Raw genomic sequence first — 118,573 nt, 5'->3', positions numbered from 1 at the left:
GCCACAGCAGATCTTTCGTCTCCATTGCTCCCTGTTTTCCGCATCCTTCTCTACCACACCTGCCACTTTCATGTCCTCTCTCACCACATCCATGTATCTCCTCGTTATCATTTGCCTGGCAGCTCCATCCTCAACATTCTCCTTCCAACATGCTCTGCATTTCTTCTCAGGATGTGCCCATACCATCTCAGTCCCATCTCTCTTAGCTTCATTCCAAAGCTCTCCACATGTGCTGTCCCTCTGATGTGCTCATTCCTTATCCTGTCCAACCTTAACATCCTCAACTCCGCCACCTCCAACTTTGCCTCCTGTCTCTTCGTTAAGGGTACGGTCTCCAATCCATGCATCACAGCTGGTCTCACTACTGTCTTATACGTCTTACCTTTCACTTTTGCTGGGACTTTCCGATCACAAATGACTCCCGAAATCCTTCTCCACCCTGCCTGCACTCTCACTATCGCAGCTCCCATTTTCCTGCACAGTTGACCCCAGGTACTTGAATTCAACCAGCTTTCTTTGCATCTTCACTACACCCTCATCCCCATTCTCACTGATGCACATGTATTCTGTCTTGCTACTGCTCACCTTCATTCCTCTTCGTTCCAATGCAAACCTCCATCTCTCCAAACCCAACTCGACCTCCTTTCACCACATATCACAATATCATCCGCAAACATCATGTTCCATGGTGACTCTTGCCTCACTTCGTCCATCAAGCTATCCATCACTATGGCAAACAAGAAAGGACTTAAAGCAGATCCTTGATGGAGTCCCACCTTCACCTTGAACCATTCAGTCGTTCCAACTGCACACCTCACTGCTGTTTCACTGTTCTCATACATGTCTCCGACCATACACTATGTAGTCTATTAATATCCACATTAATGACACTTACAATGAGGAAACAAGCGGCCAATACAACAGCCTTTATTTTAAACATCCAGATCCATGGGAAACTGGACACGGAAATTATCTGCATCTGTAAACATTTCTGTGTCCAAGTCTGTCCACTGTTTGCTTATCCTACCAATTACTGAAGCCTCGTCCAGGGATGTGACCTATCCGGGGGGGGGGGGGGGGGGGGAATAAGCAGTAGTGATTGGGTAATTGGCTGTACACTTACAGTCCTGTGCAAAAGTCTTAGGTCCATGTAAAGAAATGCTGTCGACCAAAAATGGCTTAAAATAATGAAATTAAATGTTTCAACATTAAAAAAAACTACTATAAACAGTAATCAGTAAGCCACAATAGTTGGTACGAGACGACCCCTTGCTTTCGTCTCAGGTCCAGTGAGTGCAGTTTTATAAGGAAATGAGCTGTTGGTTTTACCGAGCATCTTACAGAACCAGCCGCAGTTGCTTCTTAATTTTGCGCCAAAACCCAGTAGCCTTCATTATGTTTTCTTTTTTAATCTGAAAAGTGCTCTCTTATGGAATATGCTGCTCAGATGCAAACATTTTTCTCCTGTAACGTTTAATTTTGTGCTGGAAAACGAAATGAACGTTTTTATGTTTTGACTAAATGCAGAAGTCAGAAAATTTGGATGAAAAAAATAAATAGGGTGCCAAAGACTTTTGCATAGTACTGTACATCATCGACTGAATTTATATATACACACAGTAGTTTGCAATGTGTATATAATGTTTATGTTAATTTGGCCAGTTGTGGCTCCTGTGCTTTTCTGTTCGATTCATTCATTTACTAGGTATTCAGGCTATACTCTGAAAAATGTAAACAACAGAAGAGGATCCTCAAGAATCAGAAACTGCCAAAATACAATCTTAAATGCTTTGATAATATCTTATAAATCTCAAAATGACAAATTCTTGAAATGTCAAAAAAAAAATCTAATAAATAAATTAATTAATGGCAAAAGAAAATCTAGAAATGGAAAAAAATTGTCAAAAAGAAAAAAAACTTGCAAAATATTAAAATGTGCAAAGAAAATCTCAAAATGGAAAAATAAATGATGCCAAAAAGAAAAAAAAAACCCTGGCAAAATATTTAAATGTCCAAATAAAATCTCAAAGCGGCAAAAGAAAATCTAGAAATGGAAAAATAAATTATGCCAAAAAGGGGAAAAAAAAACCCTTGCAAAATATTTAAAATGTCCAAATAAAATCTCAAAATGGAAAAATAAATTATGCCAAAAAGGGAAGAAAAAAAAAACTTACAAAATATTTAAAATGTCCAAATAAAATCTCAAAAAACAGCAAAAGAAAATCTAGAAATAGAAAAATAAATTATGCCCAAAAGAAAAAACTGGCAAAAGAAAATCTGTCCAAATAAAATCTCAAAACAGCAAAAGAAAATCTAGAAACGGAAAAATAAATTATGCCAAAAAGAGAGGAAAAAAACTGGCAAAAGAAAATATTTAAATGTCCAAATAAAATCTCAAAATTACAAAAGAAAATTTAAAAATGGAAAAATAAATTATGCCAAAAAGGAAGAAGGAAAAAAAACTGGCAAAAAAAAAAGTGTCCAAATGACAAAAGAAAATCTTGAAATGGAAAAATAAATTATGCCAAAAAGAAGAAAAACTGGCAAAAGAAAAATGTCTAAATAAAATCTCAAACCAGCAAAAGAAAATCTAGAAATAGAAAAATAAATTATGCCAAAAAGGAAAAAAAATGGCAAAAGAAAAAAAAAATTGTCCAAATAAAATCTCAACATGACAAAAGAAAATCTTGAAATGGAAAAATAAATCACGCTAACAAGAAGAAAAAAATACTGGCAAAAGAAAATGTTAAAAATGTCCAAATTAAATCTCAAAATGACCAAAGAAAATCTCGAAATGGAAAAATAAATTATGCCAAAAAAAAAGGGGGGGGGGGGGGGAGGCAAAAGAAAATATTAAAATATCCAAATAAAATCTCGAAATGGTCAAAAGAAATTCTAGAAATTAAAAAATAAATTACACCAATCAATAAATAAAAAACACAGGCAAAAGAAAATTTTTAAATTTCCAAATAAAATCTCAAAACAGCAAAAGAAAATCTGGAAATGAAAAAAATAAGATCTCAGAGTTAAGCTCTCCAGATAAGTTCTACTCTCCCTGGTGGTTATCCAGAGTTCAGTGCCATAAAGTGTTGGAATTCAACCCCTCTGGTATGAGGCACTTCAGTAACTTGGCAGTTTACATTCTGCAGACGGAACCTTAAAAATGACGTCTGAACAGCAGTTCCAGTCACAGAAAGGTCCGATGATCTGCTGTACCGCTGTCCTTCTCTCATCCCTGACGGTGAACTTGGGGAGGAACAGGTGCCAGTCCTGCACCACGTATCCAATGGCGGTGCCAGGAGGGGCCTGGACCTCAAGCTAAAACACAGTGTATTTCATATGTAGTTGTAAATGTCAGTTCTCTATAAAACAGACAATATGTTTTCAAAGTGTTGTGAACTGTAAGCCATTATCTTTCAGGCTTTGCTAAAAGGACAATAGCAGGAACAGTTCACATACTGAATCTGAAATAAAAAGTAATACAAGTGGCATGAAAGGAAGGGAGGTCAACAAAACAAAGAGCTAAGAAGTGACATGGGAATAACGGAGCCTTAACCGCCATCACAACTGCCGTAAACAGGAAACCTCGAGAGTCTTAAGGACCTGAGAGCTAGAATACAGACAGAAAAAGGCATGGATCAGATTTCATTCCATTAAGAGCTTGATATTCACAAAGAGTCAGCGGTGTTTATTCATTTACAATTTTGCTACCTTGATATTTTGCAAACGTCATGAAGTTCTAATTCATAACTTAAATTCCATTAAAATACCAACGATTTTAAACGTCACTATTTGACAGATAGAAGTCGATGTCGCATTGATTTGCTCACTGTTTTCACTGCCCCATTTAGCGGCACAAAATTACTATTGCACCTAGTGGTCAAACATAGAAACTGCAACAAGTGCTAAGAGAGGCCCATCGGGGCAGGACCCACGCTGCTCCAGGCTCGTATTCTATGAACAGAAGCGTTGCCAGTCACAGGTGTTACACCAAGTTAGGCTAGTTTAAAAATACTTCACAGCTACCAAGATGTTTTACGGAAAATATTCAGAATTAAATCTAACATTTCTGCAAAGGCAAAGTATGTCGATGATGTACTACAGCATAGTGAAGCCATTGTAGGTTAAATAAATCAAGATGAACTGTGAGCTACTGCTCACTTACGTATCCCCCCCGCTCTCGCGTATCAGAACGCAAGCAATCGAAGGAATAGGACACTTATTATGAATGTTGACTTCAACAAATAATTAACCCTGAAACAAGTAAGTAAAGAGCAGTGTCTCTCCCCAGGGATTTCAAACAGCATCCTGGTAAACTGTCATTTTGCTTCTTGAAATAGCGTCAGAACCCACACTATAATGTTTCGTAAATACATTCAGTCGGTAAACAGGAAGTCGATGTGCGACAGACCTGAAAAAAAAAAAAAACGGTATACACGGTATAGAACCCCAAGCTGAAGCTCGGCACCAAATATCAAGCAGTTGCTGAGAAAAGTGTTACGAAAATTTTGTAAATCCACGCTATATGTTTCGTAAATACATTCAGTCGGTAAACAGGAAGAAGTCAATGTGCGACAGACCTGAAAATGATATACATGGTATAGAACCCCAAGTGGCTATGATTTGTGGTTGCTGAGAAAAAGGGCGTTTCAGGCGGACGGAGATATGGACAGAGGTAAACCAGTATTATCAGTATACACTGATTTCCCATGTTACTTTCCAGAAAACTGGCAAAGACCAGACAAAACAAGGAATCAATAAATATCATCAGAGCAGACTTGACCTCATTCTTGGCATTGCAATAAGGTCAGCCTACTGGGTTTGAATTAAACAATAGCTAACATTAAGCTAGCTGATACATCTCCTAACATTGATCAGCCAGCTAACTGCATGAACATTTCCATTGGGACAAAAAAAAAAACCTGTCCTGTGGGGAAATTTTGACTTACTTTCCGCTTCTTTGTAAAGAATGTCCTTATGTCCATTGTGTCTGGGGAGGGAGCAAATACTGCAAACAATTCATCATCAACCAAGAATACCCCATTCGGCTAAGCTTATTTCACTGTTTAGTTGAACATTAATTTAACGTGGCCTAGGGTTCATTTTGAGGGCATATAACAAAAGAATAAGGTTTTAGCAAAAGCTAGACATTGTGAGGTGGCAATGGGGCTGACGTTCCCTCCTCCACTTTCGAGCAGCCTGCACCTTGCACCAAAATTTCTCTGCTTGTAGGTAATGCCTGAAAATCCACTCCGGGTTTTCCGGTGTCGATCAAGTGGAATGCATTCTTTCACGAAGCAATAGAAACAGCACTGGTTGAGCTAATATTTTATGTTAAATGCAGGGGGGGTCCAAACAAAGAATTATGAAATGTGAAGGGGACACGTCCCCGCCACATTCAATGGTGGCGACGCCCATGGTCAGGAGAAGAAACCGAACTACTACAGAAAGCCGTTTTGTTCTAGATGTGGGCCTGGAAGTGAACTGCACCTGGGTTTGCTACACACTTGTGTCCTACTCCGTATGTAAATGATGTAAAGCCTTATTTCTAATTAAATCATTTGAATGTAGTGGTTAATGCAAAATAGCAACATTTCTGTTAGGACTATTGTCACATCAACGCGGGAATTTGCATGGCTCTCCAATACAAACGGAACCACTGGTAAAAAGCACAGCTCCCAGTCTGCGTCACGGCCTACAGACATGGCCACCATGGACTACGACACCCAACATACTCACCTGGTCAATGCTAAAATTAATTACACCTGAACTTAGTCACACAGTCGTAGCATTTAAAGACCTTTTAAGTATACTCAAACACTGCAACGTAGACACTCCAGTGTTCCCATAGCCATTGATACCAAGCCTTATTTCCGTGTGTCTGCTTCCTGGTTTTGCATTTTGCCTTCATTGCCCTGTCTGTACATCGCATATTGCGCTTGAAAAAGTGTGTAAGGAGCTTTTTTTTTCTCCCCAAATTCTGCCCTCTTTGGCTGAGTGAATTCCATCGCGACCAGCACTGTACAAAAGAACGCTTTCTGAGCCACGGGTTGCACGTTGCTATCCAATCCCATCTGGCTAGTTTAGAGGTCAGATCAGCACTGCATGCTGGCTCGCAGCAGCTCATTTTCAGGGACTGGAGTTGAACGTGGTGAAAAAAACCCGTCCGACCCTGCCGTAGCACATGTTCAATCCAAGAACGTGAGCTATAATGAGTTGGTGAGGTTGGAGTCTGCTTGACCCCAAATGAGCTTCTATGTTGCACGTACTCAGTTTCAGAATCAGTCATTTCAGTTCAGCAACATCTGCCAGGTAGTCAACCTGTCTGACGTAGTACCTCTTTAAAAGGGTTCAGTATGATGCAGATGTTTATCAGCATTCAACTGCACTAATAAAACAGCCAAAAAATAATCCTGAACCAGTTTTGGCTCCAACAATGGAAAATAGGAATAGTAGTCTCATATCTGTGAAGAATCTCAGTCATCCAGGTACATAGTAATCTGTGGTTGGTAGAAGAGAGCAACTGGACTTGCTTGAAGATTCTTGAAAACGTTTCGCCTCTCATCCTAAAGGCTTCCTCAGTTCTGTCTGACTAATGATGGCTGCATTGTAGGTGGCTGATAAAAGATGTCATGGACACCCAGCTCTGTTCAATGATGGTCGTTCCAGGTTGACAAAAATGAACGATCCTCTCTGGCAGCCTACAATGCAGCCATCAGCATTCTGATTCGGATTCTATGATGATCCATGAGAGGATAAATACTGGATACTCCCTATTAGTCAGACAGAACTGAGGAAGCCTTTAGGATGAGAGGCGAAACGTTTTCAAGAATCTTCAAGCAAGTCCAGTTGCTCTCTTCAACCAACCACAGATTACTATGTACCTGGATGACTGAGATTCTTCACAGATATGTTTCTACTCACTTTGGGATGAGTTCCCTTCGACTGGTGCGGGAGTATGAGAGGACTTCCAGAAAACTGGCAGACATCTTAGCCAGAGAGGATCGTTCATTTTTGTCAACCTGGAATGACCATCACTGAACAGAGGTGGGTGTCTATGCACGGGCGCAGATAGAGGGGGGGATGGGGGGGGATTCGTCCCACCCAGATTTAAATTCACCTCGTTCAGTCCCCCCCCACTTATAGGGAGGAAAAAACGTCTATGCTGTCTTTCTTTGCATAAGGCAAACCTCACGGAAAAATCAAAAGACTTATTACCATTCGGTTTATTGAGGTGCACCGCAGTACAGACATAGTTGCAGCTGCGCAGACTGCACAGGTTGCAAGCTCGAGCTTGGTTGCTATGGTTACCCACAACAAGTTTGACAGGCATATCGGGGACAGCTCCTCCTAGTTCAGGACCCCAACACGGCATGATGAAGGGTGCCAAAAGGCAGAAAACGATTGCATTGTTTTAAAAAAAAAAATGACTAAGTAAACTGTGCCTTACTTTATCATACCACCTTGCAATTTTTTGATAGTCTGTTCAAAGAAATGTCGTAGTGAAAGTAAAATCGTACGGAGTAGAGATGCCTTTCTGGTAGCCTCCTTCTTTCGGCGGTAGCCTGTAGATACAGTGCTCAGAAGGCAGTTTTAATGTTTAATCTGGCGTTCCCTGCCATAATTTCAGCGAGCATATTGTTTCATAAGGAAACTTTGCGAAGAGTTGTTGACTGACTGCCGCTCACGCAACACACAGGCATAGTTAGAAAGTCAGGATGCACTGGTTTACACTTTACACACACACACACGTAGCCCAGCCTCTCGCTATGGTTAACAGTTGGAACTTAGCGGTTTTAAAACTAGTTTTGCAATTTCTGTGCGTGATGATAATGTGTAAACTTTGGATTTCCATAGGCTATGTTAAAATGTTATCATTGTCCTGGCCTGCAGGTAGTTCCTGGTGATCGCAGTGAGGGAGGTGAAAGAACATGTATACACACTACCCTTCAAAAGTTTGGGGTCACCCAGACAATTTTGTGTTTTCCATGAAAAGTCACACTTTTATTTACCACCATAAGTTGTAAAATGAATAGAAAATATAGTCGAGACATTTTTCTGGCCATTTTGAGCATTTAATCGACCCCACAAATGTGATGCTCCAGAAACTCAATCTGCTCAAAGGAAGGTCAGTTTTATAGCTTCTCTAAAGAGCTCAACTGTTTTCAGCTGTGCTAACATGATTGTACAAGGGTTTTCTAATCATCCATTAGCCTTCTGAGGCAATGAGCAAACACATTGTACCATTAGAACACTGGAGTGAGAGTTGCTGGAAATGGGCCTCTATACACCTATGGAGATATTGCACCAAAAACCAGACATTTGCAGCTAGAATAGTCATTTACTACATTAGCAATGTATAGAGTGTATTTCTGATTAGTTTAAAGTGATCTTCATTGAAAAGAACAGTGCTTTTCTTTCAAAAATAAGGACATTTCAAAGTGATCCCAAACTTTTGAACAGTAGTGTATATATATATATATATATATATATATATATATATATATATATATATATACATACACACACACACACAAAATGGAATCATTTGCTGACAGCTTAGTCCCCCCCAGTTCAAAAATCCTATCTGCGCCCCTGTGTCTATGACATCTTTTATCAGCCATCTACAATGCAGCCATCAGCATTCTGATTCGGATTCTATGATGTAGGTATCATGCCGCCATCTTGTGTCAGAACTACAATTCCCAGGCAACTTCCGTGTGACCTACGTCACGCGTGGGCGGGATCAACTACGTCAGTCTGCCATGCACGCATAAATCCAAGCGGAAGTTCCACCATCTTGCTCTCTCACGTCTGGCTTCCGATGGATCTGGATGTATAAAGAGGCGCGCTCTCCACCCCAAAAAGACGTCTTCTTTCTTGCAAGATCCATCACTCAGCGCGATTTTCCTTCTTACCCTTGGCAAAGGTAAACTCTAGAGTCGCGCGATCTTTAAACTCAACCTGAGTTACAACCGGTTTACTTGCATTAGAAGTGACGTCACGACTGCAGCCCAGGCAGTTAAAAGTTAAGAAGCGATTGAATCCTTTTTAACTCAAAGCGCTGTGCATCTTATTCTGATCAGAGACTTTTCCTCACGAACGCTGAGGTTCGGACCAAGAACCCTCTGCTTTCCACGGGAACCACCCAAGTGCTCCGTTCGACCCGAAAGTTTCTCCGCCTCCATCACGAGCGGCTCACGTGCTCCCACGGCGAGGCCCGAGACTACACCGGCGAATAGTTCTTCATATCTTGCTAAAGGCAGGATTAAGTAAGATTTTGGCATTTGGGCATAATTAGGATAGTCTTAGGAATTTGCTTTTATTTGAAATAGTGTGAATTTAAACCCAGGTTTATTGTTACACTGTTGAACACGCAGCGTGTTGATTTATTTTGGTTCTATGTTCTCTCAATTGTTTAACAGATAGGCTGCGCATGCTTCTCTCTTTTATTCTTTACTACTAACATATAGTTCTCATTATTATACATCTTGATGTCATTAAGATTTCAGTGGATTCAGTATGGTTATGAGCTAGTGGGTTAGCTACAGCTTCGCTTTTGTCTGCTTAGCAACACAAAGCTAATCAAGGCCTACCATGTGCTCAGCAAGCCATCAGGCCTAACAACACACTTTAGCTAGGCTATAGGGCCGTTCACAAACACATACTAGCAACACAAGGCTAATCTAGGCCTCCACCACGTGTAGTTAGCTACACGAGGCTAAACACAGAGCTAATCCTTTGTTCTGTTTAGATAACATTCTTTTGTTTAGCTACCAACAAGCTAGGCCTCCACCACGTGTAGTTAGCTACACGAGGCTAAACACATGGTCAAGTCCTTCACACTCCCTCTCTCTCTCTCTCTCTCACACACACACACACACACACACACACACACTTCACTGCTTGTATATATTGATTTATCTTTTTATCTTTGTATAATAAATTCATTTATTAAACAAACTGTGTTTATTTGTGTGAACAACATCTGAAGTCCCCAATTTTCTCAAAGAATTCAAAAAGGGTGCAAATGTTATATAATATGGTAAGTGATCTTAATAATTTGGAAATGTACCATAATTTAGCTGTTTGGTAATTTATTATTAAGCACCAGGATTAATGGTATGATTCACTAAATGATTCCCTAAATGATTCATTGAACAATTCCCTAAATGATTCACTAAATGATTCATTGAACGATTCACTGAACGATTCACTTCAAATGAGAGTGATTCTATGGTATGATTCAATTCAAACGAGTCAAATTAAATGATTCAATGGGATTGATTCATTTTAATTATTGACCTTCAAAATTTAATGAGACTGATTTAACGAGATTGATCACTTAATATCAATAATTAACTGATTGCACCCACATATGATGATCCATGAGAGGATAAATACTGGATACTCCCTATTAGTCAGACAGAACTGAGGAAGCCTTTAGGATGAGAGGCGAAACATTTTCAAGAATCTTCAAGCAAGTCCAGTTGCTCTCTTCAACCAACCACAGGAATAGTAGTCTCATCTCATTATCTCTAGCCGCTTTATCCTGTTCTACAGGGTCGCAGGCAAGCTGGAGCCTATCCCAGATGACTACGGGCGAAAGGCGGGGTACACCCTGGACAAGTCGCCAGGTCATCACAGGGCTGACACATAGACACAGACAACCGTTCACACTCACATTCACACCTACGCTCAATTTAGAGTCACCAGTTAACCTAACCTGCATGTCTTTGGACTGTGAGGGAAACCGGAGCACCCAGAGGAAACCCACGCGGACACGGGGAGAACATGCAAACTCCGCACAGAAAGGCCCTCGCCGGCCACGGGGCTCGAACCCGGACCTTCTTGCTGTGAGGTGACAGCGCTAACCACTACACCACCGTGCCACTCTGGATGGAATAGTAGTTGACTACTTTTTTGTTAATTGAGCAATTCCAGCGTTATGGACGTGACACTTGAAGTCAAAATGGCAATAAATGACCCAGTGCATGTTTTATTGTCTCCCAGTATTTAAACAGGTGTTGCATATTTTAAGGCTGTACCATACTGGAGAAGTGATAGAACAAGAACAATTCCCATAGTACATCTAGGGCATGCCAGAAAACGCCAATAAAAGATGCGTTATGGATGTGACAGAAAAAGTATCACTTTTCTTGGGTGACTGTACATTTTTATCAAACTCTGTGAAATTGTAAACCTAATGTCGAAATGGAGATATCCATTTGATAGAGGGGTCCAAGGTGAATATTAAAAAATCTTTGTTTAAAATATTTTGTATTTCATGCAGAGTTTCGGAAGGAAAAGTCAGCGTTATGGATGTGACGAAATTGCGTTATGGATGTGACGCGTCTGAAATAGACATGGCATATGTTTAGAAAATCAGCAATTTAACCACCATAACCCTTTGAAAAACTCTCTAAATATCAGCTAAAACTATCAAAGTTCTTAAATAATATTTAGGATGGCTATTGTTTTGCTGTTTTGTGGATTTTAGCATACATTTCTGTGGCTTGTGGCAATAATATAGAATTGTACATGATCAAAGTTGATTTTAGCTTGGGGTTTACATTATAAGAAAGAAAGACCGACAGTGACATATTAGGTTGGTTACAAATTGGTTCAACTTGTTCATATCTGTAAAATACAGGCCTAGGTGAGATCTCTGGGAGTGGTTTTGATGTATTACATGTTGCTTTATTTTTGCATGGTGAGGTTGATATTTACATGGAATTGCCCAATTACTAGTTGAATAGTAAAATGGTATCCTCTTAATTCAGTCCACTTCCTCGTGTACCTCCCGTAGGCAGCATAGAAACCAGCAGCTGCTGCACTTTAAAGGCCGTGTGAGAGTGAACACTTCCTGTCCCATGTCGTCCTGGAGGTGGATGACAAAAGAGCGCACAGAACTGCAAACTAACCGCATGCAAGAGACACTCTCTTCTTCAGCAAGCCACACTTGCTGTCCCAGGCTGTTTTTCACAACGTGCTGGTTGTTGGTCTCCCAACCCAAAATAGCTCAGAGAGAAAAAGACAGAAATAAAAAGAAGTTTCACTTCTGTATTTGGTGTTGCGGTTAGTAATTAAATGAGGAATAGTTTTGTTTCCTACCTTCGATTAATTCCACCTTCTGATGGACAAGGAGCGGGTCAACCTGCGTGTGATAGTGTAATTAAAGCTAGACTGCTTTTCAGATTTTTCAAGTGTAGGTCATAAAAAGAATTTTCCCAGACGCCCAGTTATTTTTGTTTATTGGACCGATAGCTACTTAGTTTGAATCACAGACTTCTAATTTTATTAGGGTTTTTTAAAATTTAAATAGAACAATTAATGAATTTAAGGCCATGTGGCCCTAAATTCTCCACGATTTTTTCCTGCTTCACCATGACCCAATTCAAGATACTATGTCATGCCACCATCACGTGGTGGGCTTTCCCCGTTTGCGCAAGGCATTGTGGGATACAAATTTGAAACAGGAGAGAAAAATGGAAGACGTGAGCGTGCAAATGAAACGTGAAAGACCGACTACAGTAATGGAAAGCAAGAAGAAAAGACCAGTGGCGGTTGGCCCATAAAGGGCGCTCGGGCGCCGCCCTCCCAGATGTGGAGGGGAAAAAATATAAATTTTTTTTTTTCACAAATTTTATCATCAATGTTAGTTTTACTTAACAGTGTGTGCCTACATGCAATCTGAATTATTTAAACAACATTTCCACCAACTGACACTCATTCAACAATGAATTTCCACCGACAGACTCGTATCATTTCTCTTCTTCGTCAAAGCACCCCAGAAGTGCAGTGAAATAGCCAATCGTGTATGGTTGCTAGGGAAAAATAATAAATATTTGGCCAATCAGCATTGACGAATTTAATGGTTTTGGGGCGCTGGAAATTTCACCCCTGCTACAGAAAATGTAGGAAAGTTTTGGATCGCTATGGTGATAAACTTGAGGTCTCAGGTCAGTCAGTCAGAGAGATGATGGCGATGACAATTGAGGGGCAGCTTCCACCAAATTCGGCGAGATCTTTGTTGAACTACCCTTTCACGAGAAGGACGATGGTGGAAAAAATCCGTGTTAAGGAGCTGCGACCCGACAAGCTCGAAATAAACATCACCCAGCCAACCAAGGAGAAAGTTAAAGCTTACAACAGGACCCAATGCATTTTTTTTGTTTCCTTTTCAAAAATGACAGGTGTGATTTGACGTGGACGCAGTCTGGACAAACTGACTTAAAGCACCTCTCCGAACGCATCAAGAAGCAGGAAAGATCAAGAGTACACATGGAAAACTGCGTAAAGCTAGCTGTGCTCGGAAGAATTAGCATAGCGGTGCAGCTACACGATGGGCACCGCAGTGCTGTAAGAAGGCACAATGAAGAGGTTGATAAAAACCGTAATATTTTATCCAAGATCATCGATTGTGTTAAATTTCGTGGTGCTTTTGAACTAGCAATGCGGGGACATGATGAAACTCTTGTCTCTCAGTTCTGAACTGGACAGTAATGTCAAATCCTTCACACTCGCTCACTCTCTCTCACACACACCCAGAGTTGAAGCTGTTCTCCAAGCCGGTGTGCAGGACTGATCAACAGTTACCGCAAATGTTTAGTTGCAGTTATTGCTGCACAAGGGGGTCATACCAGGTACTGAAAGCAAAGGTTCACATACTTTTGCCACTCACAGATATGTAAAATCGGTTCATTTTCCTCAATAAATAAATGACCAAGTATAATATTTTTGTCTCATTTGTTCAACCGGGTTCTCTTTATCTACTTTTAGGACTTTTGTGAAAATCTGATGTTTTAGGTCATATTTACGCAGAAATATAGAACATTCTAAAGGGTTCACAAACTTTCAAGCACCACTGTATGCCACAGCAGTTTGCTCACAATTCCAATTTTTTGTTTATTAAATGGACATGCAGTTTTTGTCCATTTCTAGTTGCATGGTAATGGTGTGAGCATTTTGCATTGTTTGAGCATTATTCCACTGAGATTATAATTGACACAGTGCTTCACCTGGGTTAAGTACTCCAGTCCAGGTGGACATCCAAGTGGTCTCTGAGGGACGGGTATCATCATGGGTATCTGACGTGGAACATACCCTGACACACAAACACAGAGTGCAGTCTCCCTTGCTGAAGGGGTACGAAGTTGCGTAAAGTTGACAATGCATTTTAAAATATACCTGGTGGAAAGGCCATCATCGCAAGTACCTGAGGAGGCACAAAACTTGCAGGGAAGGAATACTAAACTTTAAATATACACCTCCTCACAGCAAACTGTGATGGAAACGCACCTGGTGGCAGGGGAATCTGTCCGTTTGAGAAAGAGTTGCTGTGAGGATCGGTGCTGTAAGCTGTGGTAGAAACTTTAAGAACTATTAGTAACAACACTAGCAACTAACTACTTTCACAACCCCAATTCCAAAAAAGTTGGAACGTTGTGTAAATTGTAAATAAAAATAGAATGCAATAATTTGCAAATCATGGAAACCCAATATTTCATTAAAAATAGTACAAAGACAAAATATCAAATTTTGAAAATGAAAAATTTTATTGTCTTTTGAAGAATATATGCTCGTTTTGAATTTGATGTCAGCAACACGGATCTGGCGACTTGTCCAGGGTGTACCCCGCCTCTCGCCCATAGTCAGCTGGGATAGGCTCCAGCTTGCCTGTGACCCTGTACGGGATAAGCAGCTACAGATAATGGATGGATGGATGGATGGATGGATGGATGGATGTCAGCAACACGTTTTAGAAAATTTGGGACAGGGGCGTATTTACCACTGTGTTGCATCACCTCGACTTTTAACAACACGCTAAACATTTGAGAACTGAGACCAATTGCTATAGTTCTGAAAGGAAAAAAAAAAACGTTGTACAGTTTGGGGTTTCCTCGGTCACATTTTGCACTTCAAAATGCACCAAATGTTTTAAACAGGAGACAGGTCTGGAACGCAGCAGGCCAGTTTAGCATCCAGACTCTTACTACGGAGCCATGCAGTTTTAATCTGTGCAGAAAGCGGTTTGACATTGTTTTGCTGAAAAAAAAGAAGGCCTTCCCTGAAAAAGATTTTCTCTGGATGACAGCATATTGCTCTGAAACGTGTATACATCATTCAGCATTAATGATGCCTTCCCAGCTGTACAAGTTAGCCATGTCATGTGCACTAATGCCCCTTCATACCATCACAGATGCTGAATGCTTTTGAACTGTGCACTGATGAGCTGGATAGTCCGTCTCCTCTTTAGCCTGGAGGACGTGGTGTCCATGATTTCTAAAAAGAATTTCTACTTTTGATTCACCAGAACTCAGGACAATTTTCCACTTCGCCTGGGTCCATCGTACAACCCCGATTCCAAAAAAGTTGGGACAAAGTACAAATTGCAAATAAAAACGTAATGCAATGATGTGGAAGTTTCAAAATTCCATATTTTATTCAGAATAGAACATAGATGACATATCAAATGTTTAAACTGAGAAAATGTATCATTTAAAGAGAAAAATTAGGTGATTTTAAATTTCATGACAACACCCAGGGCCGTTGACAGCTTTGGCTGGGCCCGGGACAAAATAATCTGAGTGGGCCCCCCCCAAATAATCTGAGTGCCCCCCCACACACACACACATACGCACGCACGCACATCGCCACACAGCAACCACCCACACCCAACCCCTCTTTTCACAGTCTCCATTCACTCCAACCCTTAAATAACAGGTATTCCAAGCCCATTATAACAGTCAACCATTTTATTTCAACATATTTACAGTTTGAACATTTCCTTAGTCTGCAACTATTCAGGTGCGAAATGCAATGCGCCGGACTTTTGCTGTGCCAAAGTCGTCAATAAGGTCATTGAAGTCCAGCTTCTTTGCAAGTTCGCACTCTATAGATTGATTGATTGATTGATTGATTGATTGATTGAGGAACTTTATTAATCCCCAAGGGGGAAATTGAACGCCACCTGACCATACATACAACACATAACAGTAAGACAGGACAACCACATCATAAATAGAAGGAGAAATATAAATAGATAAAGATATAAAAAATAAAAACAGTATAGAGAGCATAGCCAGCCCATTGAGCCTCTCCTGTGACATGTTTGAGCGCAGGTAGTTGATAAACCAAAATGATTGCTTACGGGATGGAACTGGGCCTCAATGAGAACAGAGTTATGGCTTTCCCAAAATCTGAACATAGAAGCATCACCACTAGTGATGTATACAGTGAGTTTTTCAGTGTATTTTTTTTGTCTTGTTTTTCATAAACATCCTTTCCGTACTCGATTTAGAATGTTACAAAAAAAAATTGACACCCTCCCAACCACGTAACATTAGCCTATCTGACCTGGGGGCTGACACGTTTATTACGGATAAACCAAAAGGATTACAACGTTCCCTGGATATAGAACTGGACCGAGAAGATTTCAAAATCTTAACATGTAAGCAACAACAATAAAACAGAGGTTGTTTTATTCATTTAGGGCTTATTAGGCTACTTTCATTAATTGCGCTTTTCATACAGGCCTATCATTTTTCACTTGAGCAAGGGAATTGCTTGAAGAGTATCCAGTCTAAGCGAAAGTTTAATGTTTTGCAACAGACTAACCTCAAAACACCCCATTTATAGCCCATTCGTTACATTAAACTCTATCTAGCTGGCAATTTCACATGCCGTCGTATCTACACGGGATGATTTCCAACAAAATAAGGTTTAATTAACAAGAGGCAGCGTTCCACGGGCTTTCAGCTAACCGGAGTCCAGCTCAGCGCAGCTCAGCAAGCGTGCCTAAAACCAGGGTTCGAATTATAAATTTGACCCTATGGGGGTCTCTATTTAAAAAAAAAAAAAAAAAAAAAAAAAAAAAAAGCAATGCATACTCGCTCTCCTGGACCAGCACACTTTTGCGCACTGCAGTGCACAGCTTTCACACACAGGCGTGCGCATGCACGCACGCACACACGGTGTTGCATATATATATATATATATATATATATATATATATATATAGTTAAACAAATTATATATATATATATATATATATATATATATATATATATATAGTTAAACAAATTATATATATATATATATATATATATATATATATATATATATATATATATATATAGTTAAACAAAGGAAGATCGTTGTGAGATAGAGGACAAGTCTTCTTCGGACTTAACTTCACATTCGATTTCGCAGGCTGCAAATTTCAGTTTGCGCGCATAGTGGTGTGGTGGTGAAGTACAGCCGTACATGTTGCGGTTTAATAACACGTTCAATACAAAGTTATGGCTGCATGGTGATCAGAAATGAAACCAGTTTTATTTATATTTATATGGTGATATAGGCTATTCAAGCTTATTATGGTGATATATGACGTATTTGAGAGACTTCCACAGAAAATTAAGTTTGCTTCTTTCATGGGAGCCTGAGGGAATGGGAACTCAGCTCCCATTGGCTCCCACGTAATTCGAACTATGCCTAAAACATTTGGATATGATTGCGGGCCAATGTGCTATTCTTTGCTTCATTGAGATATATGCAACACAGTGTTATTAAACCGATATGTTTATGAAATAATTCAATGCCCTGTGCATTTCAGTGTTCACTCAGTGTACCCTGCTATCCCCTACTTTATAATTATGAATGGTGCGTCGCGCGTGCTGGGGTTACATTACGGGGCTGGAAAAAAGTTATCTGTGTCTTACCTGGCTCAGCTGCCCCACTGCCTTCACCACCTGCTGCATCATCTGAATCTTTTCTAAAATATCTATGCAGTGAGCCCCTGAGGCTCTTAGCTTCTTCATCTCTTTTTCTCTTTTCTTTTCTTTGCTCCTGACTTGTGCATGTTGGCAAACGGGCTCGCACGCTTATTGTCGAAGCGTTATGATGGAATAGTGCCGTGTTATTTAGCGCCTTAATCAAAGACCAAACCATTTCTGCATTAGGGGTGGTAGGTGGGTTCTTGAATCTATTTTCGAAGACAATAAAGGCAAAAGAACCAGAAATCATTCATTGAATGCAAATATAGCACATTTTTCTCCCCCAAATCAACACATTTTGAAATGAAACAGAATGATTAATGGCATCTTCATGAGGGACCAGTTCTGGGCCCCCCTCATGCCTGGGCCCGGGACAAAATACCCGGTTGTCCCCCCCTGTCGACGGCCCTGACAACACCACATCTCAAAAAAGTTGGGACAAGGCCATGTTTACCACTGTGAGACATCCCCTTTTCTCTTTACAACAGTCTGTAAACATCTGGGGACTGAGGAGACAAGTTGCTCAAGTTTAGGAATAGGAATGTTAACCCATTCTTGTCTAATGTAGGATTCTAGTTGCTCAACTGTCTTAGGTCTTTTTTGTCGTATCTTCCGTTTTATGATGCGCCAAATGTTTTCTATGGGTGAAAGATCTGGACTGCAGGCTGGCCAGTTCAGTACCCGGACCCTTCTTCTACGCAGCCATGATGCTGTAATTGATGCAGTATGTGGTTTGGCATTGTCATGTTGGAAAATGCAAGGTCTTCCCTGAAAGAGACGTCGTCTGGATGGGAGCATATGTTGCTCTAGAACCTGGATATACCTTTCAGCATTGATGGTGTCTTTCCAGATGTGTAAGCTGCCCATGCCACACGCACTAATGCAACCCCATACCATCAGAGATGCAGGCTTCTGAACTGAGCGCTGATAACAACTCGGGTCGTCCTTCTCCTCTTTAGTCCGAATGACACGACGTCCCTGATTTCCATAAAGAACTTGAAATTTTGATTCGTCTGACCACAGAACAGTTTTCCACTTTGCCACAGTCCATTTTAAATGAGCCTTGGCCCAAAGAAGACGTCTGCGCTTCTGGATCACGTTTAGATATGGCTTCTTCTTTGAACTATAGAGTTTTAGCTGGCAATGGCAGATGGCACGGTGAATTGTGTTCACAGATAATGTTCTCTGGAAATATTCCTGAGCCCATTTTGTGATTTCCAATACAGAAGCATGCCTGTATGTGATGCAGTGCCGTCTCAGGGCCCGAAGATCACGGGCACCCGGTATGGTTTTCCGGCCTTGACCCTTACGCACAGAGATTCTTCCAGATTCTCTGAATCTTTTGATGATATTATGCACTGTAGATGATGATATGTTCAAACTCTTTGCAATTTTACACTGTCGAACTCCTTTCTGATATTGCTCCACTATTTGTCGGCGCAGAATTAGGGGGATTGGTGATCCTCTTCCCATCTTTACTTCGGAGAGCCGCTGCCACTCCAAGATGCTCTTTTTATACCCAGTCATGTTAATGACCTATTGCCAATTGACCTAATGAGTTGCAATTTGGTCCTCCAGCTGTTCCTTTTTTGTACCTTTAACTTTTCCAGCCTCTTATTGCCCCTGTCCCAACTTTTTTGAGATGCGTTGCTGTCATGAAATTTCAAAATGTCTCACTTTCGACATTTGATATGTTGTCTATGTTCTATTGTGAATACAATATCAGTTTTTGAGATTTGTAAAATTATTGCATTCTGTTTTTATTTACAATTTGTACTTTGTCCCAACTTTTTTGGAATCGGGGTTGTAAAAGAACTCGGACCCAGAGAAGGTGGCGGTGTTTCTGGATATTGTTTATATCTGGTTTATGGTCACTGAACTGCTGGTTGTCCAGGTGGTGCTCTGAAAACAGTGTGAGCTTTATGGATAATTTGACTAATTTTGAGGGCACTGCTAGCCTGTTAGGGCAGGATGGTATCCATCCCACTCGGGAAGGTGCTGCTCTCATTTCTTGCAGCATAGCTCATAGTCTCAGAACAGGCCTAGTTAACTTCTGACAATCCAGAGCCAAGGCCAGGGAACAGACGAACAGGCTAAACCGACTGTCTGCTAGCTGCAGAGTGTCGTCACTCAGGTTTCGCTATATTGAGACTGTGTGTTCCCCCCGAGCCAAACAAAAAATTAGAAAATGCTCAGAAAGTTTGTTCTAGTAACCTAATTTTATATTAATTAGCTCATACTGACTGTACAGCTGCTGCCAGAACCTTTGAGCTAAAGGTAAGGCTATTAAATATCAGATCTCTTGCATCTAAAGCGCTAATTGTTAACTAATTTATTACTGACCAGGAGTTTAATGTACTATGTTTAACAGAAACATGGACTACGCCGAATGAATATATAGCATTAAAATGCAGCTAGTCCTCCTGGATACGGTTGTATACTGTACACCAGCCTTGTCTAATTGGCAGAGGAGGCGTCGTCATCGTTATTTATTATGATTATCTAGGTGTAACACAAAAACCTGGTTATAAATTCAATAAATTTGAAGTTGTTCATACTAATATAATGTATGTAGCCTCGAAAAATAAGTTTACCCAGTTAATTCCATTACTTATTTACAGGCCCCCGGGGCCATATTCGGAGTTTCTTTCGGAATTTGTGGCTTTCATCTCAGACCTGATTTTTTCCTTCGATAAAGCTTTAGTTGTCAGAGATTTTCATATTCACTTCAATAACCCTCAAGATCCTCTGAAAACAGCGCACGTGTCCATTTTAGATTCGGTAGGGTTTAATCAGGACATCATAGGACCTACTCATAATGGTGGTCACACTCTCAATCTAACATTGAAAATGTAGTCACACTTTCACAGTCTGACGTTACCGCACGCAGATCATTCTCATCTTATTCAAAATATGTCTGAGCCATAATCCTCACCACGCTACTGTGTTAAACGTACATTCACATCAACTACTGCACAGAGTTTTATAAATGATCTCCCAGAGTTATCAACTTGGACTGGATCACCGTCAGCCCCCGCAGAACTTGATCAGGCAACTGAATGCTTAGAGTCAATGTTCCGCTATACTTTAGATAATGTAGCTCCACTTAGATATATCGATGAAGAGTTTTGCACTCAAATTTCCATCAATGAACAGTTTATAACGTCAACAAAACAGACTTCCTGTTAAAACTATAATGATTTTTCCTGTTTTCACAGTTATACTTTCTGATTCTGTAGGACACTGTTATAGAAGAGAGTTATTTATAAAATCACATTATCTGTTAACACCCAGATGAGGATGGGTTCCCTTTGGAGTCTGGTTCCTCTCGAGGTTTCTTCCTCGTGTCGTCTGAGGGAGTTTTTCCTTGCCACCGTCGCCACAGGCATGTTCATTGGGGATAAAAGTAGCTCATGTTTAAAGTCTTTCATTTTCTGAAAAGCTGCTTTGCGATAATGTCTGATGTTAAAAGCACTATACAAATAAACTTGACTTGATTTCATTCAATGTGAATTACAAAGACCGTTGTGGTTGTGTGAGAGAAAACCCCAGATCATCAGATAATTTGTAGTGACAATGAAATGAGGAAGCTTGTATGAACTAATCAGGGACATCAGTGGACATGTTTCCCCCCCGATTTAAATAACTGCCATGAAACGTGCATAAACACACATTACTAAGCTCGTTCTTTATAATAGTTAGCAAAGTACTTGAGTGACTTTGGATGATGTACACTTGGAGGGGAAAAAAAACCCTACAAATTAAATTGTATTAAATCTTGGACCTTATTTGCATCAAAGCTGTTTGATTTAACCCCCAAAATAAATAAATCAAGCCGTGTGTGAAATCCTGTGGCTCAGTTGGATGAGGTTTGCCTCCAAATCAGGCAGTTTCTGCTGAATCAAATCCAGTACATGTCTGAGGATGGACATATCAGAGGAAGTTTTAGGAAGGGCCGTATGTCCGAGTGCAATAGAGGAGTTCAGGCCCACTTATCTTCTCATACACCCCACCACTTCAACTGCTTTCATAGTTCTTTGCCCAACAAGTATGGGAAGAAGCCAGATTTGAAACAAAACAACTTCCGAGTTCTGTTGTAGGACCTTTGTCTTTGAAATGTCAACCAGAAAAAAAATACAGCCCATGTACATTAGAGAAAATAAAATGAAACAAGAAAAACAAGAATAAAGACTGTATGTAAAGACAAAACAATTCCACACCAATAATAATGAATATTCCTTGTTGGCAAATGAAGAAAGCTGCCGAAGTCAGGTCAAATTACCGTACTTTGCTTGCCAATGAAGAATTACACCACTGGCACCATTTTTAGTAGCTTTGCCAATCTGTACTATTCAGGTGCCCAAGTGGCATCATATGGTTGAAGTGCATTGGTGCACAAACCCATAATCAAAACCTTAGACCAGAATAACTTGCCAAATGGCAAGGAGTTGAGCAAGACCATTAATGGATCAGCATCAATGGACAAACACTATAAACTCCTCACTCACCTGGGATCATGGGTACAGTGCCTGGAGGCCTAGGAAGTTCTCCTGATGGATCAAATATAGAAGGGTCAGCAAAGGTTAGCATGGATTTGATCTTCTACCTTCCTTCGCTACTGAAAAGGCATCATGGGGAAGGCATGGCCTAGAGGTTAGAGAAGCAACTTTGGGACCAAAAGGTCACCGATTCAATTCCCTGGACCAGCAGGAATGACTGAAGTGCCCTTGAGCAAGGCACCTAACCTCTAACTGCTCCTCAGGCTGCCTACTGCCATGGGTAAATCAGGGTCCTGTTGTATGCGTCACTTTGGATAAGAGCACCTGCTTAATGCCTGTAAGGTGATCTGAGGTAATTGCTTTTATGGAAATAATTGTCGTCTCTCTTTCCTGGTGTTGTAGGTGCAACCTGTACGGTATGTTGCCCAAGATCAATCATGAACATAAGTTAAATATGCATTAGTTCTTTATGCAAGATTTTCCTGAATTGAACAGCTCATGAATGTATGAACTATTAAACTTTCTGAAATGGTATGTACAAGTTTTGGGAAGAATCCCCCCCCCACACTGCCTTCAAGGGCGAGAAACATTTCACAGCTGTGGCTCATATGGCATGTGTTGCATCTTGTACACATTTCGGGCAACAAGCTTCAGAATCTTAAAGGTTGCAGTCTTGAAGATTAGATCTCTGCACTTCTGTATGCAATATAATGCATTAAAAACTTGAAGAGAATTGAGTGGTCAGAGGAAAATATGATCCCAGGATAACAAGTCCAGGGTATCCAGTCTTTAATAGTTTTTCAGGAGGAAGTGGCAAGTAAATACGGCTGGCTGGCTACAATATGGGTCAGTGGATTTCTTACAGAGCGGCACAGTGGTGTAGCAGTTAGCACTGTTGCCTCACAGCAAGAAGGTTCTGGGTTTGAGCCCAGTGGCCAACGGGAGCCTTTCTGTGTGGAGTTTGCATGTTCTTCCCGTGTCTGCGTGGGTTTCCTCCAGCTGTGCCGGTTTCCCTCAGTCCAAAAGACATGCAGGTTAGGCTAATTGGTGGCTCTAAATTGACCAAGAGTGTGAATGGTTGTTTGTCTATGTGTCAGCCCTGCGATGATTTGGCGACTTGTCCAGGGTGTACCCCGCCTCTCGCCCATAGTCAGCTGGGATAGGCTCCAACTTGCCCGCGACCCTGCACAGGATAAGTGGTTACGGATAATGGCTGGATGGATTTCTTACAGTGAAGGTAAGCAGTTCTTGGACTTGTTAATGGAAGCAGCTTTACCAGCCTCTCAGGATAACGAAAGAAATTTGTGGCTTTGCACCTTCAGTAGTCATCAGTAAACCTCAATTTTTTTTAAACACATACAAACAAGGGATAAATTGTGCAGTTTTGTTCATTCCTTTAAGGGAAAGCATCTCATATACCTCAGAATAAGTCAGATGGAAAAGATGGCACAACATTTTTACCAAAATGTCAGATGTAGTTCTGTACTTGGAAGAATTTGAGAGCAAGTTGAGGACCCTCACGCCTATACTCCTTGCAGTTGTTCAATCATTTCCTTTAAAAGTCAGTTTTGAGATAAGCTTGCAGCCAGCATAATGTCCAAGTTCTTGTTAACTGCTGAGAATCTATAGTCACAGATCACTGCAAGCGTCAACCAGAAATCCAGGGTGGACCAGCAGAAAAGGGGCTCACTTCAAGTCCGCTTGCAGTTCACTTAACCTGTGTGGTGGGAACACAAAATACTCAAGGTTTGCTTTGCCTTTTTCCATTGTATTTTAGCTCTCTAAACTTGGGAAATGGCCTCAGTTTGGTTTGTTTTAGAGAGGTCCGAACTCATTTGGAGTGTTCATATACAGAGTATGCACCCCTACTCTGCTCATTCATAGGTTTTTCTGTATTTGGTATTTTTCTACATTATAGAACATCAAAACTAACACATGAAATTATGTGGTAAAGAAAAAAAAAGTACAAAATATGCTTGATATTTAAAATTTTTCAAAGTAGCCAGCACTCATCTTGATGCTTTGCACACTATTGGCATTATTTAAACCAGCTTCCTGAGGTAGTCACCTGGAATGCTTTTCAATTAACAAGCATACATCGTCAAAAGGTAATTAGTGGACAAGTTTCATGCCGCCTTAATACACTTGAGACAAAACACTTAATACTTACTTACTGCCTGTCATACAATTGGCATGTAGGGCAGCAACAAAAGTTCTCCATCACTGGCCACCTTTAGCCATCTTTTCAATCATTCCCCAGGTATGTCCCATCTTCTGCAGCTCCCCTTCCACTGTCCATCTCCATGTATTTGTGAGTCTTCCACGCTTGCGCTTTCCTTCTGGTGTCCAATGAAGTGCTGTTTTGATGTCTTCTCTTGCTCTTCGAATGACATGACCAATCCACTTCCAGCATCATCTTATCAAGATAGTACCAAGATAGTCTGGGCTTTGACTACACCATTCCAAGACATTTGAATGTTTCCCTTTAAACCACTCCAGTCATTGTCCTGTCGGAATGTGAACCTCCATCCCAGTCTCAAACAGGTTTTCCTCCAGAATTGCCCTGTATTTAGTGCCATCCATCTTTCCTTCAATCCTGACCAGCTATCCTGTCCCTGAAGATGAAAAATATCCCACCACCATGCTTCACTGTTAGAAATGGTGTTCCCAGGGTGTTGGGAAGTGTTGGGTTTGCGCCACACGTGGCGTTTCCCATGATGGCCAAAAAGTTCAATTTTAGTCTCATCTGACCAGAGAATCTTCTTCCATGTGTTTGGGGAGTCTGCCACATGCAGGTGGGCAAACTGTAAACACGTTTTCTTATTTCCTTTTTCTTTAAGCAATGGCTTTTTTCTGGCCACTCTTTCATAAAGCCCCACTCTGTGGAGTGTACGGCTTAAAGTGGTCCTATGGACAGATCCTCCCATCTCCACTGTGGATCTTTACAGCTCCTTCAGTGTTATCTTTGGCATCTTTGTTGCATCTCTGATTAATGCCCTCTTTGCCTGGTCTGAGTTTCGGTGGGTGGCCTTCTCTTGGCAGGTTTGTAGTGGTGAAATATTCTTTCCATTTTGCTATAATGAAGTTAATGGAGCTCCGTGGGATATTCAAAGTTTTTTTTTTTTTTTTTAAATAACCCAACCCTGATCTATACTTCTCCACAACTTTCTCTGGCCTGTTTGGAGGCTCCTTGGTTTTCATGTTGCTTGCTTAGTAGCGTTGCAGAGTCAGGGTCCTTCCAGAACAGGCTGATTTATACAGACATCATGTGACAGATCATGTGACACTGATTGCACACAGGTAGATCTTAATCAACTAATTATGTGAGTTATGAAGTTAATTGGTTGGACCAGCTCTTACTCCGGGGTTTCATACTGATGCACACCCCAGATTTCTGTTTTTTCATCTTGTGTCGCAAAATTTTTTTGCACTTTTAAAGTGGTAGGCATGTTGTGTAAATCAAATGGTGCCAAGCCCCCAAAATAAATAAATTCCATCTTGTAATACGACAAAACAGGACAAACACCAAGGGGATGAATACTTTTGCAAGACACTATAGCTGTTCATAAAAGGTGTCTTTGATGTTGTCTTCACTATCATTAGTTGGTGCAGAGCATTGAATAGTTGTTCCCTTTCATTGTGCCTGTTATTATTCGGTTGTTAACAGGTTTCCATCCCATCAGTGTTTTGTCTATTCCTTTCTTGAAAAGGATTGCTGAGCCTTCATAATGTTGGTCATCATCTCTACCCAAGTCTCTCCTGTTTGTTCTTAGCCTGCCTGAGCCAGTCCATCTGCACTCACTTATCCCAAGTAAGCTGTAGTGCCTCATTTCAGCTGTTACTTGAGCCAGCTCGCCTATTTCATATATGGTATGAACGTTCCAGAATCCTATTCTGGTCTTGCACTTTGCGTTTAGCACTTCATGTCAGAGGTTTCCTTTTGGCTTTCACCTCTGCTGGTCATACTGTTTTGTCAAAGGCCATTACACAGGAGTTGAAATTGTAATCCTTGTTGCCGTTTCCATCACAAATATCTTTTTACCACTGTTCCCAACCTGGAGGACCAGGCACTTTACGCTCAAAGTATCCATCCTCTAGATAAGCTGGCTGCCAGGACTGACGAGTCCCATTTACCCGTTTTGACTCTGAAGTATTTCTTTCTCCGAGATGAATTGCCAACCAAGGCTATGACCTTCATCTGGCCAAATTACTTAACCCATAGAGGAACAAGGTTGTAACAATAGGAACTATTGTTTAATTCCTTGTTTCCACAGTGGTTATGTTGTTGCACCTTGGATAACATACCGACCTGGATGTATTAACCTCACGTGCCGAAATTAAAGTTTATAGCCCAGTTGGGTTGAAACCGTACAAGTTGTGAAGTCTTATTATGAGAAAGAACAGACTAACACGGTGGCAGCAGCGGGAGATTTGGTTTGAAGTTTGGCACAGAAAAGTTCTGTCTGAGCGGGACAGCAGTTAGCAGTGCAAAGCAACGTTAAGTTTATGTTAGAATTAGCTGCTAGCAGAAGACTGCCATGTGACATGGACGGGCTAAAACCACCACAAACATTGTGTCTGGACTCAAGCAACCTTTCAAAGACATGGAAGGCCTGGAGGGACGAGTTTGCTCTATATGCGGATTTAGCGATGGCTGACGCTGATGACAAACAGAAGGTAAAACTGTTCAGCTGTCTTGTCAGGGAGAACGGCAGGGAACTTTTGGACACAATGGGCGACACTCCGAAGGATGCATGGAAGATGGAGGACGTCATCGAGAAGTTTGATGATCACTGCGACCCCAGCGTTAACGAGACTGTGGAATGTTCTCGTTTCTTGACAAGAAACCAGGGCGCCAGTGAAAATATAGACCATTATGTCACAGAACTGAGTGTGTTGGCAAAAACATGCAACTTTGGGACATTGAGAGACTCACTCATTCGTGATCGGATCATGTGTGGAAGTAACAACACAATCATAAGAGAAAAACTTTACACCCGACATGTTTGCAGTTGTGCAGAGCTCCTGAGCTCTCAAAGGAGAACGTGAAAACCATCTCAGGACCAATGATAGAAGAGGTACATGCTGTGCAAGGAGCACAGTACCGGAAACAGACCAGCAACATTGGTTTTTCTGCAGATATTGTGGAAAAACACGAGAAAAGTAAACAAGAGTGCCCAGCGTTCAGGAAGAAGTGCACAAAGTGTGGAAGAGAGAACCACTTTGCAGCAAAATGTAAAGCAAAACCAGACCAAAGGAAAAAGAAACAACTGAATCTGAGAGTGATGAATATGAAAACACCACCTGTGTCACCGAAACTGTGGAGACAGAAACTGTAGATACAGTAGAGACTGACAGTGAAAGATGTGGATACAGAGACTGTAGAGGATGTAAAAGAAACTGATAAAGTGAAGAAAACTCAGCTTCTCTATGCTTCTAGGCAAGGACATGGTTAAATTCCAAATAGACTATGGTGTCAGTTGCAATATCATCCCAATTAACCTGCTGAATCCAGACACCAAATTAGAATGCCCAAAGAGTGTACTCGTAATGCACAACAAAAGCAAACCGAAACCACTGGGAAAATGTAAAGTGAAAATAAGAAACCCGAGAAATAAGCTAGATCGCTTAGAGTTCCAGGTGGTGAATGCAGATGGTACAGTGCCTCTGCTGGGTAGGAAAGCCAGTGAGGCCATAAAACTGATAAAAGTGCACCATGAGAACATTATGGCAATAGACAATATTGTCTCTCACACACACACAAAAAAAAAAAAAAACAGGACAGCGGACAATGGGACAAATTAGAGTATGCTGATGTGTTCACTGGCGATGGCTGCCTCGAGGGAAAATACAAAATAGAGGTGGACAGCACAGTGAAGCTGCCAAACAGATGGGTCCCAGTCTCCATGATGAAACCGCTGAAGGACAAGCTCCAGGACCTACAGCGCAGAGGAATCATCACACCTGTAGAATGCAGTACAGACTGGATCAGTGCAACGGTGGTGGGACAGAAACCAAGTGGGAAACCAAGAGTGTGCATCAATCCCAAGCCCTTGAACAAAGCTCTAAAGCGCAGTCACTTCTCACTGCCAACCACTGAGGACATTTTACCAGACTTGTCAAAAGCCAAAGTGTTCACGGTGTGTGATGTCAAGAGTGAATTCTGGCATGTACAGCTGGAGGAGCCGTCCAGCTATCTAACAACTTTTACCACTCCATTCGGATGTTACAGGTGGCTGAAGATGCCAATGGGGATAAGTCCGGCCCCTGAAATCTTTCAGCGAAAGCTCACGCAAGCGTTGGACGGTGTGCCAGGCCTGTACATTACTGCTGACGATGTACTGATCACAGGCCAAGGGGAAACACAAGAGGAAGCAGAGCATGATCATGATGAAAAGCTGAGACAGTTTCTCGACAGATGCAGTCACAAGAACATTAGGTTGAATGCAGACAAATTCAAAACTGAGACAAAAGGAGACCACATACATCGGACACTGCCTGACAGCTGATTGACTCAAGGCAAATCCGGAAAAAGTGTGTGCTGTTGAGCAGATGCCGGGATTGACAGGTGTGAAAGGAATGCAAAGGCTGCTAGGTATGGTAAATTATCTAGCCAAGTTTTGTCCCCGCCTCTCAGACCAGTGCAGTGTTGCGAGACTTGACACACCAAGACCGTGAGTGAAACTGTACACCACAGCACAAGGAGGCTTTCCTCAAATTGAAAAAGACTATAGCAAATATCCCAGTGCTGAAATATTACAACCCAGATGAGAAACTCACAATGTAGCGTGATGCTTCAGACAGAGGCTTAGGCGCAGCACTCATGCAGATGGATAAGCCAATCGCATTTGCAAGCAGAGCACTCACACAACACACAAAGAGAAAAGAGTTTTTCAGCAATGGTTTTTAGCATGGAAAGATTTCACCAGCACACTTACGACCACAAAGTGAGACTGTTCAAAGCAGTTAGAAACCACATGGAGAAAACCTGTACCGAACGCACCCAAAAGGCTGCATGAAATGACCTAGATGTAGTGTACGTGCCAGATAGAGACATGATGCTAGCAGACACTCTGAGCAGAATGCATCTTACTGTGTGCACTGGATGCAAAACTAGAGACGGTCAATATGGTATAACACTTCCCTATCTCAGACACACAGACTACATGATATACAGTCTGCCACAAAAGAGGACAAAAACACTGCAGATTCTCATCAAAACGATGCAGCAAGGATGGCCTGACAAGCCAAAGACACCAAGTGAAATCAAGCCCTACCCCTCATTCCAAGAGGAGTTAAGCCACCAAGATGGAATAGTGTTCAGGGGTGAGCACGCGGCCATCCCCGATGCACTTAGGAAAAGTCATCACTTGCCGCCTCTACGCATCACATCTGGGTGTGGAAGGATGCCTATGGAGGGTGTCTATTGGCAGGGCATGAATGACCAAATAAAGTCATATATACCAAAGTGTGACATCTGCAGATCAATGGACAATAAACAACAAAAGAAACTGTCACATGATGTGCAAAGCAATTAGAAACCACATGGAGAAAACCTGTACTGAACGCACCCAAAAGGCTGCATGAAATGACCTAGATGTAGTGTACGTGCCAGATAGAGACATGATGCTAGCAGACACTCTGAGCAGAGTGCATCTTACCTAGCAGATACAGTGCCTTGCAAAAATATTGTACAGCAATCTTCAAAATTATGCCACAGATTTTCAATTGGATTGAGTTCTGGGCTTTGACTAGGCCATTCCAAGACATTGAAATGTTTCCCTTTAAAGCACTCCAGTGTAGCTTTAGCAGTATGTTTAGGGTTATTGTCCTACTGGACTGTGAACCTTCATCCCAGTCTGAAACCTCTGGCCAACTCAAACAGGTTTTCCTCCAGAATTGCCCTGCATTTAGTGCCATCCATCTTTCCTTCAGTCCTGACCAGCTTTCTTGTTCCTGCAGATGAAAAACATCCCCACAGCATGATGTTGCCACCGCCATGCTTCATTGCAGGAATGGTGTTCTCAGGGTGTTGGGTTTGCGCCACACGCAGCATTTCCCATGATGGCCAAAAAGTTAAATTTTTGTCTCACCTGACCAGAGAATCTTCTTCCATGTTTTTGGGGAGTCCGCCACATGCTGTTGGGCAAACTCCAAACGTGTTTTCTTCAGCAATGGCTTTTTTTCTGGCCACTCTTCCATAAAGCCCCGCTCTGGAGGGTGTACGGCTTAAAGTGGTCATATGGACAGATACTCCCATCTCCACTGTGGATCTCTGCAGCTCCTTCAATGTTATCTTTGGTGTCAAATCATGAGATTTGGATATTTTTTTTTAAATAACCCAACCCTGACTTGTACTTCTCAACAACTTTGCCCCTGACTTGTTTGGAGAACTCCTTAGGCTTCCTGGTTTTATTAGGTTAGTAGTACCTCTTGCTTAGTGGTGTTGCAGCCTCTGGGGCCTTTAAGAAAAGGCATATATCTACTGAGAGATCATGTGACACTTAGATTGCACACAGGCAGACTTTATTTCACTAATTATGTGACTTCTGACAGTAATTGGTTGCACCAGAATTTTTTAGGGGCTTCGTAGCAAAGGGAGTGAATACATATGCACACACCAATTTTGAGGGGGGGGGGGGGGGGGGGGGGGGGTCCTTTAATATTTTCTCATTTCACTTCACCAACATAGACTATTTTGCGCAGATCCATTACATAAAATTCAGATTAAAAAACCTTTAACTTACAGGTTGTAATTCTAACAAAATAGGTAAAAAGCCAGGGGGCAGAGAGATACTTTTGCAAGGCACCGTACCAAGTCCACCACAGTGATAAGGAAGCTGAAAGGTCATTTCACCCGCCAAGGTATCCCAGATATTGTAATCTCGGACAATGGGCCACAATACACATCACAAGAATTCCAGAAGTTCCGCCAACTTCGGGGTTTTCAGCATCAGACCTTAATCACCAGGCTACCCGCAAAGCAACAGCAATGTTGAGTCAGCAGTCAAGACAGGAAAAAGACTCTTGTTCAAAGCCAGGGCTGCTGGGCAGGATCCTTATCTCGCCCTTCTGGACCACTGCAACACACCATCACAGGGTCTGGATACCAGTCCTGCACAGCGGCTCCTCAGTCACCGTACCAAAACTACTGCCAACCAAAGCAAGCTGTGCAGGTGAAACAGGATCTACAAAATAACCAACATCATCAGAGGGCCTACTACGACAGGTCAGCTAAAGATTTGGACACACTTGCCCCAGGTGAATGCGAGAGTGCGCAGCCTCTCGCACCCCACACTAGCTGGAGATTGGGCAAGGTGCTGAAGCTGGTCGACAGGAGGTCCTATGAGGTCCAGCTGCACTCTGGTGGTGTCATCAGGAGAAATCTTAGACACCTCAGGCATACACCAGGAGCAATCTTCACTGATCCTGTGGACATGGAGATCAGCAGCACCAGTCAGCCAGAGACTGTTGAACCCGGACATTCAGAGGGAGTGTTCTTCCTTGCAGTGTCTTAGCAGGACACACAATCATGGACACTGGTGACCGGGCCACCCCTGTTACAACCAGATCTGGCTGCACTGTGGTGCAGCCACAAAGACTTTGTGACCTCATGCAGATGAATGGCACTAATACACGTGTAGCACTTAATGGATTTTGGGGGTCATGAAAAAAGAAATTATGGGGGAAAAAAAAGTGAAATCACAAATGTGTACATATGTTCATGTTCACATGGTTATCTGCAAGTTCAGATATTCATTTAACCACTGGGTATGTTAAACTGTAAAGAGAAGCCATACCGTAGCACTTTTATACACAGTAGCTGATAATTTTCGTTCCTAGCTATAAGTAACTAATAAAGTATTCATTGCTAATATGAACATTTTGAATGTTGATGTTCCAGCACTGTTAGTAGCAAAGAGTTTTTGTTTATATTTTATTGTTTACAGCAATAGACAATAAAAAAAATGTATTAAGGGTTCTAAAAGAAGAAACTCTGAAAAGAGAAAGGCTGTAACAATAGGAACTATTGCTTAATTCCTTGTTTCCACAGGGGTTATGTTGTTGCACCTTGGATAACGGACCGAGCTGGATGTATTAACCTCACTTGCCGAAATTATTATTAAAAGTTTATAGCCCAGTTGGGTTGAAACCGTACAAGTTGTGAAGTCTTATTATGAGAAGGAACAGACTTTAGCAAAAGGTTGATGAGAGTTTGGGCACGTCCACACCTTGTGGGCCTGTACTCTGCATCTCTAGGGCCCTTGTTGCTTCGAGATCCCCAATAGTTCAGCCTGGGCTGATGGTACACGGAAACTGGTCCTGTCTCGTGGAGACACTGTTGGAGTCTTGGTAGGGTAGAGGCTTTGTACTCTGTAGCAAAACAGACTTATGCACTCCGCTCCCTTTTTCACCTGCAGTGCAGATTAGCCAGCGGCAGCAGTGGAGCCTTTGATTCTCCATCACACTAGACAACGCTACCCTGTGGTCATAGACCAACAGCACACCAAAAACAGTAAACAAGTGTTGCCAGGCAAAACAAACCTCGCCTGGTAGCACTTATGGTGAATATGAAGGAAGATATGGCGAAAAAAATAAGTATCCTATAGGTACATGTGGCTACTGCTTATAAAAAAAACTGTTTTCTGATACCATGTCCATAGAGTAAATATAGTGCATATATATGCACTCTATGACACAGTAGCTACAAAAATGAAGCATAATCCAAAAATGAACAATTTAAAGATTACAGAAATAAAATATACCAAGTGTACTAGTGCATCTCAAAAAATTAGAATATTGTGAAAAAGTTCAATATTTTCCACCAGTTATTTAAGAAAGTGAAAATGTTATACATTATAGACTCATTACACAAACTAAAATGTTTCAAGCATTTTTCTATTTTAATTTTAATCAGTATGGCATACAGTACAAAAACATAAAACCTCAAAATATGAGAATATTTCATTTCGAGTTTGAGTAAAACAGTACGAACACAGTGTATCTCTCGGTCTAGTTCAGTACACACAACCATAATCATGGGGAAGACTGCTGACTTGACTGTTGTCCAGATGATCACTGATGCCCTCCACAAGGAGGGTAAGCCACAAAAGGTCATTACTGAAAAGGGTGGCTGGAAAAGGCGCACAAGCAACAGGGATGGCCGCAGTCTTGAGAGGATTGTCAAGAAAAGTTGATTCAAGAACTTGGGAGAGCTTCACAAGGAGTGGACTGAGGCTGGTGTCAGTGTATCAAGACCCATCACGAACAGACATCTTCAAGAAAGGGGATACGACTTTCGCATTCCTAATATCAAGCCAGAGACAATGTTAGAAGTGTCTTATCTGGGCTAAGGAGAGAAAGAAATGGACTGTTCCTCAGGTGGTCCAAAGTCCTCTTTTCAGATGAAAGTACATTTTGCATTTAATTTGGAAATCACGGTTCTAGAGTCTGGAGGAAGAGTGGAGAGGCACAGAATCCAAGGTGTTTGAAGCCCAGTGTGAAGTTTCCACAGTCTGTGATGATTTGGGGTGCCATGTCATCTGCTGGTGTTGGTCCACTGTATTTTATCAAGTCCAAAGTCAACACAGCCATCTACCAGGAGATTTTAGAGCACTTCATGCTTCCATCTGCTGACGAGCTTTTTGGAGATGCTGATTTCCTTTTCCAGCAGGACTTGGCACCTACCCACAGTGCCAAAACTACTACCAAATGGTTTGCTGACCATGATATTACTGTGTTTGATTGGCCAGCCAACTTGCCTGACCTGAACCCCATAGAGAATCTATGGGGTATTGTCAAGAGGAAGATGAGAAACACCCGACCCAAAAATACAGATACGCTCAAAGCCACTATCAAAGCAACCTGGGCTTCAATAACACCTCAGCAGTGCCACAGACTGATCGCCTCCATGCCACACCGCACTGATATAGTAATTCATGGTAAAGGAGCCCCAACCAAGTATTGAGTGTATAAATTAATATACTTTTCACAAGTTGGACATTTCTGTATTGTAAATCCTTTTTTTTGACTGATCTTAGGGAATATTCTAATAATTTGAGATACTGGATTTCTGATTTTCATGAGCTATAAGCCATAATCATCAAAATTAAAACAAAAAAGGCTTTAAATATTTCACTTTACATGCAATGAATATAGAATATATGAAAGTTTACCTTTTTGAATTAAATTATGAAAAAAAGGAACTTTTTCATGGTATTCTAATTTTTTGAGATGCACTAGTATGTACTTTATATTATTCTACTCTTACAGTTTTCAAAATTGAAACCTCTGAACCAAGGCTGACATACACATGTTGTTGCCATGACCAAAACTCTTATTTCATGGAAATGGCCTGGTGCTAGAGCTCAAAGGAACACACTTTCCCTCTGTAATAAGCACAAAAGTACCTGAATGCGATTTCTTTAGTCCATTTATTTATGATTTATTATAATACATTAACTACACAGTGGTGTAGTGGTTAGTGCTGTCGCCTCACAGCAAGAAGGTCCGGGTTCGAGCCCCGTGGCCGGCGAGGGCCTTTCTGTGTGGAGTTTGCATGTTCTCCCCGTGTCTGCGTGGGTTTCCTCCGGGTGCTCCGGTTTCCCCCACAGTCCAAAGACATGCAGGTTAGGTTAACTGGTGACTCTAAATTGACCGTAGGTGTGAATGAGTGTGTGAATGGTTGTCTGTGTCTATGTGTCAGCCCTGTGATGACCTGGCGACTTGTCCAGGGTGTACCCCGCCTCTCGCCTGTAGTCAGCTGGGATAGGCTCCAGCTTGCCTGCGACCCTGTAGAAGGATAAAGCGGCTAGAGATAATGAGATGAGAAATTAACAGAGCAGAGTTTTTATCAGTGGGGTTTAAAAGTGGGCGTGGCCAAACCCCCTTCCTTTGCATATGTAAACGAACCAAGTAAACATACAATGACAACACAGTGTATGCAAACGAGGCAGGTGTGATCCAATCAGCATGCTTGTGGAAGGAGTCGTTCCGAGGCAGCGCTCCTGCAGTCTGAGCTCAGATTATTTATTTATTTTTTTTTAAACCGTCACTGTGACCTTGACCAGATGACCCTCAAAATGTTGGAGGTTCTATTTGAGACCGTCCTGAAAAGTTTCATGAAGATTGATCCAGCTGTTTTCCCATAATATCGTTTACAAAACAAAAACAAACCCAACCAAAAACAAATACCTCGCCCCCTGGTGGACTCCGTCCCGGGCAAGGTAGTAAACAGCCCTATTCCAGATCACAACTGTAGTAATCCATACTGTATTATGTCAAGAACCACTCAAGGGTTCTTGTCAGAACGGCTGGCTCAGTCTTGGACTGTCCTCTGGACTCCATTGAGGTGGTGGGTGAGAGGAGGATGTTAGCCAAGCTGACCTCAAATCATGGATAACCCGTCTCACCCCCTACATGAGGCTGTGAGGGCTTTAAGCAGCTCGTTTAGTAGTAGACTGCTACACCCACGGTGTAAGAAGGAGAGATACCGCAGGTCATTCATACCTGCTGCTGTCAGACTGTATAACACCCACGACTTGTAACGTAGCACCAATAACCTGTTTGTCGTTATATTTGCACTACTTCACCGCTACTACCTCTGCCATCTCTCATCGATGCAATTATGTGCAATTAATATAGGCCCTAAACTATTTTTATGCATACTTATATATTATGTATATATGTGTGTATATATATACACAGAGTCTACCTGTCATGTGCAATTTTTCCGAGCCTCTCAATAAGGCAATTTTTCTATATTTTTTCATGGTAGATAATGCAAATAGCCCTCTGTATTTAATCCTTCGTTTGTCTAATTTTTATTTCAGTTTTATTTGTTATCTGTTTGACATTTTCTTGCTACTGTAACACATGAATTTCCCCGATGTGGGATGAATAAACTGAATCTAATCTAATCTAATCAATTCAGTAAAGTCCATCATTACTTTGACACACAGTGTCTTAATTAAAAAACAAACAAACATTGCATTTGAAGGTTTGTCCAAACTTGTAACTAGTACTGTAGATGCAACTAGATAGAACTCCCAGTAGACTACACGCCTTAAGTTGTGATTTGGGGATGGACATTTGACCTCACAGTAATCTTGACCAGGGCCCTGTACTACGAACGGAGGTTAACCTACCCAGAAGTAACCCAGGGTTCCCCCGCTAAACCGGGGTTGACAAAACCTGGTTATCTTGTTTGGGGTTAAACGGTACTACGACGCCAGTTATGAAGTTGATTTGTTGAACCTGGTTTAACCTAATCAGGGTTAATGCGCGTTCACGTTAAAGGGGAGGTTATCAGCGCAATTCACCACTGTTCACAATGGCACGGTCGCCGTACTTCACGGAGGAAGAATGCGCTGTCATAATGCAAAGCTACGAGGAGTTCAAGACAACATTAAGAGCAAAATCTAACACAGCGGCTGCCAATAAGGAGCGGCAAGCATGTTGGCAACGAATTGCCGATTGGGTAAATGCGCAAGTACATTCTCCCTTCTACATGTTCCAGAACAGAAGTATAGGATGAAAGAAAGCTTCATGATCAATCACAAGTCACAGAAAATGGTCCTTCGACGTGGCCCCAGTCATATATAGCTTGTTTAATGTCCGAAAAATCCTGAATAAAATTTGGTATGGTAAATTCATGGAGTAGCCTACTTAAGCTGATATGTGCAGAGAGTCACATGAATTAGGATGACTGACTGTTCAGTCCCTTTGACTAAGTTGGTGTATGTCCTGTGAACATTTCAGAGGCAACAGCAGTGCCAAACGCACCTGGCAACAGGTGAAAATGAAATATAAAAACATCATTCATAATGGTGAGTGTGTGTGTGTGTGTGTGTGTGTGTGTGTGTGTGTGTGTGTGTGTGTGTGTGTGTGTGTGTGCGCAAGCAAGCATTCATTTGCCTTTTATTTATTCAAGTTTTATCTGTTTGCCTAATAGTTCAAATTGTTTTGTATATAATGTTGTTGTGTGATATTAATGATAATATTGTGGGAAAACTACTTTGCACGGACGTTCATTTAATTTATTCTATCGTCATTTTGTTTGTTCTATTTTTGTGTATTTTATTTATTTATCTGTTTGTCTAGTTGTATCTATTTTTCTAATAATATTTTTTTGCATTAATAGTTTGTTTTTTCCTATTAAAATAATCTTGTGTTCTTGTTATAACTTTATTTATCTGACTGTTTAGTTGTATCTATTTTTGTTACAATTTCAATATTTTTAATATAGAAAGTTTGTTTTTTTTCTATTAAAATGTTCTTGTGTGATAACTAGTTCTTGTGTTATATTTATTGTAGTTGTATCTATTTTGAATCTCAGACTTAAATATTTTTGTAAAATAAGTGTTTTTCTATAAAATATTCTTGTGTTCTTGGTAACTATGTTCTTGAGTGGGTTCTTTTTTTTTTTTTTTTTACAGAAAAGCCGTTCTGCATGGACATTCATTGAAGCCCTCATTGTTTTTTAATGGTCATTTATGAGCGTTTAGGGGTTACAATAATGTAAGTCTAGGTTGCTTTATATAAAAGGTATGTCCAGAAATATTGTCACTGTCTAAGCAGAGGGATCTGGCTTCTTTAGACGCTGTCTTCTTCAAACTGAATAAATATTTAAAAAGAGCCAAACGAGCCAGTCTTTTGAACGGCTCTTTTCAAAGAACGGATCACAAAGATGCGGATCCCATCAAAGAGCCATAAATCCCATCTCTAATCTGCGCTCCGATATCGCACGGGTCATCCAGGTACGCTGGCATTGTCTCTAGAGGAAATGTCGGTGGAGAGGTGGTGTTTAAAAAGGGTGTGGTTAATCGGAAACCTCGGGTTAACCAAGAACATAACCTGAGACGAGCAGGTTTGAGATGCAGCGTAAGTTGCCATGGCAGCATACCTCGGTTTGAACATAGCCAACTCGTAGTATGGGTTAATCGGGAAGTTACGCTGCACGTGATCAAGTTACTCTCGAAGTTACCCTGGTAAGCCAGAAAACCTGCTTCGTAGTACAGGGCCCTGGTGAAATTACTTGCATCAGCCTTGGAGATAGTGTGTTCACAAGGTTTTCGGACAGACATTTGACCTCACAGTGACCTTGACCTTAGAACTTTTGATCTCAAAATCTAATCAGTTCATGTTTGTCCCAAAGCGCACAAATGGTGAAAGTTTGGTGAAATTTCTTTCATTAGCCTTTGAGATGTCGCGTTCACAAGGTTTCGGGATGGACGCACAACCCGAAAACATAATGCCTCCTGCACCTTACGGTGGCGGAGGCATAAAAAAATGTTGATCACTCCGTTTGTTTTGAGGGCTAAATTTCAATTGTGAAAAACACCCTGAGAAACTTGTATTGCCTTGAAAGGCCTCTTAATGGCCAAGAGATCAGTGTTTGTTGTTGTCCTCCCCCCAGAAATAGAGTTATCCTGAGACCTGGATATGAAAACAAGTTAACTCGCAACATTTCTTCGACTGTACCAGGAAGTCATATCTTACCTTGTGCATACAATTGTGGTCTGATGTTTACATAAAGTCATCATGGACATGAATTCCGTAGCAATATTGGACTTTCAATTATTTCTTTGTACAACGCATCTTTAATAGAAAAAAGTTATTTTGGATTTTCTGAAAAATCAACATAGGGTCAAAAATATAAAAACAGCAAAGGTAATATTTGGTTAAGTATCCCTCAGCAAGTTTGACACATTTGGTTTCAATAAGCCAACAACAAACTTGTGGCACAATTCTGGTTGATTATTTGTCCACTCTTCTTGGCAGAATTAGTAGAGTTCAATTAAATTTGATTTCCTGGCATGGACCAGAGTTTTAAGCACAATCCACAATTTTTTGATGAGGTCGAGGTCAGAACTTTGGAACACCAAACCGTGTTAAAGTTTCAACCGTCCAGCCAATGATTTGAGGTTATGCTGAAGAATTCTGAGATAGTCCTCCTTCTTCATTATTCCATCCACTTTGTTTAATCATGTTTAAGAGTTGGCTGCGACCATAAAACTTTCTTCCAGAAGGATTTTTCTTTGTCTGCGTGTTCAGCTGCAAACTTTATTCAAGCTTTCAGAGCAGGGGTTTCTTTCTTGAATGGCAGCCTCTCAGTTCATGGTGATGTAAAATTCGCTTGACTGGACACAGCTTTCCAGCAGCTTCCAGTTCATGGCAGGCCTGTGCCTTGGTGGTTCCTGACCATCTGACCCAATTTCCCGTCAGCTGAACGTGACAGTTTTGGTTCTCTTCCAGTAAACTGGCTTAGCAAAGCAGCTACACTTTCCATAAACTTGTTCTCGTCAAACAAACCCTTTGGTACAGAAACATTACCAGCTATAGTCAATCATGATCACTAACAGGAAGTTAAAGGAATGGAAAATGTAAACACAGTGGTGCTTGAAAGTTGTGAACCCTTTAAAATTTTCTACATTTCTGCATAAACATGACCTAAAACATCATCAGATTTTCACACAAGTCCTAAAAGTAGATAAAGAGAACCCAGTTAAACAAATGAGACAAAAAATATACTTGGTCATTTATTTATAAAGGAAAATGAATCAATATTACATATCTGTGAGTGGCAAAAGTATGTGAACCTTTGCTTTCAGTATCTGGTGTGACCCCCTTGTGCAGCAATAACTGCAAATAAACATTTGCGGTAACTGTTGATCAGTCCTGCACACCGGCTTGGAGGAATTTTAGCCCGTTCCTCCGTACAGAACAGCTTCAACTCTGGGATGTTGGTGGGTTTCCTCACATGAACTGCTCGCTTCAGGTCCTTCCACAACATTTCCATTGGATTAAGGTCAGGACTTTGACTTGGCCATTCCAAAACATTCACTTTATTCTTCTTTAACCATTCTTTGGCAGAACGACTTGTGTGCTTAGGGTCGGTGTCTTGCTGCATGACCCACCTTCTCTTAAGATCCGGTTCATGGACAGATGTCCTGACATTTTCCTTTAGAATTCACTGGTATAATTCAGAATTCATTGTTCCATCAATGATGGTAAGCCGTCCTGGCCCAGATGCAGCAAAACAGGCCCAAACCATGATACTACCACCACCATGTTTCACAGATGGGATAAGGTTCTTATGCTGGAATGCAGTGTTTTCCTTTCTCCAAACATAACGCTTCTCATTTAAACCAAAAAGTTCTATTTTGGTCTCATCCGCCCACAAAACTTTTTTCCAATAGCCTTCTGGCTTGTCCACGTGATCTTTAGCAAACTGCAGACGAGCAGCAATGTTCTTTTTGGAGAGCAGTGGCTTTCTTCTTGCACCCGTGCTATGCACACCATTGTTGTTCAGTGTTCTCCTGATGGTAGACTCATGAACATTAGCCAAATGTGAGAGAGGCCTTCAGTTGCTTAGAAGTTACCCTGGGGTCCTTTGTTACCTCACCAACTATTAAATGCCTCACTCCTGGAGTGATGTTTGTTGGTCGACCACTTCTGGGGAGGGGAACAAATGGTCTTGAATTTCCTCCACTTGTACACAATCTGTCTGACTGTGGATTGGTGGAATCCAAACTCTTTCGAGATGGTTTTGTAGCTTTTCCCAGCCTGATGAGCATCAACAATGCTTTTTCTGAGGTCCTTAGGAATCTCCATTGTTCGTGCCATGATCACAACACGTTTGTGGAAGTGTAAGATCAGACTTTGATAGATCCCCGTTCTTTAAATAAAACAGGGTGCCCACTCACACCTGATTGTCATCCTATTGATTGAAAACACCTGACTCTAATTTCAGCTTGGGTGCAAGGCTGAGTGTCATTCTTCAGTACTGAAGGGGAAAAGCATTAAGCGGTAATCAACTTCAGCAAACAAGATGGCGGAAAGTGACTCTGAAGACAGCGAGTACAAATTCATTGCAGATTCTGCTGGCCTAGAACCCAATCAGTCTGAGCCAAGAGTTAAGCAAGGCGATTCTCAAGAAGAATCAGAACAGGAAGCCAGATCTTCAGATCCTGAAGCTGAGGAGGAACAACGGATGGGGAACACGCAATGGTGTTCCTGCAAACATTGTGATCACACACGGCTGAAGCATGCTAACGTGTGCTTATGCTGCCAGGAACATGTAAAAACTCATGCGCTTGCCTCTGACAGATTTAGGTAAGTCAGATCGTATGCAGATCTGTTTGTAGGTTGTCTAGCAAGGTTACCGTCCGCAGAATGAGGCCATCACGGCAGCACTACTTGTACCAGGGATATAAATATGAAAAGTTGCCTCCCCCCATTCAGTCATGTAGGAGTATATCAGCTGTTCATCAGTATTATCTTTCCCCCTCCACTTTTTTGTTAGAGAAAGGGAATTCCAAAATTTGAGAAACTTTTCATGAAATAATCTCCAGCCAGGGGCAGCGATTTCTTGTAGTGCATGCGGCGGAGATTTAAGTGCAGATGAGCTTCCACGTGCTGCGCCCAAGTGGCGTCAGAGCACTGCCGCAAACAACCAGTGGTGGGTTTCTGATTGGTTAAAATATTTTCAATGGCGGCATTTATGAAATCGTCGATGGTGGGGGAATTCTGCATAGAAACTGACTTTCTAAATGGAGCTTCATTTGCATAAATCTTCATAAATATTTTAACCACGTGCTTTCTTTTCCTTTAAGAAGCCTTGGATTTGGCGAGTTATGATATTTTGAAACTTTTAGCACCACTGAATTAACCTGTGCGGAAAAAAATATGTATATAATTTTTTTGGCTTCAGAAAACCAAAACTAAATGAAAAAAACATTTTCTATTAAAGATGTACATTCTGCCACAGAAAGCCCTGACATTCTTGTCCATGGTGAGGGTATGTGAAGTCCTGATCATTGAAGCGTTCATGGTTGAAGATTAACACTTTCTTGAATGAGAATACTGTAAACCATGAAGAATCAGCCTTGCTCTAAACATTTCTATGGTTATTATAAAGGCAATTCAACTGGAGGGAGAAAAATTGTGTGCCTCTCATGCCCCTGTGCTTCTATGAATTATTCAGAATCTTTCACAGCCTTAATTCTCAACCATGTCAAAAAGTGAGTGCACGGTTTCATTTAACGTTATACCACTAGAGAACCTGAAAAGACGTTTACCTTGGAGTCAAACAGGATCAACGCTGGACAGCAGCAGTTTATCAGAATATTTACAGTAGTAATACAACCCCGATTCCAACAAAGTTGGGACAAAGTACAAATTGTAAATAAAAACGGAACGCAATGATGTGGAAGTTTCAAAATTCCATATTTTATTCAGAATAGAACATAGATGACATATCAAGTGTTTAAACTGAGAAAATGTATCATTTAAAGAGAAAAATTAGGTGATTTTAAATTTCATGACAACACCACATCTCAAAAAAAGTTGGGACAAGGCCATGTTTATCACTGTGAGACATCCCCTTTTCTCTTTACAACAGTCTGTAAACGTCTGGGGACTGAGGAGACAAGTTCCTCAAGTTTAGGGATAGGAATGTTAACCCATTCTTGTCTAATGTAGGATTCTAGTTGCTCAACTGTCTTAGGCCTTTTTTGTCGTATCTTCCGTTTTATGATGCGCCAAATGTTTTCTATGGGTGAAAGATCTGGACTGCAGGCTGGCCAGTTCAGTACCCGGACCCTTCTTCTACGCAGCCATGATGCTGTAATTGATGCAGTATGTGGTTTGGCATTGTCATGTTGGAAAATGCAAGGTCTTCCCTGAAAGAGACATCGTCTGGATGGGAGCATATGTTGCTCTAGAACCTGGATATACCTTTCAGCATTGATGGTGTCTTTCCAGATGTGTAAGCTGCCCATGCCACACGCACTAATGCAACCCCATACCATCAGAGACGCAGGCTTCTGAACTGAGCGCTGATAACTTGGGTCGTCCTTCTCCTCTTTAGTCCGAATGACACGGCGTCCCTGATTTCCATAAAGAACTTCAAATTTTGATTCGTCTGACCACAGAACAGTTTTCCACTTTGCCACAGTCCATTTTAAATGAGCCTTGGCCCAGAGAAGACGTCTGCGCTTCTGGATCATGTTTAGATACGCCGCCTTCTTTGAACTATAGCGTTTTAGCTGCCAACGGCGGATGGCACGGTGAATTGTGTTCACAGATAATGTTCTCTGGAAATATTCCTGAGCCCATTTTGTGATTTCCAATACAGAAGCATGCCTGTACGTGATGCAGTGCCGTCTAAGGGCCCAAAGATCACGGGCACCAGGTATGGTTTTCCGGCCTTGACCCTTACGCACAGAGATTCTTCCAGATTCTCTGAATCTTTTGATGATATTATGCACTGGAGATGATGATATGTTCAAACTCTTTGCAATTTTACACTGTCGAACTCCTTTCTGATATTGCTCCACTATTTGTCGGCGCAGAATTAGGGGGATTGGTGATCCTCTTCCCATCTTTACTTCTGAGAGCCGCTGCCACTCCAAGATGCTCTTTTTATACCCAGTCATGTTAATGACCTATTGCCAATTGACCTAATGAGTTGCAATTCGGTCCTCCAGCTGTTCCTTTTTTGTCCCTTTAACTTTTCCAGCCTCTTATTGCCCCTGTCCCAACTTTTTTGAGATGTGTTGCTGTCATGAAATTTCAAATGAGCCAATATTTGGCATAAAATTTCAAAATGTCTCACTTTCGACATTTGATATGTTGTCTATGTTCTATTGTGAATACAATATCAGTTTTTGAGATTTGTAAATTATTGCAGTCCGTTTTTATTTACAATTTGTACTTTGTCCCAACTTTTTTTGGAATCTGGGTTGTAAATCAGGGGGTTAACTTGAGATTCGATACACACTTCTTACTACTCAAGAAAAAGGGCACTAAACCGTACCTTTCCTTGTTGCTTTTTAGTATCTTTAACATCTAAGGTGCAAGACTGGATGATAAAGCGTTTCCTGAAAGAGAACGATCAAGGAGTATTGTTTGAAGGTGCCACCAGAGCAACACATGGTCCAGTTAAGTACCCTTTCTTTCAAGTGTCTATGAGAAAAATACCTCTTGATGAATGTTATTAAAAATAACATGAAATATGAACCGTTTACAAACTTTTTTCAACTATAAAAGTTTCAAATAAACCAATTTTTTTTTGTCCAATACAGTAATCCATACCTCATTGTTGCACTCGTAGCATACTTACACGTTTCCCTCGAAGACGGTCACCGGTCCAGTCACGGTGGGTTCATTTCCACAGTGGATGTAGCATTTGCTATACCCAAGACAGCTTATGTGCTAGAGAACGCCCAATAACCTCTCAATCATGCAGAAAGGTTGCCAGGTGCTCTCACACAACCTCAACGTTTCCCTTTTAATGACGGACACTCAGGATCACTGATGACCAGCTATATGGTCGGTCGACTGCTATTCGTTTTAGAGGAAATAGTAGACATGGTAGTTAGGGTGCATCAGTTGCCCTCACTTTCATAAAATCCGATGCATTTTTGTTTGGGTGTTCCTTTTCACCAATAAAGACGTCCTGTAAAATTTTTTGACCGTATTCAAAAGTCTAATTAATGGTGGCACCATGAGGTTCATTTTTTGCCAAAAAACGCTTATTTTATGTTTTCACGCAAGGTTTGAATCACAACGTTGGACTCCATTTATTGATTTCTTGTGGCCCTCAAACTGGAAAACTTCACAGGTGAAGACTTGTGGCTGTTCTTTGCAGCTTTTGATATGTTTGATGATCATCTGCTCTCAACACCAGTGTCACAATGGGATGGCTTGGCATCTTACCAGAGGATAAAGGCAACACTCCCAAACTTCCTTGTGACAAATGATGTGGCAGAGCGTGGGGTTAAACTAGCCCAGGGCTTTTCAAAGTGTGGGGCGCGCCTCCCCTGGGGGGCGCCAGAGTTCTTCGGGGGGGGCGGCACAACGTGAGGAAACATAAACCAGAATAAGTTACTATTGCGGACATTTAGCGAACTTCAGCTAGCCTTTACCAGAGACAAAATGGATCGATTTTTAGTACCTAAAGCTACAGTGAGTGAGGAGACGGAGTCTGGCCCAACCAAAAAAACAGAGCCTCCAGGATGTTGCGATTTGCAAATTCAACCAATCCCCGCGAATTCAGGGCGGTGTTGCAATTATATCCAATCACCGCAACCTTCCCGCAAATTTGACCAATCGTTGGCGTCGTCTTGAGGTGATGTCGACAAACTACCTTCCGCCTTACTTCCGTGTATACGTTAAAGAGAAGCAGCATGCGTGCAGTGTTGCCAGATTGGGCGGTTTTAAGTGCATTTTGGCAGGTTTTGAACATATTTTGGACTGGAAAACGTCAGCAGTATCTGGCAACACTGCATGTGTGAGTCAGTGTTTATATAGACTTAAATTCTGTTACTGAAAGTGTGTTATGTTTACAGTGAAGGACTATGTGCACTTTACATTTTTTTTTTTACTTAATACAAGAAATTAATGGATGCCAACATTTTTGCCAAAATGGTATTTTATTTTCCATTGTTTAGGCAGCTTCAGCATCATACTGTGAGATTCTGTTCAAATTATTTTTTTCTTCTATGAAGCCTGAGCCATTTATTTTATTAGTTTATAATTATTGTTTAATTTAGTCTTCAGGAGAGACTGCCTGCACACAGTACTAGTATTAATAGTGGGTTTTTTTTCTTACATGAAAGCTGAGGCATTTATATTATATTTTAAGGTAACTTCATGTTGTGCTGTGAGGTTCTCTGCACTTTAACTTTTGAACCAACAGGTGCATTTGGATAAGTAAAGCCTGTTTTTCTGAATTTTTGTAGTCCTGGTAATCTTTTATATTGGCAAAGTTGTTTATAGGACCATTTCTCAGTGTCTTTGTTTTTTCAATCAATAGTTTTTCGGTAATAACTTAATATTTAACATATCGCTCAATTTTAATCACAAAAAGAGAAAATCGCAACAATTTCTCGCAACTTTCACTTCCTCCCGCAATGTAATCGCAACAAAAACCTAAAAAACACCGCAACTTTCATCGCAATTTTTTGGAAACCCCCCCCGCAACATCAGACATTTTAGCCCGCAACAATCACAAAAAAGGCCCGCAGAATCCTGGGGGTACTGAAAAAAGAAGGAAGTATGACCACGATTATTTAAAGTTTGGATTTTCATGGACTGGATCTGAAGATGCTCGACTGCCACAGTGTGTTGTCTGCCAAGAGGTGCTAGCTAACGATGCTATGAGATGTTTAAAATGTGTAAAACAAGATGTTTTAAAAAGCACAGATGTTTAAAATGTGTAAAAGAAAAAAAAATAAAAATGTGTACAAACAACCATTTTTAAAAAAATAGGAATGGAACATTAAGTATAGCAACAACAAAAATTGAGTGCGTGTATGTGTGTGTGTGTGTGGGGGGGGGGGGGGGGGGGGGGGGGGGCGCGGTGGGGAGCTGTTTATTTGCTCTCTGAGGGGGGGCTGACTCTCCCACACTTTGAAAACCCCTGAACTAGCCCATGAGAAAGTTGGCTCTGCCACAATAGAAGAAAGATTCCAGAACATTGTGCAAGTTGTAGCAAAAGACAGAGTAATGGTTCCAAATCTGAGACGGCCACATAGGAAATAGACATTGAGAATTTGCTTCTTAACATTTCAGTTGTCTTGAAAACAGGTAATCCAGCATCATTATAACTTTAATAGGGGCTAGCATACCGTATGCATAGGCGGCAAGCTTAAAACCAGGGTTATAACATTGATAGATAATGCTAGTGACACCCTAAAATAAACCTCCAAATATTTTTAGACACTCTAGACCAGGGGTGTCAAACTTGATCCATAAAGGGCCGTGTGGCTGCAGGTTTTCATTCCAGCCATGCAGCAGCACCCTGATTTGGCTTATTCAATCAACTGACACACCCACCCTTTAATCAAGGGTGGGTGTGGCTGCAAGTATTTGACTGTGTGAAGACAGTTCAGTTGACTGAATGAGCCAAGTCAGGTGTGCTGCTGCATGGCTGGAATGAAAACCTGCAGCCACAAGGCCCTTTATGGATCAGGTTTGACACCCCTGCTCTAGACATACTGTCTACAGTATCTAAGATATTTGGTATACTCCATAAGGTGCCATAATGTTTCATGAAAAGTGATCGAAATTGTGTCATTAAAGCAGCTTTTTCCATCACTTTGAGCTCCTGGTGCCACCATTAAACTTTTGAATTTTGTCAAAATATTTCACCCAGTGTGTTTTCTTACCAAAAGGAACATAAAAACAAAAATGCATCATGATCGGAAGAACTTTTCATTTTTAGGGGGCAACTGATGCACCCTAATGGTAGTAGTATGGTTTTAAGTACTAATTGAAAAAGTTGGTCATGTTAGTAGCAAACAGTGTGTGTAAGGTTTTATTCCTTTGTAAGGATAAATAATTGTAAGTATTTATTCTTGACCAAGAAGGCAATAATTTATTTTGTGACAAAATTGTAAGGATTTATTCTTAATATTGTTCTGTTTTACTATTTCAGCTAGAAGGCATTGAATTCTGTGTAACTTGACCAAGTTACTGTGTGACCTTCTGTCTAAGCTAGACACATTGCTCGAGACGTAATACTGATATCTTTTGGAACATTCTATCTCTGACCTAAGGTTGTGCGTAAACGTTGATATCTGTTAGAACATCTGCTAATATGAAATGTACACAGGATATATTTTCACTCACACACACATATTGATGGAATTAAGATGTGTTTTGCTCAGTCCAAGGTCTACTGACCGACGTCATCATACCATCACACCACAGTCTGACATCCTACGACCCACACCCACCCACAGCTGCATATCCAACGTGTATTTGGGATTAAAAGTTAGATTTAAAGCCGTGATTTTAGTTTTATAGCTACACGTGATTTAGGATTGTTAGATTTAACCAGTCTCTTCAGTGTTGAATTTGAAATTGAAATGATTGTTAGATTTAATGTTAGATTTAAAGCTGCATTAAGTGATTCATGTTAGTTTTAGAGTTTTATAGATTTATATTAGCCTTATTGCTGCACAAGGTGTTGACTTTATGATTTTAATATTTTAGAGCTTTTTAAGATCCTTTATATATATTACATATGTAAATACATAGTATTACATATACTATAACAGTGATTTTAAACTATTCCTGTGTAACCTGACCTTCGTCCAGTGGAGAAGACACTTCTTTGTTAGACTAAACATAGTCTTTGTTTAAAATTGTCATGATTGATCCAAGGTTTCACTCACATACACACGTATAAAACCCCTGTATAGACCCTTCCCACGTGACGTCACGACAAACGCGGCCGCCATTTCGGACATGAACTACCAGTAGTCTACCACAGCCAACAACGAGGAACGACGGCGAAGCATCGAAAGGAATATAGCCATCAAAGAAAGTTTTTACTTTCAGCAAGACTTCCATCATGACATTATATTGTTGTGCACCTGGATGTCGTAACCAACACACAAGGCAAGATTTATCATTTTATCGGGTCCCGACAGATGCTGACTGATGGAGAAGATGGATGGTCTCTAAAATATTGGCAAAATGTTTATTGACATAGCAATCGTGTGTAATGGGAAGCATTTGCATATCTGAAGTGTTGTGTTTACATCAAAGATAAAATAAACCGATATGACAACGACTGCTGCTGCCAGGTTGGGGACACAAACTAGTAGAAAGGAAGTGTGCCAACAGACTTCCTTTGTGGTCGATTCTGCTTTAAGGTAAGATGCATTTAATTATTCGTCTGCTGTGGGTTTGGAATCGGTAGCCTGACCGATTCGTTCATGTTTGTGGTGCCATTTGTTTGTTGACGCGTGTTGAAATGGAAGACTGGTTGTTGACATGATTTCCAGTGATGCTTTGGTGCTGCTGTGGATCAGATGTGTTGAGTAGCCTGCCTGTTTTTTTTTTTTCTTGCGTGTGGTATCATTGTTGACGCGAGGTTGTTTTTTGAACATGCCAATGCGGACACGATTTCCCCTGATGAGTTATGACTTCAGACGCGATGCGTGTGTGGAGTCCGCGTGATATGTGCGTAAGATAGGCTTCTCATGTGTTTGGAGATCCGCGCTCTGAGACAAGCGCACCCCCCCCCAAGGGAAAAAAACGGACCCCCTGAAAATATCGGCATAGTTCGAACACTGGGTTGGAGAAAGTAATGGCAAATAGTGAGTGTACAAACCATAGAAGGTAAACTGTACACAGCGCCAGGGCAGCGTGATGGTATGTCTACTTTTAGATTGTGTTAGCTTATCAATGAACACACGCGTCACTCGACGAGTTTCACGTCTTTACAACGGATACTTAAATGTGTGTTAGGTATTATTGTTGCAGTCTAAGCAGTCATTGTAGCAGCTAGATGAGCGAGAACCGAAAGGGTCTGTGCCATAAACCGTTATTTCTTCATGTCCAAAATGGCGGTCATGTTTACGAAGGTCACGTGAGTGAAAAGGGTCTATACTCTCGTCTCAGGGGGGACTTGCGAATAAAGATTGCGAACTAAGGATTGTGGGGTTCCTTTTTTTTTTTTCTGTGACTCACCCCCAGACGTCTGGGTGACACGAGGGGACTGATCTCGAGATGGTGAGGGCCAGAGATGGAAAAAAAAAAAAAACCTAATAGTGTGCTAAAAATGAAGGAAAAAAGCGCAAAGTTTCAGTGCCGCTCGCACACCATTATCAAGCGAGTGTTTGTAAGCCAAACACATTTAAACAAAAACAGTGTGGCCTGTACGGAGTCCAATTGCACGTTGATGACTGCTCTTCTCTCAAACATGCGATCGGATTCCTTACAGGCCAAACTTTTTGTTTAGCATTATGCTAAATTTTTTTTTTTTAAATGTACATTTTGACATTGACGTGGCTTAGGAACACTCGCTTGATACAGTGGTGCTTGAAAGTTTGTGAACCCTTTAGAATTTTCTATATTTCTGCATAAATATGACCTAAAACATCAGATTTTCACACAAGTCCTAAAAGTAGATAAAGAGAACCCAGTTAAACACGAGACAAAAATATTATACTTGGTCACTTATTTATTGAGGAAAATGACCCAATATTACATATCTGTGAGTGGCAAAAGTATGTGAACCTTTGCTTTCAGCATCTGGCGTGACCCCCTTGTGCAGCAATAACTGCAACTAAACGTTTCCGGTAACAGGTTGATCAGTCCTGCACACCGGCTTGGAGGAATTTTAGCCTGTTCCTCTGTACAGAACAGCTTCAACTCTGGGATATTGGTGGGTTTCCTCACATGAACTGCTTGCTTCAGGTCCTTCCACAACATTTCGACTGGATTAAGGTCAGGACTTTGACTTGGCCGTTCCAAAACATTAACTTTATTCTTCTTTAACCATTCTTTGGTAGAACGACTTGTGTGCGCTTAGGGTCGTTGTCTTGCTGCATGACCCACCTTCTCCTGAGATTCAGTTCATGGATGGATGTCCTGACATTTTCCTTTAGAATTCGCTGGTATAATTCAGAATTCATTGTTCCATCAATGATGGCAAGCCGTCCTGGCCCAGATGCAGCAAAACAGGCCCAAACCATGATACTACCACCACCAAGTTTCACAGATGGGATAAGGTTCTTATGCTGGAATGCAGTGTTTTCCTTTCTCCAAACATAACGCTTCTCATTTAAACCAAAAAGTTCTATTTTGGTTTCATCCATCCACAAAACATTTTTCCAACAGCCTTCTGGCTTGTCCATGTGATCTTTAGCAAACCGCAGACGAGCAGCAATGTTCTTTTTGGAGAGCAGTGGCTTTCTCCTTGCAACCCTGCCATGCACACCCCATTGTTGTTCAGTGTTCTCCTGATGGTGGACTCATGAACATTAGCCAATGTGAGAGAGGCCTTCAGTTGCTTAGAAGTTACCCTGGGGTCCTTTGTGACCTCACCGACTATTACACACCTTGCTCTTGGAGTGATATTTGTTGGTCGACCACTCCTGGGGAGGGTAACAATGGTCTTGAATTTCCTCCATTTGTACACAATCTGTTTGACTGTGGACTGGTGGAGTCCAAACTCTTTAGAGATGGTTTTATAACCTTTTCCAGCCTGATGAGCATCAACAACGCTTTTTCTGAGGTCCTCAGAAATCTCCTTTGTTCGTGCCATGATACACTTCCACAAACATGTGTTGTGAAGATCAGACTTTGATAGATCCCTGTTCTTTAAATAAAACAGGGTGCCCACTCACACCTGATTCTCATCCCATTGATTGAAAACACCTGACCCTAATTTCACCTTCAAATTAACTGCTAATCCTAGAGGTTCACATACTTTTGCCACTCACAGATATGTAATATTGGATCATTTTCCTCAATAAATAAATGACCAAGTATAATATTTTTGTCTCTTTGTTTAACTGGGTTCTCTTTATCTACTTTTAGGACTTGTGTGAAAATCTGATGATGTTTTAGGTCATATTTATGCAGAAATATAGAAAATTCTAAAGGGTTCACAAACTTTCAAGCACCACTGTAAGTGGCACTGAAACGTCGCACTTTTGTCTTTAATTTTTAGTAGTTTTTCTAAATATTGACTTAAAATAGTCATTACATGAAATAGCAATACTAGAAAACCACCTGGTTTTTTGTGTTTGTTTGAGAGAACACTATATTCTTCTTGAAGCTTTCTAAAGTTTATAGCCTGTAAAAAAAAGTGCATTCATGCATCACTAATAATGGAAGCTAAATCATGATCGTGTTTAAAAAAAAAAGCCCAGTATTGACACAGCAGCAAGCTTTCCAATCATTACAATTTTATTGAACGACAGGTCAACAATGCGAAACAGTCAAAACCAACAATTCTCTGGGGAAAGAAAAACAAGCCAAACAAACAAAAAAAAAATAAAATAAAAAAAAATAAAAGAAAAAGAAAAAAAAGCCCTAAACGTAAAAAGATATACATTCCATATTTTCAACAGTACATGACATGAAACCATTTGTGTTTACCTCCCGGCCACGCTCCCCATTTCTCTCAGATAGCCTCCGATTATGTCTTCTTTTCTACAAATTCTGTTGTGGACAGTTTGCTCAGAAGGACACAGCATATTGCATGCATACCACAACATATGCAGCAACGGGCAACAAAATAACACTCTCCAATTAACTGCCTAGAGCAAGAAAGTATGCTATGCAAAAAGTAAATATACATAAAAATATATTCCTGGTTTATGAGCCATCTAATCTGGCATTTGATGCACATTTTTCAATCCCTGGCCATAAATCAGCAAGAGTGTGCACGGAAAAAATCATCATGGAACAGTTTTCATCAGCAATATGAAAACGCTAGCAAAAAATTAATCGACATAAGCATCAACATTTGCCCTAAACGGTCACATGTCACTTTTGAAAAAAATCACAAATTTCCTCATGGTATTAGTTTTTCTTTACCTTATAACTGGAGCCCTTGAACGGTCTATGTTCAGCAGAGGGACACAGTCAAAGGACTCCTCCTTAGGGACAACCCTAGCTGAGGACCTGATTCTACGAACTACGCCTGCAGCGTCTCCAACACTGTGAGCGAGAATGAAGGCAGCATTTTGTATTAGCGCCACAATAACACAGGGTTTAAACCATGTCAGCATACATACACGAGTACACTTCAGCAGTGGAGAGATTAGAATTGCCATAACAGATCTTTTTGATGAAAAAATTACTTCTTTTTAAAGCCAAGTGCATGCAGCATTGGTAAAGACAGGGAACACAGTCTACAGTGCCATCGATTGCTCGAAAAACAGTGACTAGCACACTAATAGTATGGATATATGCATTGATCAGAGAGGAAACAGCATTTCAATCATGTACAGAAATCCTAAATGCATTTTGGATATTTATGTATGCTATTTAAGAGGGGGGGAAAATATATATATATATATTACACATCACATTGCCAACGACAAAGCAATTAATACATCGGGCCTTCAACATTTTGAGAAATTCCTTAACGAAAATGCAGCAGAAAATTTCGGATTCACATCAAGACTGAGTCACAGGTCAAACAAATTTTGTGTCTTAGGTTAAGCTTACCTGTGTTATCGCAGCAGAACCTAAGGTGTGGGGACGACGCTGATGCGCATCGTGCCGCCAATCAACATTGGGTTATTTGATATATTTCGAGAGAAATCGCAAAGAAACGGAGGAGGAGGAGGAGAAGGAGGAGTCACAGGCAAAGAATTGGACAGCCTGGAAAATGGTAACAAAGTCTGCCAACATCCGAACAAGACATTTTGCATTTGCGAATCACTTGCCTCAATGTTAAGTGGTGCAGTAACTTGTTCAAACAGAATGCAAATGGCAAAAAAAAACCAAAAAAAAACCAACAACGATAATACAGTGGCATTTTAAAGAAGCTAGATGAACCATTTCTCATTCTCAGGGATGGACAAATCAGTAACCCGAGCTCTCAGGACAAGCCAATTTGGAGTTTATATTTATTTAAAAAAAAAAAAAAATCAGCTGTAGGATCAGTTAGAGAACAAAAACAAACCCTACACTCCTTTACTGACTTTCGTCCCCCCCCAAAAAAAAGGTTCATTTGATTTGTAGCGGCAGCGCGGTTCATGAATCCTATTCCCTTCTGCTACACGACATGCATCATGGGAGGAAAATGGTTCTCAGACCTCGCCGTTAAACATGTCGAGAACAGAAACGCTAGCCAGACTCGTATACTACGCCAGAAACGTCACCAAACTCGACTTTTCGCTTCCCGGTGGGCTAGATTAGAACAGATTTATGATTTGTTCACCCCTGATTTGTAAAACTGGATAGCCCCTGACTACACAATGTCAAACTTCACAATTCAGTTTCAAATACAAAAAAAAAAAAGCGCATATTTTAAGGATTAATACAGTTGAAATGTTGCTAGACAAATCTTAAAACAGTCTACAGGGTAAGACATCACAGGCTCAAGAGAGACTTCAGCATTTCGTACACGGTCAATCAAAAAGCAAACTGCAGCCCAGAGAGATACTTACCCCAAAAACAGTCCAATTCAATTTCAGGGTAGACAATTCAACTTTGTGCACTACACTTGGTCAAAGACAAAGCATTGACAGAGCAGAAACTGGGGCTGGCGTTATTTTTTGTGTACTTACGGAAGGCTCATTTCACTGGTGTGGAAACAGCATAGCCTCCTCAGCCCTAAAAACACACCTACAAGTCTATGCCAAACAGGGTGGGCAAAAAAAAATGGCCACATCGGGGTGGGTTCTTTGTTTTTCTTTTTCTAAATCATGACACTTGCCAGAAAAATATGCATTTAAGAACTGACAAAAGGGGCACAACTGTATAATACATGGTCATAATACAAGACACCTCATCTGGCCTGGGAGGAAAAACAGCATACTGACAAAAAAAAAAAAAAAAAGCAGCTTGCAGGTCATATCACATTGCTTTATGACATATTTGCTTACCGCTGTTCTAAACTGGCCTGTGAGGGGGAAAGTTTCTCACATTATGCGTCATACAAGAAGTAGTAGTCATAGCATGGGTCGCATACCTCACACCACCTTTCCTTAGATACAACTGTCTACTCCTACTGCCAATAAACCAGACTAGATCATTTCAGGTCACAGCTAAAATACCAGGAAATAGCAAATAATAATAATAATAATAATAATAATAATAATAATAATGCTGCTGCATAACAGTTGGAGAGAAACAAAGAGCGTCATTTTAGACAGACACCGAGTCTGGATTGTGTCCAACGGCACCCACCCATCCCATCCCCCAAAAAAAGTATATACACACAAAAAAAAAAAAAAAAAAAAAAAAAAAACACCTTCCCCACTTTTTACCGGCCCACTTACCAACACAGGAGGTTTCATTATGTTTTATTGCAAAAAACAACAGGCATTTTTAAAACTGAGCATTTACATGGAAAAGCGGAGAGAGAGAGAGAGAGAGAGAGAGAGAGAGAGAGAGAGAGAGAGAGAGAACTAGAGTATTTGTATAGACATGAGTTCTGAACTACATGAGATACAAAGAGCTGGAATGAGCAATAATAACCGCACTAAAAACAGTTTCATTTGATACAAGAGAGGAAAAAAAGTTACAAAAACAAATAAGCAAAAAAAAAAAAAACAACAAACAAAAGAAGAGAATTCTCAATCCGGAGCCATTTTGCAATCTAGTTTAAACGCAAACCAAGGAAATTACGAATCTTCATCAAGAGGCGTCTGCATCCAAACATTTAACAAAGGATTTTTTCGACAAGGTAGCATTTACTTTATGTCCGCTTCACATTACTGGCCCTGTGCAGAAGAAATACATAAGAAATACACAACATGTTAAGAGCAGAAACATTGACTCACTACCCCACCCCCACCCCACCCCATAACCTAATTACAGAGATAAAGACGCCTGTGGAGGGAAAAAGAAGAGCTTGGTTAAGTCTTGTGTCGCTGGGTTTCCAGGACGCCTGACGAAGCTGTGGAGGAAAATGTTATAAAAGGGATAGAGGAAGAGGGGGAACCACAAACACACAAATCACATTATACACCAGGGGTATGGAGGTTATTAGGAGTGTACCTGCTGGGCCGGCGGTGCTGCTCCCATGGGCTGAGAAGCGCCCTGGCCGTAGTAGGCCGCTTGTTGGCGGTAATACTCAGCCCACGCGGCACTGTAATCTGGCTGGCCTCCGGGCTGAGAGGAGCTCGCCCCGGCTGCCTGAGGCGCTGCCTGACCTGTTGACAAAGAAGATATGCAACCGTCATCGTCCACAGATTCATCAAATAACTGTTTAAGTTTATTACCAAATTACACAGGCGACTACAGAAAATTGGTCAAAAGATTCAGACTATTTCACGATAAAATCACCCTCGAGCGACTTGGCGCACGATCGCTTCGTCACCGTAAGCGAGGAAGGATTGCAAAATGATGAGCATACTGACGTACTGTATTAGGCCAAAAAAAGTGTGCGTTTTTCCAGTTACGTAGATTTCAAACCTAGGGTCGGTAGGCAGGCTTTTTTTTTTTTTGAATTTTTTTTTTCAAGATGGCTGCCATAACCTATATTTAGACAGGAATAATTTCACAAAATATAATTCATTTCTTTGCATGTCACCTGAGTTACACCTTCTGATGAATCTGATGCAGCATGAGACACCTTTTAACATGAATTTTTCTGTAAATATAACAGCTCAATGCACCATATGAGAGAGAGCAGCCCCGCCCCTCTCTGCTCCCTGAGTGGAGCTCGTCGCCTTGGTAACGGTGCAGGGAAAAGACAGAGTTCCCTCTCCTCGAACAACGCTGATTTACACGGAAACGAAAGGAGCTATTCACAAAATTCTTTCACACTGAGTGCTACAAGGCTCCCTTGAACACAGTAATGTAATTTTTTTTGTCCCTAGTGTAAAAAATGGACACTAGAGCGAGTTAAAAACAAGTGACTTTTCTGATTTTGCAGTAAAAGCGCTGCCACGTTTATAATGAGAGTCTATGGGAGAGCGCGGCTGCCCTCTCCTTACTTTCAGGCTTCTCATTCAAAAACTGTAGATCCTATCGCTCAGGGAGACACATTGTGTGAATCAAGACAAGTGTGACTACAACTTTTGAGAAATTTGTGCGTGTAGAGTGAAAATTGTGGCTGAGAAAACAGTTTAAATGAGAAAGTTAGAGCTTTTTTTTTTTTCCAAGCTGCCTACACTCTAAACTCCTGAGCTGCACTGGTGTGTAACGCCATAGACACCCATTATAAAGTCTGAATTTCTCCAGATGTGCTCATGGTGTTTGATCTGTGACTGATCAAAAAGTATACAGCCTAGCAAAAAAGTTGAATGCCAGATCCACACAGGAGAATTTTGTCTCTGTTTTAAAGTTTTAATCATGTCTCTAGGTGAAAGACAAAATAAGCGTTCTCTCTGCTTCTGTTCCCTCCGACGGCCCCGACACACTACTGCCTCCGCCGAGTGCGCGCGCGCACACCGCATGTCGGGGCCGCGGATGAGATCAACGAAGTCGGCGGGGAATTTGTGGTTATTATCGGTACAAACAGCGCGAATCACAACTTAAATGAGTGCGGTTCAGTTTGACATTATTGTCAGTCCGTTAGATAAACATTTCATTTTATTAAAATCGAAAATTAATATTTAGAGCCTGTGGGCTACAAAAATAAGTCATTAAAGTAGCTGGCTGGACTTAATTGTGTAGTCAGCTGTATGGCCGGCAGCCGGCGCTTGTGGAAAGCCCTGATTTTCCCAGTGAGTGACAAAAACTTCCGGTTCACGCCGTTGGGTTATGTGTAAAAGTCGCGACTGGGAAAAAAACTAAAAAAAAAGTTTAGGGTCGGGCGGTACGGATTAGGGTCGGTCGGGTAACCGGAAACACTTTTTTTTTTGGCCTTACAGTATGATATGGCAGCTGCACTGCTGTAGACAGGGAGAGGCTCCAGAGGGTAGTAAAGGCAGCACAGAGGATCATTGGCTGCCCTCTCCCCTCCCTGATGGACATTTACACCTCCCGCTGCCTTAGCATAGCTAAGAATATCATCAAGGACAGCTCCCACCCTGGCTTTGATCTGTTCGACCTGTTGCCCTCAGGGAGGCGCTACAGGTGCATCAGGGCAAAGACAAATAGATTAAAAAACAGCTTCTTTCCAAAAGCCATAACCACCCTGAACTCAGATGTGCTCTGACTTTATAGTCCATTTTATTTTACTATTTCATAAAATGTGCAGTACTTTATAAGATGACTCTCTATACAATACTTTTTATAAATGTGTAATACCACACTCCAAAATGTGAAATGCAACACGTACACCTCAGGACTGTGCACCTTACACACAACACATACACCAAGTCTGTGCACCTTACCTTACAATAATTCAAATGTGTAATATTTTATATCTTATAATGTGACTCTCTTGTGTAATAATTTACAATGTGACTGGCACTGTGCAATACTTTATATGTGCAATACCTCACTCCATAATGTGTAACACAACACGTACACCTCAGACTGTGCACCTTACACCTCCCTTTTTTTCTTCCCCTCCCCCCGTTCCTCTCTCTCTCCCTCTCTACACGCTGTTTGCACTGTTATTGGAGATGCTTTAATCTCATTGTACATGTGTATAGCGACAATAAAGGCATTCTATTCTCTATCACTGAATGAAAGGTCTGCACTAGTTGAACACCCCCATCACTTGGATCACCTTTCAGGCGCTCAAGAACATTTGGAACATTTATTTGGAAAAAAAGATGAAAGACTCAGGATTACCACTATTCTTGACACAAAAGGGATTAAAACTAAAGAAATGGTTAAAAATCTTGGTGTTTTCATTGACAGCGAGCTAAACTTTGACAGTCACATGAAAGCAATCACTAAAACGGCATTTTATCACCTAAAAAACATTTCCAAACTAAGAGGACTTATGTCAAAACATGATCTGGAAAAACTAATACACGCCTTCATCTCTAGTAGGGTTGATTACTGCAATGGCCTTTTCACAGGCCTGCCAAAAAAGACCATCAAACGACTTCAGCTGGTTCAAAATGCAGCGGCTCGGGTTCTCACACGAACAAAAAGAACAGAGCACATTACTCCAATTCTAAGGTCCCTTCACTGGCTTCCTGTAAGCTACAGAATTGACTTTAAAGCATTGCTGCTGGTGTACAAATCTCTAAATGGTACAGGGCCCAATTACCTCTCTGATATGTTGCAGCGGCCTAACCCAATCAGATCTACCAGATCACAACAGAAAAATTTACAATTAAAACCTGTTGTTAAAACAAAGTGTGGTGAAGCAGCTTTTAGCTACTATGCAGTGCAGCTATGGAACCAACTGCCAGAGGACATTAAAAATGCTCCTGCTGTTGGCAGCTTCAAATCTAGGTTAAAGACCAAGCTGTTTTCAGATGCTTTCTGTTAAATAATAAATATTTTTACATTTTTTATAATCTTTACTTTCTCTGAATGTTTTAAATTTACTTTAACTTTATTCTATTTTATTCTGCTAGTTTTTTTTTCCTCCCTTCCTCTTTCTTTTTCTCCTTTTTCTTTTTGGCATTTTAATATTTTATTTCTACTATTGTTTAATTCTTATTATTTTCTTTTAATTCTTTTAATTAATTATTTTAGAATAAAGATAAAATTATTTTATGTAATTTTATTTCTCTATTGTTTACTGTTTTTGTTTTTACTTCTGTAAAGCACATTGAACTGCCATTGTGTATGAAATGTGCTATATAAATAAACTTGCCTTGCCATGTGCAATAGAGATCTTGCAGTCACGTGACCGGAAAGTACACAACCCCCATCTTGTCGGTCAAAAACACCGCTGAATACTGCTGCACTCATGTACAGAATGGATCAATTTCAACCGACGGACTACACGGCTCATTTTTCTAATGAACAGATAACTAGATACATGTCTAAAATAAACGATCTACAGATTTGTGACCCTTATGGCTTACCGGACGTAGTTTTCACGACCGGATTTTGAACTGCCAGCGGAATACCTGGACGTGTATGATTACCTCATTAACTTTCCCTCGCTGTTCAGTGGTGAAGCACTGCGTGCTTATAAATCTCTGGACAGTTATCTCTACAGAAATTCAGGATTTGTCAGCGACTCAGATGTGGCATCTTGTAAACAAGAAAATAATCCTCATTGGATGGGTAAGTCACTTAAGTATTGAGTATAGCACTGACCAGCCGATTATAGAATAGAATAAGGCAATTCCAAATCGTCCGTCTTGTTTACATGGATCTGGCGTTGGAGAGGTAGAGGCTTGGCAGTGGAGGTTTGAGTAGCTGTTTTCTGAGCTTAGTCAACAGGCCGGCTCTGCAGCCTCGCTTTTGCTTCTGCTCCCGGCGCCGCCTCCTTCGCTTTGCTTCCGATAACAATCCACAGAGACCCTGCTGGTCTCGCCCGGAATGTTATTTATTTATTTTTTTTCTCGTCCGGAATGTTGTGCATGCGATGGAAATCGCTACAAACCGTCATTTTCTGCTGGAAACCCATGTCCAGTAAGTCCATACGGTTGTAGTGGATATTGAAGTCCGGTACAGACGAACAACACGCAAAAATACACACAAAAAACGTGCACAGGTAGGGAGAGCTTGTAGCCGCAGCCGTTGTAGTAGAATTGTATATAGTAGGGTTTTCCAGAAGAAAAGGTAGAAGTACAAGTAGAAGGCGGAATATGGCGTTTGACCGACACGATGGCGTCTGTCACAATCTGGATCGGCTGTGACGTCACATGCAAGTGCTCCATACAAGGATATTTAAAAAATAAAAAATAATAATTTGAGCCTCGACACTAATCACATTCCTATTTATAACTGACCATGCCGAAGTTTCCCCAAAAGCATCGCAGCACAAAGATCATTAAATGGTAGAGCAAGCAGCACAATGAACACTCTCTCTCTCTCCTAGTTAAAGTGCACATCACAGGCAAATTCAGGAGCGAGATCAGTGTAATTCTCCGATTTTATATTCAACTTTGGTCAAATATCTCTCACATTTTGCGCAACACCAGAAAAATTCAGTTGAAATCAAGCCATTTGAGGCGAATTGGTCCGCCTCTGAAAAAAACTGGCATTTGGATTTCCCAGGAAACACTGATGTACGGGACGCCTCATTCTGAATCCTACGTCAGCGCTGGTTTATGAGAAAACGACCTGGTGGTTTTCTGCAAATTTCTTCAACGTTATCGTGTAATTATTAAAATGGTTAACAGATGTATCGTAGGAGGGTGTAGCAACACCAATCATGATGGGATTAATACTCATCATTTTCCAAAAGACCGGACAATGAGAGAGAAACGGGAGCGCTTGGTCTACACAGGTTGTGCACTGAAACAGTGCAAAGCTCGCGCAGCCCGCTGGCGCTTCCGCTTGTGACGTCACGAATCTGGCTCCGGACTCCCTTGGGATTTTTTCAGATGCGTTTTGTTGTTTAATTTTTTTCTGCTGTATCAGATGACCTTGTGCAAAATTACCCTTCTGGATGAGGGTGTAAAGGGACGTACTTTCATATCTCATCTCATTATCTCTAGTCGCTTTATCCTGTTCTACAGGGTCGCAGGCGAGCTGGAGCCTATCCCAGCTGACTACGGGCGAAAGGCAGGGTACACCCTGGACAAGTCGCCAGGTCATCACAGGGCTGACACATAGACACAGACAACCATTCACACTCACATTCGCACCTACGCTCAATTTAGAGTCACCAGTTAACCTAACCTGCATGTCTTTGGACTGTGGGGGAACCCGGAGCACCCGGAGGAAACCCATGCGGACACGGGGAGAACATGCAAACTCCGCACAGAAAGGCCCTCGCCGGCCACGGGGCTCGAACCCGGACCTTCTTGCTGTGAGGCGACAGCGCTAACCACTACACCACCGTGCCGCCCCGTACTTTCATATATTAAAAAAAAAAAAAAAAAAGGCCAGAATATGCCCTTTAAGATGCTCTTAGTGTTAAGAGGCTTTTGGGAAACCCACCACATGTTTGTCACTGGCTCTTGAAATTAGAGATGAAAGTGGAGCAAACAACAATACCCTGAAATTTTGAAAACGCGGTGATTTTCCTGGCGACACAGTTCATTACTTTGGAAAAAAAAAATATATATATCAGACAGTTGAAGGTAAACTCAGCAAAATCCCAAACCAGTACTGTTAAAAAGTAAAAGGTCTGTTAGAGTTTCTAAAGCTTTCAATGTTGGGGACGTTGAGCCTCGTTTATCAATCTTTTAGTAGAGTTGTGCGTTTGCGTAAGCTAAAGTGAACTAAAAATTTCCTATTCATATTTATGCGAGTTGAAGCCAATTGTAGTTCGTATTGTCTGTAAATTTAAACACATCAATGAATACCAAATTTCTCATGTAAATCAGGGGCGTAGCTAGGATTTTTCAGGGTGGGGTCACACACTGACTGGCAGCCTGAGTACATTATGTAACAAAAAATAATTACCATTGCTAGTTTTAGGCAGCTTAGAAACCGGCTCTTCCATTATTGCCGTTTCTTCCACGTTTTCTTGATGCTGTGTTCTAGAAACGGCACTCAAACTTGGCTTCGAAGCCACAAAATGAAACTTTGATGGAAAATATATATAATAAATTGCTGACCTCTCTTCACGTCGAAAGAAGGAGGAAAGTTTCGCTTGTTTTGACATGGCGAATTAAGAACATGAGAAAATACTCAATTCGCAACTAAAAAGACTGCAGCTATACTGGCAGCTTGAACATGCTTTCTAGTGCGATTGTGTTGCGCTTGCGCAGAACGGTGTCAGTCCTGCGCGCCTAACGAGCTCCGGCACGCGCGCCGTTAACAAAGAACATCTGTCTTTAATCAATAAACTATGTCTGGGCTGTTTAAGGACCGCGCCCATGCAAGGACTATGCGAAGTATTACGCCGCGTCCAGAAACACGGAAAATAAATTTCTTCATTCGGAAAACCGGACATTTTCAAGAGTTGTGTCAAATATCCGGATTTCCGGAAGCAGTGTTTCCCCACACATTGACGAGACTAATGGCAGCCCACCATAGTCTAATTTACGCCGCCATAGTCTCAGTCCGCGCCTGCCCGCCGACACTGACACACCCAGCCTGACATTGCGTGCGTTGTCTATCTTGAGACAGCGTGAAGAGACAACTCTGATAAGCTACATCCTGCCTGCATCTACATGTTAAGGTAAGTTTATACAACTTTATGTAGCCTTTGACACAATTGAGGTGGTGACATTTAGGCTACGCTATTATGCTTTATAGGCGTATGGAGAGCACATTGATGAGACCCTCCAGGATTTCGCGATGTTGCGATTTGCAACTTCAACGCAAATTCAACCAATCCCCGCGAATTCAGGGCAGTGTTGCAATTATATCCAATCACCGCAACTTTCCCGCAAATTTGACCAATCGTTGGCGTCGTCTTGAGGTGACGTCGACAAACTACCTTCCGCCTTACTTCCGTGTATACGTTCAAGAGAAGCAGCATGTGCGCAGTGTTGCCAGATTGGGCGGTTTCACGTCCAATTGGGCGGTTTTAAGTGCATTTTGGCGGGTTTTGAACATATTTTGGGCTGGAAAACGTCAGCAGTATCTGGCAACACTGCATGTGCGAGTCAGTGTTTATATAGGCTTAAATTCTGTTACTGAAAGTGTGTTATGTTTACAGTGAAGGACTGTGTGCACTTTATTTTTTTTTTTTTACTCAATACAAGAAATTAATGGATGCCAACATTTTTGCCAAAATGGTATTTTATTTTCCATTGTTCAGGCAGCTTCAGCATCATACTGTGAGATTCTGTTCAAATTGTTTTTTTCTTCTATGAAGCCTGAGCCATTTATTTTATTAGTTTATAATTATTGTTTAATTTAGTCTTCAGGAGAGACTGCCTGCACACAGTACTAGTATTAATAGTTTTTTTCTTACATGAAAGCTGAGGCATTTATATTATATTTTAAGGGAACTTCATGTTGTGCTGTGAGGTTCTTTGCACATTAACTTTTGAACCAACAGGTGCATTTGGATAAGTAAAGCCTATTTTTCTGCATTTTTATAGTCCTGGTCATCCTTTATATTGGTAAAGTTGTTTAAAGGACCATTTCTCAGTGTCTGTTTTTTTTAAATCAATAGTTTTTCAGTAATAACTTAATATTTAACATATCACTCAATTTTAATCACAAAAAGAGAAAATCGCAACAATTTCTCGCAACTTTCACTTCCTCCTGCGATGTAATCGCAACAAAAACCTAAAAAACACTACAACTTTCATCGCAATTTTTTGGAAACCCCCCCCGCAACATCAGACATTTTATCCCACAACAATCACAAAAAAGGCCCGCGGAATCCTGGGGGGACTGATTGATGGATGATGTTAAGTGTATTGTTTCAGTAAAATTACTTTGTCCAGACGGCAATATTAGTTAGCCCTACGTAGTTATCTAATTCGTCAAATTAACTTTATCATCCTACCAGGATCAGATCGTTTCCAAATTCACCGGCGAAGTGCTTCCCGCTTGACACTGTATGTGGGCAGTCTATCCAAGTGATGGAGACGTGAAGTGACCGCAGCGATAAAATAATCTAGGTCTGCATGTACATGTTAAAAGGGAAAAGTATTCTATTCAAACAGAGAGCGAACTTCGATGTAGAGCCCTGCACTCCCGCGGGAGTCCCGTGGGACCCGTCGCAAAGCAGTGCGGCGCGGGACAAATTTTGAAAGTTCATTGCGGGCACGGGCGGGACCGGAAGTGCACATATTCAGGCGGGAGCGGGACTGCACATATGCGGCGCGGGTGGGAGCGGTGATAAGCTGCAGTCCCGCTAACTAAAAACGTGTTTGAAATAAAATTTGTAAATTAATTTATGTCTATCATATATAATTTGTGCTGGATATTTTATGTGGCATTAATAAAAACATTTTAAGATGTCTAAATTTGCAGACAGAGTCAGATTGCCAGATTGAGTGAGGAATAGCATCTTAAATTTGCCACTGATCACCCTAACGGGAAATTCTTTGATCACTCTAATGACTCGCCGTTCACACCCAGCTAGCAAGAGAACCATGAGTGAAGTGATGTACTGCTTGAGTTAGTCTACAACTCTAATCAGAGAGACAGGTTACACAGTGACGGTAGGCTTGACTCAATGCTATCCCAGAAATCCTTCCTGTAATATGCAAATGTGGCTGTCCAATCAGAGGCGGCCAAATTTGCATATTACAGGAAGGATTTCTGGGATAGCATTGAGTCAAGCCTACCGTCACTGTGTAACCTGTCTCTCTGATTAGAGTTGTAGACTAACTCAAGCAGTACATCACTTCACTCATGGTTCTTTTGCTAGCTCTGCTTTGCAATTAAAAAAAAAAAACAAAAAAACATTGGTACAAAGCAAGCCCATTCACTTTTTTATGCTGATCAGAGAATTACAATGGTTTCTCATGTGACAAAAATGTGCGATTCGCGATTAAATATTCTAATCGCTTGACAGCACTAATTATTATTAGAGACACTACATGCTGAATTCAGAAACAAGGTAAATAATAATAAACGTGAACCTGAGCTGTAGATATTTATGCTCAAATCCACTCAAAGTAGGGGGCGGGGCACCATCACGCTGTGTCAAGACAAGAACTTTCCTGAGAAATAACGCAAACGTCTGCATCATGCGGGATTTGCAGGCGGGAGCGGGACAAAATATGGCAGGCGCGGGCGGGAGCGGGACTGAAAATCATAATTCTTTGCGGGCGCGAGTGGGACTGCACAATGCGGGCGCGGGCGGGAGCGGGACTGAAAAATCTGACCCGCGCAGACCTCTACTTCGATGCCACTTTTGAGAATTAGTGCTAGTAGCCTTAACGCGGTTTATTACTGGTGAGACGGAAGACATTAAATTATTTTTAGCCTTTTCTAACAGGCTACCTTCTAAAGGTGAAGCTATTAGGCCACATAATTAAGGGAATGTAATGTTAGTTACTTAATTAAATTAACTTCTTGACTCGAATTTGATCGTTTTCAAATTTACTGATGAGTGTTTCTCCACTAACGTAGGCCTTAATGCAACGCGTTGAATGTCAGGTGACGATGTCAGCCTTATTGTAGACACTACAGCTGTAACAGAAAATCTCCGATCCTTATTAAACTGATGCTAAATTTGTTTTGTTAACTCAGATCATGAGCATTTTGAATTATTTCAAAAAGAGGGATCGAAATTCACCTCAGGATGAAGACGTAGTGACTGAGGTAGGCCTAACATCAACTGCTTGCGGTCTTTGTCAGGATGTCAAATTGGTATAACACTCCTAGCACGCGAGTGCGATGAATGGGGCAGATATACCCATTACTCAGCCACTTAGCAGCGATTGCCCTTGTTGTGCCGGTATCAAGCGTGAATTGTGAAAGAGACTTTTCCACAATGAACAGGGTAAGGACATCTGCAGGCAAACCAGTGATGTGAATTTCAGTTTACATTTACCCATCGTTTTTATGCTCAAATCCCACTTTCACTTAATTAAATATTTCAGAGTGAGCTCTACAATCACATGACTCATTGTAGTAACAAGTTGTTTGCCATTTTAGGTCAAAACAGACCTTCAGAACAGACTGCAAGGAGAGCACCTAGCCGCCTGCTTGAGGATTTCCATTAACGGGCCACAACCAGAAGATATAAATTATGAAAGGGCACTCAAACTTTTTTTTTTTCCTCTCTCAAAGCCAAGAAAAATCAAATGCACAAGTGCAGGGTGTGATCTTTGTAAATAGGGCAGGCATTTGTCAGGCTCACTTTTGACATACAGCAGAGCTAGAAGTCCTTCTTTTTGTAGGACTTTTTGTAGTTCAGGGTGTGAAGTATTGTAGGATTTTTGGTTTGGTTGCCATCTGTAATATGTCCTTGTAGGACTGCCCTCTGTAGCAACATGCTAAAATAAAATACAAGGTGCATAACCAATACCAACGAATTTGTTCTTTGTTAGTCTTAGTTTAGTAGTATTAGTAGGCTAAACAACCCCCGCACACCCCTGCAATTCAATTGGACATGCACGCCACCCACCCATGGGCTGCCCCCACAGTCTCCAAAATTTCTGTGGGAAACACTGGGAAGACTTTCATCCCTGTGAAATCCGACAACTGCCTTCACGACATTCGCCCCTTCCACAAATCCCATGGTCCACTGCGTGGTTGGGAACTTCTAGTGACTACGCCCAGGTTGCTGAGAACAGTACAAAAACCAATACTGGGCTACATAACCGGTTTCGATGTTCAGATATCGGATGCACGCTGAAACGTGACGTTGTTAGATTGCTTTTGTGTCAGTACAGGAGCTTTTAATCAGTCATCCGTATATTATCGCCCATACAACCCTTTCACTTTCTCTCTCTGCACTGTTGACAGAAAATACATGTTCCACCTACTCAGCACTATAACGCCGGCCAACAACATGTCATCAGCGTAAAACATGCAATAATTTCGAGCGGTATTAAAATCTTGGGGGAAAAAAAAAAATCTGACACCATGTAAACCTGTAAAAATACTTCAACATCGAAACTGATTATGTAGCCCGGTAGTGGTTTCTGTCGCGTTATCGGCAGCCTGGGCATGGCCACCGGAAGTTCAACCACGCAATGGATTGTAGGATTTGTGAAAGGGGCGAACAGAACCAGCCTGCATGTAGAACCAAAGCGAATATTTATTAATCATCATGAAAATAAAGATTTGTAAGAGGGGGAACGACCCCAGCCACGTATCCTCCAAATGGCGGGACAGAAACCCACTAGCTTGCTCTCGGGCAGCTGCGTTTACAGCAACTCCACTGCAGAGGGCTGGAACAGAACACAGCTGCCCATGTGTGTGCGGTAGTAAAGAAGAGCGAATCCTTACGCCGCTCACCTTGTTTCTTATAGTACTCCTCCCACGCTTTAGTGTAATCCTGCGGCTGTTGACCTTGTTGACCTGAGTGACCAAAAAAATAAGAAGTAGTAAAACAAAAGATTTAAACGCAATTACACAACTTGTTAATCCTTTACTGTTCTGTTGCTTTGTGTACCTGAGGTTAACATTTTTTCTGGACAGTAAAACACCACAACAGTTCTCTGGAAAATAAGTTTTTTTTTAAATGTAACCAGGCGTCTCATATGAAGTTAGTGTGTGTGAGAGACTGCCGTGTTGCTCCGTAAACATGTACTTCACGGCTGCACCCAAACACAGCCTCGTTTGATGGTGCAAACCGCAACAAAAAGTTGAGGATGATGGCCATGGTGTAAGGCCCAGCTGTAACGTTAAAAGCCACTCTGACGGAGCTAAATAAACCAAGGCCATTATTAAAAAATTTTCTGTTTCCGGTCCACCGGCCGGGTGAGTGCCATTTGTGCGGTTGAAAATTTTTTTTTAACGCCGGTTTTTCGACATTTTTTTCGGGTTCGTAAATCTAAAATCGAACTTGACATTTCCGCATTCCCAGGGCTTTCCACTAAGGCTCATACTAGCCAGCCATAACAAATAAGTAGCCAGCCGGGGGGAGGGAGAGTAAACACAAAATAAACTCCTGTGCATGCAGTTCCCAGGATTAAATGCCTTTTCCACAGACCATTTATTTAATCACTTTACTCAAATACAAAGTAAAATGGCAGTAAATCTTCTTTCTTTTCTTGCGTATTGCATCATGAGGCGTTCCTGGCTTGTAAATCTCTTATTTTCGGTGCATGACACATTCACGCAGCTGAGCATGCTATGAATTAACAACGACAACGGTCTGCAGTGGCGGCTACACAATTACACACTCAGCGAACATTTCTCCATTTGTGTATGAAAATACACTCCAACCACTCAGTTTGGTTTCATTTACGACCAACGGCGTCTTTTGATGCCAGCACGTAATTGAACGAGAGAAGACTGGTTTACCGGAGACAAAATAAGCGTCATCTCTGCTTCTGTCCCCTCCGACACAGTACTGCCTTCGCCGAGTGCGCGCACGCACACACCGCATGTCAGGGCCACGGATGAGTTACTCTCCCTTGATCAACGGAGTCGGCGGGGAATTTGTGGTTATTATCGGTACAAACGACGCGAATCACAACTTAAATGAGTGCGGTTCAGTTTGACATTATTGTCAGTCCGTTAGATAAACATTTCATTTTATTAAAATCTAAAATTAATATATTTTAGAGCCTGTGGGCTACAAAAATAATAGTCATTAAAGTAGTCGGCTGTATGGCCGGCAGCTGGCGCTTGTGGAAAGGCCTGCATTCTGCGCAGAACATAGAATCGAATCAGCTCTGCACATGCAGCACAAAAAAATGGCAGCCACCATGAAGGAAGCAGATCCGGAGTTTTCAAACATTTGCTTAAGTGTGAAATCGCAAAATGGTATTCTAGCGAACAACAAAATCATTCAGTGATCATTTTAATAGTGTAATCTCATCCGAACTAGGCCTAACGCTCGATTTAGAACTACAAAAAGTCCGTGTGTCGGACATTTTAAGTACCTTTGTCAAAGTTTTGCAAATGTTGCAGTCAGCATTTAAAATGCTAACTTAAAGTGGACAGGAAACGGATTTTTTTTTTAAGGATGGCCCAAGTAGACCATTCACTCGTTTTGGTACTGTAGACGAACCTGATTGTACTTGTAAAAGGAGTTAAATTAAATGCCTGGTACACGATGATTATTCATACAGCGGACGGAATTTAGTGGCTTGTGGATTACACTCCAGAAAATATGGCAACCTGCCTGAGGAAAGAATAAAAAAAAAAAATTTTTCTTAAAAAGTTGAAACAGCAGGACAGGACTTAAGTGTCTGAACCAAAACCTGACGCAGACTTTACGAATTAAATCCAGCCAGGAAAAGTCTCTGCTGTTCATATCCCTGTTGCTGTTTAGCTTGAGGTTTCAAAAAGGAGTGTGGAGGGGGAATAAAATCTAAAACTACAATTTACCCATTTTCTTGTAATATTCTTCCCAGGCCTTGGTGTAATCTGCCTGTCCGCTCTGACCTGGAGCCTGCGGGTCACCTGTTAAAAACGGTGCAGACTAATTGAGAACCGTCATGCAGAAAGCCTGCGCCTGACCCAAAATAAACTAGAAGGGAAATTAGCTACACATACAACTTGCTACACTGCAGATGTTGTAGTCTTTGGACTTGATCTCTGACTGATGTAATGTAGTAGTGGGCGTTAGAAGAGGAAACGAGGTTTACCTTGACCGTTGGCTGGAGCGGTGCCCGGGGCGGCAGCGGTAGTGGGCGTCATGGGAGCCTGAGGCTGCTGCTGGTACTGAGCGTAATAGGCAGCCCACGCTGCTGCATTAGCATCTGCTGCTGCTTTATCTGCACATCGTCAGAAACGATTCGTTACCTCATTCTACAATGCTACGAAAAGTTCTAACCAGCAAGGAGAACGCAAAAACGGATGACTTACTGGGGTCAGGCTGGTTCTGCTGCCAGTGAGGGTAGCCGTTACCCCAGCCCTGAGGTTGGTACGGCCCTGGAGGACCACTGCAAAACACACGTACACATGGTTAACTTCTATATTAATAAGCCGTGGCTAATCTGAGGTGACTCCGTCATAAGCACACGGTCACCGGTCAAGTATAACTGATGATTAGCCTAATAACACGCAAAACGTTGACGCCCTTACTGTGGTCCTGGAGGTCCCTGGTTGTAAGGCCCAGGATTGTAAGGACCCATAGGTGCAGGAGGTCCAGGTGGGCCTGGGGGACCATGTGGTGCGGGGCCTCCGTGTGGCCCTGGTGGTCCATGAGGTCCACCCATAGGACTGACAGGACCCTGAGCACATGCACAACAAATCCATTTGTTACGCACGAGACATGAAAAGAACTTGACGGAATTATAATCCGCACGTCACTCACCCCGATCTTTTCTTCAACGAGCTGTCTGGCGTAGTCGATCTGCTGTGGCGTCCCACGCACTGTGAACATCTTTATATTCGGGTCGGCGTTAGGAGGAGGGTTCCTCTGCAACTCTAGTCTTGCTCCGGACTGCTGGCTTATACTTTTAATCGTCTCGCCTCCTGCAGACAGATGGGGGGGGGACGTCGATTTTTCTCCAAGCGAACTATTCAGAATAAGGCTGGCACTAAAGCAGGACTGACCTTTGCCGATAATAAGGCCGGTCTTAACAGTGGGAACAGTGAAGGAGAACTCCTGTAGGCCCCCTGGTGGCCCCATGTTCCAGTTACCGTGGCCACGACCTCTGCCCCTGCCCCCAGGGCCTGGTGGACCGCCAGCTTGCACGCTGCGCAACAGGTCTGTGATGATGCTGGCTGCATGCTGCGCCCGATCAGGGGGCCCCATGATCTGAGCGATCCTGTCTGGTGTGGTGCCATCATCTATGGTTTCGGACAGAAGACAGAGGTCACAGGAGTCAAGTACAAGTCCTTTGTCCAGTAGCACTTTTTAAATACAAGCGTAACCCTGGAATAAACCTTCACAAACCTGGTTTGAACTGAATCTTCACACCCGTGTCGTTCTGAATCTTCTTGATCATTTCGCCGTTCCTGCCGATCACAATCCCGACTGCGAAGCGCGGCACTGGAACCTGAAAGAACCGCAAACTTTCAATAACGAGACACAGGACCGGAACCGCAAAGAAAAATATCAGCCCTTTACCATCACGACTTACATCCAAACCTTCTCCGCCACCCATCCGTGACCCGTATTCACCCCTCTGCTCTCGGAAACCCTGATCTCTGATCAGGTCCATCACCATGTCTTTCGCTTGCTGGAAGTAAAATGTTCATTTTACACAACTGGACAGACGTTCAAATCTATAACCTGATGCGGTGAACTTACCTGAACTTTAAAAGGATCTCCAGAAATCCTCAGCGGTTTGTCCGCCCCGGTGTTCTGAGGCCCGTCCTGAATCATTACCATCTTGACTCCGGCTCGCTCCTGCAATACAACACACGCATGATTTAAAAACAACCAACCAACCAAAAAAAAAAAACAAAAAACAAAGACTACGGACTAATTGGGTACTTCGCTCACCTGTAACTGTTTGATCGTCTCCCCTCCCTTTCCGATGACGAGGCCTGCCTTGGACGCCGGGATCATAATTTCTTGAACGGACATTCCAGGTCCATCGTTGTGATGAAACGGAGTTGGTCTGCCCTTTTCCACAATCTCGGTCAGTAACCTCTTCGCAGTCCTGTTAATAAAACGCAGAAAAGAAAAAAAAAAAGTGTCAATTTTCACACCACGCCGTGTAGACTTAGACTTGCATGGTTCTGGTATTGCACACTCACAGGATGGAATCTGGAGAGCCTGTTAATGTCACAGAGCGGTCAGGCATGCCGCCGCTATCTGTAAGGAAGGGTGGAAAAACACACATGGTGTTTGTGTTGTTGAAGGCTTCCAGAAAGAAGAAAGAAGGGAAAAAAAGGGGGGGGGAGGAAAAAAAAAAATTCAATTAGCTGGTTGTTCACCTGGAGCAATCTGTATCTTGCATCCCGATTCCTGCTGTATCCTTGAAATTTGCTCTCCTCCTCTTCCGATAACTAAAAACAGCCAACAATCAAACCTCTGCAATGAACAACCCAGAAAGCTTGGAATCTTCAGAAAAATGTACTTACTGAAGCCAACCATGCCATCTGGAACCTTGAACTCTTCTGATGTAGGCCTGGGTGAAGAAATCAGATGGGAGTTTGTGAGAAGACTTGCGTGTTCACAAATGCTGAACAGTATGAACACCTTTCTAAGGCCAAACAAAATAATATACGTGTTTCCGGTTACCCGACCGACCCTGTAAAAACACTGCGACCCTTCAACTGTTTATGACCACGATAAGCAAACTATTTCTCACGCCCGACCCTACCTGGCGAGTCAAACGAGAACTGCTAGGGCGTGTCATATAAACCACTCTGTATTTGCCGAAAGACACGAGGCCCATCAGGAGTAAATTGACAACCAACACGCACCTCCCTCTACCCCAGCCCTTTCAAACCAGCACAGGCACGGCCTGGTAGGACGGTGCCTCAGCCAGTCATTCCCCACCGTGCAAGCGCTGCTCAGCGACTCAAGTTTTGATTTGATCCATGGCTCCGGCCCACCTTTAAACGTTTATAACTCGGACACCGAAGGTCGCAGCAAAGCCAAATTTCGTAGGCATTTCTAGACAGGGGTCACCGTTAGATGCAATCGAATACATTGCTGAACAATGCTGCGTATTCTTGCTAGTGTTACAATGATGATTATTACCCTTGTGTTCATGCCTCGAAGGGTCGGATGTACAGTAGAGTGGTGGGCAAAAGTTTACATACCCCAACAATGTTTTGTTTCTTGGCCATTTCTAAGAGAAATTGAATGATAATACACAAAAACCTTTATTTCACTTGTGGTTAATGGTTGGCTGAAGCCATTTATTGTCAAGAAAATGTTAACTCTTTTTAAACCATTATGACAACAAAAAAAACTACACAAATGACCCTGATCAAAAGTTTACATACCCCAATTCTTAATACTGTGTATAAAGATCTTGCAGTCACGTGACCGGAAAGTACACAACCGCCATCTTGTCGGTCAAAAACACCGCTGAATCCTGCTGCACTCGTGTACAGAATGGATCAATTTCAACCGACGGACTACACGGCTCATTTTTCTAATGAACAGATAACTAGATATATGTCTAAAATAAACGAACTACAGATTTATGACCCTTATGGCTTTCCGGACGGAGTTTTCACGACCGGATTTTGAACTGCCAGAGGTGGAATACCCAGACGTGTATAATTACCTCATTAACTTTCCCTCGCTGTTCAGTGGTGAAGCACTGCGTGCTTATAAATCTCTGGACAGTTATCTTTACAGAAATTCAGGATTTGTCAGCGACTCAGACGTGGCATCTTGTAAACAAGAATCCTCATTGGATGGGTAAGTCACTTAAGTATCGAGTATAGCACTGACCAGCCGATTACAGAATAGAATAAGGTAATTCCAAATCGTCCGTGTTGTTTACATGGATCTGGCGTTGGAGAGGTAGAGGCTTGGCAGTGGAGATTTGAGTGGCTGTTTTCTGAGCTTAGTCAACAGGCCGGCTCTGCCTGTAGCCTTGCTTTTGCTTCCGCTCCCGGCGCCACCTCCTTCGCTTTGCTTCCAATAACAATTCATGGAGACCCTGCTGGTCTCGCTATCTCGTCCGGAACGTTGTGCATGCGATGGAAATGGCTACAAACCGTCATTTTCTGCTGGAAACCAATGTCCAGTAAGTCCATACGGTTGTAGTGGATATTGAAGTCCGGTACAGACGAACAACACGCAAAAATACACACAAAAAACATAAAACGTGAACAGGTAGGGAGAGCTTGTAGCCGCAGCCGTTGTAGTAGAATTGTATAAGAAAAGGTAGAAGTAAAAGCAGAAGTAGAACCAGAAGTAGAAGGCGGAATATGGCGTTTGACCGACAAGATGGCGTCTGTCACAATCTGAATCGGCTGTGACGTCACATGCAAGTGCTCCATTTCCCCCTTTAACATCAATAACAGCTTGAAGTCTTTTGTGATAGCTGTCAATGAGTCTCTTTATCTTTTCAGATGGTAAAGCTGCCCATTCTTCTTGGCAAAAAGCCTCCAGTTCCTGTAAAGTCTGGGGCTGTCTTGCATGGACTGCACGTTTGAGGTCTCCCCAGACTGGCTCAATAATGTTGAGGTCAGGAGACTGAGTTGGCCACTCTAAGACCTTCACTTTATGCTGTTGTAGCCACTGACGAGTTGATTTGACCTTGCGTTTTAGATCATTGTCGTGCTGGAATGTCCAAGTTCGTCCTATGCGCAGCTTCCGGGCTGAGGCGTGTAGATTTTCCTCCAGTATTTTTTGATAAGTGACTGCATTCATCCTGCCATCAACTCTTGCCAAATTTCCAGTGCCTTTGTAGTTCACACATCCCCAAAACATCAGAGATCCACCACCATGTTTCACTGTGGGAACGGTGTACTTTTCATCATAGGCCTTGTTGATTCCTCGCCAGATGTAGCGTTTAGTGTCGTGCCCGAAAAGTTCAATTTTGGTCTCATCACTCCACACAACTTTTTGCCAGAAGGTTTGGGGTGTGTCTCTGTGCAGTCTGGCATATCGTAGACGGGCTTCTTTGTAGCATTTGCGTAGAAGGGGCTTTCTTCTGGCAACTCTCCCATGCGGCCCATTTCTTCTCAAGAGTCTCCTAATTGTACTCTTTGAAACATCCACGTCAACTTGTTTCAGAGAATCTCGAAGTTCACCAGGTGTTATTTGGGGCTTCTTCTTTACATCACGCACAATTCTTCTAGCAGTGGTGGGTGAAATTTTTCTTGCTCTACCTGAACGGGCTTTGGTGTCTACGGAGCCCCTGACTTTCCACTTCTTGACTATTGTTTGAACAGTGCTGACTGACATTTTTAATTGCTTTGATATTTTCTTATATCCCTTCCCTGATTTATAAAGTTCAACTACCTTTTCACGCAGGTCCTTCGATTTTCCCATGGCTCAATCTCAAAGATGACGCGCAGCACTGGATGAGGGATAAAAGGTTCTCTCAAAAGTCCAGCAATTTACTGACACTTATTTTCACCCACTAATTAGAAGAAAACAGATCACAGGTGAAGGTAGTTGCCTTTAATTGCCATTCAGTCCTGTTTATGTCAAATTGTGTACAGGTTTTCAGGCCAATTCACAGGGGTATGTAAACTTTTGATCAGGGTCATTTAGGTAGTTTTCGTTGTTTTCAAAGAGTAAACGCAGTAAGGAATGCAATAAATAGCTTCAGCCAACCATGAACCACAAGTGAAATAAAGGTTTCTGTGTATTATCATTCAATTTCTCTTAGAAATAGGCAAGAAACGAAACATTGTTGGGGTATGTAAACTTTTGCCCACCACTGTAAATAACTGCTTGCACACGCGCAGTATATTTCATCGATTCTTCGGGTGCCTATAAAACGGAGGTTCGCCTCGGAACAAAAAGCGACACAGTGGACAGAAATGTTTGCTTGTCAAATCAGCCTATTGCAATGCAAAAGATATTCACAACAATTAAAAATATTTCCAAATGAACTACAACATCGTTTCCTACAACAAATCACACAGTTCTAACATCCTGGGATCAGTTGCAAACGTTTAACGAGTATTTTGAAAAAAAAAAAAAAAGATTTCAAAGGAAACTTCTCACTTTTTCCTACCTACCCTAGAAAATTTGTCGTAAACTTTTGGCATAAACAATTTTTTTTTCCCTACCTACCTACCCTATTTTGAAAACCCAGGAAACACATTTTGTTTGGCCTAAATATTAATATTCGGTTACTTTAAACACACATATAGGATACCTTGGAAGACCAGCCATTCCACCCATTGCAGCAAAAGCTTGAGGAGGGAAAGAAAAAAAAAAAGTTACACAACACCTAATACTCAAACCAGCACTTGATCATTGACTTAAACATATTTAAAATAAATAAATAAATGCTTACGGTCACTTGCAACTTTCTTTGTTTCTGGCTGATCTGTAGCATTTAAAAAAAAAAAGACAAGGTGATGTGAACAGACTATACCAAATCTCACAGTGGCATTGATTAATTTTCTAACACAGCTGTCTACTGTGCAGCTGCAAATCACAGGTTTATATTAACATGTTCGCTGCAATACAGCTCAAAAGGTTTTCTGTAAAGAGACGCTTATTACAAAAAAAAATTTTCATGGAAGGAGTCTCAAGTAACAGCAATTTGTAACACTGCAATATGTGCTGTATTATTGAAAAAAAAAAAAAAAGGATCAATAAACGGCCAAATCCTTCTGAAGTCAATTATGGAAAAGAAGTGAAGCTGTGTGCACGCTGACAAACCTGAATGAATCAATCTTTCAAGTGTAGGAGTACTTGGAGTGAGGCGACATTAAATATTATTGCAAGAAAACATCATTGCGATAAATAGATGTACAGTATTACAATACGCAATCAGCTACTTGTCATTAGGATTAGCAATCGAAAGTGTAAAATCAACTACTTATTACAATACTTACGATGTTGAACAACGGAGTCGGTGTGTGTACCCGATTGTGAACAGATGGTGCGCTAGTGTAAGCATTTATCATCACACACATCACCCTTTGTACAGTATCTTCCGTGAGAATTCACCTCCAGCACTATCTATATTCCACCTCAGGTGGACACAGACACTGCCTTGTTTGAGCTAAGAGGCCGTCGTTCAACACACGATAAACCACGGGAACGCTGCGTTTATTGTGGCGAGGGACTTTAACGGTGCCAACCTTAAAGAGTGCACTTCCAACCCTTCACCTGCCCCACCAGGGGAAATAGGACTTTGGACCAGGAACTGTTCCAAAGCATTTGGGAAATTGGACCACGCCGCCATCTTCCTCACTTCCGTTTACGAAACGGAGACTGAAAACAGGAAGCACCGGTTGTGAGGGAGGTCACTCGCTGGACGGACCCATCAGAAGCTGGCCTGCAGGACGCCTTGGATAACGCAAACTGGGACATGTTCCAGAAGCAGTTGTAGGATTTAAAATCAGGAAACTAGTGGACGATACAGTTCGCAAAAATCACCAAGACGTTTCCCAATCAGATGCTGTGGGCAAATAAAACCATCTGCGATGTTCTGAAATCGTGCACTGCCACCTACGGTATAAGATAGGGCTTGTTCCTGGAAACATAGACCAACATTAAAGCTGTCTCTTACAGCATGCACAGAGTGGTAAAGGAGGCGAAGTGGAATTACGGGAGCAAACTAGAGGTCACAGCTACAACAAAGCGATACCAGAAGCCGTAGACAAGCTGAACACGTTTTATACTCGCTTCGAGGCTGCAGCTAACGCCACTGTGAACAGCAACATGCACAAGGAGAGTGCCGGTGAGGGGGCCGAGAGAAATGCCTTCAGGACAGCGAACACCAGGAAGACATCAGGACCTGATGGCATCTCACATAGGGTCGAGAGCCTGTGCAGACCAGCTAACACTTCAACCTCTCCCTGGCTCAGGCAGCGATTCCCAGGTGCTTCAAGCAGTCAATTATTGCTCCTGTCCCAAAGAAACTGCCCACCGTCCTAATGACCATCATCCAGTAGCACTGACCTCAGTTGCGATTTAGTGCTTTGAAAGACTAGTCACAGACTTCATCACCTTCACTTCCTGCCAACTTGGACCCACTACAGTTTGCCTACCGGTCTAAATCACACCTCCTGCACACAACTCTCAGCCACCTTGACTTCAGGAAGTGGAATTATGTCAAGACGTCGCTAGAGATTTCAACCATGTGAATCTCGGGTCAGTGCGCCCTAAATTCCATCAGGATGTGGACTTTGCAACGCGAGAGGCGAGCACACTGGATCTTGTTTACACAAACATTCCTGGTGCGTACCAGGTGGAGCCCCACCCCCACTTCAACTACTCAGACCCCATCTCTGTTAGGCCATTTCCAGCATACAGACCGCTCGCCAGATGCTCCAAATCAGTTCTAAGACAGGTTAAAGTCTGGCCAGAAGGAGCCAGCCATTCTCTACTCTCCAGGACTGTTTTGAGAGAACTGACTGGGACGAGTTTAGGGAGGCTGCAACCAATCGTAGCTGCACTAACTTAGGAGTACACAGCATCAGTGACCAGCTACATCAACAAGTGCACTGATAGTCTTGGAGACCGTAACTTCACCACTCGCCCCAACCAGGGATTACTGCAGAGGTGCATGCACTACTGAGGAATCCAGATGCTGCCTTCAGAGCAGGCAACAGAGCGGCCCTGAGAGCAGCGAGGGCCAAACTGTCTTGGGCCATCAGAGCAGCAAAGCACGCACACACCCAGAGAATCCACAGCTACTTGCAGAACAGCAGTGATGCAAGGCATCCAGGCCATCACAAAACACTGTCACACCATCTGCCTGGTTTGAAGCACAGAACGGCATAGCAGCAAGGAAGGTCATCCCTCCTCCCAAAGACCAGGCGCTGTGTCTAACCACAGCCGACATGAAGAAAACTACACAGAATCGACCCACGGAAGGCTGCTGGAGCAGACATCATCCCTGGTAAAGTACTCAGAGGATGTGCAGACCAGCTACCAGATGTTCTCGCGGACATCTTCAACATCTCCCTGAGCAACACCATTGTTCCTAAATGCTTCAAGATCACTAGCATCATCCCCATGCCGAAGAAGTCTTCAGCGTTCTGCCTCAATGACAACAGTCCCCTTGCACTCTCACCCAGCATTATGAAATGCTTCGAGAGGCTTGTCACAAGGCACATAAAGACCCTGCTGCCTCCCTCACTGGACCCCCTGCAGTCCGTGTAATCACCGTAACCGGTCCACAGATGACACCATAGCCACCACCCTTCATCTGTTGCCCAGATGGCGAAGGGCCAATAACATGTTCGAATGCGTTTCATCAACTTCAGTTCAGCATTCAACATAATCATCCCTCAGCAACTAATGAGAAAATTGAGCCTGCTGGGTTTGAACACCTCCCTCTACAACTGGATCCTGGATTTCCTGACTGAGAGACCTCAGTCAGTCCGGATTAGAAGCAGAACTTCCGGCACCACCATACTGAGCACTGGGGCCCCCCAGGGCTGTGTGCTCAGTCCAGTGCTGTTCATTCTGCTGACTCATGATTGAGCAGCAATTCACAGCTCGAACTGCATCAAGTTTGCTGATGACATGACTGGTGGGTCTCATCAGTGAGAACAACGAGTCGGCATACAGAGAAGTGGTGCAACGGCTGTTGGATTGGTGCAGAGTCAACAACCTGTCCCTGAACATGGACAAAAGAGATGGTTGCTGACTTCCGAAGAACGCGGAGTGACCACTGTCCATTGACGGCTCACTTGTGGAGAACGTCAAGAGCACCAAATTCCTCGGTGTTCATCTGGCAGAGAACCTCACCTGGTCCTTCAATACCAGCTCCATAGTCAAGAAAGCCTAGCAGCGCCTCTACTTCCTACAGAGGCTGAGGAAAACCCATCTCCCATCCTCACTATATTTTACAGAGGGACTATTAAGAGCATTCTGAGCAGCTGCATCACGGTCTGGTTTGGGAATTCCACAGTCTTGGATCGCAAGACCCTACAGCGAGGACAGCTTAGATGATCATCGGAGTCTCTCTTCCCTCCATGACAGACATTTACACCACATGCTGCAGCCGGAAAGCCACCAGCATTGTGGCCGACCCCACACACCCCTTACACAATCTCTTTGCCCTCCTGCCGTCTGGAAAAAGGTACCGAAGCATTCGGGCCTTCACAGCCAGACTCTGCAACAGTTTCTTCCCACGTGCTATCAGACTCCTCAACTCTGAGGGACTGGACTGATTCTTATGGACTGTTGATCACACTGCAGTATTTGCACAGTGGACAATACTGCATGATTGCTTACAGTGGTTACAAGGTCTCACACACATGTACACACAAGGTTTAGATTTATTTGTTCCATTTTCATACACTTTCAATTCCTCATGCCATCAGACTCCTCAACTCGGACTGATTCTCACAGACTGTTGAACATACCACTCATTCTTCAATCTCTGCACAGTGGGCAATATTGCACCTGCCTTACAATGTCTCTCACGCACACAGTTTACATTTATTTATTTCCTTTCATATACTACAGCACCTCAATATGCACACAACTCCGCACCTTACGTTGCTTGTGTCTGCACTTTGTATTGTCTGTCTATTGTGTCATTTACTGTCTGCAGTGTTGCACTCATGTTACATGTAGACTTGTAGTCCTGTGATGTTTAATGTAGCACCGCGGTCCTGGAAACATAGTTTCATTTTAATTGTACTGTACCAACCATATATGGTTGAAATAAAAAGAGCTTGACATGCTGTTTGTACACTATAGTTCTACATTCAACACAATCCCCTTAAAACTCTTCACAAAGTTGAAAGATCTGGGACTCAGCCCATTACTGTGTCAGTGGATCCTCAACCTCCTTTCAGATAGACCACAGGCAGTAAGAGTAGGGAAACCCCCCATGGCTGTATTCTGAACCACCTGCTGTACTCTCTGTACACACACAACTACGTAGCCTCGTCAGACTCCACCACCATTGTCAAGTTTGCAGACAACACTGTTGCGGTAGGCCTGATCTCATAACAACGAGGAGGCCTACCTGGAAGAGGTCAGTAACCTGAAGATCTGGTGCCAGGACAACCACCTCCTCCTAAATGTCAGCAAGACAAAGGAGTTGCTTGTGGACTTCTGCACAAAGCAGGGGAGGAACTACAAGCCCCTCAACATCAGTGGGACCCCAGTGGAGACAGTGGACAGCTTTTGGTACCTGGGCATTCATATCACGCAGAGATGTCATGGTCATGCCACATCACCGCCCTGGTTAAGAAGGCCCACCAGCGTCTTTTCCATCCAAGATGTCTCAGAAACTTCCGTCTTCCACCGTGGGTGATAAACTTTTACTCTTGTACCATCGAGAACATCCTGACAGGAAATATCTCCTCCTGGTTTGGGAACAACCAGCGTGGGAAGGACTTCGGCTTTTTTGGTTTGGGAACAGCACAAAGCAGGACAGAGGGGCTCTCCAGAGAGTGGTGCACTCAGCCAAATGCATCCTCCATACCCAGCTACCCATCCATACCAATCTATCTACACCAAATGGTGCCAGACTAAGGTCAGGAAGAGAATGAAAGACCTTAGCCATCCCAACTATGGACTCTTCTCTCTGTCGAGGTCAGGGAAATGCCTTCACTCCCTTAAGGCCAACACAGAGAGAATGAGGAGGAGTTTCTTCCTTCAGGCCATTTGGAATAACTGAATGGAATAACTTTTATTCTATTCACTGGATTCTGAGAAACCAAGCTTTTTTTTTCCAAATACGATAAATAAAAACGTCATACAAAACATCTGACAAAATCATTTCCACTTAGAATGGAAAGAAACAGGGTGGCATGGTGGTTAGCACTGTCACCTCACAGCAAAAGGTTCTGGGTTTGAGCCCAGTGACCAACGGGAGCCTTTCTGTGTGGAGTTTACATGTTCTCCATGTCTGCGTGGGCTTCCACCACAGTCCAAAGACATGCACTTAGGTTAATGTGGGGCAGCCTTGGGCTGAAGTGCCCTTGAGCAAGGCACCTAACCCCCAGGTGCTGTACCATAGCTGCCCACTGCTCTGGGTACATGTGCGCTCATTGCTCACATGCATGTGTTCATTCCTTCAGATGGGTTAAATTCAGAGGACAAATTTCACTGTGCTTGAGTGTGCACGTGATAAATAAAGGCTTCCTCTTTGTCTACTCATGGTATACGGGTCCGTCTCAGAAACTGGTCTCTCATTTGGGACATTGTGATCAAAAAATACATTTTCTAATTTTACTGTTTTTTTTGCATTTACCCAACACTCAATGTTTCTTTTGTCATGTTTAATAAGAATAAAGATAGTATCTTGCTTTATCTGGCCTCCACTATGGAAAATTGTTTTGATTACAATTCAAATGCTTTTGTAAAATTGATTTCCATATAAAATAACTACATCATGAAGAATTAAAGCCCCTCCTTCACAGATGAGTGAAAATATTGAATACATTTCCTCTTGTTGATTGCTTGGGTTAAAAATGCCGTTATGATGACTGAATTGATTATTCACTTAAATTTGAATAATATGAGAGATTTTGGGGATTTGATATGGCGAAATAGGACACAATGGAAAAATCAAGAACACACCGGAAAGATGAGAATAACGGCACTGGTAAAAGAACAGCGACTGTACCGGCTGAAGGTCGCGCGGGTCTCTGCTGCGGTGCGTGAGGTGGGGGCGGGGCAAAATGACTGGCCATAGATTCTATCAAAAGTTCGATCTAAATTGACCATGGTTGCAAAATATTGGCCAAAAATACGCAAACACTATGAAATATGAAAGTAAGATGAAAAAGAAACATTCTATGGCCTTATACTGCAAGACTAAAACAAAATAAAACTGTCAAAACTCACCTTTTCAGCGATAACGTCCGAACAGATCACCCACGTAACAGAGACCGCAAATGGAAGCACAATCAACTTCTAACTGTTGGAGTGGAAAATTCCATTCTACACATGCAAATTGTTAATGTGTGTCCTTCCCCGCACACAAATAACACGCTACGGTAAAAAATAGACCACGACTCATTTTATAGCTCAGAAATTCATACAAGACCAGCTACCATCGTAACATATTCTGTAAGAAACGCATTCTATACCTAACTTTCAGCTTTCATTTTAAAAAACAAAATCGCAGATTTATAACTAAATTTTTATACGGCATAGTGATTTTAAGTTACTACTTTTGGTGAGGTCATGACCTCGACCCTGAGGCTTTCCGTTTAGATCAAAACACGCGATCGTATTGGGTTTGGGTTTGCGGAAAACGGAGTTACGACGGCGATGAAATATTTTGCGTGATGTTTTATTACGGTTATGATTATTCTGTGAGCGCACCAATCCTTAGGTGGATAAAGTTACAACTTAAAATACAAATCAGTGATAACTGTAGACTTTTCAGTGGACTACAACCTTTTTAAGGGAACGCGATGCAGTCGACCGTTTATCATGTCCCAGATCAAGCCGCCATTTTTCCACAAATTTGCGCCAAATTCTGAAGAGTATTCACATCAAAGATTTAGTTTTATCTGTATTATTTCTTTCATCGTTTTATTTCAAATTAAAACCAACATCACCATTCAAAACCGTATAGTTTATTGACCGAGTGGGGTACCCCGACAGTACCCAGTTTCTGAGACAGACCCATATGAGCTGATATCCAAGTAGAAGAGTAGCCAATCAGAGCATGCAATTACTCATATCCAGTGGATAGAAATAATTATACGTATTCTGCATATTCTACAGTGTATAGCGTGTTTATTGCAGAGCTGTGTGTGTGTGTATTCTGTACATTGTGTATATTCTGTAGAACACTCCATCACATTCTTATTTTTTATTACATTCTATTTTACTCCCTTTCTGTTTTTAAAGGGCATATCCTGGACCAACTTAGTGGGGTTTTTAATATGAAAGTACGTCCCTTTACACACTCATCCAGAAGGGTAATTTTGCACAAGGCCATCTGTCTACAGCAGAAAAAAATAAAATAACAAAAAGCATCTGGAAAAATCCCAAGGGAGTCTGGAACCAGATTGATCCAGATTCGTGACGTCACGTGCGGATCCGCCAGCAGGCTGAGAGACCCGACATGGATTCAGTGCACAGTCTGTGTAGACCAAGATTTCACACAGCAGGGTTGTATATACATTTAATGTGTTTGACAGGTCCCAAGATCTCAAGCCCTGACACATGTGAAGTAAGCGTATTATCGCCCAGCGCTTTTGTGTTGTTGTTACCTCCGCCAAGGAGGTTATGTTTTCGGTAACGTTTTGTTTGTTTGTCTGTTAGCAACATTACGGAAAAAGTTATGAACGGATTGCTCTTTAATTTTTTCCAGAGGTGTGACTGGGCACAAGTAACAATCCATTAAATTTTGGCGGTGATCCGGATTTTTTTAAAGGACTCTTGGCGGAGGTCTGCGCTCTCCGAGTGCTTTTCTAGTTTACTTTTGTGTGCATGTCAATAAATAACATTACCCGTGTACCACACAAACACAAGAACACCTAATTTAGAGTATCGTCTCTTATTTCTTACCCTGGCAACAATCAACTTGTGAATTGCGATTTTCTTGGTCTTTTTCTCGGCTCTGCTTGGTCCTCGGCTTCGAGGGCCTCAGTGGATGCGGCACTTCGCCGTCTGTCAGGGGAGACAAACACGGCTGGCTCCTTTGATGACGCTGACACAAATGGAGACGGTGTCGCTTTGGACATTCTAACAGAAAGAACTGTCTTTTTTCAGATCAAGGGGCAGCACGGTGGTGTAAGTGGTTAGCACGGTCGCCTCACAGCAAGAAGGTTCAGGGTTCGAACTAGGGCTGCACAATTAATCGAAAATCGCGATTTTGGCTGCCACGATTAAATTAATTGAAAATCGCGATTTATTTCCATTTAAAATACGAGCTCTGCTGCATATCTGATCAAGCACTTTTTGACCAGTACTCCGCCAAACCATAAGGGGGCGAACCGACGCATGTAAGGTTTCATTACTCCGCCTAAATAAGCAAGCAAGCCAAGTGCGCAGAGCTTCAGTGCAGCGGTATCCAGTGTTGCCAGATTGGGCGGTTTTAAGTACATTTTGGCGGATTTGAACATATTTTGGGCTGGAAAACGTCAGCAGTGTCTGGCAACACTGGCGGTATCTTCTTCAAGGTGTGATAGCGTGAGAGTAGGTAACAGATTGAGCGTATTTAGCACTGGAGGCAATGTTGTGACCTGCCTTCGCTCATGTTTAAAGCCAGAGCATGTTGATAGGCTGGTCTTTCTAGCTAAAAACTCGTAGGCTCATAGAGATAAATCAGAGCCACTTGCGACCCTTTCAGCCGACAGGCCATTTCAATGTGTTATTTCCCCGCGAAAGTGACACAGTCGTGTCTATTGTCACTGTTCTGACAATTATTGTTGATATTTCAATTTTGAAAATAAATATCTTTTTTACTTCAATATTTTATTTTATTATTTGGTTCTAGCGATGAGGTATTTAATATTATTACTAAATTTGTCAGATTAATAATGTAAGAAACAGTTTTGTTGCTATTGTCATCTAGAGTGTCTGTCAGATTTTGATGATAGAAACCGATGTGTTTCTATTGTCATTTAGCATGTCGGTCATGTCAGGCTTTTATTAATTAGTTACCAGGACTACTGTCCTAAAATTTACTGTGAATGTCCAAGACCCCAAATGCTACTAGAAAAACTTAATAGAATGATCAAAATAATCAATTCAGCAATTTAAGGAGACGGGACTTAACTGGCCTCTGTTATGGTAGAATCTGCCATTTGACCAAAGTTTAATAGAAAATGAGAGAATTACATTGATCTTGCTCCTAAATATACCCAAGATGTGCCCTTTAACCACTCCCACAAGCTATCCTCACAACCTACAGAGTATTGCGGTCCGTGTACTTTTTCGTTCATTCATTATTCTATTTTGGAAGTCACATGAGAAATGAAAAAGGACTCGTTTATGAATTTTTACACTTGTGTATGACTTGTGAAATGGAATCCAGAGCCATGTTTTGATGTATTTTTAGTGACTGAAAATGAGTCATTGAACAGCAGAAAAAGGGAAAAAGCAATTTTGAAAAATGCCGTTCTGAATTGCATTTTAGTTTATTTAGAACTTAGGTTTTGGGTGACCTGGAAGCCTAAGCTTGTGGCAATTTTGTGTGTTGACTAGGGATGGCGAAAACTAAAAAAAAATTTGACCGACCACCGAGCCTCATTAGCCGGTTAAAGTCGGTTAACCTATGAGTTTAAACAGGGATGCAAACGGCACGCCTTTTTCACGGCTCGTGCAGATCTGATTTTTTTTTTTAGGGGGGGCGTTGGAGTGTCTGAATAATTTCATCAGAGCAAATTCTGTATTAAAATTACTACATAAGCAAATGCCGTTACAGTCCATGAAAAAGCCGTGAAAAAGTCACCATCTGCGCCTTTAGTTTGTGTGGAGAGATACGATCTGCAATAACATGCATTGTTGGCTACAGACCGAAACATACTTTCAGAATGCACTGGCCAAGGCAGGACTAAACTCGATGTGCCTTCTAATAATAATAAAAAAATAAAAAAAAAGAATAGTAATCTGTAAGCTAAAAAGCCTGTCTCTACACTTTTTTATTTCACCAACTGGCAGTTGTGTTCAACTGGGGCGGGACATGACTGAATGGGTGTTTCTGATTTGTCAGCTGTCTTTAACTGGGGCGGGAGGGCGGGACATGACTGAATGGGTGTTTCTGATTTGTCAGCTGTCGTCCTTACACCCATGGCCATGCCCCAAGCGTTTACAACACAGAATTGCAGGCTCTCCGCTCCAAAATCGGCAGCTTCAAAACGATTGATTTTTTTTTTCCACCGACAACCAAAAAAAATTAACCGGTTTACGTTGATTCGATCAACCACCGGTCAAACGGTCATCGGTTAACATCCCTAGTGTTGACATGTCTTCACGTAGATTCACCTGTTTAGGGCCTTTGAAGAGCATGTACTGCATAGCATCCATGATCTCGCTGGAGGTCGATCTATCGTCGTTGTCGTGTGTTGTAAGTGAGACATGAGTGAGCGTGAGCCAGGCGGTGTAATTGACTTCCGGGTGAAATATAGGATCAGTCAAATGAAATTCAATAAAGGAATAAATGAATATTACAAAATAAGAAAACGATCAAAAATGTTGTCCACTTTTCTAATACTACTATTTGATGATGGCAACACATTTCGAAAACAAAATAGAGCCATTTCTGCTTGTATCGTTTTAAATAAAACACCAAGCTGCACCCTTTTTTAAATTTCATCTTTCATTCCAAAATAGAAGAATGAACGAACGAAAAAGTACACGGACCTATTGCAATGAGCATTTCGCTGCATGTGGTGCTCTGTATGACTCACTACGTTTACATGCACATAGAGAGAATCGAATTTCTGCCATTGCTCGACTGAAATCGAAGTTCAAAATGCCATGTATACACCTTAATTCGGCTGAAATTGAACCGAACTTGATTTCTCGGAATCGAGCTACACGACCTAGTTTACGCGATTTCTACCGAGCTATTTTGCGCATGTATACCCTATCGAGCTAGTTGTCGAGCTACTTCCGGAAGTGACGAGTGACGAGACCACAAGCGGGAAACACAACAGCCTCGGTCGGCATGACAACGGCATGAATCTTTTCTTTTTGTGGCATTGTTTGCACTGTTAAAATTTAGCTCACTTACTGTATCACCAAATACATCTGTACAGCTGTTGCATAGCTGTGAATTGTGTACATAAACAAGTCACTGTATTTGTCTGTGTGTATATATATATATATATATATATATATATATATATATATATATATATAATGTATGTCCAACATCTGAAGAATGTCAATAAAAACAAAACAATTGAACTTTTTGTGTGTTTATTAAGACATAAGTTAAATTGTAAGCAAAAAATATTTTTTGTAAGCAAAAAATGGACTTTAGAAAAATATTACTGTGCAAAATAAGTTGTCTTACAAAACAGTGGTCTGCGCCGGACAGTTTGTAGCCATAGTCTGTTAGAGCAAGCCTAACAGCTTGAACACGGAACTGCTAGTGTTGCCAGATTGGGGGTTTTAAGTGCATTTTAGCGGATTTGAACATGTTTTGGGCTGGAAAACGTCAGCAGTATCTGGCAACACTATAGCTCTTCTTCATGACGACAACCGGAAGTGTACCAACACGATGGGGCGTGTAGCGCCACGTGTGGCTCGGGTGCACAATGCACCTTGCACAATAGCCCGATTTCACTTGTGCATGTAGGATTGGATTTCTCTAGCACCCCTGCTGGGACCCTTTGCTCGATTACCAACAGCAGCTCGATTTGGACGTGCATGTAAACGTAGTCACTGTGTGACAAAGAAAACCGAATTTGAAATTGCCCAAAATGATTCGGTACACCTCAAATGATTCGCTCAAAAGATTCGGATAGCCAAACGACTCATCACTCCTCTGTAATGGGGCGGGAGAAAAAGATTCATTAGGAACTTACCCCCGTCCTCCAAAGGCCTTTTCTGTCCTCCATATGCAAACTCATTAGCAACAGGAGGCGGATTAACTCCATCACCTCCAATTTTAGCTGCGATCTACAAAAATAAAAATATTTTAAAAAGAAAGAGGGAGAAAAAAAACACACACACACCTTGGTTAAAGCTAACACACGGCAGGTTATCATGGCGCGCGCGCTCTATCAAGGTCTCCGTCTGAGGTGGCGGAATAAGTTAGCTCATAGCTAATTAAATAGCTAGCCGGGTTGGAATAATTTTAAAATTTCGACACTATTTAGAAAGAAAAATAGAGAAAGAAAAAGGAGAGAAAGAGAAAAGGGAAAAAAAAGCCGCCGACATTCACTTGGGGCTCGTCAGCGGTAACGCTAGCAAGCATAGCTAGTTAGCTATAATGCTAGCAAGCTAGTTAGCCAACAAAACTAGCTTCAGCCGTAACTACGCTATTAAAATTATTTAATTAAAAAAGACATTCTATTCACAATTAATATTATTTATTAAAAACGAGAAAACAACAGCACCCGAATTATATTGAAACATCCGGGCCTTAAGCGTTTCCTCGTCTCCTTTGTTGCAATCTAATTAGCAGGCCCGTCTTTGGCAAAGGCCGCATCCCGAATCCATCCACACTAGATTTATAGTGCGCTACATATACGTACAAGCGTATATGTCCTATACCCTACGAAGTACACTTAGACATACACTAAGCCGCGATTTGGAACGTAGCTACAGGGTTGTCTGTTGGAAGTAGCAAAAAAGCAACACCGTTCGTTTTTAAAGCTGAGAATATGTTTAAAGCTGTATTAATTTAATGGCTGACTCACTCACCTGTCTCGCCCGTTGTAGTGCATCTTTAAAAGCGTCGTTCATTCCTCCGCCAGCGTTCGCAGACGGCGGCGCCACATTCGTGTAATCAGCCATGTTTCAGAAGAAGCCGTGTGGAGAATATGGCCGGGGAACTGAGAAAGGCAAGGGGGAAAAATCGAACTGCGACACGAATGCGGGCTTCGGCCGATAGGGGGCGTGCGAGGGAGGGGATCAATACTTCCGGTTTTTGAGGCGATGGAGATTAGCAATCGTGTAGAGTTAGCATTGAAGAGCAAAGCTGAAACTCATGAAAAAAGTCTCTCTCACACACAAAACCCTTAAACCTCAAACTAAATTCTGAGGAAACGCATCAAGAACAGCGTGGTGTGATGGAGTGGAGCTTTATCAGAACGACACATCAGAATTAGAACCAGAATCAAAGTTTATTTTCCAATTCCATTCTATAAATGATCGAAAACATCGTCAGATTTTCACCCAAGTCCTAAAAGTAGATAAAGAGAACCCAGTTAAACAAACGAGACAAAAAATATTATACTTGGTCATTTATTTATTGAGGAAAATGAGCCGCTTCAACTCTGGGATGTTGGTGGGTTTCCTCACATGAACTGCTCGCTTCAGGTCCTTCCACAACATTTCCATTGGATTAAGGTCAGGACTTTGACTTGGCCATTCCAAAACATTCACTTTATTCTTCTTTAACCATTCTTTGGTAGATCGACTTGTGTGCTTAGGGTCGTTGTCTTGCTGCCTGACCCACCTTGTCTTGAGATTCAGTTCATGGACAGATGTCCTGACATTTTCCTTTAGAATTCGCTGGTATAATTTAGAATTCATTGTTCCATCAATGATGGCAAGCCGTCCTGGCCCAGATGCAGCAAAACAGGCCCAAACCATGATACTACCACCACCATGTTTCACGGATGGGATAAGGTTCTTGTGCTGGAATGCAGTGTTTTCCTTTCTCCAAACATAACACTTCTCATTTAAACCAAAAAGTTCTATTTTGGTCTCATCCATCCACAAAACATTTTTCCAATAGCCTTTGGGCTTGTCCACGTGATCCTTAGCAAACTGCAGACAAGCAGCAATGTTCTTTTTGGAGAGCAGTGGCTTTCTCCTTGCAACCCTGCCACGCACACCACTGTTGTTCAGTGTTCTCCTGATGGTGGACTCATGAACATTAGCCAATGTGAGAGAGGCCTTCAGTTGCTTAGAAGTTACCCTGGGGTCCTTTGTGGCCTCGCTGACTATTACATGCCTTGCTCTTGGAGTGATCTTTGTCGGTCGACCACTCCTGGGGAGGTCTTGAATTTCCTCCATTTGTACACAATCTGTCTGACTGTGGATTGGTGGAGTCCAAATTCTTTAGAGATGGTTTTGTAACCTTTTCCAGCCTGATGAGCATCAACAACGCTTTTTCTGAGGTCCTCAGAAATCTCCTTTGTTCGTGCGATGATACACTTCCACAAACGTGTTGTGAAGATCAGACTTTGATAGATCCCCGTTCTTTAAATAAAACAGGGTGCCCACTCACACCTGACTCTAATTTCACTTTCAAATGAACTGCTAATCCTAGAGGATCACATACTTTTGCCACTCACAGATATGTAATATTGGATCATTTTCCTCAATAAATAAATGACCAAGTATAATATTTTTGTCTCATTTGTTTAACTGGGTTTTCTTTATCTACTTTTAGGACTTGTGTGAAAATCTGATTATGTTTTCGGTCCTATTTATGCAGAAATATAGAAAATTCGAAAGGATGCACAAATTTTCAAGCACCACTGTAAATGGAATAAAAAGTAAGAAAAATCTATAATACACAAATTTGAAAAGTGGACATGTTTGAGGAGCAACATACATGTGTTTGTTTTGAAGTCCAAGCTATACAGGCATCATCTTCCTCCTTGTCCAGCACTGTTGCCAGGTTGGGGTCCAGGTGGACCTAACTGATCCATGTAATTAATTGGAGCACAGTTTTGCGCTGGATGCCCTTCCTGCCGTAACCCTCCCATGTCCGGGTTTGGGAAACAACCATTCACACCAGTGGACAATTTAGTGTAGCCAATTCTTGGGTTTTGCGTGACGTCAGAGGCGCCTCATTAGTTATTCAAAACTTTAGCTGGTGGTCTAACAAAGCTCAGTTGACAAAGCATTTGTACGAAGAAGGTGCATTGCTTGCATGAAAAATGCCTTCCACTTGTGTTGTTTTAGGTTGATCAAATCGACCAAACCATGAAACTGATAAAAGTTTCTTCAGGGTTCCCCGTGAACTAATAAAGAAGGCTGAACAACAAACACAGGATTTCACAAAAAGATGTTGAGAAAAATGGCTTTTGAATCTCTCACTGAAATCGAAAGGAGCCGAGTCGAAGTATGGTCGAGTTTGCAGTGATCACTTCATGAAAGGTTTGTATATCCTCTCGGCTATGTCGGTAGTGTTTTCCAAGCACTTTTCTTGCTGTGCGTCATTATTTTACGGTACTTTTTTTAGTCACGAAGCGCTAGTCCCCAGCTGTTTCTTTGTTTACTCTTGACTCGATGGCCGCCATACTAAAAACAACGTGTGTCTCGCTTTCTTTAACAGGGTGTCCAAGCGGTCTTTTCAATGAGTCTTTCAGCAAGTGCATGCGATGAAAACCACGAGTAATAAAATCTACATGCATGAAGGTCGCGACAAAATTCTTACCCAGCCATACAGTTACAATGTGCCGTGATCACGTCTCCATCTTGATTAACTAAGGTCCAGGTCTTTAAAGGGGTTTCTGATGATCTTTGTGAATGATTTACTTGAGAGATAAAAGCCAACACAAGTGAGAATCAAGTGAACTGCTGTTTGTTTACACTTTAACTTGCAGAGCTTTGTTGTAAAGACGGGAACGAAACGCTTTAAAAAATACTTACACAGGCAAAAACAATACAGTATTCATTTGGCAGCGACTTGATAGCGAGGACCTTTACCCAGCCGCATACAAAAAAGTTGTAAGCCTCCATACTCTTCCACACTTTCATCTGTTTTGCGGTGTAGAAGGACGTCTGCAACACCAGATAGTTCGAGATGTCTGGGAACTTGACTGAAGGGTAGTTTTCGAGATCGTATGACAAATCCTTCTTTCCCAGACTGTAGGGGTCGATTCCATTGCACATAGCAATCTTCTGAATATATCTAAAGCGAGCAGTGTCTTCTAGATTATGAGCATGCTCTGATAAGTTACCGCTAGTTGTTTGCACTACGGCAGCCATTTTGGTTTGCTTGACCACCAGCAGTTTTACCGGAAGTTAAATTGCTAAGAAAAGCCAGGTGACTGAAACCCAAGAATGAACCTAACTGCATGTCTTTGGACTATGGGAGGAAACCAGAGCACCGGGAGAACATGCAAACTTCACACAGAAAGACCCCCGTCGGCCACTGGGCTCAAACCCAGAACTTTCTTGCTGTGAGGCCACAACACTAACTCACTGCACCACTGTGTCACCCAAAGTCCAAATTGTTCAGTATGTCCCAGAATGTGCAAAAACAGGTCACAGGATGAAGATGGAGAAGGGCGGCACGGCAGTGTAGTGATTAGCACTGTCGCCTCACAGCAAGAAGATTCTGGATTCGAGCCCAGTGGCCGACAGGAGCCTTTCTGTGTGGAGTTTGCATGGTCTCTCCTTGTCTGCATGGGTTTCCTCCGGGTGCTCCGGTTTCCCCCACGGTTCAAAGACGTGCGGTTAGGTTAACATGGGGAGGCCTTGGGCTGAAGTGCCCTTGAGCAAGGCACCTAATCCCTCACTGCTCCCCAGGTGCTGTAGCATAGCTGCCCACTGCTCTGGGTATGTGTGCGCACACACCTGGGTGTGTTCACTGCTTCAGATGGGTTAAATGCAGAGGACGAATATCACTGTGCATGTGACAAATAAAGGATTCCCCTTCTTCAAAAGAAGAGTCCTGACATGCATGTGCGAGAAGAGAATACGTGCAGTGGGTTGAATAATTAACCAAGCTGTATAGTGTGAGCCGGAAGGTGCAATAAAAGTTCACAAGATGAAGTTGACCATCCAGAAATGAAGTGCATTAATGTCACAGATTGAAAGTGTGAAGTTGGAGGTCAGTGGGGTCTCGGGCCTGATTGATGAGGCCAGCTGCAGTTGGCCTTATGGTGTGAGGTTTTGGTTCTAATGGACTGCAGCCTCCTACCAGAGGAGAGCGATTCAAAAAGTTTGTGTCTAGGGTGAACTGGGTCGGCCACAATCCTTTCTGCTCTCGTCAAGGTCCTGGACTCATACAGATCCTGAAGAGATGGAAGGTTGCAGCCCATCGTCCTCTCAGCAGAGCGAATTATGCGCTGCAGTCTGCCCTCGTCCTTACCAGTGGCAGCAGTGTACCAGATGGTGATGGAGGAGGTGAGGATGGACTCGATGATGGCAGTGTAAAAGTGCACCATCATTGTCTTTGGCAGATCAAACTTCTTCAAGTTTTGAGTTGAAGTGCCCAGTGATTATAGTGCCCAGGAGGTGGAAATACTCCTCAGAGATTACTGGGGAATCAAACAGGGTGATGGGGGGAGGGTGTGGCAGAGCTCCTCCTGAAGTCTACAATCATCTCTACTGTCTTTAGAACTTTGAGCTCTAAGTTGTTCTGCCTGCACCAGGACATCAGATGGTCAATCTCCCACCTGTAGGCAGACTCCTCCTCATCAGAGAGGAGTCCAATGAAGGTGGTGTTGTCTCCGAACTTTAGGAGCTTGACAGACCGCTGACTGGAGGTGCAGCTGTTTGTGTACAGGGAGAAGAGTAGAGGAGAAAGGATGCAGCCTTGGGGGGATTCGATGCTTATGGTTCGGGAGTCAGAGACGCGTTTCCCCAGCTTCATGTGCTGCTTCCTGTCAGACAGGAAGTCAGTGATCCACCTGCAGGTGGAAAGAGCTTGTCCTGCAGAAGAGCCGGGACGATGTGTGTGTTATCACTTCTTACGGCAGTAATCAGGGTTCAGACTCTGTTCTGAAGAGTCTCTCATGGCAGAAAACCTAGTGAAAAACACTACTGTAGACAGAAAACATAAATTAAAAAATCAGAACGCAACGATTTGCAAATCCTTTTCAACTGATATTCGAGTACGATACAAAGACAAGATATTTGATGTTCAAACTGATAAAGTTTCTCATATCTCATCATCTCTAGCCGCTTTATCCTGTTCTACAGGGTCGTAGGCAAGCAGGAGCCTATCCCAGCTGACTACAGGCGAAAGGCGGAGTACACCCTGGACAAGTCGCCAGGTGATCACAGGGCTATAAACTTGATTGTTTCTTATAAAAATAAATAGTATATCTGAATTTGATGCCTGCAACACGTTCCAAAAAAAGTTGGGACAGGTGCAGCAAAAGACTGGGAAAGTTGTGGAATGCTTAAAAAGCACATGTTTGGAACATTCTACAGGTAAACAGGTTAACTGGTAACTGGAAAGGCTCAGTCGTTCACAAGTAAGGACAGGGCAAGGTTCAGCACTTTGTGGAAAACTGCATGAGCAAATAGTCCAATAGATGCAGAACAATTCTCAATGTACAATTTCAAGGAATTTAGGGATTATCATCATCAATGATCCATAATATCATCAAAAGATTCAGCGAATCTAGAGAAATCTCTGCATGTAAGGGGTAAGGCCGAAAACCAACATTGAACGCCTGTGAACTTTGACTCCTCAGATGGCACTGCATTAAAAACCAACATGATTGCGTAAAGTACATTACTACATGGGCAGGGAAACACTTCAGAAAACTGTTTTTGGTAAACACAATGTCACTGCATCTACCATACAAAACAAAAGCCATCCAGAACAACATCCAGAAACGGTGCTGAATTCTCTGGATCTGAGCTCATCAGAGATGAATTGGCACAATGTTGTGGTCTGACGAGTCCACATTTCAAACTGTTTTTGAAAATCATGGACGTTGTGTCCTCTAGGCTAAAGAGGAAAAGGGCCATCCAGATTGTTACCAGTACAAAGTTCAAAAGCCAGCATCTGTGACGGTATGGGAGCGTGTTAGTGTCCATGGCAGGGGTAACTTGCACATCTACAGTATGAAGGCTCCATTAATGCTGAAAGCTACATACAGGTTTTGGAGCAACATGCTGCAGTCTCGATGATCTCTTTTTCAGGAACGTCCCTGTTTATTTCAGCAAGAAAACGCCAAGCCACATTCTGTACAGTACATGTTACAGCAGCGTAGCTTCATAGTAAAAGAACGCAAGTGCTAAACTGGCCTGCCCACATTCTTTTGAAAATGTGCGGCATGTTACGAAGCACAAAATGCAACAAGGGAGACCACGGACTGTTGAACAACTGAAGTTGTATATCAAGCAAGAATGGGAAAGAATTTAATTTTCAAAACCTCAGCCATTAGTGGTCTCATTTCCAAAACACTGAGTGTTGTGAAAAGAAAAGGTGATCTAATACAGTGGTATACATGTCCGTGTCCCAACTTTTGGAACAAGTTGCAGGCATCAAATTCAGAATGAGTGTATAGTTACAAAAAATTTAATTTTACCAGTTTGAACATTAAATATATAGTCTTTGTATTGTATTCAACCGAATATATATATCAATAAAAAAGGTCCAAGGTTGTCATAGCCAGGGGTGGCAGTGGGGATAAGCTCCCACTGCCTATAAAGTGCTCCCATATGGCATGCGTCTCAAATAGCCTCTGACAACCAAGTCCAACTCCTAGCCTGCTTGTGTGGCTTTGCCTTCAAGCCCGGCGGACCTGCTTGTACTGATAGGAGAAGGGACGAAGGTGGATCTCTGGCACCTTAAAACCAGTTGCTTCAGGTAGGTAGAGCTCGTCAGCCCAGGAAGGCAGTCTGTCTAGAGGACGGAAACTCTGATCCCAAACCTCCACTGCCTTGCAGCTATATCCAGTCATGGAAAAGGCTTCGGGAATAAACCTTGAGGAAAAATCCGGAATGGAGCCCCTAAGGCGGTAGGATCATCAATCTTGACTTCCTTCTGGCAGCTCCTTCGGCCAACCTGGCACTAAACATACTGCTTTGCTTTCCTTTGGACCACACCGGGAGGCAGGGAGGGGGATTCTGGTGTCTGGGCAGCCCTGAATCTCCATACACCTTGCCCAGTTTTGCACCCCGGAGAGGTCACTTTGGTGTTGCTGTAAGCAGCAAAAACACCATAGGAGGCAGCAGTCTAGGAGTTATAAGTCCAGCCCGATTGGCGTAGGGCAGGGCATTACGGGTTGCCTCCATCGGTGGGAGGGATCAAAGCAGTCCCACTGGTCAGCTACTGCCTACCTTAAAGCCGGGCAGCCCCCGGCCAGTAAAGTGCTGACCTACCCCAGTCTGCCTGCTTCAATGGGTGCTTGGCACTTAGAGAACCTTAACAAGCGGACTGCATCACTGCACCATGCAAAACAAGAACAATGAAGAAACTGCCAGCCCTGCGACTCGCAAGCTGGAATGTCAGGACCATGTGTCCTGGCCTGTCTGATGACTTGCGCTAAAGTGGCAACTCAAGGAAAACGACTGTCATCGACGCCGAACTCTCAAGACTGAACATGGACGCAGCTGTTCAAGAGACCAGGCTAGCAGAAAGCAGCACATCGCTTGAGAAGGACTACGCCTTCTTCTGGCAGGGTAGAGCCAAAGATGAAGTATGACTGCACGATGTGGGATTTGCTGTCAAGAACAGCCTGCTGTCGTCTGTTGAACCACCAGCAGATGACACTGAACGCACCCTCACCTTGCGACTCTCCACTTCTACAGGCTTTGTGAACGTCTTCAGCATCTATGCCCCAACTCTTTGACCTCCGGAGCAGAGAGAAGTTTTATGAAGACCTTGATGCTGCCATAGGCAAAGTACCAGACTCTGAGCACCTGTTCCTGCTTGGAGACTTCAATGCCAGAGTGGGTGGAGACTACGACTCGTGGCCTGACTGCCTTGGACACTTTGGCATTGGTAAGATGAACAAGAGTAGTCAAAGGCTGCTGGAATTGTTTCCCCATTGCAAGCTGTGCATCAGCAATTCGTTCTTTAACGCAAAGCCCCACCACCGAGTGTCTTGGATGCATCCAAGATCCCATCACTGGCACCAGCTGGACTTGATCATCATCAAGATAGCCCAGCTGATGAGCGTACTCACCACACGCAGCTACCACAGTGTGGACTGTGATACAGACCATACACTGGTGTGCAGCAAGGTACGCTTTCTGCCGAAGAAATTCCACCACTCCAAGCATTCGGACCCTCCAAGCATCAACGCTGTTATGGTGTCTGACCCTTAACTCTGCACTCAGTTTGCTGACACTGTTGAAAAAGCCCTAGAGGACCAACCAGCAACTGCCAAATAAAGATGGAACCTTCTACGGGATGCCATCCACAGCACAGCCCTGTCTATACTCGGCAAGAGTGAACGATGGAACCCAGACTGGTTCGATGAGAGTGTTTCAGAGATGAAACCTGTCAGTCAGTCAGTCAGTCAGTCAGTCAGTCAGTCAGTCATCGACGCCAAGCGTGAAACCCTGGCGAACTACAAGAGGGAGCCATCAGCTAAGAACAGCAAGACGCAATGCTCAGAGGACCGCAAGACACTGTGCCAACCAGTACTGGTTGAACTTATGTTCCAGCATCCAACAGGCTGCTGACAGTGGGAACATGCATGGAGCGTATGAAGGCATAAAGAAAGCTGACGAGTGCAAGGAAAACAACTCTCCTGAAATCATCCATGGGTGAGACCATCACAAACCACAATGAACAGATGGAACGATGGGCAGAATACTATCAAGACCTGTACTCGAGAGAGAACGTAGTCACAGAGTCGGCCCTCGACAGCATCTCCAGCCTATCAGTCATGGAGATGCTCGATGTACCACCAACATATGAAGAGCTCAGCAAAGCCATCGACTCCCTCGCACATGGCAAGGCTCCAAGAAGCGATGGCATTCCAGCAGAAGTGCTACAGTGTGCCAAGTCCACTCTACTACCGCACCTCCATGAGCTCCTGTCAGTGCTGGGAAGAAGGATCAGTGCCCCATGACACGCGTGACGCAAACATTGTCATGCTTTACGAGAACAAGGGTGACCGCAGTGATTGTAACAACTATCATGGGATATCACTGCTGAGCATCGCAGGGAAGGCGTTCGCCCGGGTAGCCCTGAAGAAACTACAGGAACTCGCTGACCGAATCCATCCTGAATCGCAGTGCGGCTTCAGAGCACAGCGATCCACCATCGACATAATTTTCACTCCGAGACAGCTGCAGGAGAAGTGCCGGGAACAAAAACAGCCCCTGCACATTGCCTTCATAGATCTGATGAAGGCATTTCATCTTGTAAGCAGAAAGGGTCTCTTCAAGCTCCTCGAGAAGATTGGATGCCCACAAAAACTGCTGAACGTGATCTTGTCGTTCCACGAGGACATGAAGAGTACAGTGCAGTTCGACGAGTCATCATCCGTTCCCTTCCCCATCAGCAGTGGAATGAAGCATGGCTGTGTCCTTGCTCTCACTCTCTGTCATTTTCTTTTCACTGCTGCCATCATACACCTTCACCTCATCATAAGACAGGGTGTTTCTCCACACACGATCAAACGGCAAGCTGTTCAGCCTTTCCCGCTTGCAAGCCAAAACTAAGGTCCGCCAGCTTATATTCAGAAAGACGCTCTTCGCTGATGCTGCTGCCCTGGCTTCCCACACACAGGAAGGACTTCAGGAGACTCATCAACCACCTGGCACATGCCTGGAAAGAATTTGGCCTCACCATTAGTCTAAAAGAAGATGAACGTAATGGGACAGGATGTCAGCGACACACCCAACATCTCCATTGGGGATTACACTCTGGAAGTGGTCGAGGACTTGACGTACCTTGGCTCCATGATCTCCAACAGCCTGACCCTTGATGCAGAGATCAACAAGTGCATCGGCAAAGCAGCATCTGCCTTGTCACGACTGTCCAAAAGAGTGTGGGGGAATGACAAACTGACCACAGACATGAAGATTGCAGTGTACAATGCCTGCATATTGGGCACTGCTCTACGGCAGCAAAACCTGGACAGCTTATGCACGACAGGAGCAATGCCTCAACACCTTCCACCTGTGTTGCATGCGCCGCATCTCGGGCATTTCGTGGCATGACAGAGTTCCCAATAAGGATGTCCTTGAGCAGGCAAACACTCAGCATGTTTGCGATCCTGTCCCAGAGACGCCTGCGATGGCTCGGCCACGTTCATCATATGGAGGATGGACGCCTCCCAAAGGATGTTCTGTACGGCGAACTCACCTCAGACTCCAGATAAGCTGGCTGCCCAATGCTGCGTTACAAGGACATATGGAAGGGGGACATGAAGTCTACTGACATCAACCCAGACTTGTGGAAAGCAGCTGCAACTGACTACAGCATCTGGCGCCATGTCATGAAGACAGGTGTCAAGAGAGCTGAGGCAAAAAGGGAACGACGACGAGAGAGAGCAGCTCCTGCACCCTCATTACCATCAGGGTTCGTATGCAGCAACCGTGACTGCTGCTCCAGAATTGGGCTTTACAATCACAGCCAACGCTGCTCTACAACAAACCGACAATCCAGGTGCAAGCCATTGTCTTTCGACAAAAAAAAAAAAAAAAGATTTACAAATTGATGTATTCTGTTTTTATTGACATTTTACACAGTGTCCCAACTTTTTTGGAATCAGGGTTGTATTTGACCGACATTTGATTGTTGGGGAAGGTTTAGCTGTATAAATGAAAAACCCTGTTTACTTGGTTTTCCTGATGGTGTGTGGCACCCACAAGTAATACTGAAATTCAGCATCAAACCTCTTTAAACACATCAGTTTTAAATACAGAGGCATGCAAACAAATCTTTCTATAAAAGATGTGCAAGTTGTAAAATTTCGTTCATAATAGTCAGCCATTCTCGCAGCTGAAATACGTTCCATTGGCCTTTTATTAGCTCATAAATTTGACAATGTAGCAGCACAACCTTTGGACATTTTTACGAAAAATAATTTGATAATTATTAGTTAAAATACATCCAAGTTCTTTTAGAATAAATAGTTAACATTTAGCTTCACAACTGAACAGGCAGTTTAGCTTACATCCTGGCATTAATGTATAAACAAGGGTGGAGCTTAGGTTAACTCAAGTCCTGACTTCCGACGACACAAGAAGCATTATTCGTTAGCTAGAGACAGATAACATTAACTAGCTCGCTGAAGTAATGCTAAGGTTGCTAAATTTGAATGCATGTTTTCGTAAGAAGTGTGCTGAAATGAATAAACGAAACAAGATAGTAGCTAGCCTACATTCGCTGATGAAATTTGCAAGTGGCTGATTGAACTTAAGCTCCACCCCTTTTGACACAAAGTCCTGCAGCAAAGTCAGGACTAAAGAACAATCTGTCTTATTTGTTAAAATTTTCAATTAAAAAAACCGCCCCCGAAAACATCCAACATTCATTTCAAACTTGAGAACACGATACAGGTGCTAAAAAGTTATCGTCACAACAAAATGACCAATATGAGATTTAAAATAGTGCATCCTCCACTGCGATACAGGATGCCATCTTGGTTTAAAAAAGAAAAGTCCAAATTTCTGGTTTATCCATGAAAAGCAAGGCCTTTTGATTTTTTTTTTTTTGGACAATTTTAGCCACTCATTCAATCACATTTTGGGACCATTGAATGGCACTCATTTCAAGAATAAAAACAAACATAAATAAATAACTCATGTAAATATCAAGTATGATCACTCTACATAGAGCAGCACATTATAATGGTTTCATTCCACTACATGCTACACTTTAGAAAAGTCAAAAACCAACACACTGGTTGCAAGAATGTTCTCTTCCTCTTCAAGAACGGATGAAATTATGAAAACACTGGAGCGTTGTCACTGGACCCTGGTCTCGGGCAGGGCATCGTACCGATGCAGCCGTTAGCATGAGTGGTGCAGTCAGAGCCCGAGTAGCTCAAAAGCAACTCTGCTCGGTACTGCAGCAGGTGCAGCACGTCTTCAGCCAGAGTGTCCACGCTGGAGTAACGCACCTTCTCCAGATCAAAGATGTCTTTCAGGAAGAGCAGCACCTGCTCCTGTGGTAACAGAGCTAAACGTTACAGCATGATGTTGAAATCTGATGTCGAGTTGAAATGCATTCATGAATCGTCTAAACAATGCACCTTGAAGAAGCAGCAGAAGACATGCAGGGAGCTTTGAGGCCCCAGGAAACCCCATGCTAACTCGGGGCTGATGTGCTCACACACCGCGTAGAAGTGAGCGATAAAGCCGTCCTGATCCTGAAAAAACAAAACGTTAATAAAATTACAAGAACGACAAAAATAGTGCTGTAGTGGAGTTTAACCAGCTGCCATACTCAAAATAAATTTTAAAATGACGAAAAATTGGGTTTGGCAAATTACCCAAATATAAACACGTAAACAGCTAAATTGCTAGCTCGCTTGGAATCATCCAACACCAACAGCCCATATTTGAAGTACAAATGACCTCCCCAGTCTATAGCATGTTTTCCACCGAACAAACATTATTCTACTGTCTGTACGCACCCTACCAGACGTAGCCATTTTGAATTCTGATTCAGTTTATGATTGCGGATTTTGCATGGTTCAAAGATAGGACACTCAAATTCAAGTGACAAGAACGTCTGGGTGTATTCATGCTAGGTGATCCGTACCATGCCCAAGTACGTTTGACCCCAAAGTATGGTTTGTTTGGGGAGGACGACTGTGGGCGGTGTGCCATACTCGAGCATCAGTGTGTGATCGCTGACTGGGCCCAAGCATGGAACTCCAACACTCATGTAAATATCATGGAGGCAGCCATGGCCTGAAGGTTACAGAAGCAGCCTTGGGCCCAAAGGGTTGCTGATTTGATTCCCGGGACCAGCAGGAAAAACGTGAAGGGATTCCCTCTATCATAGCTGAAGTGCCCTTGAGCAAGGCACCTAACCCCCAACTGCTCCCTGGATGCTGTAGCATAGCTGCCTACTGCTCTGGGTATGTAGGTGTGTTTACTGCTTCAGATAGGTTTAATGCAGAGGAGGAATTTCGCTAAATAAAAGGCTTCTTCTTCACTATGACATGCGGTTTTCAATTTATTTGAGAATATTTGGGTTAATGTCAGGTCCGATTCTCAATCTTACTTGGGTACGGTACAAGACCACCATGCTTCAGGTGAAAACACCTTCTTACGATTAATGGAACAGAACTAACCGCACCTAGGAACGTTTCTTTAGTTCCCACTGACTCAGAAAAATGGAAAATACTTGTAATTTCATCTTCCCCTGTCAAATAGGACCTCTTGTTAAATGTATCTAAAGATATTATGATGAAAAAAAAATGAAGCTTGGAAGAAAACCACTGGTACCTCTGGTGAGTGCATGGAGTTAGTACAGTTAGACTGATTGGCTGATCATCTTTCCAACAAAGTGCGTATGAAGCCAAACATAGAACATTTAAACCAGGGGTCTCAAACCTGATCCATAAAGGGCCGTGTGGCTGCAGGTTTTCATTCCAGCCATGCAGCAGCACACCTGACTTAGCTCATTCAATCAACTGAACTGTCTTCACACAGTCAAATACTTGCAGCCACACCCACCCTTGATTAAAGGGTGGGTGTGTCAGTTGATTGAATAAGCCAAATCAGGGTGCTGCTGCATGGCTGGAATGAAAACCTGCAGCCACACGGCCCTTTATGGATCAGGTTTGAGACCCCTGATTTAAACCAAATAACCAGTTTACTCCACTGATTTGTTTCCAACTCGAGCGGTGGCTACAATTATCGACACCTTTTCAGATTTACCAATAAAAACAAATAAATAAAACAAGTTTCAGTTCCAACAGTTATTACTGGTTAATCAATCAACCGGAAGACCCGCCCTTTGATCTTGTCGTCTGATGAGACAGCTCGTTACCAGAGATGGAATTGGGTTCTTTTTTCAGCAAGATCAGCAATCTTTCAGAAAACCTGGACGTCATCACCGCATGTAAACATGCTGGAAAGATCACAGACATGTTTTCACTCATCAGATTCACCAAGACTTAATGATTTTGTCGAAACCTACTTTGTTTCTTACTCTTATTTGACAGTCGCCATTTCGTATCTACGTTTGAGAAAAGTCACGCGAGTGAGGTGTCGATAATCGTGATCGCTTTCACCGGTGTCCACCATTATCGACACCCTGTGGAATTCAGTGACATTTACAACCATTATGGATCGATCTTCATGTAACATTGTTGAAGTACTTTGATTTATTATACATATTTTTTTTTCTGATTCATAACACAATGGAATGCTTATAGAGTATTTGGAATCCGATTGCAATAAATAGAATTAGACCAGAATTAAATTCCGAGCATATAAAAAATTACACGCTTGAAATATTCCGATTTTTCGATTCCATTCCGATTTTTTTTTTTGCAGTTTGTCGTCACTCTCTACACCACGGATTATAATATCAGTACACAGTTTATATTTTGGTTCGAGGAACAAGATGCGACCTTTGACCTGGATTTCCATGCAGTGACTATCAATTGCCTGTTGACATTTACTGGTAAACTACAAAACTAGAAATTAATACAAACAACAATGAATGATTGACAAAATGTGATCGACGAAAATACTTAGTGTTAGGACTAGGACTGTTTTGGCCTCTAGAGGCCGCTGTTATTTCCTTTTCATGTCGTGTTTATTTTGGCCTCTAGAGGCCGCCACTGTTCCTGTGTTTTGTGTTTGTGTTAATTGCCTAATTATCTTCACCTGTGTCCTTAATTAGTTTGTCTATTTATACCCCTGAGTTCAGTCCTCTTGTCACGGAGTCTTTGTGCTGTTATGTTTATCTCCAGTTTCCTTTGTACTGTGTTTTTTGATCTTCTTAGCTTTTGTATTTTTGCACTTTGCTTTTCTTTTGGATTATACTCTTTGGTTTTTTTTTGTCTTTTGTTTTGCCCTGTATATAGTGTATATAGTTTAAATAAACCTTTTGATTCTTTTTCTACTTCCGCCTCACGCCTCTGCATTTGAGTCATCCCCCTGGTGGCCTAGTGGGGGTTTGCTGGATTATCACACCAACAAACCAGGTTCGAATCCCAGCAAAAACCCTAACAGAAAGACTCCGTCATGACCGACTCAGCAGAGGCTGCTTCAACTGTCTACCCGGCCAACCTTCAGGGAATTATGGCAGCTTTGACACGTTTCGGAGCGACCATGGACGCTCATGGACGTACGCTCACCAGCCAACGTGAGGCCCTCGCTCGCCACGAGGAACTGCTTCAGCAAATTGGGAAAACCCTGGCACAGCTGACATCTCTGCCTGCATCTCCTGCTCCTGATCCAGTTCCTGCTCCTGATCCAGCTCCCACTCCTGCTCCAGTGCCTCCTGCAATGCTGCCTTCTTCACCTCGCGAACCCAGCCTTCCTGCACCACAGAGGTATGACGGCAAGCACAGTGAGTGCCGAGAGTTCCTGACCCAGTGTCAACTCACCTTTGAGCTTCAGCCTACCACCTACACTACGGATCGCCGCAAGATTGCCTTTGTGATCACCTTATTAGCTGGTAAGGCGCGAGCCTGGGCTACTGCTATCTGGCAAAGACAGGGACCTGAGTGCTTTGATTTCCAGCTGTTTTCTGAAGAGATGCTTCGGGTCTTCGATCAGGCAGACATCAGTACCGACGCAGCCCGAAAGCTCATGTCCATCCGGCAAGGAGGAAGCGTCGCAGATTACGCCATCTCGTTCCGAACACTCGCAGCAGTAAGTGGATGGAACGAGACTGCCCTGGTGTCAGCCTTCCACCATGGTCTGTCTGACCCCATCAAGGACGGTCTGGCCTCTATTGGATGCCCAAGTGACCTCGAAACCCTCATCTCACATGCTATTCGTCTGGACAACAGGATGAGAGAACGCCACCAAGCCTTGAGCCCCCCCAGCCTCCCTACCTCTACCTGGAGACCATCTACCTCCTTCAGTGACTGTCCAGAACCCATGCAAGTGGGCCGTACTCGCCTCTCCGCATCTGAGAGGGAGCGCAGAAGGAGGGACAAGTGCTGCATCTACTGTGGCAAGCCTGGTCACTTCCGAGCATCATGTCCCGAACTCTTGGGAAAAGGACCGCCCCGTCCAGCCGAGGGAGGGTTGTGACGGGGCCTACCCTCTCTCCCGGACTCCCTGGTCAAGGAATCTACATCCCGGTCTCCATCTCCTGGGGTGAGTCTGTCCACTCTTGTCAAGCTTTGATAGACTCAGGGGCGGCTGGGAACTTTATGGATATTCACTTCGCCCAAAGCATCAATATTCCGACTGCACCTCTTGAAGTCCCACTGTCTGTGTCTGCCCTCGATGGCCAAGCGTTAGGTGATGGAAGAGTCACCCAAGTTACTTCTCCAGTCTTCCTCCAGTCTCAAGGTCACAAGGAAGAAATATCCCTGCACCTGATTCCTTCACCTGAGTTCCCAGTTATTCTAGGCCTTCCTTGGCTTACTCGCCACAACCCTCGCATAGACTGGGTAACAAGCCAGGTTGTGGAATGGGGCCCTGCATGCCATGCCTCTTGTTTGCTCTCTAGCTCTCCTGTGTCTCCTGCCGAGCCCCCTGATCTCACCGAGTTATCTCAAGTTCCCACAGAGTACTGGGATCTCAAGGAGGTATTCAGCAAGAGCAGGGCCGCCGTTCTTCCTCCGCACCGGGCCTACGACTGTGCCATCGACTTGCTCCCTGGGACTACCCCTCCTCGTGGCAGACTGTTTTCACTCTCTCAGCCAGAACGCAAGGCCATGGAGGAATACCTCAAAGATGCCCTGGTCTCTGGGTTTATTCGACCCTCCACTTCACCTGCTGGAGCCGGCTTCTTCTTTGTCGGCAAGAAGGATGGGGGGCTCCGACCATGTATTGATTACAGGGGCCTGAATAAGATCACTGTGCGCAACCGATATCCCCTTCCGCTGATGTCCACAGCTTTCGACCTGCTCCAAGGCGCCACCGTCTTCACCAAGTTGGACCTACGGAACGCATACCACCTCATCCGTATCCGACAGGGAGACGAGTGGAAGACTGCCTTTAACACCCCGTCTGGGCACTACGAATACCAGGTGATGCCCTTCGGACTCACCAACGCACCAGCTGTTTTTCAGGCCCTAATCAACGACGTCTTAAGGGACATGATTAACCTATACGATTTTGTCTACCTCGACGACATCCTTATCTTTTCCAAGACCGTGCAGGAGCACCGCCACCATGTCCGCCAGGTTCTCCAGAGGCTGCTACAGAACAATCTGTTCGCCAAGGCCCAGAAATGCGAATTTCATGTTCCCGAGGTCTCCTTTCTGGGATTTATTGTACGGACAGGCCAACTCCAAATGGACCCTGCCAAGACCCTGGCCGTCCGGGATTGGCCTACTCCCAAGTCCGTTAAGGAGGTTCAGCGGTTCTTAGGATTCGCTAACTTCTACCGCAAGTTCATCAGGAACTTCAGTTCTGTGGCAGCACCCATGTCAGACCTCACCAAAGGGACAGGTGGATCTTATGGCTGGTCTCCTCAGGCAGAAAAGGCGTTCAAAGACCTCAAGGACCGCTTCTGCACGGCACCCATTCTGGTTCTCCCGGACACCTCCCAACCATTCATCGTGGAGGTGGACGCCTCGGACAGTGGTGTCGGCGCGGTGCTCTCTCAACGTTCGGAAGGAAAGCTGCACCCCTGCGCTTACTTCTCCCACCGCCTGAGTCCTGCTGAGTCCCGGTACGATGTGGGGGATCGAGAACTGCTAGCGGTCAAACTGGCCCTTGAGGAGTGGAGGCACTGGCTGGAGGGAGCACAACATCCATTCCTGGTTTGGACTGACCACAAGAACCTGGAGTACCTCCAGCAAGCCAAGAGACTGAACCCTCGACAGGCTAGGTGGGCCCTGTTTTTCAGTCGGTTTGACTTCACCCTCTCATACCGCCCCGGCTCCAAGAACACCAAACCTGACGCACTGTCCAGACTGTTCTCTGCCACTAACAGGGAGAATGAAGTCGGGCCTATTATCCCTGTGTCCCGGATTGTGGCCCCTGTCCGCTGGGGTATTGAGGAGGCTGTCCGACGAGCCCAACGCCAGGACCCCGGTCCTGGGACGGGGCCACCAGGCCTCTTGTACGTCCCACATCAAGCCCGGGCCAAGGTTCTCCAGTGGGGTCACTCTTCCCCTCTCACCGCCCACCCGGGAGCTCGGAGGACCCTGGACTTCCTGAAAAGACGCTTCTGGTGGCCTAACATGGAGAAGGAAGTAAGGTCATTTGTCCTGTCCTGTGAGGTTTGCACCAGAACCAAGAACCCACGACAGCGTCCCCAGGGTCTCCTGCATCCTCTGACCATTCCCCGGCGTCCCTGGTCCCACGTGGCAGTCGACTTTATCACGGGTCTCCCTGAGTCACAAGGTAACACGGTCATTTTGGTCTTAGTTGACAGATTCTCCAAGGCCTGCCGCTTCATACCACTGTGCAAACTCCCCTCTGCTCTTGAAACTGCGAAACTTTTGTTTAATCATGTCTTCCGAGTCTTTGATCGTCCACAGGACATCGTCTCAGACCGAGGGCCCCAGTTCTCCTCCCGAGTGTGGCACGGGTTCTGCAAGGTCATCGGAGCCACTTCCAGCCTCTCCTCTGGGTTTCACCCACAGTCCAATGGTCAGACGGAGAGGCTCAACCAGGACCTGGAAACCACCCTGCGAGGCCTGGCTATGGATAACCCGACATCATGGAGCACCTGGCTGCCATGGGCGGAGTACGCCCACAACACCCTGCAGTCATCGGCCACCAAGCTGTCGCCATTCCAGTGCCAATTCGGGTTCCAGCCACCTCTGTTCCCGGACCAGGAGGAGGACGCGGGGGTGCCCTCGGTCAACCAATATGTGAGACGGTGTCGCAAGACCTGGAGCAAGGTCAGGAAGACCCTCATACAGACCTCCAGAACCAACCAGACTCAGGCCAACCGCCATAGAAGACCTGCACACGCTTTCCACCCTGGGCAGCGTGTTTGGCTGTCCACTAAGGACCTTCCACTGCGGGTGGAGAACCGCAAGCTTGCTCCTCGCTACATTGGCCCCTTCAAGGTGGTGCGCAGGGTGAACCCTGTCTCCTACCGGCTCCAGTTGCCCCGGACTCTGAGGATCAACCCCACTTTCCATGTTTCCCTGTTACGGCCCGTACTGACGTCTACGTATGCCCCTGCCCCTAGGAACCCCCCACCCCCCCGCATCTTCCAGGGGCAGACTGTGTTCACTGTGAATCGCCTGCTTGACTCCCGCCGGGTCCGCGGCGGGTTGCAATATCTGGTGGACTGGGAGGGCTATGGTCCTGAGGAGCGCTGCTGGGTTCCTGCTCGGGATGTCCTTGATAAAGAACTATGTCGGGACTTCCATTCGGCCCATCCGGATCGCCCTGGGAACGTCAGGAGACGCTCCTAGAGGGGGGGGTCCTGTTAGGACTAGGACTGTTTTGGCCTCTAGAGGCCGCTGTTATTTCCTTTTCATGTCGTGTTTATTTTGGCCTCTAGAGGCCGCCACTGTTCCTGTGTTTTGTGTTTGTGTTAATTGCCTAATTATCTTCACCTGTGTCCTTAATTAGTTTGTCTATTTATACCCCTGAGTTCAGTCCTCTTGTCACGGAGTCTTTGTGCTGTTATGTTTATCTCCAGTTTCCTTTGTACTGTGTTTTTTGATCTTCTTAGCTTTTGTATTTTTGCACTTTGCTTTTCTTTTGGATTATACTCTTTGGTTTTTTTTTGTCTTTTGTTTTGCCCTGTATATAGTGTATATAGTTTAAATAAACCTTTTGATTCTTTTTCTACTTCCGCCTCACGCCTCTGCATTTGAGTCATCCCCCTGGTGGCCTAGTGGGGGTTTGCTGGATTATCACACCAACAAACCAGGTTCGAATCCCAGCAAAAACCCTAACACTTAGAAAGCGGGTAGAAAGTGGAAGAAAAAGATTTTCTGATGCAGGTTAAACGTTATCAGTTCATGTGTTTACAAACATTAGAATTACTTCCTCATTTACGTACGCACCGACATATTTACAACCCCGATTCCAAAAAAGTTGGGACAAAGTACAAATTGTAAATAAAAACGGAATGCAATGATGTGGAAGTTTCAAAATTCCATATTTTATTCAGAATAGAACATAGATGACATATCAAATGTTTAAACTGAGAAAATGTATCATTTAAAGAGAAAAATTAGGTGATTTTAAATTTCATGACAACAACACATCTCAAAAAAGTTGAGACAAGGCCATGTTTCCCACTGTGAGACATCCCCTTTTCTCTTTACAACAGTCTGTAAACGTCTGGGGACTGAGGAGACAAGTTGCTCAAGTTTAGGGATAGGAATGTTAACCCATTCTTGTCTAATGTAGGATTCTAGTTGCTCAACTGTCTTGGGTCTTTTTTGTCGTATCTTCCGTTTTATGATGCGTCAAATGTTTTCTATGGGTGAAAGATCTGGACTGCAGGCTGGCCAGTTCAGTACCCGGACCCTTCTTCTACGCAGCCATGATGCTGTAATTGATGCAGTATGTGGTTTGGCATCGTCATGCTGGAAAATGCAAGGTCTTCCCTGAAAGAGACGTCGTCTGGATGGGAGCATATGTTGCTCTAGAACCTGGATATACCTTTCAGTATTGGTGGTGTCTTTCCAGATGTGTAAGCTGCCCATGCCACACGCACTAATGTAACCCCATACCATCAGAGATGCAGGCTTCTGAACTGAGCGCTGATAACAACTCGGGTCATCCTTCTCCTCTTTAGTCCGAATGACACGGCGTCCCTGATTTCCATAAAGAACTTCAAATTTTGATTCGTCTGACCACAGAACAGTTTTCCACTTTGCCACAGTCCATTTTAAATGAGCCTTGGCCCAGAGAAGACGTCTGCGCTTCTGGATCATGTTTAGATACGGCTTCTTCTTTGAACTATAGAGTTTTAGCTGGCAACGGTGGATGGCACAGTGAACTGTGTTCACAGATAATGTTCTCTGGAAATATTCCTGAGCCCATTTTGTGATTTCCAATACAGAAGCATGCCTGTATGTGATGCAGTGCCGTCTAAGGGCCCGAAGATCACGGGCACCCAGTATGGTTTTCCGGCCTTGACCCTTACGCACAGAGATTCTTCCAGATTCTCTGAATCTTTTGATGATCTTATGGACTGTAGATGATGATCTGTTCAAACTCTTTGCAATTTTACATTGTCGAACTCCTTTCTGATATTGCTCCACTATTTGTCGGCGCAGAATTAGGGGGATTGGTGATCCTCTTCTCATCTTTACTTCCGAGAGTCGCTGCCACTCCAAGATGCTCTTTTTATACCCAGTCATGTTAACGACCTATTGCCAATTGACCTAATGAGTTGCAATTTGGTCCTCCAGCTGTTCCTTTTTTGTACCTTTAACTTTTCCAGCCTCTTATTGCCCCTGTCCCAACTTTTTTGAGATGTGTTGCTGTCATGAAATTTCAAATGAGCCAATATTTGGCATGAAATTTCAAAAAGTCTCACTTTCGACATTTGATATGTTGTCTATGTTCTATTGTGAATACAATATCAGTTTTTGAGATTTGTAAATTATTGCATTCCGTTTTTATTTACAAGTTGTACTTTGTCCCAACTGTTTTGGAATCGGGGTTGTATATAAAAGATATTTTGTACTAAATATAAGCGTGTCAAACAAATTTTAAATAAAAACTAGGTTTTGTTAATTTAATACCACATACCGAATTTTTTAAAAATGATAATCATCTGATAATTGTGGAATGGTGTCGATAAATGTGAACAAAGGTGTCGATAATCGTGGAACGGTGTCACGTGATCGGATACGCGAAGTAATCAGGAATCAACTCATTTTTTTCCCCCCAGTGGAAGTTGGAGTAATTATTCATGCACAATTTACGTATTGAAAGTCTTTTCTACTTTCGCAACGGCCAAAAGATCGTTCAGGTGTCGATAATTGTAGCCACCACTCTAGTTCGATTTGGAAGCTATATTTAGCGACTAAGCTGGACAGCTAGCATGACTAGCATTAGGATTTAACGAACAGGTGAGTTAGCAATCACCAGTGTTTCAGAAACCGTACCTGGACATGTTGTCGCTTCTGCTTTAGAACAGACCAGCAGCTCGATGCCACCGCCTGCAGGAAGCAAACACGTTAATAAACCAAGCGATTTCACAAAACTTCCCAGAAGGCGAATGCACGCAAATCTTTTTGACATACGGTTTCTTTGAAGGCGTTGTTAAGCCAGCGGTTGTTAACGACATTTGTAATGGATATGGGCGGATTCTCCAGATCCTCAAAAGAATCCATTAGGATGAAGTCGAGGACGATGTCGTAGAAGTTTAAATGCCTCACCTATTCAGGTTTAAAAAAAACACAAAATGCTGAAATGAAAAACGACATTGATTTAACGAGTGTTGTGAGAAATGTCTTACCCCTCTCGTCGAGAGTTCGGCCTCGGTGTTCTCCCAATGCTCCCTCTGCTCCAAGAAGCCAATCATCTCCTCATAAACCTCCTCAAATCTCTTTGGGTTCTGCCACGCCCAAAAATCAATCAACAACAGGTACAAAGCTACGAAGCATCGATCATAGTAATGGATTCAAAACACACACACCTTCCTGGCTTTCACAATTATCGAGGACAAGATTTTTTTTCCCGCGTCAGCCAGAAACTTCCGAGTCGAAATTTCTTGGAGAAGGACCTGAAGAGAGCAGCGATTAATTACGCAGTGTGACTCGACACCTCTCAAAAGCTATTTTTAGTGGATTAATTAAGTGGAGAAAACATTGCTGTACCTGACACGCCTGGCGGATGCAGTGCAGCTTGGCGAGGAAGTCTGTATCTCCGAGGCATTCGAGCATCTCAGTTCTTAATTAAGCAAAGAAAAAAAAAATCCAAAACAGTAAAGAATGAATAGATCATTAAAAAAAAAAGAAAAAAAAGTTCATGCCTAAGGAGTTCCGTCTCACAGAGCAGCCATCTGCCAATCAAGCAGATTAGCATTTTATCAAAAAAAAAAATCTCATCTCATTATTTCTAGCCGCTTTATCCTGTTCTACAGGGTCGCAGGCAAGCTGGAGCCTATCCCAGCTGACTACGGGCGAAAGGCGGGGTACACCCTGGACAAGTCGCCAGGTCATCACAGGGCTGCCACTCCCACAAAAATGCTCTTGCTTTCAAAAATAAATAAATAAATAACCACCCTTTTGGCTTCCCCATAAAATACAATTGCATTCCTGCAAAACGCTCTCGCATTCGCACAACACACAACAATTGGGGGGGGGGGACTCAGATTCCAACAAAAGAACCCTTGCATTCCCATAAAAAGCTCCTCATTCAGAGAAAATCCCCATTTGTCCTTTCATTCCAGATGCTCCTGTATTCCCCCAAAATGCTCTGGCATTCACACAAAAACACACTTACAGGGGGCATTGTGGCTCAGGTGGATAAGGCGCCGTACCATAAATCCAGGGACCCGGGTTCGATTCCGACCTGAGGTCATTTCCCGATCCCTCCCCGTCTCTCTCTCCCGCTCATTTCCTGTCTCTACACTGTCCTATCCAATAAAGGTGAAAAAAGCCCCCCAAAAAATCTTAAAAAAAAAAAAAACAAAAACCCACACTTACAAAAAACAACAACAACAAAAAAAAACGCCCTTGCCGCCCTCAAGCGCATACTCTTGGTCAAACAAAAACCCTCTAGCCTTCCAACAACGCGCACTCACATTTAAACAAACACTCTCACCTTCCTACAACGCATACTCGCATTTAAACAAACACTCTCACCGTCCTACAACGCGCACTCGCGTTTAAACAAAAACGCTCCGAGCTTCCTACAACGCGCACTCGCATTGAAACAAAAACGCTCCCACCTTCCTACAACGCGTGCTCGCATTTAAACAAAAATGCCCTCACCTTCCTACAACGCGCACTCGCATTTAAACAAAAACACTCACCTTCCTACAACGCGCGCTCGCATTTAAACAAAAACTCTCACCTTCCTACAACGAGCTCTCGCATTTAAACAAAAACGCTCTCACCTTCCTACAACGCGCGCTCGCATTTAACAAAAACACCCTCACCTTCCTACAACGCGCACTCGCATTTAAACAAACACTCCCAGCTTCCTACAATGCGCGCTCGCATTTAAACAAAAACACTCCCACCTTCCTACAACGCGCGCTCGCATTTAAACAAAAACACTCCCACCTTCCTACAATGCGCGCTCGCATTTAATCAAAAACACCCTCACCTTCCAACAACGCGCTCTCGCATTTAAACAAAAACACTCTCACCATCCGACAACGCGCACTCGCATTTAATCAAAAACAACCTCACCTTCCTACAAAGTGCGCTCGCATTTAAACAAAAAAAAAAAAACTCACCTTCCTACAACGCGCACTCGCATTTAAACAAAAAACTCACCTTCCTACAACGCGCGCTCGCATTTAATAAAAACACCCTCACCTTCCGACAACGCGCGCTCGCATTTAAACAAAAACACTCCCACCTTCCTACAACGCGCGCTCGCATTTAAACAAAAACACTCCCACCTTCCTACAACGCGTGCTCGCATTTAAACAAAAACACTCCCACCTTCCTACAACACGCAGTCGCATTTAAACAAAAACACTCCCACCTTCCAACAACGTGCGCTCGCATTTAAACAAAAACACTCCCACCTTCCAACACGGGCTCGCATTTAAACAAAAACACTCCCACCGTCCTACAATGCGCGCTCGCATTTAAACAAAAACACTCCCACCTTCCTACAACGCGCGCTCGCATTTCAACAAAAACACTCACCTTTCTACAATGAGCGCTCGCATTTAAACGAAAACACCCTCACCTTCGACTATGCGCGCTCGCATTTAAACAAAAACACTCCCACCTTCCTACAACGCGCGCTCGCATTTAAACAAAAACACTCCCACCTTCCTACAACGCGCGCTCGCATTTAAACAAAAACACTAACCTTTCTACAATGCTCGCTCGCATTTAAACAAAAACACCCTCACCTTCCTACAATGCGCGCTCGCATTTAAACAAAAACACCCTCATCTTCCTACTATGCGCACTCGCATTTAAACAAAAACACTCCCACTTTCCTACAACGTGTGCTTTCATTTTAACAAAAACACCCTCACCTTCCTACAACGCGCACTCGCATTTAAACAAAAACACTCCCACCTTCCTACAACGCGCGCTCGCATTTAAACAAAAACACTCCCACCTTCCTACAACGCGCGCTCGCATTTAAACAAAAACACTCACCTTTCTACAATGCGCACTCGCATTTAAACAAAAACACTCCCACCTTCCTACAACGCGCGCTCGCATTTAAACAAAAACACTCCCACCTTCCTACAACATGCGCTCGCATTTAAACAAAAACACTCCAACCTTCCTACAACGCACACTCGCATTTAAACAAAAACACTCCCACCTTCCTACAACGCGCGCTCGCATTTAAACAAAAACACTCCCACCTTCCTACAATGCGCGCTCGCATTTAAACAAAAACACTCACCTTTCTACAATGCGAACTCGCATTTAAACAAAAACACTCCCACCTTCCTACAACGCGGACTCGCATTTAAACAAAAACACTCCCACCTTCCTACAACGCGGACTCGCATTTAAACAAAAACACTCACCTTTCTACAACGCGCGCTCGCATTTAAACAAAAACACTCCCACCTTCCTACAACGTGCACTCGCATTTAAACAAACACTCCCACCTTCCTACAACGCGTGCTCGCATTTAAACAAAAAGAATCACCTTCCTACAACACGCGCTCGCGTTTAAACAAAAACACTCCCACCTTCCTACAACGCGTGCTCGCATTTAAACAAACACTCCCACTTTCCTACAATGTGCGCTCGCATTTAAACAAAAACACTCCCACCTTCCTACAACGCACAGTCGCATTTAAACTAAAACACTCCCACAATTCCTATAACGCGCACTCGTATTTAAACAAACACTCCCACCTTCCTACAACGCGCGCTCGCATTTAAACAAAAACACTCCCACCTTCTTACAACGCGCACTCGCATTTAAACAAAAATACTCCCACCTTCATACAAAGCGCACTCGCATTCAAACAAAAACACTCCCACCTTCCTACAACGCGCAGTCGCATTTAAACAAAAACACTCGCACCTTCCTACAACGCGCGCTCGCAATTAAACAAAAACACTCCCACCTTCCTACAACGCGCAGTCGCATTTAAACAAAAACACTCGCACCTTCCTACAACGCGCGCTCGCATTTAAACAAAAACACTCACCTTTCTACAATGAGCGCTCGCATTTAAACGAAAACACCCTCACCTTCCTACAACGCACAGTCGCATTTAAACAAAAACACTCCCACCTTCCTACAACGCGCACTCGCATTTAAACAAAAACACTCACCTTTCTACAATGAGTGCTCGCATTTAAACGAAAACACCCTCACCTTCCTACAACGCACAGTCGCATTTAAACAAAAACACTCCCACCTTCCTACAACGCGTGCTCGCATTTAAACAAAAACACTCACCTTTCTACAATGAGCGCTCGCATTTAAACGAAAACACCCTCACCTTCCTACTATGCGCGCTCGCATTTAAACAAAAACACTCACCTTTCTACAATGAGCGCTCGCATTTAAACGAAAACACCCTCACCTTCCTACAACGCGCGCTCGCATTTAAACAAAAACACTCCCACCTTCCTACAACGCGCACTCGCATTTAAACAAACACTCCCACCTTCCTACAACGCGTGCTCGCATTTAAACAAAAACACTCACCTTCCAACAACACGCGCTCGCGTTTAAACAAAAACACTCCAACCTTCCTACAACGAGCGCTCGCATTTAAACAAAAACACTCCCACCTTCCTACAATGCGGACTCACGTTTAAACAAAAACACTCACCTTTCTACAATGCGCGCTAGCATTTAAACAAAAACACTCCCACCTTCCTACAACGTGTGCTCGCATTTAAACAAACACTCCCACTTTCCTACAATGTGCGCTCGCATTTAAACAAAAACACTCCCACCTTCCTACAATGAGCGCTCGCATTTAAACAAAAACACTCCCACCTTCCTACAATGCACAGTCGCATTTAAACAAAAACACTCCCACAATTCCTATAACGCGCACTCGTGTTTAAACAAACACTCCCACCTTCCTACAACGAGCGCTCGCATTTAAACAAAAACACTCCCACCTTCCTACAACGCGCACTCGCATTAAAACAAAAACACTCCCACCTTCCTACAACGTGTGCTCGCATTTAAACAAAAACACTCCCACTTTCCTACAACGTGCGCTCGCATTTAAAAACACTCCCACCTTCCTACAACGCGCGCTCGCATTTAAACAAAAACACTCCCACCTTCCTACAACGCGCGCTCGCATTTAAACAAAAACACTCCCACCTTCCTACAACGCGCGCTCGCATTTAAACAAACACTCCCACCTTCCTACAACGCGCGCTCGCATTAAAACAAAAACACTCCCACCTTCCTACAACGCGCGCTCGCATTTAAACAAAAACACTCCCACCTTCCTACAACACGCACTCGCATTTAAACAAAAACACTCACCTTTCTACAATGCGCGCTCGCATTTAAACAAAAACACCCTCACCTTCCTACAACGCGCGCTCGCATTTAAACAAACACTCCCACCTTCCTACAACGCGCGCTCGCATTTAAACAAAAACACTCCCACTTTCCTACAACGCGCGCTCGCATTTAAACAAAAACACTCCCACCTTCCTACAACGCGCAGTCGCATTTAAACAAACACTCCCGCCTTCCTACAACGCGCAGTCGCATTTAAACAAAAATACTCCCACCTTCCTACAACGCGCACTCGCATTTAAACAAAAACACTCCCACCTTCCTCCAACGCTCACTCGCATTTAAACAAAAACACTCCCACCTTACTACAACGCGCACTCATATTTAAACAAAAACACTCCCACCTTCCTACAACGCACGCTCGCATTTAAACAAAAACACTCCCACCTTCCTACAACGCGCACTCACATTTAAACAAAAACACTCCCACCTTTCGACAACGCGCACTCGCATTCAAAAAAAACCTCACCTTCCTACAACGCGCGCGCGCATTTAAACAAAAACACTCAAACCTTCCTACAACGTGCGTTCGCATTTAAACAAAAACACTCCAACCTTCCTACAACACGTACTCGCATTAAAACAAAAACACTCCCACCTTCCTACAACGCGCGCTCGCATTTAAACAAAAACACTCCCACCTTCCTACAACGCGCACTCGCATTAAAACAAAAACACTCCCACCTTCCTACAACGCACGCTAGCATTTAAACAAAAACACTCCCACCTTCCTACAACGCGCGCTCGCATTTAAACAAAAACACTCCCACCTTCCTACAACGCGCGCTAGCATTTAAACAAAAACACTCCCACCTTCCTACAACGCGCGCTCGCATTTAAACAAAAACACTCCCACCTTCCTACAACGCGCGCTCGCATTTAAACAAAAACACTCCCACCTTTCGACAACGCGCACTCGCATTCAAAAAAAAAAAAAAAAAAACTCACCTTCCTACAACGCGTGCTCGCATTTAAACAAAAACACACCCACCTTCCTACAACGCGTACTCGCATTTAAACAAAAACACTCCCACCTTCTTACAACGTGCGCTCGCATTTAAACAAAAACACTCCCACCTTCCTACAACGCGCAGTCGCATTTAAACAAAAACACCCTCACCTTCCTACTATGCGCGCTCGCATTAAAAAAAAAAAAAAAACACCCTCATCTTCCTACCATGCGCACTCGCATTTAAACAAAAACACTCCCACCTTTCAACAACGCACACTCGCATTCAAAAAAAACTCACCTTCCTACAACGAGCGCGGGCATTTAAACAAAAACACCCTCACCTTCCTACAACGCGCACTCGCATTTCAACAAAAACACTCCCACCTTTCTACAACGCGCGCTCGCATTTAAACAAAAACACTCCCACCTTCCTACAATGCGCGCTCGCATTTAAACAAAAACCCTCCCACCTTCCTACAACACGCACTCGCATTTAAACAAAAACACTCACCTTTCTACAATGCGCGCTCGCATTTAAACAAAAACACCCTCACCTTCCTACGATGCGCGCTCGGATTTAAACAAAAACACTCCCACCTTCCTACAACGTGTGCTCGCATTTAAACAAAAACACTCCCACCTTCCTACAACGTGCGCTCGCATTTAAACAAACACTCCCACCTTCCTACAACGCGCGCTCGCATTTAAACAAAAACACTCCCACCTTCCTACAACGCGGGCTCGCATTTAAACAAAAACACTCCCACCTTCCTACAACGAGCGCTCGCATTTAAACAAAAACACTCCCACCTTCCTACAACCCGGGCTCGCATTTAAACAAAAATAGTCCCACCTTCCTACAACGCGCGCTCGC

At 42.9% G+C, this 118,573-nt stretch overlaps 3 protein-coding genes across 11 annotated transcripts in view; all 3 read right to left on the bottom strand.

Moving 5' to 3' along the window:
* Positions 1-848: 848 nt before the first annotated feature.
* LOC132886567 (phospholipid scramblase 2-like) lies at positions 849-22,295 on the bottom strand. The gene is made up of 8 exons (XM_060921370.1): positions 22,286-22,295; positions 14,298-14,373; positions 14,191-14,234; positions 14,022-14,107; positions 12,115-12,157; positions 11,801-12,021; positions 3,157-3,318; positions 849-1,058 (listed from the first exon to the last, which is right to left on the bottom strand). Exons 1-8 carry the CDS (start codon positions 22,293-22,295, stop codon positions 933-935), a joined length of 768 nt encoding a protein of 255 aa, XP_060777353.1. The 3' UTR covers positions 849-932.
* Positions 22,296-51,969: 29,674 nt separating this feature from the next.
* Positions 51,970-89,229, bottom strand: fubp1 (far upstream element (FUSE) binding protein 1). Of its 5 annotated transcripts, none has more exons than XM_060929048.1 (19): positions 89,091-89,229; positions 88,250-88,343; positions 76,123-76,155; positions 75,982-76,018; positions 72,263-72,309; positions 72,116-72,187; positions 71,936-71,993; positions 71,679-71,838; positions 71,484-71,582; positions 71,127-71,412; positions 70,784-71,020; positions 70,542-70,702; positions 70,310-70,458; positions 70,091-70,167; positions 69,871-69,999; positions 69,611-69,685; positions 67,568-67,630; positions 55,763-55,917; positions 51,970-55,485 (listed from the first exon to the last, which is right to left on the bottom strand). In XM_060929048.1, exons 1-19 carry the CDS (start codon positions 89,181-89,183, stop codon positions 55,477-55,479), a joined length of 2,034 nt encoding a protein of 677 aa, XP_060785031.1. In that variant the 5' UTR covers positions 89,184-89,229; the 3' UTR covers positions 51,970-55,476. The 5 variants fall into 5 exon arrangements, with proteins under 5 accessions (XP_060785031.1, XP_060785022.1, XP_060785057.1 ...); XM_060929065.1 differs by lacking the exon at positions 51,970-55,485 and having other exon boundaries at positions 55,548-55,917; positions 71,127-71,229; positions 71,314-71,412; XM_060929039.1 differs by lacking the exon at positions 51,970-55,485 and having other exon boundaries at positions 55,547-55,917.
* Positions 89,230-99,708: 10,479 nt separating this feature from the next.
* The window catches only part of miga1 (mitoguardin 1), a 57,490-nt gene continuing 38,625 nt past the window's right edge, over positions 99,709-118,573 (bottom strand). For all 5 annotated transcript variants that reach the window (XM_060921357.1, XM_060921319.1, XM_060921328.1 and 2 more), the window contains 7 exons: positions 111,902-111,974; positions 111,721-111,807; positions 111,541-111,639; positions 111,326-111,460; positions 111,188-111,241; positions 101,252-101,368; positions 99,709-101,164 (listed from right to left, as the gene is read on the bottom strand). In XM_060921357.1, coding sequence (XP_060777340.1) covers positions 100,943-101,164; positions 101,252-101,368; positions 111,188-111,241; positions 111,326-111,460; positions 111,541-111,639; positions 111,721-111,807; positions 111,902-111,974 — 787 coding nt within the window. In that variant the 3' untranslated portion in view covers positions 99,709-100,942. The remainder of the gene's footprint in view (positions 101,165-101,251; positions 101,369-111,187; positions 111,242-111,325; positions 111,461-111,540; positions 111,640-111,720; positions 111,808-111,901; positions 111,975-118,573) is intronic.

The sequence above is a fragment of the Neoarius graeffei genome, chromosome 1 (assembly GCF_027579695.1).
Source record: "Neoarius graeffei isolate fNeoGra1 chromosome 1, fNeoGra1.pri, whole genome shotgun sequence".
Classification (NCBI taxonomy): domain Eukaryota; kingdom Metazoa; phylum Chordata; class Actinopteri; order Siluriformes; family Ariidae; genus Neoarius; species Neoarius graeffei.
Note: the sequence above shows the minus strand (reverse complement) of the source record. Positions and strands in the feature narration are given on the sequence as shown.

What these genes read in the sequence shown, in the direction of transcription:
- LOC132886567 (XM_060921370.1), bottom strand. An exon ending in GACTGGAGTACTTAACCCAG is followed by an intron (nt 12,158 to 14,021) that starts GTGAAGCACTGT and finishes TATCACACGCAG; the next exon opens with GTTGACCCGCTCCTTGTCCA. An exon ending in GTTCAGACGTCATTTTTAAG is followed by an intron (nt 1,059 to 3,156) that starts GTTCCGTCTGCA and finishes CCCCCCGGATAG; the next exon opens with GTCACATCCCTGGACGAGGC.
- fubp1 (XM_060929039.1), bottom strand. Translation starts at nt 89,183, where the DNA reads ATGGCTGATTACACGAATGTGGCGCCGCCGTCTGCGAACGCTGGCGGA. An exon ending in AGATGGCATGGTTGGCTTCA is followed by an intron (nt 72,188 to 72,262) that starts GTAAGTACATTT and finishes GGCTGTTTTTAG; the next exon opens with TTATCGGAAGAGGAGGAGAG. An exon ending in AGACGATCAAACAGTTACAG is followed by an intron (nt 71,583 to 71,678) that starts GTGAGCGAAGTA and finishes GTTGTATTGCAG; the next exon opens with GAGCGAGCCGGAGTCAAGAT.